Source organism: Mirounga leonina, unplaced genomic scaffold (assembly GCF_011800145.1).
Source record: "Mirounga leonina isolate KUSES-001 unplaced genomic scaffold, KU_Mleo_1.0 Mir_127, whole genome shotgun sequence".
Lineage (NCBI taxonomy): Eukaryota > Metazoa > Chordata > Mammalia > Carnivora > Phocidae > Mirounga > Mirounga leonina.
The window spans coordinates 713,137-844,984 of NW_023270316.1; the positions used below are offsets into that span (position 1 = coordinate 713,137).

General features: G+C 51.9%; 5 protein-coding genes and 1 non-coding gene across 10 annotated transcripts in view; 2 read left to right on the plus strand and 4 right to left on the minus strand.

Moving 5' to 3' along the window:
- The window catches only part of GRTP1 (growth hormone regulated TBC protein 1), a 20,349-nt gene extending 10,113 nt beyond the window's left edge, over nt 1–10,236 (plus strand). The window contains exons 5-8 of the mRNA XM_035003020.1: nt 1,832–1,928; nt 7,419–7,591; nt 7,670–7,855; nt 9,923–10,236. Coding sequence (XP_034858911.1) covers nt 1,832–1,928; nt 7,419–7,591; nt 7,670–7,855; nt 9,923–10,012 — 546 coding nt within the window. The 3' untranslated portion in view covers nt 10,013–10,236. The remainder of the gene's footprint in view (nt 1–1,831; nt 1,929–7,418; nt 7,592–7,669; nt 7,856–9,922) is intronic.
- Nucleotides 10,237–11,758: 1,522 nt separating this feature from the next.
- Nucleotides 11,759–29,737, minus strand: LAMP1 (lysosomal associated membrane protein 1). 2 transcript variants are annotated; one of them, XM_035003018.1, is made up of 9 exons: nt 29,487–29,737; nt 23,479–23,600; nt 21,600–21,816; nt 21,327–21,485; nt 14,955–15,142; nt 14,241–14,366; nt 13,364–13,430; nt 13,125–13,295; nt 11,759–12,758 (listed from the first exon to the last, which is right to left on the minus strand). In XM_035003018.1, exons 1-9 carry the CDS (start codon nt 29,536–29,538, stop codon nt 12,619–12,621), a joined length of 1,242 nt encoding a protein of 413 aa, XP_034858909.1. In that variant the 5' UTR covers nt 29,539–29,737; the 3' UTR covers nt 11,759–12,618. The 2 variants fall into 2 exon arrangements, with proteins under 2 accessions (XP_034858909.1, XP_034858910.1); XM_035003019.1 differs by having other exon boundaries at nt 23,479–23,597; nt 29,487–29,714.
- A 10,420-nt stretch (nt 29,738–40,157) lies between these two features.
- Nucleotides 40,158–84,811, minus strand: CUL4A (cullin 4A). 3 transcript variants are annotated; one of them, XM_035003021.1, is made up of 20 exons: nt 84,599–84,811; nt 83,628–83,743; nt 74,980–75,083; nt 70,223–70,292; nt 69,017–69,090; nt 66,277–66,439; nt 65,869–65,958; nt 64,611–64,693; nt 61,264–61,331; nt 59,939–60,057; nt 57,607–57,799; nt 55,745–55,849; nt 55,094–55,204; nt 54,923–55,008; nt 54,422–54,529; nt 49,658–49,771; nt 48,332–48,437; nt 47,956–48,128; nt 43,339–43,491; nt 40,158–41,752 (listed from the first exon to the last, which is right to left on the minus strand). In XM_035003021.1, exons 1-20 carry the CDS (start codon nt 84,765–84,767, stop codon nt 41,657–41,659), a joined length of 2,301 nt encoding a protein of 766 aa, XP_034858912.1. In that variant the 5' UTR covers nt 84,768–84,811; the 3' UTR covers nt 40,158–41,656. The 3 variants fall into 3 exon arrangements, with proteins under 3 accessions (XP_034858912.1, XP_034858913.1, XP_034858914.1); XM_035003022.1 differs by lacking the exons at nt 83,628–83,743; nt 84,599–84,811 and having other exon boundaries at nt 70,223–70,290; nt 74,980–74,998; XM_035003023.1 differs by lacking the exons at nt 74,980–75,083; nt 83,628–83,743; nt 84,599–84,811 and adding an exon at nt 74,897–74,915 and having other exon boundaries at nt 70,223–70,290.
- Nucleotides 49,325–49,429, minus strand: LOC118009700. Its single transcript, XR_004678989.1, has one exon. It is a non-coding gene; the product is annotated as a U6 spliceosomal RNA (small nuclear RNA).
- Nucleotides 84,812–84,907: 96 nt separating the features above from the next.
- Nucleotides 84,908–108,203, plus strand: PCID2 (PCI domain containing 2). Its single transcript, XM_035003024.1, has 14 exons — nt 84,908–85,327; nt 92,914–93,003; nt 94,759–94,832; nt 96,369–96,434; nt 97,330–97,371; nt 98,363–98,417; nt 101,151–101,254; nt 103,413–103,488; nt 104,280–104,421; nt 105,448–105,548; nt 106,399–106,472; nt 106,605–106,730; nt 107,326–107,449; nt 107,717–108,203. The coding sequence occupies exons 1-14, from the start codon at nt 85,292–85,294 to the stop codon at nt 107,804–107,806; spliced, it is 1,200 nt and encodes a 399-aa protein (XP_034858915.1). The 5' UTR covers nt 84,908–85,291; the 3' UTR covers nt 107,807–108,203.
- A 10,121-nt stretch (nt 108,204–118,324) lies between these two features.
- On the minus strand, nt 118,325–130,601 carry F10 (coagulation factor X). 2 transcript variants are annotated; one of them, XM_035002923.1, is made up of 8 exons: nt 130,153–130,601; nt 128,849–129,009; nt 125,557–125,581; nt 124,519–124,632; nt 122,878–123,009; nt 121,897–122,150; nt 119,730–119,847; nt 118,325–118,933 (listed from the first exon to the last, which is right to left on the minus strand). In XM_035002923.1, exons 1-8 carry the CDS (start codon nt 130,220–130,222, stop codon nt 118,344–118,346), a joined length of 1,464 nt encoding a protein of 487 aa, XP_034858814.1. In that variant the 5' UTR covers nt 130,223–130,601; the 3' UTR covers nt 118,325–118,343. The 2 variants fall into 2 exon arrangements, with proteins under 2 accessions (XP_034858814.1, XP_034858816.1); XM_035002925.1 differs by having other exon boundaries at nt 118,813–118,933; nt 119,740–119,847; nt 130,153–130,222.
- Nucleotides 130,602–131,848: the final 1,247 nt, after the last annotated feature.

Genomic DNA, 131,848 nt, shown 5'->3' on the forward strand with positions numbered 1-131,848 from the left:
GTGTGCATGTATGTGTGCACGCATGTGTGCGTGCATGTGCATGCCTGTGCGTGTGTGTGTGCGTGCACACGCGATGTGGCGGGGAGTTCCTTCCACATCATTTCTGGAAGTCAGAGCTTCCTGCGATTGCAGATAACAGCAAGCCTCATTACCTGTCGATTTTTGTCACCTTGTGTGGGTTTGCTGCAGGAAGCAGCACGTCACGTGTGGACGAATCATTCCTCGTTCCTCCCAGACGTCACTCTGCCTGGGGCGTGGGGGAGGGAAAGTGACAAGGGCCCAAGCGCTCTCTGCGTGCCTGCGTGGGACACATGGGCCTTCCCGTGTGGGCCTGTGCTGTCAGGGCGTGTGAGTGGCCCATGCACGCACTCTCCGTGTGTGTCGGCACCGCACCTTCTGCCTGTGGCCCACGGTGGGAGCGGCTTCCCGCTTCCCGAGCTCCGGCTTCTACAGTTTCCTGCGGATGGCGGGATTCACGGATGGGAAGTTTGCATCTGACCGTTGTGGGCGAGGCTTCAGGAACTCGGTGGGGGTGGGGGTGGGGGTGGGGGCGAGGGCAGCGGCTGCAGAGATGGGAGGGGCAGGTCCTTCTGCAGAGGCCGGCGGCAGCGGTGCCTACCGGAGAGCGCTGTTCGCTGACCACTGCGCCGGGCTGTTCGAGGTTGCTCTGGTACCCGCGGGCCGTGCCACAGCAGAGGAGGCGGGGCTGGGCTTCTGTTGCCGCCATAACTTAGGGCCCTGGACGAGGACTGGCCTGGAGGAGCTGAGGAGGCCGCGTGGTCCAGAAACCGCCTTTACATATTCCGGTTACTGTTCTTGCAGCTTTTTTTTTTTTTTAAAGACTTTATTTATTTGACAGAGCACAAACAGGGGGGAGGAGCAGAGGGAGAAGCAGACTCCCAGCCGAGCGGGGAGCCCGATGCGGGGCTCGATCCCAGGACCCTGGGATCATGACCTGAGCCGAAGGCAGACGCTTAACGACTGAGCCACCCAGGCGCCCCTTTTGCAGCTTTTAAAAACAGCATTAAAAAAACAACCCATACAGCTTTAAGCTTGGCGCGATGCCAAAGCTCGGGTGTGTATTTGTGAGACTGCATGCGGGCCACAGGACGAGGTGTGCGGCCACGAGGGTGACACCAGGAGTCTGTTCGGTCTCGGTCGCAGGTGGGGGCCCTTAGCGGCCCACGGGAGGGTCTGCTCCAGGCCCCTGGCCTCTGGTGGCCTCTGGCGGTCCCTGGCATGTGCCTCCCTCGTCCCGTGGCCTCTCCCTGCGTGGTGTCTGCGTGTCCAGATTCATCTTGCTGGCTGTGCCCCCGTTACCAGGGGAGGACACACGCAGCTTAGGAAACAGAGACGCACTAGAGGAGGACAGGGAGGACGGAGAAGGCGCAGTCGTGCAGACGCTCCCCCGCGGTGGGTGAGCCCCGCGCCTGTAGCTCACATGCACCATGAATTTCCCCCTCCGTCTGCATCCACAATCTGTCCACACCCGCCGTGTCAGAGGCCACGTTCCTCGTGGTTTTGGTGAAGTTCGGCCACGGGTCTGGTTTCCTGATGCAGTTGTGCCGTTAGGCTGTTGTAGGAACTGGTTGTGTGTTGTGTCTCATCGTGAGGCTGAAGGCGGGAGGAGAGTCTGTAGGTCTCCAGGCTGAGCCCCGAGAGCTTCCTCACACCCTGTTGTGTTTCCCCCTCTTCGTGCTGAGTGCGTCACTGAAAGGCCACCCCTGGATGGTGCGGATTTTGGGGGAGGGCGAGGGAAATGCAGTTTGTGGGGAGCAGCCCGAGGTCTGCAGAATCTTGAGGTGGCTTAAAACTCATTTTCTCACTTCAGGGAATGAACTTCATAGCGGGATATCTGATCCTCATAACGAAGAGTGAGGAAGAGTCCTTCTGGCTGTTAGATGCTCTCGTGGGAAGAATACTGCCGGGTATGTGGACCGTTCCTGCCGCGGGCCTTCCCCGTCCCGTCTCTGCCGCCCTCAAGGCGGCTCAGCTGAGGAGGAGGGATTTCATCAGGACGGAATGGGAGTTAAAGGGAAGAGAAGGATTTAGGGTGATGGGCTCCAGCTGAGCAGCCTGGCAGTTCTGGCCCTGGTGGCGTTTTCTTCGTGCTGTGTCTTAGAGCTTGGACTGTCTGTGTCGGGGGCTCGGCCCCAGTCCCCAGCCTGAACCGTCGTGGGGAGACTCATGGGACCTCCGTGCGGGGCCCGCTGGTCCCAGAATCTGAGGGAGGGCTACTTGGCTCCGTGCACACACTTGCTCTCGAGTTTGGGAATCGTCCCAAGAGTAATCGTCCACTGGTACTGTTATTGAGGTAAAATTATTCTTTTCACACGTTTTTACTTTTCTTTTTATTAACAAATACTGTTTTAAAATTAATTACAAGTTAATCGTCAGTTTATTGGCTAATAACCACTGGTTTTGGTGACGTGCAGCGTAGATGGAGATCGCTTGGCGAAGACCTGGGCCCTCCAGAGGGGGCGGAGTGACGACCACTCACAGCCTCACGCCCGGCCTGGGGCGCGGATGGGCATGCCCCCGGAGTCGGGCTGGGGCCGCCCCGCGTCACCCAGGAGAGCTGGCTGCGGCCCCAGCAGCCCCGTGCCGGCTCCGTGGGGGCGTGCACCGTGGTTTCTGCCCCGCGGCACACAGCATGGGTCGGCTCCAGAACAGCTGAGACGCACGGCCCAGCTGCTGAACCCACCTTACAGATGAGGACACCTGAGGCCTCGACCCCACGGCTGTCAGACCTTGGCACGTGTCTCACGGAAGCGTGCACTGGAGTGGCACCGTGACAGGAGGGAAGCATCTGGATGGGGCCACCTCAGGCTCCGGGCCGCCATCCGTGAGGGCGCAGCACCCACCCCAGTGGCCCGCCTGCACGGGCCGCCTTCGAGGAAGATGTGAGCACTCGGCGTCCCAGCTCCGCTGCGGGGGGCCTGAGCGGTGGGCGGGGGAATGGCGAGGAAGCCGGGGCAGGACGAAGGGGGGACGGAGCCGCGTCCAGGGACTGAATTACGAGGAGAGTTTCTATCCCGGATCAATTCAGTTCTTGTCTGCAAAGACCTGCCGCCAACCTGCCGGGTCCCAGTGTTGCTCTGGGGGCTTGGGAACATCTGTGAGGGGAGCGTGAGAGGCCCTGGCGCCACGCACAGCACGTCACCGACGGGGAGGACAGGTGTCGGGGCGGTAAGCGCGACTTGGAGAACCAGAGGGGCTCCAGACTGACCCTTTTTAGCCCATAAAATGTCATTTCCTATCATCACGAGGTGCTGTTGAACCCAGCTGCAGTACAAACAGGCCTCAATTCAAAACCAGTAAACAAAATCGCCAGGACGGAAGGGGACGGGAGGCGCTGCTCGTCGGCCCACAGGCCGGGTGGTCCCAGCGCCAGTGTCCTGCTTTGACTTCTTTCTTTCTGTGTTACACAGAGAGATGCGCTGCCAGGTCCTCCCGCGAGAAGCTGAGGGGCGCGGAGCGTAGAGTAGAACCTCAGCCAGTGCCGCCCGGTCCCCTTCTCCCTGGAGGCGGCCGCGCGGGTTCGCGGGGTTCGTGCTCACACACGCAGAGACACACAGACGACACGGTGAGGCCCAGCAACACGGAGCATAAGCAGTCAGAAAGATGAGCAGAGACGAAAGCAGGTTCTTTGGAAAAACTGACAGAACAGGCAGGACTGACAGAAAAAGCAGGTAAAGTATTCAGAAATGGAAAGGGTGCTGTAATTTGGAAATCTGTAGACTTTTAAGAACTTCAAGAGAATATGAATAAAATGAAGTGGCCAGATGGAAAACTGAGGAAAATACCGCCTAACAAAGCTGATCTGAGGGACCCAGAATGTCTGAGATGACCCGTGGGCAGACACGCAGGGTCGCGTCAAACCTCAGAGGAACGGGTCATTTCTTTATCAGTGTTGGAGAAGACAGAGGAAGAAACACCCATCAGTTCGATACGGGCCGGCACCTCCTCGCGGCCGTGCATGCACACACAGCCACGCTCGCCCAGCCAGCAGCAGCTGGGATCTTGACGAGCTAGGGGTTCTCCCGGATGCAGGGAGGGCTTAACTGTGAGATACTCGAGGGCAGAGTGAAGCCACGCAGGCTGGAAAGAATCCTGGGGATGCGTCCTGATGCTGTGATTGTGGGAACAGTGTGGTGTCGGTCAGGGATGGACAGCACAGCGTGGAGCCCAGAAATCAGTCTGCTCCTCCGTAAGTCTGTGGGAACTGGTACGGGAGATGGGTCAGTTAATGGGGAAGAGACAGGCCGTCGACAGCCTCATTCTGGGACAGCTCTGCGTGGAAGGAAACAAAGTTAGACCCTTAGTTCTATTCCAGATGAATTCAAGACGTAGGTGAAAAAGCAAAACTTGGGGCACCTGGGTGGCTCAGTCATTAAGCGTCTGCCTTCGGCTCAGGTTGTGATCCCGGGGTCCTGGGATCGAGCGCCACATCGGGCTCCCTGCTCAGCGGGACGCCTGCTTTTCCCTCTCCCACTCCCCCTGCTTGTGCTCCTGCTCTCGCTGTCTCTCTGTCGAATAAATAAAATTTAAAAAAAAAAAAAAAAAGCAAAACTTGGACCCGAGAAAATAAGATGTACAGTGGTTTCACGATTGCTGAGTATGGAGGAAGATCTTGAACGAAATTCTATGAAAGATGTGATTGATAATTTTAATTACGTTAAAATGAAAAACTGATTTTGACATGGGATCGTAAGCCAAGTAAAAAGAGAAGCTGCAGTTTTGGGGAAGGTGTCTGTGATCATGTAACTAACACGTCAAGGATTCCTAAAACTCAGCAGAAGCAGCTCCATAGAAAATCCATCCTTTTGCAGCGGAGGCGGCCTGCGTGGCTGGCCAGGGTCTCCGGCGAGCAAGGAGCGGGCTGGGGCCTATGAGGCAGACGGCAGAGCCTCAGCACGGCCAGCACTGGCCACCGCCCTGGGCCGGTGACACCCCAGGTTCAGAGTCGTGTTCTGGAACATCAGCATGCAATGCCCGTACGCACTCAACTTGGCCCTGCACGTGCAGACCTGGCAGCTCACACCAGCCGTGGGGACGCCAGGTGGCCCCTTCCGGGTCGTCCCCACTCAAACCCAGGCATTCGGCAGGAGGAGGAAGGGACAGGAAGAGGCCTCCTGGGCCTGCAGCTCCCTGGTGCTGACGGCGCCGTCCGACCTCAGGAACACGGGGAGCACCGTCGTGGGATAGCGCACCAAGTCACGAGCCAGCGCCAGTGAATGCATATGCTGGCGTCCTGAGAAGCTGGTGTGACCAGTTTCCCCTCCAAACACAGGGAAACAGGTTGTTCGTAGCCCAGCTCAAGCCAGGTGGTCCAGGTGAGGGACCCAGGCAGTGCTTCGGGGAGGCTCAGGGGTCCTGGGGAGCAGAGGGGCCGGCCTGAGTCCTGTGGATGAACGTGCCCTGGAGGGTCAACCCACCTGTGGGCTGCACCTCATGGCCTGTACCCCTGCCTGCAGGCTGGCCGAAGAGCATCAGTTTTGGAATTCGATTACGTAGGCCTGAATCTCAGCTTGGCCGCTTACTACTCAGCAGTAGTCACACGGCCCTTTCTCCATCTATGCGCCCCACCGCCACCCTGCCCCCCAGCCCGGCTCAGCCCTCCAATGTGCTGACATGGCCATGAGGCTGTTTGCAAAAGCATGCCGTCCCCAGGAGAGCCTGACACGAGGCCCCGTTCAGAGCTACGTAGGAGGTTCCTCCGTTCCGCGCTCAGCTGAACGCTGGCTCCTCTGCTCAGATGGGCCAGAGGCACGGGATCCGTCTGCCTTCACGTCAGGGCAGGATGCGGGGAGGAGGGTGGGTGGGTCTTGGCCCTCCTGCCCTGGTGACTGGCCTGGGCCCGTGGCAGTCTGGGTACGAGTTCAACGGGTCTATTTTCAGAAGTCGCTGTAAGCCTCTCTGGGGCCGGGAATGAGGCCACTGTGCTCGGAGCTCAGCAAACCCTCTTACCCATCCAGGGCTTAACCCCGGCTCCCTTGGCAACGTCACTCAGAGAACTGGGTCGAGTGCAGGACACTCTGAAGGGACAACAGAGACTCTCTGCCGTCATCTGCCCGGGTGGGCCAGGATGTTGCTCAGCTTAAGAGGAGGAGACAGATGCAAAATGAGGATATGAGCAGGAAAAACTGAGAATCCCTGGATTTTATAACCGAATTGGCTTTTATTAAATCATTTCCAGGGTCCTTTAGTATTAAATGTGGCCTACTGCATGCTGACTCTTTGAAAATCAGCAACGTGACCACGGTATCATATCAGTGTTCGTGGGGATCCTGTTTCCACTGGGCTGGTTAATTAACATTTCGTCCCTTCGCTATGGTGAATGGCCAGAGTGTGGAGGGGCAGCAGGACCAGAAACTATCCTATTTATTTCTATTATATAGACCACTTTCTGAATTTTAATAGCAAAAACTAAGCATTAAAATTTATTATAATGTGTTGCGTTAACGAGCTAAGAAGTTCTTTGGCAAGACAAACGTGCCTTCCAAGAAGACTCGCTGTGGGAGGTGTGGTTCTTTTTGAGCTGCCCAGGCCCTTGGACGGCAGAAGTCAACTTAGTGGGTTGTGCTTTCTGTGCTCCTATGGCCTGGGGCCCCCAAGCCACTAACCCCGCTAAGGAATTTCTCCAAATTAAGCCATCGGTTCTCCTTGGGAATGAATAGGACAGACTGTAGACCTCACACTACCTGTCCTTCTGTAGTTAGAGGGGTGGGGACGTTTGGCTCCTTCTAGAATTCTGGGAAATGTAATGTCCTGGACCCTCAAGTGTGCAGACAGCATGTAGGACTGACTCTGTGAGCCGACAAGCCCTTAGGGCTCCACGTGTAGACATTTGTGCCCAGAGCCCCCGTCCTCTGTGAGGCTGCCTGGACCCACAGCTTCTCTGGCCTCCAGGAAGGGGCTCACTGTTGCACTGTCCCCAAGGCTCAGGTGGCCCCGGGCCTGCCCCTCTACCCCACGGCCTCCCTTAGTTGGGTGGGCGGGGGGCGGGCCCCGGCTGCATGTGTCGGCTCCAGGGACCGCGTGTGACCGGTCCTTCTGTGTCCAGCTTATTTTGTTCACTGAGGACAACGTCCTCGAGGTTCGCCCACGTAGCAGGTGTCAGGATCTCCTTCCTGAGGCTGAGTGGTGTCCATTCCCCCGGAGGCAGACATGGGCTTGCATCCGCCTTTTGGCGGGTGTGAGTGCCGCTGCTACGGACCCAGCGTGCAGGCTCCTGCTTTCCACCAGCAGACTCTCGCTGCTGCCCGCTGGGGCCTCGCTGGGGCCTCGCTGGGGAGCCGCTCCCAGGGCTCCTGGCGTCTTGCTGCGGAGGCTCCCTGGAACCTTCTGCTTTCCCCCCCAGCGGAGAGGGGGCCAGGGACGCAGTGCCTGGGTTTCTGCTCTCGTCCGTGTGGCAGATTACTACAGTCCCGCCATGCTGGGCCTGCAGACAGACCAGGAGGTCCTGGGGGAGCTGGTGAGGACCAAGCTGCCGGCGGTGGCGGCCCTGATGGATGGACACGGCGTCCTGTGGACCCTGGTTGTGTCGCGCTGGTTCATCTGCCTGTTTGTGGACATCCTGCCCATGGAGGTGAGCGCGGCGTGAGCCTTGCTGGGACCAGGGCTGCGTGGGCCGCCCTCGCATGATGCACCGTTTGTTTCTCTGCAGACAGTGCTCCGAATCTGGGACTGTTTGTTCAACGAAGGTTCCAAGATTATCTTCCGGGTGGCCCTGACCCTAATTAAGCAGCACCAGGCCTTCATCTTGGAAGCGACGAGTGTGGCGGACATCTGTGAGAGGTTCAAGGAGATCACCAGGGGGAGCTTTGTGACCGAGTGCCACACCTTCATGCAGGTGAGTGTCTGGGGCAGGCTCTGCTCCGCGGCCCAGTTAGCCCCGGGGGAGAACCAGTCTGCATGTCCCTGTCCCCTCTGGGCCTCGGCCTCGGCGGCCCCCTCAGCCCTCCCAGACCCATGTCCTCCTGGAGCTCCACAACAGCTGCCCCTCCTGCTGGGCTGCAAGCCCCATGACGGGCTTCAGGGCGGCCGGGACCCCCGTGGGACCAGTCCAGGTTCACTGGGTCGGAGCACAAACCCGTCCATCTGCCATCCCGTTGGAGCCCTTCCCCTGCTGCTGGCATCTCTGGTTCCGGATGGTTCTCCTTGGCCCCAGTAGGGTCGCACGGGTCTGTTGTCCTACCCTGAAGGGCAACTCCCTCAACCGGGTCCTGGACCCGGTACCGGCGTGTAGACCACTCAGATCTGCTGAGTGAATGAAGCAGGAGCTGAAAAGCCTGACAGGCCTTCTGAGGCGGCCACGGAGGCTGGGAGAGGCAAATTTTAGGTTTCCCCTTTTCCACCTGAAAGTGGGGAAGGAGGAAGTGTGGGGGAGGTGGCGGAGGGTGCCAGGAAGGCCAGTGGCCAGGGAGTTCTGCCTGCCTCCCAGGAAGTAGCAAGCCCCCAGCTCTGCTTGGGGCACGGGCAGCTGTCAGGCGACGACGGACGGGCGGCCTTCTGCAGGCGGGACTGCCCTAGAATCGAGGATGTTGCAGGTGCGCGACTGGTGTCCTCTGGCCGCATGAAGTGAGGCAGCCCTAGGGAGCAGCCTGGACACAGCCAGAGAGAAGCTGGCGCCTGTGCCCCAGGGCTCAGGGGAGGGTGGCCTGCTCTCTGGCTGCAGTGCTGGGGACCCCAGTTGCCAGGGGCTACAAGCGTCTGCTGAATGGTAGGGCCCAGATGGGGAACGCGGGACCTAAGCCTGCGGCCGACTCATTGGGAGGAGCCCATCACGTGGGACCGACTGCCTCGCCCAGAAGGGCTTCTCTGTCCCCGTGAGCCCTTTGGTGCCAATGTTAGGGGCAGAGTCCAGCAGCAGAGGGCAGGGGCGTGAGTCTGGGAATGAGTCTGCGATGGTGTGTCCAGGAATGGACAGGACCCTAGCCCACCCTGTCTGTACCCCCACAGCAAGCCCCTCGTGCATCAGAGGGCTGCACTGGGGGTGGCTCAGGGTTTCCTGTTGAATGAGCTAGGGTCCCCCTTTAACACATACGACAGCTCGGGGGTCTCTGGTACACTCCCAGGTTGTGGGGCCGTCACCCACGCCCTGACCCCACCCAGCAGTCCCCAGTCTGTGGGTTCGCCTCCACGTGTGACGCTAGCCGAGGACCTGCGCATGCACACACGCCAAGTGCTCCGGAAGCGCTAGCGTGTAGAAAGCACCGGAGGGAAGCGCGGATAAGCACGAGGCTGCCCGGCCAGCTCCGCCAGTCTGCCCACAGGGACACGACACCGCTGTGCGTGGTCCCGCAGCATGGATGCACCCCTTGGAGGGACGTTGTTGGGGAAGTGGCCCTGGGACAGTGTTTCTGCATCAGAGCACGCCGGCAGAGGAACCGCAGCTCGTGCATCCGGGCTCTCCGCGGTCCCGCGCAAGAACATCTAGAACGTTCTGGAGAATATAAAAGCAGTGACCTCGCACGAGCTCAGCGCAACCATCGCGGGAAGAACGCAGCTCCATGCCCACCTCCCGGCACCCAGCAGAGGACGTGCCTGCTCCCCTTTTCAGGAACGTGGCCCGTTAGAACATAAAGTCCACCCTGACCTCAGCGCCGGCTGAACACGCACGCACCTGTGGAGGAATTTCAAAAAACCCTTCTAATGCTAGCCTTACGTTTGGCCTCGTTTGTAACCATGAATTTCTCAGCCGTAACTGCCGAAATTATCAAATCGTTAGGCATAGATGATGTGACGGCATGGCCCTCCGCTCCCCCAGGGCTCAGTCAGGCTGGTTTCAGAGCCACCGCAGGCCCTCGGGGTTCAAGGGTCGGCACAAGCGCCCCTCCCCCGCCGCTGGCAAGCCCTTACCTGGCGCGGGTGGGGGTGCCGCTGAGCTGGTTTCTTACCTGGATTGTTTCTCTTCCAGAAAATATTCACCGAGCCCGGGAGCTTGTCCATGGCCACCATCATCAGGCTGCGCGAGAGCTGCAGGGCCAGGCTGCAGGCGCAGGGCTGACTGGGGCCGCTGCCCGCCGGGGCCGCAAGGCTTCATTTCCAGGGCTGACCAGTTTTTACTGCTTTCCCTTCTTAGTGCTGTGAACACTCGATGTCTCTACGCTTGTGAAATTTTTTAAAAGAACGATATAGAATTCTGTCATTCTGTAACTCGGTATGGGTTATGAAGTCATAAATTTCTAAAAATGTGTCTTTACTTGAGATATTCACCCATAAAATGTGAGATGTACGTATTTATAATAAAGTATGTCAACACTATGAGTTTGTGATCATCTATCAGCTTGTCTGCCGACTGAAAATGAAAACCAAAACAATAAACTGTCATTAGCCTTGTTAATGCCAAATCTTCTTCCGCTCCTTTCCAGGGCACAGCATTACCTTACGTGAGGTTTGTGCACACAGCACGTGACTGCTCTTTAGACGGGTGATTTTTTAAAAATGACTTTTGAAGTCACCGTATCTCGTGAATAAAGCAGAGGGAAGTGGGTGAGCCTTGGGGAATGGCAAGCATCTGCCTGGGGTCCGCAAGTGCAGCCGCAGTCACCCCGGATCCCTGGAGGAAGACCCAGCAAGACACCGGTCTCCCGGCCCGGCGGTGGCGCTGCGGACAAAGGCCCACATGGGGGAGGTGTTACCCGTCAGCACCCCCGTGGCTGCGGTTTCACCCCAGATGGAGGTGCATTCCAAGGCACTGGGCGATGGCAGCCGTGCCGGCGGCAAGGGCCCGGCTGTCCTCACTCCCAGCCCAGCCACAGCAGAGGCACTGCCCTTCCCCCTGCGTCACAGAAAACGCTGCCCTGGGACCACACTGCATGTGTAGACGCTCTCGTGGGGAGGGAGTGGTGGCGCGGGCAGGCCGCCAAAGCCTGGGGCGTCCCAGAGGCCGGCCACCCCTCACAGGGCAGTGCAGCGTGGGCTCACCAGCGTGGGGTCGGCACAGTTGGCGGGTGAGGCCTGACAAACACCAGCCGTGTGGCCCCGAGTCCCTCCCTTCCCGGAAGCAGCTCTGGGGCAGGCCCTGGCTGCAGGTACGCAGGCGCTGCTTGGGGACACTCCAGTCCCAGGGCTGCCTGGCAGGCAGGTTGGCTTCAGCCTCAGCCAGCAAGGTCCATAAATCCTCGGAAGGCACAGGTCTTTGCTTAAAAAGGGAAGATTAAAATAAATCTTAGGCGGCGCCTGGGTGGCTCAGTTGATTAAGCGACTGTCTTTGGTTCAGGTCATGATCCTGGATTCCTGGATCGAGTCCCGCATCCGGCTCCCTGCTCGGCAGGGAGTCTGCTTCTCCCTCTGACCCTCCTCCCTCTCATGCTCTCTGTCTCTCATTCTGTCTCAAATAAAATCTTTAAAAAAAATAAAATAAAATAAATCTTAGGCTTCAGCTCCTGCTCTGAAAGCTCTTGAGCACAGCCAGTGGGGCCTCCTGCTGCCGCCATCCTGGAGGAGGTGGAGGCGGCCCATCTTCAAAGGGGTGCAGCCACAGGGCTCCAACCAGGAGCAGCCCCGCAGGAGCCTGCGCCACCCTCCTCGCACCCATCCTCATCTTCACCGTGTGGGTGGGACACAATGCCGTCGCTGCTCACTCACAACTCCTGCTTCTCCTTCAAGTTACCCAGCAAGACCAGCAGCAACACAAGCTCTCCCAAAAGCTAGGGGCACTGGCAGACACCTGCCATCCCTGCTCACACCTGCCCTCCACCCGTGCACCTTCGACGAGACCTCACATGAGAGCAGACAGAAGGATGAGGTCCAGACAGAGAAAGAAAGAGATGTTTTATTAGCATTGTTACAGCAATGCGAGACATGAAGGGTCCTCAGTGCACAGCCACCCGAGCGGCAAGCGGGTAGATCAGAGTGTGATACCCAGTATTTACACAAGTGCAGAACAGGATCACCCTGAACCTCAAACAGAAGACTGAAAATCACTTTACAAAAAGGTAAATAAAAATAACACCCATTTATCTATTTTAAAAAAAGTGCCAGCTCTTGAGTGGCAGAGCATGGAGAGACCAAAGGCCCTGACGCATAGGAGCGACCGTGCCCAACTACTGAGCTGTGCCGCCTGGGTGGGCGGGGTGGCCGGGCCTGTCCTGGCTTCTAAAGCTTAATTTAAGCGTTCCAGATTTTCATCTTCTGGAGTACTTCTGTTTTAAGATCTTCTTTCTCTACTAATTTCTTAAGCATACCAGCCTAACACCTAGCCAGCCCTCCTCAGAGGTCCTAAGGTCAAGACCAGGGAACCTCCCTTGGCGAGGCTGAAATCTCAGTCAAGAATGAAGGGGCCAAACACCAGAATCTTAAAAAGCCAAATGATAGTGGAGCCAGTGCCCCTCTTAGAAAAGCACTCTTACCCTCCCACCTTAAAGTTCTACTTTGGTAAATATTAACGTCGAACCATTAGCAAAATATTTAACCCAGTTAGCAAAATTAACACCGTCATTTCAAAGTTACTCTTGTGCATAGTAAATGTTGCAAGATGAACTTCACATTGGATAAAGCAGATTTGAAATCAGTTTGCAAGAAAGTGTGCCTCTCTCAACACCAATCTAAGCTCAGGGAAAGGAGCAGAGACCCCGCAGCGGCTGCTAGTCTGTGCCTCTCGAGGCCGTGCTAAATCGTCTGGTAGCCGGCATGGCTCCTCTTCCTGCCGATGAGGTAGGCGATGAGGACGATGAGGACCAGCCCTGCCAGGGCACCCCCCACGGCGATGGGGATCAGCATGCTGTTCTCATCCAGCTGGCATTCCTCCACTGCGGAGACAGGGAACGCACCGTGCTCACACCGGCTGTCACCGGGCGACCTCACGGGCCTCCCCCTCCTCCCCACCCATTCCCACAGCCTGGCTGGGAGGCTTGAGTTCTCGTCGACTACCGCGGGGACACAACACACCACACGGCCGCATCCCTATATCCTGCTCTCACAGGGGAAGACACATGCCAGCTCTGAAAAGGACCTTTGCGCAACAGTGCCGCGTGTTCACATCTGTAGATGCTGGGCCTTTCAAAGGCAGGGGGACTCAGGAAGGGGAATTTGCTCTAAATGATTAAATTTCCAAACAGAACCACAGCCTGCAGACCCCGTGCAGGGTCTGAAACGCTGCCGTCGGTGCTACTCACCAGACCCAAACTTGTCTCCTTGCACCTGGAAAGCCTGGACCCACACTTTGAAGATATTGATGGAGAAGGCCTCTGTGACCTGCACGCGCTCCTCAGCGTTACACTTGTACGAATTCCCGATGGTGGCCTGAAGGGCCCTCAGAGAGCTGTTGGCGGCCTTGAAGGTGGGGTCTGCAAAGGCAGGTGAGAGTGAGTGCTCTGGGGCACCTGGACGGGCAGGGGAGTTGTGGGGGTCTTACCTCTGGCGTCAGGAAGAGTCATATTCAACTGGATTCCTTGCAGGAAATATCGGCTAGTACTTGCGTTCTTAAAGAGAAGAAGATAATCCTTAACCACTTGCCAGACACATGCTTACTGTCAAACCTGAAGGGTCATCTGATAATAAATTTGACTCCCGTATTTCTACCTTCAGCATGAAGCTGTGGGGTATGCGGTCTGTGTAAGGCATCGCATAAATCTCGAGAACACAAATGCTATGGTTAGTTCCTTCTAGACCTTTTTGCACAATCAGACTCTGCTAAAATAGGGATTGAAGAAGCCACATTCTAAAAAAGCAAGCTTTTCTCAAAGTTTGCTGAACTTTAGGGACATAAACTTTATTAGGAGAAACTGGACTGTTAATCAGCTCAACTGCAGTATGTACTATAAACACTCGCAGACGGTACTTCTATTCTTCCCATATGATTTTGCTAACCTCACAGAGGACTCATCCCTGACGGGTATAAGGAAGAGAAGAGCCAAGACCCAGAGACGCTGCCCCTCAAGGAAGGGGTGACGACAGTGTGTGAGGTGGGAGGCTGAGCTGAGCACAGCTGGGCGCGGAAGGTGGCTGTGAGCAGGCCGCAGGTGCTCCCTCACATCTGCTGCATAAAGAACCAACCGAGGCATTCCTTATAAAAACAGGATGGGGGGGGGGGGGGGCGAGGATCCAAAACACCAGCAAAAAAAGAAGGCGGAGAAAGCAGACTCCCCTTCTTCACTAAGGCAGAGCTGTGGGTTTTGGCACCTTAATCCGATCTTCACTCTGGCCAGTGCACAGAGCACTCAGCCCAGTGACCGCCGTGCAGCGGTTCTGGCATCAAAGCCCCCAGAGGACACAGGAACGTGGAGCCTCACCATTCCAAACTGGAAGGCCAGGAGGGGGATGCTCTCGCTGCGGAGCTCCAGGGTCACCAGCTGGGGGCTGCAGCTCCCTCCGGCAGTGGTCTTGTTCGGGTTGATGCTGAACACTCTCGTCATGGTCTTAAGTGAAAAAAGCAAACAAGTTACCATTCTGTTTCATGCCCTGGGTCCTCCATACTCTGGGAAAAACAAAAGTAATCTTAAAGTAAGAACTTCAAGGCCACCATCATTTTAACCAAAACCAGAAAGAAAACATCCCAAGTTTACTCTAGCGCAGACTTCTGGGTTCCAAAACCGTTTTTCCTGCTCCTCCTGGTTGCTATTTTCACAAGGACACACACTTGCCCCTCCACCCCATCTCCCGACAGCCACATACTTCACACCCATCACGAACACGTTCCCTGCGTAGCCCCAAAGACTTGGTCACCAGTAAGGAGAAATATTTCAAAGGAAAAGCACAAAAAAACGTTGCAGTGGTAGCGTTTTAAAGCAAAATCTAACGTTCTCTTTGGGGTCAATAAACTCGTCCCGTAGGGTGCCGAACACCACACGTCTGGCATGTGGACAGACGGGTACGGTGCGGCCGAGTGCCGAGAGGCTGACCGCAGCACAGACACGACCACCATTCTCAGACCCACACGCAGAGTCCTGCTGCTCACGCACCAACACTCCCACCACAGAAGGAAGGGCTCTGGGGGCTCAGCCTACCGTGTTGTCCTTCTTCTTGTAGGTGACGTTCAGCTGCAGCCCCATGCTGGCCAGCAGGCAGGTCCCATTGGTGCCACTCACATTGTACTTGTACACGGGGGGGTTCTCGGGCGTTGGCGATGGCGAAGGGTGGGGAGGCGGCGGTGGCGCCGTTGTCGGGAAAGGCCCGTCTTGCTCACAGCGCGTCTCTGGACCGACAAGTGGGAAGAGAGACAAAGTCCCAGTTCCTCAGAGCCAGCGGGAGCTAGGCACCCCCTCAGACTCTCAGCTGGCCCCACCCGCAGAATGTGATTTCTCAGTCTGCTCCAGGATGGCACGTGCTGACCCCACTCTGGAAGTACAGGACTGGCGGGCGCCGATGTCCCACAGGGCCATCCCCACTCCTGCCACCGCGCCACAGTTCTGACTGGATGCTCTTCCAGCTCAGCCTCTGGGCAACGCTGCCCTCACAGACCTACCCCTCTGCACGACAAACCTTCCTTCGTACTGTGAAATAAAGAAAACCTTCATTGTCACCTGCCGCCGGGACAGGCGGCCACACACCACTGCAAAGAGCAACAGTTCAAAACCACGTTCTCCATGCGGCTGCATGCTAGGCACGGTGCCGGAGAGCTCGTAGGCTCTGGAGGGACAGACAGCCCTGGACACATACAGCAGGACAAAGCTGTGCTGTCAGCATGGAGCCCGTGGGAGAGAAACCCAGGAGGCCCTGAGAAGGACGAGCGTCAGGTGGGTCCTTGCGGGACAAGACCAGAGCTGAGACCAGGTACACGAGTCAGCCAGCTACTGTGGGTGATTCGGAGCAAGACGGGGTGAAGGCACCCACAGGCAGGCACCCTCATGCAGGGAGAAGGCCCAGTAAATGTGAGTGAAGACTCCCAGGAAGGAGACCACAATCCAGCAGTGAGGGAAGCTGGAGCAGGACAGGCCTTGGCAGAGGGCACATGGTGCCCCCAGAGATCTCAAGAGTTTAAATGTGATTCAGGCTCTCAGGATTTGATCCACTGTGATTTACAACAAAAATTTATATTCAAAATCAAGGCCGACTGAACCAAAAGCAAAGATAAACGAACGTTCTCTGCAGGTGCCTCCAGGACAGACAGCTGCCTCCTGTGGAGATGACCCGGCATCCCTCAGCACTCCAGGAGACCGTCAGCCCCAAACTAAGCTCTCTGTTTAACCACGCTGTTTCTGTGGGTAATCAAGGATTTGATTTCTATGATCTCCATCCAAGTCCCACGTCCACGTCATCCCCATTTCTGCCCTGCGGAGCCGCTGGAGCGGGCCCACCACATCCAGGGCTGTAGCACCCACTGGGAAGACGCTGAAACTTCTGAACACCTGACCACTTCTTGCTCCAGGCTCAAAGGAAGCTTTGCCCTTCCTCCTCCACATCCCATCTACCTGGGTGGGGGGGTTGAGATGGGGAGAGACGGGAAAGTTCACCCTGCGGGACTGACGAAGAAGGGATTCCACGCACTCTCTGGAAAGCTCACGCATGCAGCGTGCCTTCACTCAACACAATCTTGTATGGTCCAGTGCCTTTCTAGACAGAAAACAAAGATGGAAAGAGCATGATGGAGTGGGTGTAACCTGGGCTCGCGGTGGCAGGACAGGTGCTGCCAGAGACATACCCCTCAGGGTGTACCGGCCACAGCACCCGCGTCTCCCCCGGCGCTGCTCTGTTAAGAATAGCCTCATCAGTACTCTACAGACTGTCACACGACGTGACATAAGTAAATGCGAACAACAAGAACAACAACAGGCGGCCTCCAAATCCTGGCCTAGATGGGCACACAGCACGCACGGGGGAGACTAACCTACACGGATTTGACCAGCATTTTTACACACGACCCACTGTTTTCATAAAGCAGGCTGCAAAACATCAGCCTGGGAACACGCACAATGTACCGTCAAGACTGCGGAAATCTGCACGGACAAAGCGCCCTCCTCCTAACTGCAAATGCAGAGTCCGCACTCTGAGCAGCCCGTCCTGAAGCAGAAACGACAGTCCTCCTTTGCAGAATGCTCAGTCCAAATGAGGAAATCACAAGTAAAATGCATGGAGTGTGCTAAGTGCTACCCACGCATGAGGAGGCCTCTGGGAAGACCAGGGGCCCCAGGAAATGCAGGCTGCACATCCTTCCACGATTCCTCTTCACATGATTTTCAAACGCTTCTGTGCCCTGGAGGCCCCAAATGATCTGGCAGCAGCCGACTTTCAGGGAAGCTTGCGTGCTAAAATCAGAAAGAGTCTCACACGGAGAGAGATATTTTAGCATCAGTTCCTTCACTTTGAGCCACCCTGGGAGTCACTCCTAAGGGAGAAATGATGCCAAACTGTGTGGGATTGGGTGGGACGTGAACTTGGGGTGAACCATAGTGAAGAGTTCCTATTTTGAACTAACGGTCACAGAAGCATCCACAAGTGCCACACGTCAAATCTTAAAGATGCAAAGATGAATAATAGGAACCCTCTGCTGCGCCTGGGGCAGGAAATGCCATTCCCACAAACACAGAGTGGGACACACTCCCCTGCTCAGACTACTCCAGAATGAGAACCACCTGCCTTCCTTTACAGACCTCTGGGAAAGACAACATCTGCTGCTTTCCTCAGCACTCACCTTCATCAACAGAACTGACAGGACAATTCGGCAGCCTTGGCCTGTGCTCGATTCCTTTTAAACTGCAATCTGTAAGTACCAGAGGCTTCTCCGATAGGACAGTGCACGTGGAGAGGCAGAGTGAACTAATAAGGCTCTCTGGTCCAGGCCCCCACAACACTACAGACGAGTGAGGCCACAGAACCTGCCCCAACACTTGCAGTCCATCAAATAAAAACTTTACATGGGTTTTTATGACCAAAAATTTACTAATTCTTGGATAGATCTTCATATAACAATTCTTTATTAAGAATCCATAAGTACAGCAGACTAGGAGAATATAAAATATACTTAACATATTTGAGATGGACTCTCTTCCCTGAAGAAGCTTACAATTTGGTGACAAAAAACCAAACCAAACCAAACCAAAAAGGACTGTGCCTAAGAACCAAAGAAATGAAACTGGCACAAGAGGAGATAAACAAATGGCTCAATTTTAACAGAAACCAAGTATTTCTAAAAGCGATTTATGCTGTCTTGCTATACGTGGTCAGTTACATCAAATCTCCTGCTTGTAGGGAAAATACACAGGTCCCTCTAAGTGCAAACCACGGTCAGAAACAGCAACACAGACAGAAAGTGGTGCGGCAGGTGCTGGCCAGCCAGAGGGCTCTCCAAAGATCAGACCCCAGGCTCACAGGGAGCTGAGGAACAGTGGAATACGCTACCAGCTGAGCTTCAACATGGCTCAGGTCGTGTCATCAAATACAGCTGACCCCCGAATGACAACGGGGTGAGGGGCTCTAACCCGCGAAAAGTCGAAAATCCACGTTAACCTCTGACTCCCCCCAAAACTTAATCATAAAAGCCTACTGCTGACCAGAAGCCTTATCAATAACACAGTCAATTAACACACGTTTTGTATGTTATAGACATCGCATACTGTATTCTTCCAACGACGGCAGAGGAAAAAAAATGGTAAGAATATATTTACGGTACCATACTGCATTTACTGAAACACAACCACGTGTAAGTGGACCCACACAGCTCAAGGTCTGCTGCAGTCAGTTCTGGGAACGGTGCAGCCCCCGCCTGTAGCGCAGACACCCGCTCCGGAGCTCCTCCCTGCCGACACGGCCACTCCAAGAACTCCCCTAGGGACTAGGCCTGGACCCAGGCCACCAGAGGACCACATCCCAGAAAACAAGGAAGACATCACGGGGTGGGAGTGGGGAGGGGTGTGGTGGGGGGGGGCGGTGCCTGGAGCTTGTCTGCTCATTTCATTTCTTAGCACTCCAGGTAAAGACTGATCAGGGGTGACCTGATGGTGACAGGAGCCCAAAAGCCCTATGGGGACTCCTTCCTGTCCAGTGAAGAGTATGTAGGCGTGCCATGACCTCACCAAGCCCTCCGGCCTGTCACAGGGGCATGCCAACTTGTACAGGACATTCTGTGCATCTCTGGGATGCCTCTTACACTCCTCTTCCCAACAGATTCACTAAGAGAGCGCTCTAGAGTCTTTAAAAGGCAGCAAGTTTCCTTTCCAAAACAGAGACATATCAGCGAAGGCAGATTGAACATAAAATGAAAGCTTTGATGAACCATAGGACACAAAGGGAGGTGGGGAGTGAGGCTGAGCTTAGTGACCAAGTTTCTGATCAACAACTCACAGAATCCTCTGTAGGATGGGAGCAGACCTAAGAACAGGGGGCCAGCGGCTGGGACACAGGTGTAGGGAGGGACGGCCTCCCTGAAGCAGCTTTTCCACTTGGAATCACACGCATACATCCTCCACTGGGAGTAACGTGAAGGATGCTGACAGTGAGGGATGGTGTGCATGGGGGGACAGGGCTATGTGGGAACCCTGCACTCTCTGTTTAACTGTGAACCTAAAACTGCTCTGAAAGATAAAATCTATTTAAAAAACAAAATAATTAACCTTACAAGAAATTAGCCTCTCCACACTGTCAGGTGATTTTAGACCAGAAGCTGGAGCCCTGTCCAGGGCTCTAGTGCCCTCAGGAAGCCCAGCAGCTGGGCACCCCAGACAGGGGAGGCCAGGTCATCGCTGTCTGTGGTCAGAAGCTTTCCACGCAGAAGAAAACAAGTTGTATAGGTGAGAAGCTCTACTCCACGACTGCCTGAGGCCCAGGTGGTAGTGAAGTCACTGCACCGAGCCAGCAAACCAGAATGCTCTCATTGCCCAAGGCCTCTGGCAGTTTTTACTTTTCCCTTCTGCTCAAGACTGGAGGGAGAAGACCGTTGGGGACGAAACCCAGCCACCCAAGACCTGAAACCGTGAGCATCAGCCCCTGAGGCATTTCGTGGGACTCTAACCCCCGTGTCGTCACTCCTCTGCTTGAGCAGGTGGGGTCAGTGGGCACACTTGGGCCTGCTGACGGCCATACACACATGCAGCTCCCCAGACAAGGGGGTGCAGAGAGGGCCCGTCTAGCCGGTCTCCTCAAGAGCTGCTCCAGCTCACACAGACCTCCTTTCCACCCTGTACACTTGCTGCTGGACGTGTTTTTCCCAGTCACAGACAGCAAACGTTTTAGACTCTGTGGCTGTCCGGTGGCTGTGCCCGTCCCAACTCTGCCATGAGAGGGTGAAAGCAGCCATAGAGAACAGGTGTGTGAACGAACACGGCTGTGAGCCAAGGAAACTCTAATTACAGGCACTGGAACTTGACTTTCGTCATTTTCATGTGCTGTGAAATGTTCTTTTGATTTTTCTTAACCTTCAAATCGATAAGCACAACATCCATTTTTAGCTTCCTGGCCGTACAGAAACCGGAGATGGGCTGGATGGCACCTGCAGGCCAGGTCCTGGCCCTGCTAAGAGCATGCATGCCTCTCAGGAGGGCTGCACCCAACTGCACAAAGTGCTAACCGGTCCATCATGCCCTTCAGCACCAGTGACTTGGTGCAAATCAGTCACACGCCAGCAGGCACCTCTATGGATCCAGCCACACCACTGGGGACACTGCAAACCGAAGGCTCACAAGAACATGGCTAACCACCGAGAAGGAAGGACGACTTCCTTGACGCGGTCACCCTTCCTCACCCTTCAGGAAGAGGACAGTGATCTGGGAGCTGACTGGTAGGACTGAGGAAGAGAGCTTTCTTCAGTCATAGTTGAATGACAACATGCTTTACTACTAACTGAGCCAGGCCCTGACATATGCACTTTGCATAAATTTCCTTTTTAACCTTAAGGACCTGCTAACACAGGCTATTATTCTTACTTCACAAGGGAAGGAAACAAGAGGCTGACCACCTTACCCAAGACCACAGAGCTAGGAGGGGCCCGGAGCCTTGTCTTGTTGGAACCCAGAGCCCACCAGTGGAGCTGGGCTGGCAGGTGCCTCCCTGGTACATCATCCGCCCAACACCTGGCCCAAAAGGCACTCAAGGTCCTTCACCATCTGCCCCTTGGCCCCCCAAGCTGGACAGAGCTTAAGCCTAGGTCTTGATGAAAGGACACCTGGCTTAAACTGGAAGAGATCCTGCGTCCTGACCTCATCAGCTCCCCAACAAGGGATGTAACTGCTTTGCCCTTTTAAATCAGTATTAGTCCAACCTCACCTAAAGAGATCACCTTCTTTAGAGAAAAAAATGTTCGCTGCGCAATTCTAAGTGCGAGCTGCCAGCTCAGTCCCTGGCTGCACCAATCTTCACATACACATCGTCCTCAGGCATGGGCTCAAAGCCATGTCTGCATGCACTGGAGTTGGGCCTGGGCATCCGGGTCAAAGGCAGTGTCCTACCTTCCTTGCTGAAGCTATTGTTGGCAAGGTATGCCTGGATGGTGGCATCATGGAGTGTGACAGTGACATTGTGCATGTGAATCTGGTTGTTGCTCACACATCTGTATTTTTTATTTATGTCAGCCCTGATGTCAGTTGCAGATTCCACAGTCTTGATAACTGTAAAGAAAAAAAAAAAATCAATTTTTAACTACTTGAACTACTTGGTTAAAATTTTAGACACTCTCCAACCCAATTTCCTTAACTTTATAACTGGTCAGTTTTGGTTCTTACCCTTGGAGCTTGCATTGGGGAAAATCTGTGTGTCAGACAAGTTATAAATAAAACTCATCAGCTGAACACTGTAACGTGTTGCATTTCTTGTGAAATTGAGGGTCAGTCCATGTCCTCTTCCAAAAGCAATCATGAGACTGAGGTCAGAAGCGTTCTCTCTACCACAGGAGCTGCTATTTAATACTGCTGCATCAGATGGCAGGTCGAAGGTTACATTCTAGAACAAAGGACGACAGACCCAGTCAGAATGCAGGTCACGAAAGGGATTCAGACGCGCCAAAGGAAGACCTTCAGGAAGTCGGACCTCAGCTCCCTCTCAGATGCCGTTAGCATATTCATTTTTAACATAAATAAAAACACGAGGAAAATCAGTATTACGTGTCGGTACAGACTGAAAAACAAAGTGTAAGATAAAGCTGACAATTATTTAATTGAACGTTCTTTGTTAACATAATTTTAATTTACAGCAGAATTAAAACTAAAATTACCTTGGTAAACTGAAATAATTCTTATCAGGCTTCAAGTGAGCTCTGTATTTAATTTGAAAAAGGCACTACTACTTGTTTGCTATAAAAATGTTTAAGGAACATGTCTCTTTATGGGACAGATGATAGCTACATGTGTAGTGAGCACAGCATAATGGATAAACTTGTCAAATCACTAGGTTGTAACCTGAAACTGATGCAACATCACGTGTCAACTGTACTTAAAAAAGTCTCTTTAAACAAAGAGAAAAGGGTGTTTGCTGCAGAACTATTTGAATTGACCACTACAGACAAAACAAACCACTACAAAACCACCTAGAGACCCCCAAAAGGAACTGGACCAGCTAACCCAACTGTGGTGATGCTGTCCACTAATGCTGCTCCCAAAAAGTGACAGAACTCCACGAGGTGACAGAGATACGGTGATAAAGAGTAAGGCACACAGCAGCATGCGGGTGATCCCATTTGGGGAACACAGTATTCTTCAAAATGACATTAAAAAAACCCAAACACAAAAAAAGTAAAGTAGCAACGACCACAAAAGGCGTTTGGACCAGTCTCTGTAACCTGAACGCTTCTGCGGGACAGAACCTGCCCAGGCCTCTTCTGTCTTGGGTGCAAGCACGTTTACGTGGAGACCCGCACACACGAGCTGATGAGGCCTGAGCACCTGGCACAAAGTCCCGAGTTTTCCAAAGGAGCTCTGTCCTTCCCACCAACACCGGGCCCCACCACTGCCCCTGAGTGGTAGTAAGATGATCCGATGCTGTCAACATGGGGGCCGGGCAGGAAAAATGTGGTATCAACAAAGAACTGAAAACATTTGGTTTACAGATACATTTAAGAGTCAATGTTAAATAGAAGAAGTGAAATTGAAAAAAAAAGTGTCCACCAACAGGTAATTAACAAAGAAAGAAATACAATTGCACCCTATTTGTTAGAAATCTACAAATGCAAAAAGCCTTTTTTATCCTGCAGAAGTACAAGTTGTTTTAAGAGGACAGCTGAGGGGCATCTTAGAGTAGGACGGTGCTTACAGACGGCTTGGCAAACAGCAGACACAGCGGTGCCCTGAGCCTGAAAGAGTATGAGACGACTGGGGTCCCAGGAGAGGCTCTGACCCATCAGGCTGGTCAGCACTGTGACCACAGAGGGGAGTCGCACACAAGTCTGGGACAACGCTCCCACGGGGCAGTGAGAGCAGAAAGCAGGATAGTTTACGAGTCACGACTGTGGCTTCAGGGTACACGGAGCACAGGCCACGGCCCAGCAGGGCACATGCACATGCTACGGTGTTACAGTGACGTCCTTCTCCAAACACTTACTTAAAACAATAATTTAAAAGACCTTCACACACACCCCACACACTGCATGGAAGACCTGGTGTTTCCTACCTTAGGCCCGCTCCTGGTGTCATAGCTGGCCATGAAGGCAGCGGAGAAGTTGGCCATGATGCAAGCTGTCCCGTTGGCGTCCTTTACCACAAACACCGCTGCTGCGCCGTGTACGAGACCTGCTAACTCCAGGAAAGACAGAAATATCCAAACACAGTTTTGAAAATACAACTGGATGCTTCTGTTGCCTCTAGCCATGGCAACAATGGGCTTTATTAGGAAACACCACTGTACTTCTTAAAAAATGAGATACGTGGGACGCCTGGGTGGCTCAGTTGGTTAAGCGTCTGCCTTTGGCTCAGGTCATGATCCCAGGGTCCTGGGATCGAGTCCCGCATCGGGCTCCCTGCTCAGCAGGGAGCCTGCTTCTCCCTCTGCCTCTGTCTCTCTCTCTCTCTCTCTCTGTGTCTCTCATGAATAAATAAATAAAATCTTAAAAAAAAAAAAAAAAAAAGAGATACGTGGATCACCCAGCCTGGGTTCAGCTGGGTCTCTGTCCTGTCCCTCCTAGATACAAGTCTGGAAACGTTAACTCTAAACCTATTGATCAGTTTGCCAACCTGTTCGACAGCTCTTTAATGCTTGATGTCAGGACACTGAGGGGAGGTCACCTGCCAATTTCCGGGTCACCCCTGGGCACATGTTGCTCCACGCTCAGTCCTCAGAGGACCTCTGGAAGATGTGGGAGGGTCCTGGAGGCACAATTCAACCTAAATACTGACCTTCTGCAGAAGCCCATGGGACAACTGGGGCTATCTTTCGGCATGGTCCTAAACTACTATTTAAAGTTGGACCTCTTGTTACCTCTCATGGGCTGCTGGCATGGCCGGAAAAGCCATGGAGTCACAGATCTGAGCTCTTTGCCCAATTTCAGAAAGCGTCTCAAAAAATAACGATTCGATTGAACCTGGACTTGGCTATGTGATGTTAGGACATCAGTCAACATGTCTAGGTAGGGCTGCCATATCCCAGAAAGAAGGGAAAGAATGAAACTCTCACAGGTCCCTCCAGCTTGGCAGCAATGGTGGCTATTTCCTCCTTAAATTCTCAGGGTCAGTGCCATGTCTGGCTTCATGACGTGCTAGAGCAGTAGGTAATTCCTCCAAGCCACATGTGTTAGTACACTCTTCTTCTACAGATGGGCAAAAATAGGTGTTTTCACTAGTTCTAAAGCCAAACACTGTCAACCAGCATCGCGTACCATATGATTCAGAAGTGATGTGCCTCCCTCCTTGCTGCAGCCAGTCCCTGCACGCCCTCTAGCCATCCTCCAGCCACTCCGAGTGTCAGCGTGACACAGGCACATTTCGAAGGCTCAGTAGACACTCAGTCAGCGTTTCATTCTCAAATCCCTGTCCCTAGCAAAGTAAATGTCTCCAGCAAACACAGTTCATTTTACCCTTGGAGCTTTCACAAGACAAAATCTTTAAAGCCAACTGCTATTGAAGCACAAAGCAAAAAGTAGCCAGAAACCCCACATCCCTTCCCATGAGCTTCTGGTACGAGAAATACCAACACCTACGCTCACAAGAAGCTGCCGCATGAGAATGCAGCTAACTAGGGCAAAGAAGAGACCTGCGCAGTTTCTGTCTGGTGTGCAAAACTGTAACCTACATCCTACAATATCCAGGCAAGACTACACTAAAGGCAACTCTGATAAATGAATTTCCATTGTAAAACCTAAAGAACATTCCACAGCTCGTTTCTGACTCAGTGAAGGCTTTAAAAAAAGACAAATCACCCTCACGCCTTCAGAGAGGGGCAGGTTTAGTATACCAGCGGTCCAGAGAGACGCTAGCAGGGCAGAAGCAAGCGTGTTAAAGCACGGACACTGACTCAGATCATGTGTACATGGGCCACTGTCTGCTCCAGTCAAAGGCTCTCTCGGGCCTGAGGCGCCCTCACATGGCTGTGGCCCTGGCCCGGCTGCTGCAGTCATACGTGACTGCACATGCCATGGACACAGCAGGGCGCTGCCTCGCATGGGATCGTGCACGTACCACTTTTTACCAAGCTGCACTTCCATAAACGAGTTCCCTAAATCATTAAAACACTTTCTACGGACTCAAAGCACTTGATTAGGAAATATTTCACATTAAATAACTTCAAACACAGAATTTTTTCACTTAGTAAATATGCTGAGGGTATGAGCCTTCAAAGTAAAACAAAGATGTATTACAAAAACAAAGTTAAAGTAAGTTTTACCACTACTAGATACCCACAATTATTCTGGAGAGGTCCAGAAATTTTCAATTGTTCAAACAAGAAACTTCGCCCTAGAAGCCAAATTTTGGTCAAGAAAAAGAGCTCTACAAGAACATTAGAACATAAAATTATAAGAGAAACGTGTTTATGCTAATGGTCAGAAGTTTTTTTTTTAAAGATTTTTTTTTTTAATTTATTCATTTGAAAGAGAGTGAGAGAGAGCGAGAGCGAGCACAAGCACGAGCAGGGGGAGGGGCAGAGGGAGAGGGAGAAGCAGGCTCCCCGCTGAGCAGGGAGCCTGACACAGGGCTCAATCTCAGGGTCCTGGGATCACAACCTGAGCTGAAGGCAGACGCTTAACCAACTGAGCCACCCAGGCGCCCCTAATGGTCCAAAGTTGTTTTTTTTTTTTTTAATTCTGTAACAGTGATAGCTGGTTAAGAAGAAAAAAACTCTTCTTAAATTAATTAAAATGTCACAGTGATTTGAGGAGTGTGTGTCCCTCTTCAAAGCTAGCTCCCTGGCCTGCTGGCAATGGCTAACCTCAAGCAGTCCTTCCCACAGGCATGAACTTAATCATTTCTCCAGGGATCATACAAAGGAGTAACTTTGGCTTCAAAGTACTCCCACTGGTAGAAATTCCATTCTCTAAAACAAGTACAGCTGTGAGAAGCATGACTATGACAGACTCCTCCATCACTTACTAGTTGTGTGACCTTGGGCCAGTAGCAATCGCTGCCTTCAGTTTATGCGCCTATGAACTGGAACAAGTGCGCTGACCCCTCGGGGTTATCAGAGTATCAAATGAGCTAGTGTACACAGAGCACTCAGTACAGGGCATGAGCGCTGGCTTTAATGCTCCCTGACGTTATTTAAATAAAGCTATTCAGACCTCATCTACCGAGTTCATCACTGAATCCTCAGTACCTGACACAAAATGTCAAATAAGTAAATTTTATTAAACCAACACTTGCCATGTGCCAGGCCCTGCACCAAACACTTTGCAGTTAACTATCATGACAACTTAACAGGTAAATGCTATTATGACTCCCTTGTACAGCTGAGGAGACTGAGACAGAGACATTAACTTGCTCAAGGTCACACAGCTAGTGAGTGGTGCTGAGCAATCTGGAACTGGGTGCCACATCTGAACCGTGCTTCCTCTCCAACACTAGCCAAGTGAGCAAACAGGTTTCAAATTATGAAACACTCATTTCTGAAATGAAGACACTGCCATCCGAAGGAACAAGTCAATGAATTTCTACATTAGAATTTTTATAAGAGGGGTTAAGCATCTGACTCTGGCTCAGGTCATGATTCTGGGGTCCTGGATCGGCCTCCCTGCTGGGCAGGGAGTCTGCTTCTCCCTCTCCCTCCGCCCCTCCCCCCTGCTCATGCACACTCTCAAATAATTAAAATCTTAATTTTCTTTTTTTAGATTTTTATTTATTTGAGAGAGACAGAGACAGCGAGATAGAGAGCACAAGTGGGGAGGAGAGGGAGAAGCAGGCTCCCCGCTGAGCCGGGAGCCCGATGTGGGACTCGATCCCAGGACCCTGGGATCATGACCTGAGCTGAAGGCAGACGCTTAACCGACTGAGCCACCCAGGCGCCCTCTTAATTTTCTTTTTAAGAAATACTTCCTAGTTTGTCTTGGCTTGATGCTTTTAAATCCAGTATTTTTCTTCTTAATCAGTAATACATAATCATCTATGAAGATTTAAAGGAAAAAGGAAAAAAAGACCAAGGTTCCATCCCTCACAGGGAATCACAACCCACAGAGGCAGAGCCCGAGTAGACACTTCTGAAGAGCTGACTTATGCACATCTGATTAGGGACTGCTGCTGTAAAACCGGGTGCTATGTGTACACACGAAACACTTCCTATGTGTGAGGCACAAGATGGGCTGTAAGATGAGGAAGGGAGACCTGTGTGTAAGTAATCACAGCACAACTAAAATGATGTTCTAGGAAAAACTCATGCTACACATGCATGTAGCCAAGATCCGTGGATGCAGAGAGAAGGGAGCGTCTAACAACAGAAATTTGAAACCATGGACCCCGAACACTTTGACTTCAAAAATAGTTAAGAATTTGGTCACCAACCCAAGTAACTGACAAAAGTCCCACAATCAAGAATAACGTTAATTAGAATAAAACTTTTCAAACTTCCCAAGTGACAGTTCTTCATTTGGAAAGGGGAAGGAAATCATCTAGTTGACACCAGTGGTTTAAAGAGTCACATTACGAAATGTCACCTAATCCCAAGCGTTGGACACTTTCAGTTCACCCCCACCTTTGCTTTCTACCAAGTATTCAAACACAAATGAATGCAGGAAGAATTCGTAGTTTTGAAGTTCGAATTATTTTTCAGAAAAGATGCTTTTTGGTAAAATTATGCATCAAAATAAACATTTTAAAAAGACCTAAATCCAAATGAATATACCTTTTCTAAAAGTTGGATTTCAACTGAATATAAATCCTAAAAAGACAATGGAATAAGCGTCAGAAAGCTTATGACACGTGCAGCTCCCCCAGCTATCACAATGCAGGGAATTAAGGCTGTTTCTCTTCATTTTCAAGGTGACTTTTAAAATATACAATACGAAAATTCCAATGCTTGTGAGCTCTTCTAGTAAAGAACAGTGCTGCCGTCCTGACCTGACAGGACTTGTTCCAGCAACTCCTCCCGTGGTAATTACACCTGCCAGGGAAGGGCAAGCTCCGGGTGTCCTCCGGAATAAGGCCGTCCCTTGCGGCTATTCACGCAGCTCCGAGAACTCATTTTACACAACAGGCAAGACAAAAACGTGAAACGAAAGCCCATCCAGTCACAGTAACAGAATTTTAGAGTTTAGACAGAGACTTCGTGGGCACGCAGGTGCCGTAATGCGTATGCGCGTCACCTCACTCATGCGAGCTCCCACGAGCAGTCTTCTGTGTCCTACTTCGGGCCCTGCCCTTTGGATGATCTCCCCGTGTTATCTGGGAGGGGGCGCAAAGCGTGCCACAGAGAGAAGTTCCTCAAGCATGAAAGCAGCCTTAAAATCAAGCCACGCAGTGATTCCCCTTTAGGAGACAGCACAGACTCCTCTTTCTTACTGACACAAGGAAGAAGAACGAAGTCCCTCACCCAGTAACACACTGAGCACCCGGCTGCTTCTGAGGTCCGTGCTGACGGAGTCCCGCGTTCGGACTCCGGAACCAGCGCCCACGGACCAGGCGCAGCGCTCTTTACGAGCCCTCACTCGAAACGGACACTGCCATTGTGAGGCCGAGGCCCGGTCTCGTCGCCTCTCTACCACCGTGGGCTCCGCCAAGCACGGAAGGGTAACTTCTAAGTTCAGCCACACAGACACACGTTGGGTAAGCGCTCCGAGCCCGGCCGCGAGGGGGAGAAGCTTAAAGCACAAGAGGCGAGTTCCAAAGGGCCGGGATCACCGCGCCGTCCCACTCTCCCCCGGCGAGATCCGTGCCGCCGGGAGCCCGGAGGACCACGCAGGTCCTGCCGCCTCGGCTGCACAGCTTCACGTAGCCCCCGAGGATAAACCACAGCTGTCCCGAAACCAACGAGCCACTTACTTTCCGACTGAACACCCCGAAAACGAGTTTAGGGACCTCCCGCCCCAAGTCCTCAAGCGGCGGCCAGAAGGCTCCGCGCCAGACCCCAGGCGCCGACCTCCGCCGCGGCGAAGACGACTCGCCGGCCCGCCGCCCCCCTCCCCGGGCCCCCCATGTCGTCGGCCACCCCCGGCCCAGCCGGCACCCCCGGGAACTCCCTCCCCGCCGCCCCCGGCCCCTCACCGAGCAGCAGCAGGAGCAGAGGCCGCCGCCGAGCGCCGCCGAGGGCCGCCATGGGCGCGAGGGCTGCCGCGGCCGGAGCGGGAGCCGAGCGGGTCAGGGGCGGTTGGGCCGCGGGCTGGCCCCAGAGGCGGGCGGGCCGGGGGCGGCGTGAAGGCGACGGTCCCGCGGTCCAGAGGCCCGGCCGCTGCGGCGCCCGCGGGAGGCAAGAGACCCTTCGGCCGGCGGCGCCCGTCACGTGAGCCCGCGCCGCGCCCGCGCCGTCACGTGACCCCGAGGGTCTCGCGAGATCACGAGCACAGGACGACGACGCCCCAGCCAGGGCCCGCCTCGCACGTGACCCGCAGGCACGTGACCGTGGCTCCACGTGACCGATGGCCCGGCTCCCGAGCCGGGAAGGGGTCTGGCGGCGTGAAGCGGGAAGTGGGCGCAGCCGGCGCGTGGGGGGGGGGGGGGGGGGGTTCCTCAGCGGCCCTCAGCGGCTCTCCCCGCGTCGGCCACAGTCGGAGACGGGTGTGCCCCGGAGAAGGGCGGCTGTCTGCCGAGGCCCGCGACCGACACGCTGCCCCGGGGGCGCAGTGAGGCCCGCGCTCACCGGTCGCGCCCGAGAGCAGTGAGGGTTCCTCGAGGGCCTCGGCACTGACCATGCCCTGTCCTGTGGGCCTGGGCACGCTCACGGGGGCTCCTCTGGGCCGCTGATTCGCGAGGGGGCTGGACGTGGGGCGAGGAGGGAGGGGACGACTTGAGCGCGCGTATTGAATGTTCGAGGCCAAACATCGACGCCGCAAAGGACGAACTCAAGGCGAGACAAAGCCCTGGTCGCAGGGGGTTCAGCGGTTACAGGACCTGCAGCGGTGACACCCTCCTAAGGACGGATGGGGACGGGGCGAGGGGCCTCAGTTGTCGAGAAAGTTCGGGGACACGGGTGCAGCGCGTACCCTACGTGCTCCCTGCTCCAGAGCCGTCCCGGAGTACCTCTCCCGCTCACCGCCCGTTACCCGAGCCCTCGATTTGCCTAGAGGCTCCCTGGGTCTTCTCTTGTCCGACCGCGGTCTGGAGCCCTGGCCACACGGCCCTTCCCTCAGCGTCTCCGCCCTTGGCTCTGCAGTTCTGCAGGCACTTTCCCGGCTCCTCCTCCCTTGCCTTCTGTCGGGCCGCCGCGCTGAGGCCCTCACTCTCACCTCCCCTGGAAGTGTTCCTTGAGCCTCTTCAGCGCAGTCTGGACTGCAGTCACTCTACCGAGCAGTCCTTGGTTCTTGGGGCTTTCCCCCTTCGTTTTACATTCGCTTGCTTTTAGTAAGTGTTGTCTTCTTCCTTGTTGTCGTGTTTGTCCAGCTTCCCTTCCCTCCCCTCCAGCTTCTGACATAGAACCAGACTTGCTGTTGGGTCTGCATTTGGGGACAGCGGCAGGGCATGCACGTCCCCTTGCCAGCCCCAGGCTCCATTCTAAACCAGGTTTCCCTGGGGCGGGAGTTAGCAGTTCTTAAACTACTTTGTATGTTTACTGGTGTTGAACGAACAGGTAGGTATTTTGCAGATGACCGTAATTTGCAGGTTTCTCCCTGTGAAGAAAGAAGCTACAAATAAGGAGAAGGGTGGGTGGGTGAGAATGGACCCTGTGATGCTGGAACTGCCATGTATTTAAAGACTCAGAAGATGGACAGTCACGGAAGTAAACAGAATAAATGTACTAGGTAAAAAGCAGTAACGTTTAGTACATTTTGGCAGTTTATACGCCCACCAGTGACCGTTAAAGGGCGTGACATTTTCTTTTGCCTGGTCGTTCATCACACAGGCTGGATCATTTGTTCATATTTTTGTTTTGCGCAAGGTATCCGTCATTTTTCCTTTGCCCAAGAACCAGCTGGCACACAGCCGCTGAAAGGTGAGGTTTGCCAGCACCAGGCCTGCGAGGAGGCAGGGCGCTCCGCGGTGCCGCTCACGGTCACGGCTGGGTCTGTGCCCCGCGCCTCTCATTTACTACCAGGAGACAAGATTTTTCACTTCTCTTTCCCAGTTCTCTTGCCCATTTACCTCAAGAATATCTATTTTGGTTTATTAATGGTCCAAAAGGCAAGTAAATCGTGGCTGGAAAAGTGTAGAAGTTTAAGTCATAGGGTAAGTTAGTGAGGAACATGTCAGAGAAGTAGGAAACTGTCAACTTTCAAGTGAAACGTGTGCTCTGGGGTGGGGAGAGAAGCGTGAGTCACGTGAGTCACACAGCACTTCTGAAGACCAGCCCTCTCCTTTAGGACACTCAGACTGCTGGTACTCTTGCTGTTTAAAGTCCACTGAGGGTTACGCGTCTGCCTCGTGCGCATCTCTGACAACTTCCTTTCCATAGATTCCTTGAAATACTCCAACCACGGTAGTCTTCCTTTTAGATGGTTATGAAAAAGGAACTCTCTCATAAAAAAAGAACCAAAACACTTACTTTCTTGGAAAGCAGTGTAACTCACCCAGTCCCAAGTCATTTGCAGCAGGAGTGACCGCCTAACTTCAATTGAGCTCATGTTCCCAGTGACACGCTCACCTGGTCGCGGTCTGTGGGCCCTGGGGTCGGGGGTGGTGTTACCTAGGGCCTATGCTTGTTTGAGAAACGAAATGTGGTTAACCAGAGCCCTTTCCTAATAGTGGGAGACACTGGGAATTGAAATCAACACAGAGATATTTCAACCTTTGTAACCCACGATGGTGCTCAGAGGGGATGGGGTGGATCCCACTGCAAGACCAGGAGTTCACCTGCGCACCTGCAGAAGGACATCTGGGTTGTTACCAATTAAGCTGCGGTGAACAATCAAAACCACATCATTGGGTGGACCAGGCTCTCATTTCTCCTGGGTAAATGTGTTGGAGTGGAAAAGCTGGGTCATCAGGGAGTGCATGTTTAAGAAGAAACTGTCGGATGCTTTTCCATCCATACCAACGTCCTTGTCAACACCTGGTATCAACGGTCTTTCCGATAGCCATTAATTCTCTCGTGACTAGTTTGTGTTTTCCTGAGGACTAGTGAGATGCAAAGATCTTTCATGCGCATCACCATTCACGTATCTTCCTTGGTTAAGTGTCTGTTCAAACTTTGTCCTAGTTTTTAAAAATGGTTTATTGCTTTTTTTGAATTCTGAGTGTTTTTTAAAAATATATTCTGAGTGTGCTACTTCCCAGTACTGTATTATCTCCCATGACGTGGCTTGCTATTTTATTTAGTAGTATCTTTCAAAAAGTAAAATTTAAATTTAATTAAAGTCCAGTTTATCAAATGTTTGTTTCATGACTCATGCTTTTTGTCCTGAGAAATCTCTGCATTTCCCAACATTATAACAGTTTTCTCCTGTTTTCTTCTAGAAGTTTTATGGTTTAGCTTCTACAATTGGGCCTATGATCAAATTAAATTTTGTGGATGGTGTGAGATAAAAGTCAGTAGCAGTTTCTGTACATTTCTTCATTTGTTCACCCCCCCCAATAGATAGATAGCTCTTTGATACAGAGACTTAGCCCCAAGTCCCCTTGGCACCTTTACTGAAACTGACACAGCTGCACCCGGGTGCACGGGTGGGCATGCTGTGACGCTCCCTGCTCTGTTGGCACATCTGTGTCTCTGTCTCTGGCTTCAGAGCAGGTCTCTAAATTAGGGAGAGTTAGCTCTCCAGCTGTTCTTCTACAAGGTGCTTTAACTCCTTCAATTTCCATGTACATTCTAAGATGAGCTTATCATTGTTCTATAAAGGAAAACCCTGCTGGAATTTTGGTAGGTACTGGATTGAACGCACATACCAACTTGGAGAAAACAGACACCTTGACATGATGCAGCTCTTCATTTGCTTTATTCTTTAAATAATTTTCAGCAATACTTTGTAGTTTCTAGTGTGTATGTTTTTGTGCAGTTTGTAACTTAAGTATTCCACACATTTCTGGGTACAGTTGTGAATGGGGCTGCACCTTTAAATGTCATTCTCCAGTTGTTGCTAGAATGTGGAAATACAGTTGACCTTTGTTTAGCGACCTCTCGTGACTTTGCTAAGTTGGCGTATCAGCTCTAGTAGCAGTTCTGTAGATTTCTTCATCTGTTCTACCCACATGCTCATGTCATGTGTGAAACACTATTTTATAAACTCTCTCCCACCTGTATGTGTTTTCTTTCTTTTTGTTGTCTTAGCGCAGTGGCTACCAGCTCCTTCTGTGCTCCGTCCCAGCCGCAGGGGGAAAGCGTTCTGCCTGTTACATTAAGCATAATGTCAACTCAAATCTTTTGTGAATGTCCTTTCTCAGCTTAGGGAAGTTCTTTTCTATTCCTACTTTGCTGGGAGTTGTTTTTTAAATCAACAGTGTTGAATTTCATCAAATGCTGCTTCTATTCAGATGATTATATGTTTTTATTTCTTTTTTAGATTTTCAAATGTTAACCTTGCACTTCTGCACCAGATTTCATTTGGTTTTGGTGTATTACTGATTTTATATATTGCTGGATTCAAACTGCTAATATTTGGTGAAGGGCTGGTCTGTCGTTTTCTTTTCTTGTAATATTTTTGTCTGGTTTCTGTGTCAGGGTAATGCTGGACTCATTCCCTCCTGTGTTTCTGAAAGACTGTAAGATTGGTGTTGCTTCTTCCCTAAAAGTTTAATAGAACTCACCAGTACACCCTCCAGTTCTGGAGGGGTTTTTTTTGTTTTGTTTTGTTTGTGGAAAGATTTAAAATGACAAATTCAACTATTTTCTGTTTCTTCTTGTGTCCATCTGGACAGCTTGTGAATCTCACGGAATTTGGCCATGCCAGCTAAGCTGTAGAATTTACTGGCATAAACCGACTCACAGCCTTCTTTGTAGGACCTGTAACCGTGTCCTTTCAGTCCTGGTATCGATCATTTTTGTTTCCTCTCCTTCAACTAGTCTGGCTAGAGGCTTGTCAGTTTTGTGGGTCTTCTCTATCTGCTCATTTTCTAGATCTTTAATTTCTACTTTTATTATTTCCTTCCATTTACTTTGGTTTAAGTTGCTCTTCTGTTTCTAGTTTTTGAAGGTGGAGGCTTACATCACTGTAAACCTTTCATCTTTTTTTTTTTTTTTTTTTTAAGATTTTATTTACTTATTTGACAGACACAGCAAGAGAGGGAACATAAGCAGGGGGAGTGGGAGAGGGAGAAGCAGGCCTCCCGCTGAGCAGGGAGCCCGACTGGGGGGCTTGATCCCAGAACCCCGGGATCATGACCCGAGCTGAAGGCAGACGCTTAATGACTTAGCTACCCAGGTACCCCTAAACCTTTCATCTTTTTTAATATAAACATTTGAAGCTATAAATTTCCCTGTAAGCATTTCTTTAGCTGTTTTTTTAAATAAACTTTTACATGTTGTGTTTTCCTATTCACTCAAAATATTTGCTAATTTTCCTTGTTTTATTTGACTCATGGGTTACTTAAAAGTGTGTCCTTTAATTACATTATCTATTTATGTTAGAATTATTGGATTGTTTATTTAGAGGTGTATTGCTGGGGATGCCTGGCTGGCTCAGTGGAGTGTGAGACCCTTGATCCCGGGTTTATGAGTTCGAGCCCCACGTTGGGGGTACAGATTCATTAAAAATAAAATCTCAAAAAAAAGAAGTGTATTGCTTAATTTCCAAACATTTAGTAATTTACAGTTATCATTGTTAGATTTCCAATTTAACTTGTGGTCAGAAAACATATTCTGTATAATTTTATCCTTTTAAACATGAGACTAGTTTGATGTCTCACCGTAGGCCTCCCTTGATGCATGTCCCCTGGGCGCTGGAAAAGAATGTTCTGCTGTTGGTGCAGTACTCCGTAATTGGCCGGTCACGTTTCGGGTTTTTCCTGATTTTCTGTTTATCGAGTACTGAAAGAAGAGGGCTGATGCTCCTGACCACAAGCATGGATTTGTATGTCTCCCATTGATCTTCTCCGCTCTGTCAGGTTTTGCTCCGTGCATTCTGAAGCTCTGTTACTAGAGGCCTGCACAGTCAGGGTTCAAGGTGACAAATGTGTCCTTTCTCTCTCTGAAGTGGGCTCTTCGTCCCTGGGAGTACTCCTTGTCCTCAGGGCTGCTTGGTATGAATGAGGCCACTCCAGCTTTCCTGATCAGTTTTCGTGGTACATCATTTCTCATTGTTTATTTTACCCCATGTGTGTTTTTCTATTTATCATTGCCTGTCTCGTGGATGATGGAGACGCTGGTCTTAATTCTTGGTCTGGGAATCTTTGTCTCTTAGGGTGTTTGGGTCACTTTATTTCTGCTTTTTATTCCCTTCCCGCACTTCCTTGCCCTCCTGTGGGCAGATTTCATCTGTGATGCGCACTGACCCCACTCACCCTTTTGTGGCGGGCGGTACGGAGTAGGAGTACCTTTGTACACGGTAACTCAGAACAGCTCCACGAGACAACTAGCATTATCCCCTTCAAGAAGACAAGAAAACCAGGTTTAGAGCATTTAAGTAATTTTTGTACGGGCACCCGGACGGTGACAGAGCCAGGCTCGGACCCCTGGGCCATCTGACTTGAAAGCTGCAGCCTGAAACCATCTGTCTCTCCACTGACTCTGGCGCCTCCACAATGTTCCATCACGAGAAGCTGACCCAGAACACCGCGTCCACGGTAAAACGCAAGGTCTCGGCCTATAAAGCGGTGGACCTTGATTTGTACATCACTGGTAACAGGAATCCTTGCAAATCTGCTCAGGTCCTCAGCCTGTTGCTTTGCATTCCTCCGTATCTGTGCCTACGTTTACATAATGACCTGTCTCGGCAAGAACATGCACACACGCACACACACGTGTGCACACACACGTACAGACGTACCCAAATATACATGCACACATACAAACACGTGTATGCACACACACACTTGCACACGCACACAAATACACATACGCAGACACGCTCACACACACACACTCTGGAGCCCCCTCCTCCCAGTCTGCACACCTGCTCGTGTCCTCGCCCAGAAGCAGCGCTGCCTTGCCCCTGCCATGGAGCAGTGGCCCCTGGTTACCACAAAACCTGGACGATTCCCAGCTCCCGGTGCAGTGACCATTTCTTCCCGCAAACTCCCTCCTCAGTTCCTGGCACCCACACTTGTGTTCCTTCTTCGGCTCTAATCCTCATTCGCGTCTCGTAGCGGCGCCTCGGCGTGCACAGCAGCGTTTACTGAATGTGTACCGTGCACCAGACGCTGCGCACGCAGGGCTAAAATGTGCCCGAGAAAGTCTCCTCGAGGAGACGAGCGCAGCCCCCGGCGACACACGGTACCGCCAGCGCTGGGGCCGGAGGGGAGCGGGCGGAGAGGGGGTCCCGAGGCCGGCCCCGCGACCCTCACGTACGCTGGAAGTCGGGATAGAGGGGGGGACACGGCAGTGACCGCGCTCGGCCCACCGAGCCTGGGCTCCCTACGTCCGGCCCTTCACCAGCCCTGAGAACCTGACAACTTCGAAACCGGGCCTCTGACGTGCAAGAAGATACCGTGGCCACGAAAGGGTCTGCTGCTCCGATCGAGGCCTCAGGAAACAGCAACGACAGCCCACTGCAGAAGCACGCGTGGAGAGCGGCGCCGTGGGCGGGGTGGGGAGGCCGCCGCTTCGTGACATCCGGTGGTCTGTCCGCTTAGCGAGCTTCTCCGAAAGAAGGTGGGACGGGAAGACGCGGGGTAGGCAGAACACCTCCCGGAACCGAGCCGCGAGTCCTGGCGGGGCAGCAGCCAAAACTCAGGAATAGAAGACTTCGATTGTGTGGAAGAAACTCCAAAAAACAGGTGAGTTACAAAATGGCAGTAGACGCTAGAGCTGGAAACTCTTGGCGCAAAGCCTTCCCAGTTCTGAGGAAGATGAGCTGGACCCTAGGGTTTTCTATGCAGTCAAGCGAGCAGCAGACAGGCAGGGACCCGGACGAGCGTCGCCCGTGCGTTCTCTCGCAGTCTCCGAAGGGCAGGCACGGCCGGGAGGGGACCCGCAGGGGAAAGGGCAGGCGCTTGGGACACGCCGACCCTGGTGACAGGACGAGGCAGGCGCTTCTCCGTCAGCAGAGCGAGTAGAGACGGCAGGAGAACACAAAGCCACGGCCCGCTCAGCGCGGCGACCCGGGACGCGGAGGGAAGGAGCCCGTCTGTCTGGGGTGCTGAGTGCGCGCGCCGGGCGCTGGTGCAGGGCCACCCTTGGTGGACTCGGGGCCAGGGTGATCGTGACAGCACGGCCGGAGACGAGCATTCGGCTTTAGACGAAACGGGCAAAGTCTGAGCGTTAATACAAATACGTAAACATCAAAGTCACCTGACCAGAGTGGTCAGAAATCGGGAGAAAGGGGCGCCTGGGTGGCTCAGTTGGTTGGGCGGCTGCCTTCGGCTCGGGTCACGATCCTGGAGTCCCGGGATCGAGTCCCGCATCGGGCTCCCTGCTCGGCGGGGGGTCTGCTTCTCCCTCTGACCCTCCCCCCTCTCATGTACTCGCTCTCTCTCATTCTCTCTCTCTCAAATAAATAAAATCTTTAAAAAAAAAAAAAGAAATCGGGAGAAAGACGTGGGGAGAAGCACGGGGGGGAATACGGGCCTAAGGTCCTCTTGTTCACAGCAGATTCTCTTGAGAAACAGCAAATTCGGGGAGCAAGGAAACGGAGGTTCGCGCGATGACAGGAAGTAAATGACGCGTGGCCGGCGAGCTGGGGCCCGTGCCAGGGGCCGGGGGGCGCCGCTCTCTCTTTCTTAACTTGTCATTCATTTTCCTTACGTTGCTTTGACAGAAATTCAGACGGCACGAAGGGTACACAGTGCGAAGTCCACTCCGCCCCATCCTCACCCTCCAGGACGCCACGCGCCCTCGCGGCCTGGCACACTCCTTGCCTCGCACGCTCTGCCACGTGCCGGCGGACGCCCGAGAATTCGGTGACGAGACGGCGTCACCGCGAGTGAGCGACACGCCGCCGAGTAAGCGCCTGGAAACGGACCCTGTCGGGTCAGAGGTACGGGCGTCTCCGGAGCTGAGATATGCTTGCACGTTCGCTGAGAGGCCGTCACCCCACATCACCGCCCGGTCGGCCGCACGGGGCCTCCCGCCAGGCCTCTTCAGTTCCCATGGCAGGAGCGGGAGGCCGGGGAGGCGGGCTGCGCACCGAGCGGGGATGTTGGCCACGGGCCTGTGGGCAGTGGCCTCCCCATCCCCGTGGCTCCCCCACCACCTCCACTGCCCCCCAGGCCCTGCTTTCCTGCAGCCCGGCACCTCCGGGCCGTCCTTCCACGGGGCCCCTCACCCTGGGCCTGGAGGTGGGCAAGGGGGCTTCCCTTCCGCTCACTGCCACCGGCAGGCCAGTCTCCCCACTCCGTGAACCCCGGCTTCTCTGAAGCACACACCTCCCGTCTCTCCGCCCCGTCCCCTCCAGACACGCGCAATTCCTCCCCCGGCGGCCAGCCTTCGTGGAGCCGGCTGCCCCCGCCCCTGCCCACCTGGGCGGCACCCCCTCCTGGCTCGGGAAGCCTCTCCACACGACGGTGCCCAAACATCTGCAGAGCTCCGAACCGACGTGTCTCCGAGTGACCTTTTGGAGTCCACCCGGGCGCCAGCCGTGGCTTTTCTCCTTTCCGGAAATCATAGTGGGTGGGCGCGCCCATATCCACCTCCTCGGCCCGTCCCGATCCTTGAGGCTCACCCAGAGCACGCACAGCCTCCAGACCCACACGGGTCGCCGGCCCACACTCGCCCACTGGCAGCTGTACGCACACTCACGTAATTAGTGCCGAGTCCTATCCAGCACCCCCCAGGGACACTGTTCCCCACGTAAACTTTCAGAAGGCCACTTGGCACTTGAGAAATACGTGTATCTTATTGCACGGTTAGACTTTTTTCCAATGAGAATTTAAAAAAATCCTGGATCTCATGTTTTCTTCTTATATTTATGGCTTCATCTAACACTTAAATCTTTGACCACTGGAACTTATTTTGGTGTCGAGGAGGATAATCCACCTGTGGTTTTCTCGAGGTGGTAATTCAGATCCTGCCCGACGACGCACCCCTCACGTTGCACCACGCTCCTGTGTGTGGGTTATTTGTGGACTATTTGGTTCCGGGAGGCCGCTGCGTGCCAGGAGCATGTCGTTTCACTGATACCACGCTAGGACAGGTTTTAAAGCCACTTGTGGCTATTTCTGCCCATCTGCTTTTCTCCTGTGACTTCGGGATCACCTGGCCTGTGTTCTAAGGTTAAGGGCCGTGTGGTGTCCTCAGATGCTGCAGATAAATTAAGATCAGCCACTCTGCTCCTTCCTCAGGCTTTCTCTCTGCTCCCATGTCATTCAAACACACCTTTCATGTGGCTATTTCCTTGTTTGCTACTAGGAATTTTGTCATTGTTTTGTGGCTATTGAAAACACGACTTTCCATTATGTTTTGGCTTTTCTGCTCATTTTGTGTTCTGTTAAAAACTTAGGTCTTTTTTTGGTCACAGCTTCTTCTCTGCTTCTCTTAGATTTTTTGCGCTCACCGCCTCTCCAGTTTCGCAGCCCCTGCCCCCCCTCACTTCCCCTACACCATCTGTTTGGCCGCGTCGGCCTTTCACTGCAACAACAGCCTCCCCGACCCCTGATTTGTGAGAGGACGGGACAGCTCGACTCCTGAGAGGGTGGCCCCGTCTGCCCCGCTGTCCTGGACGTGGATTTTAAGTCGCTGAAGAGTTATGAAGAATGTAGTTTGCATACCACAGGTTTTATTAATATAATTTTAAGGCCAATTAAACTAATTTTATTCAGAGTTAAGTCTACATTAAATTACAAGATTAACAATCTCTAGAGACAATAAACGTAAAATTTAAGAAGTAGAAATCTATTTGGTCTTTTACAGACCACATATTATAGAACTGACAAATGAAAATTTACAAATATAGAAATAATGATACTTCAAGGGTGAGGATTTTCACATGGAAACCCATAAGATGTCATATTTTAAACACGCATGTTTCAAAAAGGGAGAAATTTTTAATAATTTAGCACAAAATTAAATTATATAAACTTGGTATATCCCAGAAAATATTGCTTTAAACACTCATACCATGATCAAAATTCCTTTGGTAGCTTTTAATCAAAATGAAACATGCTATTATGTAAAATATAAAGTACTTTTAAATGTTACCAGAAAAGTATCTTTGTTACAGTTACGTACTAACATCATCGTCCCCCTGCTCAACCTCACCTACACACACACACATGAAACCAGGTGCCAACAAAGTCCTTTTAATCTTTTGACAAAATAACCTCTGCTTCACAATATCAAAACTTGGAGTCTCCTAGAGAACTTTTTACAGTGGTCACAGCACAGAGAGCAACAGCCGTCCCTGCACAGGACTGTAAAAACAAACCAAACTTTATTCGAGCAATTAAACAAATCAAACAGCAGTTACCCCGATGCACAAACAGGGGCTGCTAGACGCAATCCTGGAAGAGTAAACACAAACACACCGTCCCCCAAACCCCTAAACAGAAAATTCACAAACAACTCAGTGGAAGTAGAACAAAGATGCGCATGGGTTCCTGCGGCAGGTACGCCCGACCCGGTGTTGTCCCGGCACACGGGAGTGGTCTCACCGAGAAAGCTCGCTCTAAAAAGTCAGCCATCGGAGCTTCAAACGTATGGAAAGTAAAGCAAACAAAGAGATGCCAGGATTAGGTTGCATAATCCATCAGCCAGTGTCTGACACCGACTGCCTCTTCCTAATGCTTGCCCACAGAGGGCTCTCGTTCCTAATAAGCGTCCGTCAACTAAGAGAGCCTGCCTTCAGGACCTCTGCCGCCCGCGAATGCAGCACGGAGGGTCTTTTCAGCCGTGCCTTCATGACCACACACGCACCAAACCAAACCTTCAGCTTTCTGCCACAAGAGCACCATGTGACAAAGGACACTCTTTTAACCAACATCTTCTTGTCCAATCTCAAAGTCATTCTGCAACAGAGCAACAGAAACGATTTAAACACCAAAGAGAGTTAAGAGGAAGAACTGGAGGGAAAGACACATATGCCATTCGCAAACCCTCAAACTTTGTGAAGGGTGATCCAAGAATCATCTCTTTTCCCTCGAATCCCAAAGTCTCCGTGCTGGCTCAATGTCAGAAGTCCTGGAAACAGCACGGAAGTGCTTCACTGCTCTGAAGATACATTCTAGTGTCTCGCTGAGAGAAAAGGGCGGCCGACACATCAGGCCACGTAGTGGTACTGATTCGGATTGTCCTTGTCTCTCTCCATATAGTCTCTGTCTATAAGAGATTCAATTCTCTTTTTCAAATCTCCAGGCTGAAAAAGAAAAACAAAACCCCTCCATTACAGCAGCATTAAATTTACAAACATAGGGGAGCAGAACGTATGCAAGAAGTTTGTGATTATGATTATGTACATATATTACATACATGATTACAGAAAACGTATGTATCTATATGTAAGCTATTTATAATTACTAGCTAATTACAAAATGAACCCGATGGAAGTCCCTACACTTCGAAGACAGTGCTAACCTTACTTCTTGATGGTAGCGCTCGCACGTGAACGGACGGTCAGAGCGGGCCGCGCGTGCTCAAGGGTGAACGCGTTCTTTACCAGCACGCACTCACGCACTCACTCCCACAAGCACGGCCGACCCTACCCCAGGGTAGGACATCCCATCTGTGTGACGGGGAACCTGATGTTGCGTCAGGGCATGTCTCCCACACTGTGTTGTGTTACTGCGTCCTGACTGTGCTCTGGGGAGGGGGTGGGAGCCCAGGCTGCGAGCGCTCCCACGTGAGGAGGCTGCCCGGGAAGGGCGCCCCCGCTCTGCTGCGGGAGGAAGCACACTCATGTCGCTTATGAACAAGCTTCTCCCTGTCCAAGGGCACACGCTCTCTATCAAAAGGCCTAGCCTTCTGTTCAGTTCATACGTTCACAAGATACGGGATCAGGGCTGAATCGCCGCTGCGGCCGCTGCACACCTCCCCCGCCCTTCAGTCCTTTAACTGCTGGGTTTCTCATCTGCGAAGGGAAAGCGAACACTCGCCCTGCTAGAGGTAGGAAAGAATGGTGCCCACGGCAGGGTTTCGTGACCGCCCAGGCACTGTGGAGAATGCGCCGTCTCTGGAGGGCACAGCTGCCCCGTGCTTGCTCGGGTAAGACAGCTCCGGCTGCGTCGGCATCTGCTCACTGACCCACCTCAACTTGACTCCCTCAGTGAGGATGGAGGGTGAGCTGCTCTTCTACCAAACTGGACAACACAGAATCGGGGAACTTCCACCCCAAAGGAACACAGGGCCAGGCTCAGGCACTGAAAAGCCAGGTCTCATGAGAGCCCCATACTTTCCAGGTGGAGGCTCATGTTTCAAAGAGCTTTTCCTAATGCTTCCCTAACCGGTCCGTACTCCACATATGTCCATACGTCCAGGGCAGTAGCTCTCAGTCTGTTCAGGGTCGACTTTCTCATGCACAGAAACAAGGAGAGATTATCAAAACAGAAAATGGTCTGGAGCTCGTCAATGCTGAGTAAATGAGCTGTTAGTGGGATTTCCTCAGAATCCCAGGGCATGACCTGCACAGCTACACTACTGAGAAACATGGTCTCAAGCTCTGCCACGCGCCTCCCCCTCCTAAAAAGGTATCAAGTACAACATCCCTGCAAGCGGGAGTTTAGGGACCTCTCGTTCCCAGATGGTGACAAACAGCATTTGGGACAGAGACTCTGCTGTCATCACTTGCTGGCTGTTCGACAGTCGGTGGGCACACAAAGGTAGACTCGTGCAAGCAAACGATCACCTGTGATGCAGGACAAATGAGTCTACAGTGTTAAGAGCTGAACGCGCTTTTTCAATGTTCAGCACAATACTACAAGTTTAATTAAGCTAATATACATTTACCTTTACTGGAAATTTCAGCTGATTATACAATTCAGAAACTAGAAGATTATGACCAAGAGTCTTTCTCATCTTCATTATTCTGACAATAGCGGCATCAATCTGATACTGTCTGTCCTGAAACACACGCTCGGTGGTGCTGACTTGTTCTTCCACCTGCATTTGCACACAAAAGAGCGAAGCTTAAAGATGTATTTTGGCGTTATTTCATATTGTTGAGTTTGATGAGAAACTTCTGATGCAAAGAAAGGCCAAACTTTGGGTAAAACTGAAAATCTGTTCTTGATCTAAAACAAACTTTAACATATAAGGAGAAATTAAAAAACAAAAAACCAAACCTGAACATTCAGGATAAAAAGCTGTTATCAGAGGCAAACAGTGGGTGGGAGGATGGGTTAGCCTGGTAATGGGTATTGAGGAGGGCACATTCTGCATGGAGCACTGGGTGTTATGCACAAACAATGAATCATGGAAAACTACATCTAAAACTAATGATGTAATGTATGGGGATTAACATAAGAATAAAAAAAAGGATAAAAAAAAAGAAAAAAAAAAAGAAAAAAAAGAAGCAAACAGCAAATACTGGTAACAATTTCATGTTAGTTACACAGCAACCTAATGGAGGTCCGCAGATCACGGGTGGGCAGGGGAGAGGGAGGGCTGTGCATGTATGTGACGTGTGTATGTTTCAGAAAGACAGAAGCCATGCTTTCCAAAGGGATCCATGACCCTAGAAAGGTTAATGTTCCCTGTACTTAAGAAAAAATGAGGAAGTGAAGAAAAAGCCAGGTAACACTATTATTTCCTAAAAATGTTGTTTTGGGGGTGGGGGCGGGGTGCCTGGGTGGCTCAGTGGGTTAAGCGTCTGACTCTTGATCTTGATCCACACTGGGTGTGGAACCTACTTAAAAAAAAAAAAAAAGTTATTTCAGAGATTCTAGCTATGCACTAAGAGAACTAAAGAGGTATGCTGAGGGCGCCTGGGTGGCTCAGTTGGTTAAGCGACTGCCTTTAGCTCAGGTCATGATCCCAGGGTCCTGGGATCGAGTCCCGCATCGGGCTCCCTGCTTTGCAGGGAGCCTGCTTCTCCCTCTCCCACTCCCCCTGCTTGTGTTCCCTCTCTCGCTGTGTCTCTCTCTGTCAAATAAATAAATAAAAATCTTAAAAAAAAAAAAATAAAGAGGTATGCTGAAAAGGAGCAGACACACGATAATTCTTTGTAGATGAGCTACAAATCCAAAAATCCAAGAAAATCAACTGAGAAACCATCAAAGACCATGAGAATTTTATAAAGTGGCTGGATACAAGATAAACACACAAAGATAAACGGTGTTAATATATACATACTGGTAATAATTAAACATGCCAACCGGGAAGATCCCCTCTATCAGGTGCCAGCACGTTATTGGCCTTCTTGCCTAAAGTCTTCAGTGCCTTGCCCAAATCCCTCACAGGTGTGACCTGCCTCTTCAGGCCTCACCTAGCTCAGCTTTGCCTTTGGTGGGAAAGCCTTCCCTTACCCACGGTATTAGACTGGCTTTCCCATACTTCTCCATTGTAACTGTGACCTCAAGTCTAACGAGCGCAGCAGTGTGTAATCATCTGGTACCTGTCTGCTCAAAGTTCCCTCAAACAGAGACTTGTAAGAGTATGTTACTGTTAATGGATGAATTCTCAGCGCTTCAGAGAGGACCTGGCCCAGAGAAGGTGCTTAATAAGTATGTGCTAAACTATCTACTAAATAGGCAAGGCTTTTAGTAGAAAACTCCCATGAAGAGATTTGTATTCATATATATACAAACACAGATATGAATCAGATTTAGTATGGTAAAAATGAAAACTGGAAATTAATGTAATGCACTCTGAATAAAAAATGTCCGTGTTCTTATTTGGAGGGCAAAGACAAGATAAAATTATTCTCAAGCTCACTGGGAGAGTAAGTTTTATAGGAACAGGTACATTAATTAAAAGACTTTGGGTGCTGGCTATGAAACAGCAATAGAATTTGCAGAACAGAATTGAAAACTGACCCATAATATCTGAATTTAACAAATAAGGGTGACAATTAAAATAAGTTGTCAGACAGTGGTATTTTCAATTCAGTTTTAGAATAGGAAGAGTAATTAGATTGCTTTTTGATATTAAAATAATTTCTACGTTGCTCAAAGAAAAAAATGTAAATACTAGAAAAATACAATTATTATTATTTTTTTAAAGATTTTATTTATTTATTTATTTGAGAGACAGAATGAGAGAGAGAGACAGCATGAGAGGGGGCAGGGTCAGAGGGAGAAGCAGACTCCCTGCTGAGCAGGGAGCCCGATGCGGGACTCCAAGATCAGGACCTGAGCCAAAGGCAGTTGCCCAACCAACTGAGCCACCCAGGCATCCACAAGTAATTATTTTTTAAATGTTGGGGTAAAGGAAGGTTTTTCCTAGGTGTGACCCCCAAGTCAGAAACCATAAAGGAAAAGACTATGCTTAAGAATTTAAAAACTTCCACGTGGGGAAAAACAAAAAAAATCTCAAAACACAAAATTATCTGTCAGAAATGATGAAGGGTCAATCACTTTAATATATAAAGGATGCTTACTAATGAGAGAATGAATATGCCAACAAATGTGCCAGTGACCTGAACAAGCAATTAATTAGAAAAATCTATAAACATGAGCCACACCAACATTTCTAAGGTGCTGACAGGTGCTCGGCCAAGAGGTTTCGTAAACACTGTTCATGTAATTCACACAACCTGTGGTGGTATTATGTCTATTTCAAAAGCCAAAGACGTGAGGATCAGAAAGACTACATAATTTGTGTAAGCTACTAACTGGCATGAAGATGCTTAAAGAAATTCAAGCTAAAATGGCAATGAACTACTTCTGTGCCTGTAAGAACAGGGTGGGCAAAGGGCCCTCTTGTGAAACTGGACACTGAAATCTGGTAAAAATCTGTCAGACTTCCATTTGGCAAAGGGTGGTCAAACTAACAAAAGTACACATTCTTTGACCTTATATCTCCAGGGCAACAATTTTATTTATTTTTTTAGGTTTTAAAAAAATTCATTTGAGAGAGAGAGAGCAGGGAGAGCAAGAGAGTGCACAAGCAGGGGGAGCGGCAGGCAGAGGGAGAGGGAGAAGCAGGCCTCCCGCTGAGCAGGGAACCCGATGCGGGACTTGATCCCGGGACTCCGGGACCTGAGCCGAAGGCAGACACTTAACCCACTGAGCCACTCAGGCGCCCCAGGGCAACGATTTTATACTAAAGAAACATTCTAACAGGCACACAGGAATCTCTGTGCCAGGATGTTTAATGTAACGTTATTTCCAGTAGAGATGGAAAGAACTTAAATGCCTTTCAACATGGGCACTGCCAAGCTCCCACAGATTCACACAACCAACAACTCTGCACCCATGAAAAACCCAAGTCCTGACGTGGAAAGAGGCCCATAATAAAGAATAAGAACAGCTTACACAATGGTACATACAAATGGCATATATAGAGTAATCCCATTAAAGAAAAAAAAGATTTTATATTTACATCCTAGGAGAAAGCGGCATGAGTGCAAATAAAAGTGGCAGTAGAGATTATCTCTAGGGGACAGAGAGAACAGTCCCACTTTGAGATTATAACTCCAACATTGTACACCTTTTAATCACTGTCAGAAATTCCTAATATTAAAAAAAGATGGATCAAAGGATATATGCATTTAAATCCTTAACAAGTATGTCAAACTGCCCACTAAAAGCATCTTTTAAAAGGTAAAAACATAAAGAGAATGCCTGTTTTCTCACATACTTGCCAACTCTGGATATTATCAAACTTTTAAACATTTCCTAAAATTGATAGATGAAAAGTGGAATATTATTTTAATTCGAATTAAAAAAATTACGCGTGAGAACGAACATCTTTTATGTAGTTTACTGGTCTTCGGCCTTTCTTTTTGTGTAACCTAAACTTCTTCCCAACTGGGCTACACCTGAACACCTGTAGGTAAGTGAAGCAACCGCAGATCAACTGAAGCTGTGCCTGTGCTTCTGGAGGGACCTGGAGCCTTCACAAGGCCTCTCCACTCACGTACATGCCCGGGGGCCGGCTGGACGCCCTGTTCTGTACGCGGTACCAGGGGTGCCACCGCCCTCCGGGCCTGCATGCCGACAACACCCCCGGGGCGCGAGGGCTTCCGCATTAGGAAGGGCCTGAGGGCAGCGGTACAGAACGTGCTCTGGACACGAGACAGCCGAGCGCCTCATCAAAGCTCCAGACGCTCCACCTGCACAGACCACAGCCACGATGTCCGTGGGTCTGTGACGCCCACGACCCCCAGCACTGTCACCCCAGACCCTGGCTGAGGCCAAGGCTGCAATGCGCTGTGCAAAAATAAGAAGGCAAGTGACTGGGTTTTGGACAAGCTCTCGACGCCAACGGAATCCGGCACAGGAAGATCTCTCACTGCACTCTTGTGAAGAGGATGGTAAGTTACACGCATTTCCGTCTCACGTTCACTCCTACCGTGAATACGAAGTTGACCAATGCTATGCTAGGGTGCTCAGAAAGGACTCTCAAGCACCAAGGGCCCCTCAGCGAGTGCCCTGCGGGTGAAACAAGGAAGTCGGTACGTACGGTTTCCTTCATCTGGATCTGGTTGATCTTTATCCGAAACAACTTGTGCTTGAACTCCCCATTGAACGTGAACGTGTCCCCGTCTTCCACCTCCTTCCCTTTGGGACTTTTAAGCAGAACTCGTGCTTTCCCACAGGCCAGGGACTGGAGCGTCCTTCGCAGTTCGCTGTCCTCTGCAAGGGAGAAAACCAGGCAGCGGCCACCACCACAGTGAGTGAGACTCAGCAAGAGCCAAAGGAGCTGCGTGCTCAGTGTGGCTAGCAGAGGCTGAGTCTGCACCTTCGCTTAAACAAATACGTGTTGTAACAACACCGACACCACACATTCCACACAACAACACAAAACCACACATTCATCCCGACAGGAGGACTCTTACCTATCCCCGTGGCCATTTTTATTTCTTCAAAGCTGAACCCGTCCCCTTCATTGAACATGAGGAGCACCAGCGTCTGGAAGAGGGACACTTGGAACTCCTTCTTTCCCTGGAAGAAAACGGGCGTAGCACGTGGGGAGTGGTGTGCACAATCTCTGGAAAAGCTGAAGAGGTTTCTTTTTGCTCTCAAACCGTGTGGGGTGTGGGGCTAGGAAATTACTAATCAGCCAGCAAACAAGAAGAAGTTAAGCAATCAATTATACAAGAATAAAATGAAACTGGGCCTTGGACCTCACACCATCTCCCGCTCCTATTCACTGAGTGCCCATGGCAGAGGCCCGCACACGCACGCGGGGAGCACGCACGCGGTGAGCTCCGTGCGGAGGAAAGCGGCAGGAGCTGGGGGAGGGCCGGCTGTGCGGAGGCAGGTGCGGTGTGTAATTCCCATACGCTGTGTACGGGCTGCCTCGTTTACAGGGTACAATACATCAGTGCCTTGTAACGGTAGCAAAGTAGAAATTTTGTAAATTTTCTGCTTAGTGTATACAACCAAATTTTATTTACAATACGGAAGTTAAACAGGAGCATGAAGGCTCTCTTGTGACCTGCTTCTTTCCGGTATCAGTACACAGAACGCACTTTCCTCTTGTATCATGTCCCTAGCACTGCAACACATGGGCTTATTCATTACGCTGTGAAAACGTCTCATTAAGATGAATTTCTAGAACTGGCATTACCGTGACAAAGCCTGTGACTAGAGGCTGGAGATGCGCTGCCAACCGCCCTCCCTAAAGCTCACACGCTCCCCCTCCCACTAGCGAGAGGTGCTGTTCTTTTAAGTTTTAGCCTTGATCAGTTCTGTAGTTAAAATGTGGTACTTCACTGCATTTTAATCTGCAACGCTGTGACTAGCAGAGAGGTAGAACATATTTTCATTGAATTCGACTTTTTTAAGCCTTGCTTTCATGAGCTACCGCTACACATCCTTTGCTCTTTTTAAAGTACGAATGCTTCACGAACTTGCGCGTCATTTTCTTGCAGGGGCCATGCTAATCTTCTCTATCGTTCCAATTCTAGTCTATGTGCCGCCCAAGCCAGCACTCCTTTGCTCTTTTTTCAGTTAGGTAAATGCTTTCCTATTTTTATTGATTTCTTATTGACTTTTAGAATATTAATCCTTCAACTATTTAATTCTATTGACGCAGAAAAGCCAGTGCCAAGTTACACTGAATAATCTTTTTTTTTTGTTTGCTACCAAAGTTCAACCACAATTTAAAAAATGCTAGTAACATATTTATAAAAAATAAATGAAACAGACAAAGAACTTACTTCCTTAAACTCTGCTTTTAAAACAGCATGCCCCAATGTAGTTTGCCACTGAAGTTTTCGACCACTGTGCTTTCCGAGATAAAATGTCTTAAATACTTCCTGAAGTTTAACCATCTGCCAAGCACAGGAAAACAACAAATGTAATGATGCTAAACACCATTCGTTGAAATACCACATACTGTTCAATTTACAGAATTTTTACAATTCTTCAAAGCTGAATCTGGAAGGATAAAAGATCAGTTCTGTATTTTGACTGCTGTTTTTCTGGATTATTCTATGGCCTGTGAAGATGTGCGCCATCCGGGGTTTCCTCCCGCCTGCAACGCTGCAGGGAGTACTTGATGCACCCGATGTTCACACAGGCTGTGCTCTGCAGCGTCCACACCGCACACTGGGCACCCCCAGCCTGCGGCACAGACCGTCCGCAGCACCGAGGCCAGCCCCGGTCAGAGCGCCAGGTCTCGGAGCTGCCGGGTGGGTGCTGTCAAAGCCCGCAAGCGGGCCTGCACAGAAGGCGTGACGTGCCACTGTTTCCATCGTTACTTTCTGGGAGGATTTCCCGTACCTTCCAGACCTTCTCCCACTTCTTTATTGCTGTGATCTCACTTCTAAGTTCCCGAGCCCCTCCTCCCTCCTCCTTGTCCAGGTGCCCACCCCCTCTGCACCCCGGCGGCATGCCACTCTCCCTGATGGACAAGCTCTCTGATCTCCAGGACAGCATTTCCGTGTGCACTCTCAGGGGCACCACACGCCCCCCTACCCTCTCCGCTTGGCTCCCTGGATGTCGCCACCACTCTGCACCAGGACAGCCGACGGTCTGTGCTGCTTCAGGCTTCAACGAGCGAGATGACCCTGCGTGACAGCTTCGAGCGCACAGCCTCCCCTGCCCTCCGTGTCTCCGTGTCTCGTCCATTCCTTCTGAGCCTTCCTTGGTTGCTCTCCCACCAACCCTGGACACAGTGGCACCCTCAGCTCCCAGTCCTGTGCGCTGGCCACTTGGCTCATTCCCGTCAGTATCCTTGGCTGCTCCCAAGTTCTTAGGATAGAGGTGGAAACTCTCCCGAGGCTTGCCAAGGGCCTTTCCTTCCAAACCACTGACCGCACTGGCCTGTCCCGTGCCTCCTCCACTTGACCAAGCGCGCCATGCTGTCCTCGCTCAGGCTGCCACGGGAATCCGCCGCCATGCCCGCTCATCTTTAAGAGCTCCTTCCTCACAGAGGTCTTCTCCAGCTGCTTGGCTCTGACAGCATTTACAGCAACTTGTGAATGTCCCTCCGGACAGAGAGCTCAGGGGGCAGGGCCGAGGGAGGGGACACCGCTCTTCCAGCCCGCGGCACCCTTCCTTCGTGCTCCATCCAAGTCAGAATGCCCGTCGGCCTCGCATCCGCACGGCAAACCTGTCCTCACGCTTCAAAACTATCCCGCACACCCACTACCCATCGCCAACATCAAATCCCAGACACGATGGTCATTTCTTTTCTAAGTCTTTTAGTATATAATGAAAGGCAGTTACTCTTTCAGAACATGTACCTAATACCGTATGACCCCCCAAGCAATAAAAGCCAATACTGTGATAGACTTCTTAGAAACTTTCTCCCTGAGATTAATTCCTGGGAGTGGTACTAACAGTGAGAGGACAGAAGCTAACACTGAGGGATTACTATGTGCTAGTTACAACCCCAGGCTCAAAATGGATCAGAAACCTAAATGTAAGAGCTAAGACTATAAAACTCTCAGCAGAAGACAGGAGTAAATTTTCATGACCTTGGATTTGGCCATAGTTCTTAGACATGAGACCAAAAAGTAACAACAGAAAAAAACAGATCAGACTTCATCAAAATTCTAAAATTCTGTGCAAAGAACACCATCAAAATAGTGAAAAGACATCTCACAGAATGGGAGAAGATATCTGCAAATCACATACCTGGTAAGGATCTAGTGCCCAGAATATATAAAGAACTCTTGCAACTCAGCAACAGAAAGACAGGTAATACAATTACAGAATAGGCACAGGACTCGCACAGACAGTTCTTCAAAGAGAGAACAGTGGCCAATGAGCACACGAAATGACGCTCAACGGTATCGTTATTCATTACGGAAAAGCAGATCAAACCAAAATGAGACACTGATTCACACCCATTAAGATGGCTAAATCACAAATGTGGATGGGGATGTGGAGAAACGGGAAGGCCTGTGTGCCTCCAGTGGGGGTGGGAAAGGGAGCAGCTGCCGTGGAAAACCAGTAGTTTCTCGAACAGTTGAACAGGATTATCACACGACCCAGCACTTCTACTCCCAGGCGTGGACCCCAAAGGAACTGAAAGCAGGGACTCCGGTATTTACAGGGTCCTGTCACAGCAGCGACACCCACAGTGGCCAAAGGTGAAAGCAACTTAAGCGTCCATGGAAGGACGATGGATGGTCAGACAAAATGTGGTCTGTGTGTACCCTGGAGTATCACTCAGCCCTAAAAAGGAAGGAGGCACGACGCGGGGTGAGGCAGATGGGCCTTGCAAACAGAATGTCGTCGAGAGGAAGAAGTCTGACACAAAAAGCCACACACGGTGTGTGGTTCCCACTATGTTAATAACGGGAACAGAGAATCCAGAGACAGCAGGTTGGTGGGTGCCTAGGTCTGGGCGAACGGAATGGGAGGGAGGGCGTGCTCAACGGGCGCAGGGCTCTGTCTGGGATGAACTAGATGGAGATGTCACCCAACTGCACAGGTTAAAGTGGTAAATTGTAGGTACGCTCCACCTATAATTGCGTTATTTGTATTTATATTGTAGGTATATTTTTAAAAGGCACAGTATGGTAAGCCTCAAACATCTTCTGCTAGAAAACAAAAAAGTACTAAAAAACCCACAAGGGCCTGTAGAAGGACAAAGGGCCTGTAAGGCGCTCCAGCAGCCAGATGCGGGACAGTGTGAACATGGAGACAAGTAACCAAGAGTCCGTGAGTTCGTACAGATAAAGATAGAAAGAGCCACTGTTCGTCAACAGGACTCAGGAGTCACCCCGCAGGAGAGTCTGATGGGGAAGAAGAGGAGTATCTCCCCACAGGTTACTTCAAAATCACAAAAGGAAAAATACTAACCACAGTCGAGAAACCAGCTAACACCTTAACCCAATGACGACATGGGCCACCACCAACAGACGGGGGCCAACGGACAGCACGGGCCTCCTGACGCAGCGCTGAGCAAACCCGTGCGTGATTCTGGCTGGACAAGCATGGCCTGAATCGAGTCACACACGCCCAACGGAGATAATTCATGAAAACACGTGAGCCTCAAGAAAGGAGGAGGGTGGTGTAGCTGTGACGGAGAAAGGAGACCACGGCTAAGTGCAGTGTGGGGCCTGGGCTGGGCCTGGACAAAACTGGAGAGGGCTCCGCACGGGATAGTCACTGCAGCAGCGTCAGGGGTCTGACTCAACGACGTGCTCGGGGAAGCACCCACTGAGGTAGTAAGGGGTAGGGGGTCTCTCTCACGTGGCAGGGACACCCCACCCATCCACGCAGAGGGAAGGATCACCACCAGCAGCAGGGCTGGAGACACAGGCAACAGCTTCTGGGGACACTCTGAGCGGTTCTCACGAAGTCCCTGTGAGTCTCAACTACCTCTGAGTAAGAAGTGAACAAACCGGCAGCACCCCAGCAGGCACAGGTGTGGCTGAGCGCGGTGAGGAGGTGAGGAAGGGTTTCTGCAGGAGACTCCATCTCGGACAGTGACACCCCGCGGCCGTGGAGAACGTGGGAACGGGGGCGGGGGGTGCGTGGAGCCCACAGGCAGCTTGGGATGGAGTCTCTGCATCTAGCAGCTGCACTCCCCACGGGGTGGGGACTCAGGCAGGGGGGTGGGGGACGACAGCAATCTGGGGTGCTGAGCCTGGGACGTCCGTGTGCACTCAGGCCCAGGGACTCACAGGCTGGAGTCTCAGTGCCTGTGTGGGCTGAGGAGGGAGCTGAAGGGCTCTGGGAATGTCAGTGTCCAAAGCAGAGGCAGAGGCAAAACGGAGACAGTGTGTAGAAGGGTACATCAACGGTACTTCAACAATAAATTAAAAACAAACAAGCAGTAAGAATAAAACCACAAAGGCAACCAGTGGGGCCAGAAACAAGAAAATCCTGAAAGACCTGGTCTTGGAAATGGAACAAGCAGCCTCCAGAGGCACTGTTTCCAACCTGGGCTCCCTGTTCCTGCAACTCCATGCCTTCCTGGGCCCTTTCTAGAAGGTCCTCGTCCCTGCTGCTTCTACTTCCCCGAGCCACACCAGAAGCAAGCTCTCTTCCACGTCACCTGGTGTTATGATTGACGGTGCTGGGGCTGGTTTTAAGTTCCCGAGCCCAGGACCCTCCCTCCTCTCTGCAAATCCCCAGCAGGCCCGAAGCTGTGGCCGACCTACGAAGCCCTGAGCAGCGGCGCCCGTGAGACCCGGAGTGTCCACACTGGGACTGAATGACAACCAGCAAGCAGCGCCTCCCAGCACCTGGGCCGCTGCCTTCTCGACGGTCAGCCAGGGGCCTGGCGGGGGGAGGGGGGGTGTCAGAAGGAGCCGGACAGGGTCACAGGCAGTCACTGAGCAACGCTGCTTTCCAGAGACTACAAGGACACTGGGTCCGTGATAGTGGGATTTAAAACCCTCTCATTAAATATCTCGTGACAGATAACGCATCTGTGCACGGAAGGCGTGTAAGAAGCCTACGGCACTTTGGCAGCGCTGACACAAGAAACGCGAAGGACAAATGCTCTTTCAAACACTCACTTCTGGAGTTAGATGCACTTCCATAGGCGTGTATGTGGGCCAGTAGCCCATCGTAAGTATGTTCACTGTTAGATCTATAGAGCCCGGGTCGCTCTGATTCTGCATATACTAAAAACAAACACAACAAGATAAAATAAGTACTGTAGAATACCATCCAAAACAACTAGCTCATAAAAAGGTAAGTGGTGTTAATTTTCAAAATACGGTTCAACATGTGTTTGTATTTAGTCCCGAGAACACATTCCACTGAAGACACATGACACGGTCCAAAGCCACTTGGGGTATTTCTCCTTCTTCTTTGGTTGTTACCAACACAGGATACTATTACACTTATTAAATTGGATTTCTGTTATGCATTTTTAGGGATTATTTTTTTTTTCATTTTGAATTTAAGTTACTCAAATGTGTGAGGAGTGTCACTTTTAAGGCCGAGGGCTTGACATAACGTAAAGTGGGATCGCTTACATACAGCTGTTCTACTTGAACAAAAACACAGCTTGCCTGCTTGAACTGGACCATGATGTCCTTGGAGAGCTCCATGTCCTTGAACATGCCTTCCAGCTTGCTGGTGAAAGCGGCGCCACACTCTGAGACACAAGCAGAGGGCGTGAACACCACTGGGGACAAGGCCCAGCACAGAGGAGGGACACACCCCGGGGCCCACACACTTACCATGCTTTAGTTTTGACAACATCGATTTCTCAGCATCTACTGAGGCGCTTTTCCCAACCAGGAGTCTTTTGGCCAAATCTTTTTTATAAAATGCTTCAAAGACATCTTTCCCTATTTATAACCAAATGAGAACGACACGAGACATCTGACAGTTAATACGGAAATCTTCCCTCCGACTGTGGACAGTCTAAGTGTCCGTTCTGCGGCATGCTGCCCTAGCACGCAAGCCTCCTGGGACGCCACCACAAAAGAACACTTGCAATGCAATAGGCGGCGGCCATCCCTCTACCTCCTGTGCTACCACGAAGGGGAAAGGTCTCAGTCAAGCTTCCTCAAGAAAAGACAGGGCCCAGGGCGCCTGGGTGGCTCAGTCGATTGGGCGACTGCCTTCGGCTCAGGTCATGATCCTGGAGTCCCGGGATCGAGTCCCGCATCGGGCTCCCTGCTCGGCAGAGAGTCTGCTTCTCCCTCTGACCCTCCCCCTTCTCGTGCTCTATCTCATTCTCTCTCTCAAATACATAAAATCAAAAAAAAAAAAAAAAAAAAAAAAAAAAAAGAAAAGACAAGACAGGGCCCAAATCCAGATTTCTGGACCGGGTAACCTTTTCTCCATGCTCAGTGTTAATAGGAACAGCGTAGAGGGTATCTCACCGTGAATGAACCTGAATATTATCATGACCTTGTCAAGAATCCTCTCCAGCTCTTCGTCTGTTGCTTCTTTATTACCCGCTCTCAACTTTGAATCAACGTGCTTTGCTGTGAGATTAAGAGTTTAAATTATTTGAAGAATAAGTATTTGTTATATGATACATTTTCTAAACAGAAAAAAGAACATCTCTAATTCCTACAAGCAAAAAGCAGATGGCAACCCCCTGGAACCTTTCCAAAATGACATTATATGACAAAAGGCAGATAATTTGATTTTCTAAGATATTTTCAAGTTATGTGAGAATAAATACTTGAATCACACGCCTGGGTTTCACAACGCATTACTGCTCCACTGGAACAGCCCGTCTTTGACACGTGGCATCCCTGAACCCAGGGGAGAGCAGGCCACTCGGCCTTCTTGTTGCTGAGACCACACGGATCAACCGTGCGGTTTGGCCAAGAGTTAAATATCCATCTTTGGAGAAACCATAGTCCATAAAGTGGTACGAAGGCCAAACGAAACTGCCTTGTATATTTCTTTTATTGCTGCCTTTTAAGATTTTATTTTTTTAGAGCACTCTACGTTCAATGTGGGGCTCGAACCCACAACCCTGAGATGCAGAGTTGCATGCTCCATCGCCTGAGCCAGCCAGGGGCCCCTCTTGTTGCTGCTTTTATTAATTTCTTCCTTCACGATTTTTTATTATGAAATACTCTGAACATACACAAAAGTAGAGAACTGCATGATGAACCCCACATTCCCATCACATATCCTCCACAATAATCAATAAGCCCAATGTTGAATCACTGTATTTACTATTTCTTTCTTTGCCCTTTGCCTAAAAACCTTCACTGATTAGTGAGAGGCTATGAATCCTGAAATATGTTTTGGTATTACTACAACATAATTGGATAAAGTGATCATTTAAAAACGGTTTCATCTTAAACCATGTTCTTTTTTTTTTTGTTATTTTAGTTTTTTTTATTATGTTAATCACCATCCATTACATCATTAGTTTTTGACGTAGTGTTCCACGACTCACTGTTTGCGTATAACACCCAGTGCTCCATGCAGAACGTGCCCTCTTTAATACCCATCACCGGGCTAACCCATCCTCCCCCCTCCCCTCTAGAACCCTCAGTTTGTTTCTCAGAATCCATAGTCTCTCATGGTTCGTCTCCCCCTCCAATTCCCTCCCCTTCATTTTTCCCTTCCTACTATTTTTTTTTTTTTAACATATATTATTTGTTTCAGAGGTACAGGTCTGTGATTCAACAGTCTTACACAATTCACAGCGCTAACCATGTTATCTTTTAAGACCTCATCCAAAAAAAAGAAAAAAGAAAAAAAGACCTCATCCAATTTTATCTTATTTTAGTACTGATGAGAGGATGCAAAGGTAGGGACTGAGTAATATCTTCCTGCTAAATGTACTCTAGAGATCAATCAAGTCATCCTCATAACCCAGAGACATTCGTGTGGAACAAATCCTCTTCATCCAGTTTCTGAGCACAAATTACTTGCAATCAAGACAGAACCAGGGCTCATTTCTATCAAATACAGCTCTGGAGCTGCCAGTGTAGGAAATGCACACGAGAATAAATTTTTGTCTCTTCCTTCTGTGACGTCAAGCTTCATCTTCACAAAATTACTACTATGTTCAGCATTGCAGAAATGCCATGTGCTTATATATGTACATAACATACACACACATTTCTGAAAAAAAGTGCGTCCTAATAAGGTGTAATACAAATCCTTCCTCACCCTCCCCAAGAGGAGCTTAAACATTTTGGGAAAAAACGTTTGCTTGAGCTCTGCCTTATTTTCCTATATTAAAAAACTGTATGGAAGTCTGTTTTCCTACCTATCAGCTCCGCGGGCTTATTTGGCCTCTTGTTGATAAACGTTTCGAAGGACTCCTTCATCAAGTTGATGAACTTCTCATTTCTCTGGAAGCACACGTCTATCACATGGTCCACCCGATCCTTAAAATCCAGCAGATCCTGTACCATGTCTTTGTCTTTTTCGGGATTGATCACAATTGTTGTCCCAAAAGTCTACAAGAACACACACACACACCCCAACTCATCCACAGGCAATGGTACCACACATTTTTCTCCTGCTCTCAACCAATCATAATACTTTTATATAAATTAATTACTGTTGGTGTTAAATACTAAATAATTTCAAGTTTCAGATTCGGCCCACATTCAAAAAATTAAGTGAATATACAATTAATGCTTCAGTGTTACAATTCTGCTTCTGGAAGAATTTATAAATCAGTGTCCACGGTTTTAAAAAAACCTTTTACATATGAATTCCTAAACAGAAGTTCCCATTAACCCAATACACCCACTTGGGCTTCTTGACTATAGGGTTCTTTCTCCCCCACTGCTAACCAGCAACAGCTCAGTTTTTAGCCTGTATTTTTAAATCAAACACGCCCTATTCAACATCACGAAAAGTCTGTACATGGCAGTAACGGCTTCTGAGGAAATGCGCTCCCAGGTGGTGTAACTCATGCTGAGTACAGCTCCTCTCTGACGTGTTTACAAAGAGAGAGACGGCAGGCCCCGAGTGCAGTCCCCGTGCTCAGCCCCACGCCAGCAGACCGGGACCTGCGGCCTGCCCCTCCAAGGAATGGAGTCCTGGAGCGATCAGCAGGCTTGCCAGCACGAGGGAGGACCTCTGCCAGACAGATCCCTGCCGTCCCCCGAGGAAGGTGACCTTGCCACACCAACTGCTCTTTACTACAAGAACTTCCTGTCCTGCCCGCTCCCGCCTGTGAAAGTCTCCCTTATCTCCTGGGGCTCCTTTCTATCTGCTGGATGGTGCGCTGCCCGGTTCATGAGTCACCAAGTACAGCCAGTAAGATCTTCAAAATGTACTCAGTCGAATTTGGTCTTTTGATAGAAATAATATATAGGTTTTTGGAAAACCGACCTCAGTAGCATATACATGCAGACTCAGGTGTCACGCACGTAAGTGGAGGGACACTGTATGACCAGCAGGGCTGGGACCTTCTGCTCTGTGTTTCTGCACTGACGGCAAGTAACACACACAGCGCCAAGGGTCATCTTCCCTGTGACAGCCACACACCTGTGTTGTGTCTCGGTGTGACTGCGTATCCCTGATGGACACTCACTTTTACTACACTTTTACTACCCGGACTGAAACTCCCGAGGGAACCTCCCATGTTCGCTGCATGTCCCTGCTCCCTGGAGGGCTACTCGTCAGCAACACCGCACTCCCCATCAGACTTTCCGTAACATGAAGCTCTGTCGCTGACCCAGAGCGAGCCCGCTATGACTTTTACCTCCGATGCTGCTGTATACGTCTCGGGGGTGTGGTGACGTGTGCATGAGCGTTCCACGTGTACACGGATATGCACTCTTAGGACTGACTGTTCCGTAAGGCAGCATGCAAGCTTCCCATTACCCCTTCTATTTAATGGAATTTTTTCTGGTGATAATTACAGATTCACATGCAGTAGAGAGTGAAGAGATCCTTACACACTTTGCCTAGCTCCCCCCGATGCTAACATTTGGCAAAACGATAGAGCAGCATCACTGTTGGGGTACGAGCACTGATACCCTACACCCACCTTCTCCAGACTGCCCCAGTTTCACCTGTTTCTCCCTCCCGCCCCCCGGTGTGCACTGTTCTCTGGACTTATCGCTGGGGGCAGCCTTGTGCACCCATCACCGTGGTCGGGCATGCGCACTCCAGCCCAAGAGCCCTCCTGCTGCCTTCCCATAACCACAGGCCACCGTGCCAAGAAACATCGAAGTATCGTGAAAGTAAGAGTCCTGGGTGGCTAGAAAAGGAAGCAGCATACGTAGTACACGGATGTTCCAAAATGTGTAATAATTCTCATGAGCAAAGGCACGGATGTTTAAAAAGCAGATTCACAAAATGGCAACTCTGAAAATCGTGGTTGGAACTGGAACTGGAGCCCAGGCAGCTGATGAATGGCAGACTTTCATCACACCTGGTTGTAGGCGGTGCTCGCACTGTTGGTGTTATCTTTAAAAAAAAAGGTTTGCACCAGCGATCTGGAAGGAAATGCAAGACAGCTGTCCACCCAAGCACCTGCCACAAGAAAACCAGGGTGTCTCCAGACTGCCCAGCTCCTCTGCCAGGCACCGCACGCCCCACAAGGCATGGTCATCGCCCGCCGAGACGGCCCCACGCACCTTGATGTAGTCACTCCAGTGCTGCAGCAGGATCTGCTGCCCGCCCTTCACGCGGCTGAACAGCTGGTACATCTGAGTGAGGTCGGGCACTCTGTTCTCATCAAGCAGGTGGTCCAGCCCTGAGACCGCACAGCAAACGTAAGCACATCATGTTAGCGAGTCGGCGTGGTGTGCACCATGCAACCGCGCTAGTATGTAAGTCACAAGTGCAGGGACTGCTGCTTATTTCTATGTAGGCAAGTTGGTCTCCCGAATCTGAGAAGACCCTGTCAGGCAGGGTCATTTTCTGAGCAGGCGGGCAGGTGTGTTCCTTAATCCCTCGGGTCATGGAAGCCTTGGTCTCACTAACAGCGGCCTGGCCAGTGCTCCCCGATCGCCCCCGGGGCCTCACGGCCCCATGTTACCTCTGATCAAGTTTGTCGCTCAGCAGATCTGTCACAGGGGGAGTTACCAGGTCTCATCTTTCAGCTGATTATTTTTCTTTTAATTTCTAATTTATGTTTATAATTCTGGGTCTTCCCATGATTAAGCTTTAAGGTCTCTACTATCTTGAAATAGATCCTGTAGCTCCAACCTGACTTTTAAGTGGTAACATTAAATACCTGAGAGCTATAAAAAGTAATGCCAAGTACAAACGTGTTATAAGAGGTGAGACTGGGCTGACTCTAATGTCCAGGGAAGGAAGCACACCTTGAAGGGCAGGAATTAATGAGGAGAGCAGACTGAACAAATCAAACAGCAGGAGCATGGTGGCTGCTGGAGTCGCTCCTCCCCAGGGCTTGAAGAGCGACACGAGGGATGTAGCGCGGAAGAGAACACTGCTCAGTCAGCAATGTCACGTGCTCGCTCTTCCAGGAGACTCAGGATGGGAAAGTGCACTCTGGCTTACATCCCCAGCCACCTGGTGGTTCAGCTGGCATTCAGCTGAGCGGAGGGCATGGGGAGGAAGCCCCGAGACAATCTAAGGGCCTGTCCAAGCAGCCTACACCCGTGGCGCTCTGCGTGGGCCAGCACCGGTGAGCACCGATCCAGCGAAGGAGGACAAGCGCCACACGAGGACCCAGCCGCAAGTTGTGGATGGGAGGGTCTCTCAGCAGCTTTGGTCACGAGCGCATTCCACGGGATTTCTACCAGAGGCTGTTCACTATTTCTCTGAACTCATTTTCCCCAAGGGCTAACATGTTTGTTATTCCTAATGATTTTTAATGATTGTCGTATTACAATAAAAAATGTCCTTTACGTTGTTATGTGCGATGTCTCACTTGCTTTCTTAATATATTAAAGACCGTCATTCGGTCCAACTGACACAAGTTAGGAAAACCTACCTTTGTGCAGAATTGCTGTTAAATGTTCTCCTAAGAGCTGCTTCTCCACACAAGCAATCAGCGGTTTCCTACATGAGACAAAGATGAAAAGTCAGAGATGAAGTAAAAGGAGAGACTCTGGTCAGCTGTGAAGAAGCGGAGTTGACAGTCACAGACATCACGTGGAGTCAATCAGAGACCAACGGACACCACAAGAGCCATTCCCTCTGACCACGAACAATCTCCCTGCCGTCCGAGCAGACGCCAAAGTCTTTAACTATCTACTGAATAACATAAAGGGACCGGGGGTCCAGGGAGAGGGGGACACCAGCACCCACCGCACCCCCAGCTTGGCCGGTGGTTTTCGAAAGAAGACTTTGCCCTTTGAGTGCAAGGCACCCTAGCCTCCCCATCTTCCATTGCTTGGCCTGCTCCGCTCCAGCCCCATCACCTTCCACTTGGACAGGCCTGTCCCCTCCCATGACCACTTGTCAAAAATCCTACTTATCAAGGCTCCGATGTGAGGCTCACACCACAGGAGTGTCACGCAGAACAGAACGTCTGAGAATCTGGAACGTCCGTAAATGTGGCTGCCACACTCACAGGGACATGTGGAACTACTCTTCCCGGGTGTACCATCCACAGTTCCTTTACTTTCAGTTGTTATTCAAAGGTCACAGCATGTACTTTAGTCTCAGGATTATTAATTTTGGGCATCTTCCTGAGCCTTTGCTTCATAAAGAACTTTTCAACAGAGTAGCTTAAACCTCACGGTGACTCTAGAGAGAGGCGCAGTAGATGTTGTCTCCAACCCCCAGCCCCTACTCCGCAAGAGGTCAGAGGTCAGAGACTGGGCGGACTGAGGAGCAGGGTGAGGGGCGAGGGGCAGGCCAGCACCTTCCCAGTCTGCCTCCAAGAGGGAGAGCAGGGCCATGGGATTTGGGGTGGAGGTCAAAGGTCAGAGGTGGACAGCAGGGCCAGCGGTGCACCTGCTCTTGCCCTGAACAGTGTCACCCCCGCGCATCAGCGGCCAACGGGTGGTCTCTACCCGTAGACTACGACGAATACAGCTGCTATGAAAATCTGCATACAAGTTCAGTGTGAACGTACGTTTTTATGTACATATTTAGTAGGAGAACTAGTGCATCGGGAAACCCTGTAACTCCGGACAGCACTCTGAGGAGCTACCGAGCTGTCTCCCCAGCAGCTGCCCGGTTTACGTTCCTGTCGGCGGGGCACGAGGGTTCCACTCATCTGGTGGGTGTGAAGTGGGACTGGGCGTCTGGTTTTGAGCTGCACTTCCCTGATGACTAACGATGCTGAGCAACTCTTCCTGTGTTCACAGAATCCCTGCTTCTAGGCAGCCTATGGCCTAGACCGCGGTTCTAGAAGCCCGACCATGGTCTTCATCCCAACAGTCCGTGTGACGCCTACCGTACCGCAGGTGCCGGGACAGGCCCCGGGCTAAGGGCAGACACCACAGACCCCTTGTGACCAGAGGGACAGTCCTGCGGAACTCCCTGCCTGAGCACCCAGGTGCCCAAAGACTGACCTCCTAGTCCACGGTGACAACTCACTGATTCTGCAGTATGAGAATTCCTGCCAACCAACGGGAGAGCGGGTCCTTCCCGCACTGAGGGGCACACAGCAGCCGTCCCTGGGGCGAGGCCTGCTAAGCGACCGACCTAGCCACGCTGTCCAGCGTGAGGTGGGTCACATGCTGCAGCCGGAGACAACGCCCTGGGGCTCTCAAGCATGCTCTTCATCTGCATGGGCTCCGTCCTTGGTGCTCGGACAGAGGGCAGGTGGGGCTGGAAGGGGCACCCTGAGCCCAGCCCTAAGGCTGTTGTGGCTGCTTATTTGTCCTCAGTCTCCCTCTTCCTGACAACAACTTTTTATTTTGTGGTGGCAGAAGCCACCTCAGTCAGTGTTCCTTCGACCCACCTGTGCCTAAGCCTGGGGGTGAACCACCTAGTACTCCTTTACTTAAATCATTTACAAATACTCTTCTAAGCGATGCAGTTTTTAAAACTGGGAGGGAGGGGTTTAAAGTAGAGCCTACATACAAGAGTGCATTAGCATATACAAAAGGGAAGGGGAGCACCGTGCCCAGTGCCTCTGGGTCATAACGGAGAAGTTCCCAGCAGCGCCGGTACCCCACCCTTCCTCCCACCCGAGCCCGTGAGGGCAGCTCCCTTGCTCTGCTACAGGATCTACCATATACAGAGCTCCCTAATCAGTACACCGGCTAGCTCGGCCTGTTCTTGAACTTCGTGCTACACGGAAAATATCACTAAAAAAAAAAAAAAAAAAATGTAGCAGATACTCAACCAATGCTTTTATCCATCCTTGACTTGACCCACTGGCGTGATCTGATACCATTTGTCATTTCCTCTCCTACTCCTTGTACCTCCCTGCTGCCGGCCTCCAGCCCCTGTGGCCCCTCACACTCCCCAGCTGGAGCTCTGCGTCCCCACAGCACCCCGAACAAGGCCATCCTGGCTTCGGCATGACTGTCACTCTCCGCAGATCCTGGGCTCCCCCACGGGCCCCTCAAATATCTAAAGGCATCTTTCCTCTCCTGACCCTCTATTCTCAAAGTGCCTTAACTCTGCCCCTTTCTTTCATCCTGCCGGCTCCTGGTGAGTCACAAGTTTTGCACGTTTTATCCTTCAGTCTCTTTTCTATCCCCTTTCTGTTCTTACCTCTTCTCACTTGAATAAAGGTTATGTGCACAGCGAGAGGCAGACATTCACACAACTTTTCCCCTTTTTATTCCCTAGCTACTTTTCAACCTCAGGTAGAGAAAAAAAAATTGGATGAAAAGAGAAAATAATATGACTTAGTACCATAAGAATTATAGCTATCTTACATGTCTAACAAAAAGTTTATAATCCGGGGCGCCTGGGTGGCTCAGTCGTTAAGCATCTGCCTTCGGCTCAGGTCGTGATCCCAGGGTCCTGGGATCGAGCCCTGCATCGGGCTCCCTGCTCGGCCGGGAGCCTGCTTCTCCCTCTCCCACTCCCCCTGCTTGTGTTCCCTCTCTAGCTGTCTCTCTCTCTCTGTCAAATAAATAAAATAAAATCTTTAAAAAAAAAAAAAAGTTTATAATCCAAATTTTCCAATATTCAAGGACACCCCATGGATTTAATAGAATCCCTGTCTCTAAACTCAAAGATGCCAAGCCCCTTGGCCTGAGGTGCTCTGTTTGGGCGCTATCTCATGACACAGCCCTTGTCACTCACAAGTACTGAATGATCACAAATAATACAAGCAACAAAAATACTCTCAGGTAGTACTGAATGCCAGCCAGGAAAAGGGTTCACTGTGCTCAAATTGCAAGAACCAAGTAAATGAATAGTACTTACTGTGTGCTGTGGTCTAAATACGTGATGACTCGGTCTCCTTCTTCCTCTAAACGCTTACTTACATGGTTAAGATATTCTGGAACCTTCCAAACACAACATTTAAACATGTCAGTAACAAAGATTCTTTTTTCTTTTTTTTTAGGTAACAAAGATTCTTGGTGTTACACAAGAAACTGAAACACTGTTGTCCTTACAAAAATTTAAAAACGGAAAGCAGAATATATATTCAAGCCAAATATTAACACAGATGAGTGGGGGGAGTGAAAGTGGCCAAGTGGGAAGCGTAATGGGGGATAGGCGGGATATGTAGAAGAAACTTCCCTTAAACTCGATTCTGGAGAGTAAACTGGAAGTCTAGGAGGGACGGCACAGCACGTCACTGCTGTGCCCTGCTCATCATGAAGCTCAGGGACAACACCACGGGTCCCTCCTATCACTGAGGCCCTGTGGGCAGGTGAGCAGCAGCTGGGTCAGAGGGTGCAGGCCTAACGCACCCCCTGGCCCACAGACAGCAGGGTCAGCAAAAGCTAATCAGAAGACTGCGTGTTCATTCGAGGACGCCAAACAGCCCGGTTGCAGAAGATCTAAAAGTGCACTTCATGTTTCCAGGGGTAAAGGGCATTCCTGCTGTCACCTGACGGCACAGGAAAGGCCCCATGACATGGGTCTTTGGCGTTCTGACCTCGTGGTGGGGCAGGGCTGGGTATGGGGCCTGAAACTCCCTCTCCAAAACCAGGATGAAGAACCAACAGTCGGGCCATCCTGTGCAATGATGAGTGACATTTGGGGGAGGGTCCAGGGGAGCTTCCTTTCCCTGCTCTCATACTTTTGAAACTGGTTACCAAGATTTTGGGTTCACATTACTATTTCATGTTTTTTCCTGTGGTTTTCTGGAATAACTTTTTTCAATGTCTCACACAAAGGGAAGATTTGGGGTGTGTTTGACTTATCTTTCTTCTTTCAGATTTACTTTTTATCCTCTTGCTTCAACTTGAGTTACTTTATTACACATTTCAGAAGCTACCTTACTGGCTTTTTTACTTAGGGTGGGGGCAGGGAAACAGAAATAAAAAAGTTTCTAAGTTAAAAGAAATTAAATCTTTACTGTAATAAGAATGCAGCTCATTACTGAGAATTTCAGCTAGACTGTGTCTTTCAGAAGACTTCTAATAAAATGTTTAAGTGGAAACACAACTTTCTAGAAATTACACTTAAGATGCACATCTACAAAAAGAAAAAAGTTAATTCTTTGTCTCACCTCTCTTTCTTGCATTAATCTCTGGCCTTCTGCAGCATATAAACAATTAGTTTCTTCCAAAAATTTCAGTTCAAATGAATCTTTATACACCTAAGAAATGAACAAAGTTACCGACCACTTACAGTAAAGAAACCTACCTTAGCAAGTGCTGATATACCCAAGACTTCCACGGAGCCCAGGCTGCCCAACGCGCTCTCTGCTCTGAGTGCCGCAGGTCCCCGTCCTTTCCCGGGAGGGCCGAGCACGTGTCGTAAGGGCTCTCTCCTTTGTGGTCTGCGCTGTACGGCTAGCCTGAGAGTCACTCCCCTCGCACATATTCCACACCACGTTTATGATTTCGTGTTTTGCACTGAAACCCTGCTTACATCCACTTGTTTCAGCGTAAGCAGCTGGGCAGGGAGGCCTTACCTGGAGGTCAGACAGCATACTCAGCAGGCTTCTCAATAAACTGCGATCCACTGCTTCGCCATTTCTCTCTCGTTCAATTAACAGCAGAATTCCATCAATACTTTTACTCTGAACCATTTTATCGCTGATGATATGGTTTCTAAAAAGTTCCAATCCCATATCCCTGTATAAACAGTAAAAACAAAACTATATTTCAGTTTCCCTTTTTAGAATTCTAGGTAAAGCTACAAGCGACACCGTGACTCTCATCCCAAAACTGTTCATCTGCTAACTCTCTAAATCCACGTGTCAAGTATGCCTTTGTTGTGTTTTCTGGTTTTGGCCAGTCTAGTGTGCTTTGTACTTGCTTCCTCAAGGCTGTTTCCTGGGGTGGGTTGGGCTTGTCACTGAAAAGTACATGGATCTTGCCAACACTGCGGCTCACATCCTTCTTCCTGGGGCGGGATTTAGGAATCTCCACCCACCCAGCCCCTCTGTCCCTCCCTTTTCCAGCTCCGGCCCCTCACCAGAGCATGTCATCCAACTCTTCCTCCCCTGGCACTGGGGCCTCTCCTCTATCCGGTCCTCTCCATTGGTGAATGGAGCGTACAATGTGACTCTATAAGTCTATCATCCTCCCTCGGCGTGTCGCCTGGGGAACTCCAGCTCGGTCACTGTGCACAGAAACCCTGGGGTACCAGGCTCTGTGCAAACACCTCCACGGGTCCCTTACGTGCCAAGCACTGAGTAGCCAGACAAAACCGAGCTCCCGGACCTGGCCAGGTCTCCTCAGCGGGCGGCTGAGGCGGTGGTGGTGAGCCATGCCTGGGGCGGCCAACAGTGTGCAGGGGGCGCGGGTTCTGGAGAGCCCCATCTGGGGTGAACCCTCTCCCACAGCACACACCACAGGAGGCCTTTCCTGTTCCCTGGAGGAGCTGCAGGCCTGCGTGTTCTGCGCTCGTCCAAGACACAGCAGTCGGGCGCAGGGGTCAGCGGTGCAGCTCAAGCCGGCCACCTGGGTCGGAGTACTGGCCCCACCCCTGGCTCGCAGTGCCTCTGGGTCCCTGCCTGTCCTTCCTTAACCGTAAATGGGATCACACATTCGGTCTCTTCCGCCTGTAAAGCCCTTCCACACTGGGCCGGGCAGGCGGCCCGTGTGGGGCTTATGAAGTGCTCACTGTCTGCTCTCATCCACCTGCTCCTCTACCGCGAGCCGCTGCTTTCTAAAATCTCAATCCCGTCGCTCCCCACCATCAGCAATCAGGATGTCCTGTAGGCCGCATGTCCCTGCCTCCCCAACAAACAGCTCACCCTGGGCAGCTCCCGTTTCCACAGAGGCTTCCTTTTCTCTATTACCACCTCTTTCTGCCTCACCTACCTCAGCACTCCTGCTCATTCTGCAAAGCTCAGGCCTAGGATGAGGCTCGCCCTCCCGCCGTGTCCTGCCTGGGGCATTTCTCGTGCACCTGCAGTGAGTCTGGCTCTACCAGACGTAGCTTTCCCACCTGCTGCCGTGGCCGGAGGCCAGTCTCATCGATGCTGTGATGTTTATAGGTTCTGACATGGTTACGCTATGAACCATGTTTATGAACTAACAGTTCAGACTAGGCAGCCCAACAACCTGGGAACAGCAAATTATGGGAACCCTCTGCCTCAGTTTCTCCGTCTATAAAACGGAGAAAACGGTAACCCCTCTAGAGCCATACTGCAGACTCGGTAGGCTGGCAGGTGCCGGACCTCTTAGAACAGAGCCTGGCACAGACTAGCAGCCATGCCATTCACGTCGTCCTCAGTACAGCACCCTTATCATTTCTCTGGACAAAGGCCACCCTCTCTGTGCGGGGCCAGCAGACTGCAGACGCATGTGGGTGTCTAGCACAATGGGAACGGGAGCAGCGGCTGGAGAGGGAAGAGGAGCAAAGGGGGACCGAGGAAGGGGAGACTTTCAAGGAGTGTCCAGAGCTGCACAGATGTCAGGTAATAGAAAATAAAAAGTATCCACAGGATCTGGGAACCAGGGGTCACCAACACCTCAGGAAGAGCAGTTCTAGCCTCAGGTCAGAAGGAACCGATGCTAAGGTAACTGCAAAAGCAAGCCGCTTTTTAAAGAACCTGGGTTTAAAGGGAATGGGAGAAGAGCCCAGGAAGAGCCCGCGGACGACACAAGGGACAAGTCTGATCAGGACAGGCAGGGCTTTGTGGAGGCAGCAATGGGTGCTTAGGGGACGGACAGCGTGGTGAAGGGCGTTGTACAGGGTGTGGAAGTGGGTGACAGAGGGGGGAGCTCCTAATTCACCCCGTCCCCGAAAGATGCCACATGGTAAACGGGCAGATTGAAAGGTCTCTGTGCATGTGGTTGGTCAGCGGGATGGGGAGGCGCTGGGGGGCTTCAGGAGCCCGGGTCATGACCTCACCAGCCCCAGTCCTCCTCAGACCTTCACCAGACCACTGGCTGGACCAGCTGCTGGACGGTCCCGGAGGGCCTCAGCCTCTCCCTCCCCCCCGTTGGCTCCGGACGGTCCTGACGCGCAGAGCCCAGTAACAGAAACGGGCCTCCCCACAGAGCTGCCTCGCTGGCCTGCCACCCCCATGGTGACACTCAAGCTGGGCAGTGTGCCAGAAGGGGCTCCCCCGGGTGCAGCCCGCCCCGGCTCTGACCCCAGGACTAAGGTCCAGCTGGGTCTGGATGTGTGCACTCGAGATCCTGGCTGACATAAAGGACCAAATGGCAGCAGCAGACACAGCTCACTGACTCACTCACCAGAGAGAAGGAAGCATGGAATTCTGAAGGACGTAAGTGCGATCCAAAAACAGGAAAATACTTCTGATCATGATCTGGCAATTAGAAAAGCATTTATTTACATAACTTGCTAACTAAATATCCAAGATTAGGCTTTCTGAACCACAACTATGGTAAATGTCTCATCTAACAATAATTGTTTCTTGATGTTCCCCAAGACCCTCATGATTTTCACCTCTTTTATCCAGAAAATCTGACTATAAGGATTTTAAAGCATTTAACCTACAGGATACCTTTGATATCTGGTCATCTCTTGACTAATGTGGTAAATCTCATGGGCCTAAAGAGACACTTTAAGCTTTTTAAATAGTTAGTCCTTATTATGTTGGCACAAGGCTGTTGGCCACGTGGTTGACTCTCCTTTGCAAGCAGAGCATGGAGGGCACAGAATCATCAGCCACCCTGTGATCCTCTTATTACGGAAGCTACCGGACTCGTGAGCAAAGCCTTCCTGGCAGACGTTCATCTATTCTGACCATCTACCAGGTGCCTGGGCCGGAAAAGAGGCGCATTCATTGTCCCCTGTTTACCTCATTTAGGAAACAAAAGAATTCAACCTACTTAGCAAAGCTACTGATACCATGATTTCACTTACAACCAGGCCACATGAAAAACTCACATACATAAAAGATTAATTAGAATCAACACACGTACAAAGTCTAAGACTCTGTCCAGTTACAGTAAAAACCTAGAAGTTAGACTCGATTGTGAGGCACAAACTGGGATCAAGGAAAACTTGAGAGACCCATTCAGGGATCACGAGATGTCGGGTTGGTGTGAAGATCAAGTCAGCAGCCACTCCAGTCCAGAACAGCAGCATGCACACCCTGCTTTGCTCTGCTGTTCAGCTACGTTGAGCTGGATGGAAGCATTTGACCCTAAACAAAACTTCCCTATCTCAGCCCACGGTCTGGCCCACACCATCTTTAGGTGGGTAAGGGAAGGTGGATGAGGCCATGCTCTGATTAAAAAGAAAAAAAGACAGCTGTATTAAAAGGGGCACATCCTCCCCGCTATGCCATCTCCCGTCTGTCTGGCTCCACCAGAGGTGAACAGGACCAAGAGGGAGTGTGCAGGGGAGACCAGACAGCAGAGCAGTGGTGATGAAGGTGCCGGGACAGCACATGTACTTAAAAACAAGGGTTAACAGAAAGTCAGTACGCTTACCATTTGTCTGCAATGATCTTGCCAGCATGTGTTAATCTTCTTTAAAAATAAAACACTATCTAGTGAGTCTGTGCAGATCTGCTAAGGAAAACATGACGAATGCCGGCCAGTTTAGTCACTGCAGTTCTAACTTCTTCACTGCCACCCTTGACACACAACACTGCCCACCACTCGGTTGTCACAGGACCAGAGACGTGGATTTTCTCCATCACTGCATCTCACCCTGCATTCATGATAAACGCAGCTGCACGCCCCTGCCCTTCCCAAGTCCCTTGAGGAGCCCTGCTGGCTGAACTAAGGCCCAGGTCACAGGCTTCTGGGCGGCTGGACCTGGGGTCCTCTCCCAGAGGACAGAGGGGCCGATCGTGAGCCAGGCTGTCCCAGTGGTGGGGAAGCAGGCCGACTGTTCATAGCACCAGGGGACGGGCAGCTACAGGGAGGTGGCTGAAGTCTAACTTTAACTTACAGCCTCAGTGAGAACTGACGTGAAATCCCATTCATGCACCAAATTAGGAACGCTCTCAGCTTGATAATTAGAATATGTTTTTTAAGAAAGGCTCAAAATATTGCTTATAGGAAAAAGAAACCCCATTATGGGCTCTCAGAGCAAACCACGGCCAAATGCCTAGAGCATGGCCATCACAGGTTTGTGCAAAGTCATGGTCCTAAATGTTTGCCTGCTGCCTCGTGGCTTACGAAGCACCTTTCACACGTGTGCTCAATCAGTCTCCCCAGCTGCGTGCGGACGGCGCTCCATCTGTGCAGATCAATAAAGCAGCTGCTCAGGTGGAAGGACCTGCGTCTCCTAGGCTTCTGTCCCTTTGGTCCTAGCTCTAGGACGCTGGGCCAGTGACAAGCTTCCCTTGGCCGCTTACCCAGAACGGGTGTGAGGTTAGATGTAAAATCCACAGCACATAGAGGAGAAAAAGCCCACGGCCAGCATGTGATGTGTCAAAGCAGACAGGCGGCGGAGTCTTCTGTTGGCGGGGAGGTGTGCGGAGGGTGGGACACAGCCAGCACTTACAGAAGGTCAAGAGAGCCACGAGGGACCGACGGGCACATCTGCATCTTGTCACACCAGTGAGGCGAGCTGACCACAAGCACAATGGTCCTGGCCAAACATCTTACTTCTTTTCTCTTGAGGCTTTGCTAAGAAATTAAAAATTGTAAATCCCAGCAAAGACCTACCAGTTCAATGGTTAACACGTTATTCTCCAAGAAGTATTTTACAATTGCTCCAATTTATGGTGGCCTATGGGATTACCACCTTATACAAATCGTCTGAAAAAAAAAGGACTGAGTCACAATCACATCTGGACAGGTGCCACTGCAGTGGGGACCCAGCAGCCCGGGCACCTGGTGCTGGGCACAAGCCACTCACTGTGTGGCCGATACCCTGGCCAGCCTCCACGGGCTGTCTGCACCAGCTGGGGGCCAAGGTGTCGGTGAGGGCGCCCAGGGCGAGACGCACACCAGCCGATCCGACCGCTGCGGACAGGCCAGGTGCTGAAACTGAGCAAGCGGCACCCTGCCTCGTGCAGGGTCTCCTTGGGAGGGACGGGCCCCACGTGCAGAGCTCACTAATGAGAGATGCTGCTCCTCAAACAGCTGGGTGGAGTAACTTCTGGCCACTCCCATAGAAAACAGCACAGAATGCTCAGCTGGGCCACACAAGGGGGCACGTGTGGAGCTCCAGCCCTCCATGAATCAAAACCTAGAGCCTCACATGAGCACCGCTGGGGGGGCACGCCACGCAGCCATGCTGCGAGCTGGTCCAAGGGCTTGCACTTCACAGGTTCCCCACACCGTCCACTCCCGTCTGGAGAAGGTTTAAGCAGCCTACTGAGAGGAGTCAGACAAGTCTTCAGATAGCAAACAAATACCCAGTGGCAACATGCTAATACAGCATGGAAAAAACTACATCTACCTGCGACTGCAAAGATTAAACAAAGAGAAGAAAGAAACCAGAAAGGGAGTGCTTACGCCGGAGGAGAAAAGTGACAGGTTCTATCTGTGCCACGTTTCCTAAAGCAGGCTGTCCTGCTCTGAGTGCACAGAGCACGGTGCAGCTGAGCTGGTCCCATGGCAGCACACAGAGCAGGAAGTCGGCCGTGGCTCCCCAGAGGCGCTTGTGAACTGAGCCTGGGCGCACGGCACGTCCCTCCTGCTGCATCATCTGACGCCTGGTTCAGGGCACGCGGCAGTGGCTGAGGTGCGTGGGGACGGCCCTGGCTTGGGGAAGAGGCCTATCACCGACAGCGGGTAACCTATTTTGAAAGGAGCAGGTGAGTGCAGAATTCATCACACACGTGAACCTCCTGGTCTCCCCAAGCACTCCTCCTGTTGGCCTCAACAGAGCATGAGGAGGGGGGCAGTCCTTCAAGCTTAGAAAGCAGCCCCACACGGAAGACAGGAACACCCCAGACACGAGAGAAATCCGAGTACGCTTACCCTGGACTATTCCCGCCCTGAGTGTCCAGGCACCTGCAGCAGCTCTGATGCTGGCCCCTCATCACCCACCCCTCCTGCAAGCACAACATCTCCCCTGCACGGATTGGCTGCCCTGTTCTCACCACGTAGTTTCAGAAATGCAGACTCTATGCTCCTGCCAGCCCCCCCACCTCGGGGTTGAAGCTCTGTCCTCCTGTTCGTTGCCAGGGCCTGGAACGCAGTGGACACTGGCCTCCCTTGCCACCGGTCTCATCCTGCTGGACTCTTGCACCCCCCCCCCCCGCAACCTGCGAGGGCTCAGAGACGCACACAGACTGAAGTCCAAAGCCTGCGGACTACATACACAGATTCAAATCCAAGCTGCAACCCAGAATTACAGCCTCAAACTCCAGCAGTTCTCCTGGGTTCCAGTCACGCCAAACTGCTCCAGGTCTTCACGAGCACCCCCTTCTGATGGCTCCCTCCCTCTGTGGCCAGCTACCCTCTACCCATCCTGTCTGATGTGACTCCGGCATCACCTCCACTGGGAAGCTCTGCTCCCGATTCTAACATTTGAGCATCTTAGAATTCCAGGTGCCTCCTGCTCATAAAGACGTATAACGTGGCCGAATGTTTTTGTCTTTTGTCTTCATTGAAATACACGGTAATTTTTATGGCCGTGGTCTGTCACGGTACCGAGGACACGCGGCCACCATCTTGTACCGTTTGGTGGTGGTCTGGACAGGGAGTGAGGACTTGCTGAATGAGTGACTTCATGGACGCATCCGTGTAGCCACAAGATAGGGTTAGCAGGCAGGAGGGTGAGTTTATCAAGGAATCAGGACGTGGTCTTGGTTAGTTTAGGGCTAGATGAGCAATAGCTGCGGCGGCTCTCCCTCACGCGTGCCCGTCTGGGAACGGGAACTTGGGGATCGGCTGGAGGCCTGCAGGAAGCCTGGGCCCTGGTAGTCTTCAGACGCCAGCACCCTGACCGTGGCTTCCCAGGCCCGTCGCCCAGCCCCCCGGACTGCCGAGCGGCGGCACTGAGGCGGGAGCATACATCTGGGACGTGGCACGCTGGCCGTCTTCCAAAGGCCCGGCAGTGTGGTCACCGGTGTCCCGAGGGGCAGAGCTGTGCTTACAGACGCCGAGACGAGACAACCAGAGGGGACCCTGCTCACCCACTTCTGCGGGGACCCCCTACCCTAAGCCACAGGGGCTTCACGGCCCCTGCGAATCCAGAGCTGAGACAGCGGGCGGCAGAGCCGTGGTGGCTGCCTTGAAGGCTTCGACAAGCTCTGAACGCTTCCGTTTCTCAAGGTGAGGCCATGGGACGGAAAAGCTCCTTCAGCTAGAAAAGAAGTCAGAAGTGAACAGGCTGCAACTACCTAACCCCACCAGAGAAGAGCAGTCACAAGCAGGTGCCTGCAACAGGAAGCCCACGCAGGAGACGCGTGGAAGGCTGTGATCATGGGAAGGCTGCAGACGTGGGCGGAGGCCAGACTGTAAAGGACTGTCGACAGGATCCAAGGAGCTCTGTTTCCCTGACAGACGCCGGCCCTCGAGGGGGTGCTGGCTAAACCGCCCCCACGTCCTAGCCTGTAACTCCCTCTCTCAACCTTGGGAGGGCTGGGAACACGAGGGTCACACCATACAGTTCTGTCTCAGCAGACCAGAGTGGGGCATTTTCCTCTGGTTCGGATGAAGCATATAACCATGCTGCCTAAGAAGAGGCCTTGCGGCGAGAAGCCAGGGGCGGCCTCAGGGGCCGAGAGCACCATCCTGCAACGGAGGGAGAAGACCTCTGCACCATGGTGGTGAGCCTGGAAGGCGGCTGCAGGCGAGACCCCAACTGGCTGGCCCCATGCTTTCAGCCAACCAGACGCTGAGCAGAGAACCCACTGAGCCCAGCCGTGGCTCCCTACACACGCGGTTGAGCCTACAAATGGGTGCTGGCTTATATCACCAAGTCAGTGGGTATTCGACACATCAGAGAAAACAGAGAGGGTTTTTTTTAACAAGATAAAAGGATGGCAGCATAAAATTAAGACATTTTCCAGAATTTTTCCTAAATATTTTAACCAGACCCAGTAAGTGGACACTCTATTGCTTTAATGAGTAATTTAAATGTAAAAATTCCACTGGAAAAAAAAATCTTGTATTAGATCACATGAAACAAAAGTTAGGTTTTGTTGTATAAATAAATGCGAATTTTGAAAGCTGTTGTTTTAATATTAAGGATACTCATTAGTTCTTTATCCTATTAATGTTCAGTCTCAAAGGACTTAGGTAATGAATAGAAACTCATGAGCCAAAAAAAAGGATATTCTCTAAACTGAAGGATCTGTGCTTGGACATGATCTTCACAGACTTGGCGTAGCTGTTTGTAGAGTGTTGGGGAAACTCTGTGAGAACAGAGATTTTCAACAGCCTAAAAACAAAAGGAACAAGTGAATTATTCACCATGAATAACAAATTAGGTCTTTAAAAAGCCCTGTGTGTACATACAGCTAAAATCACCACCATCACAGAGAGGCACCCCCACCCCCGCTTCATACCTACATAACCTACAAATACACAGTCAGGGTCCAGTGTAAGGTGATTACTGTCTGAACCCCGGGGTCCAGTCAGGGCTTGGTAGGAATGGTAACAACAGTGGATGTGGAACACGGATTTCACAGCATGCCCACGACAGCCACATGGCGTGGCTGCACGTCTGAGCATCCACAACGCAGCAACCTCTCAACCTGGCCACACACCACCATCACCTGGGGACTTCAAAACAAAGCTGGACGCTCCCACTCTCTCCTCTGAGGTGGAGGACGCAGGAAAGGTGTGTGATTCTAATGTGCAAGCAGGGCATGAAATCACTGCCCCCGACCCTCGGTGACCACCTCCAAACAGGTGGGGGAGCAGCAGGGCAGTTTCCGCCCATGAGGAGCCAAGGAAAAATCGTGATTGCCCAGGAGACACAGGCTATGTTGTGTTGTTTCCTATTTACCTTTCTCAGGGTACATGTATAAATTTACTTAAGTTTGTCTTATGTTAACGAAGAAACAAGTTTTTTGGGCAGAAACATTTTCTTAAAATATTTTTACCCACATCAAAAAAAATATTTGTAGATTCTCACCAGTTCTAATAAAATTTTCCAAATTTCATGTACAATACCAGCATTTCATTCAATCCAAATGAGATACTAAAAACAATGTCGTTTTTTCTACTGACTAGCTCTGAACCATTTTAAAAAATATTGGGGACACACTGCATAGAAACAGTGTGAATCTAAATCTAACTCAAATACTATATTCCTGAGGAAATAAAGATAACTCGTTTTTATAAAGCTGTTCATTGTAGTAATACTTAAAACATTAATAGTCCCCACACTTAATGTTACAAGAATTGCTACATATTAACCTGAGTTAAATAAATACAATAATCGCTGCTATGAAATGCACCCATGTTTACAAAGGCTAAAGGAGAACAGGCAAGGATGACATTAAAAAGGACAACTTGTTTTTTAGCAGGTTTATTATCAGTGTACCACCACCACCATAGGAAAGGCCCTATTTTGTCTTGCTCTAGAAATAAAGGCTCGTCTACATTCTGTGCTGAAATCTCTGATTTCTTTCTCAAACTTTGCAATTCCTTCACTTTGTAGCCCTTTGTAATTCAGAGATCTATCCCTTTCCTTCTTAAGAAACCCAAGATAACCTGATGACAAATGTTTTTGCTCCAGTAAGTTAGTCATTAGGGGATCCCAAAAACATAATTATCATGAAATGTTTTTAATGTAATACACAAAGAAAACTATTTTCTTTGGTAAAAATCAAGATAAGCTTAGCATGTCCTTCATAGAACAACATCTCACTGAAGGAACCACTTTGCTCTAATTCCTGAAGTGGGAGTCAATGTCCTCACAACAGTCTTTCCCCAGTTGTGACATGCTGTCACTGTTGATTTTAGAACCCTGTTTCTCATCCTATTTGGACATACTGTTTACCTGAAGCACACAGATTTATTTTGTATTTAAGACTGAGAGTTTGGGGGCCTCTTACCACCACCAGGCAAACCCAGAGGAGCCAGGTTTGCTGTGGGCGCTGTCCCTTCTCCGAGTCTTTGCTGAGTCACTGCTGGTGTCTTCATATTACAGGCACCACAGAGGGGCCGCCCCGCTCTCTCAGGGCCCTGGCCAACTTCTCCGTTACAGGAGCTCCACCGCATAGAAGCCCCCCGCCCCAGAGTAACTTTGCGAGATTTAACTAGTACTTTGGGATTTAGAAATGCCTTCTCTGGACTATAAAGTACTGAATCTGACCTGTACGGGGAGGATGACTTTCACATTCGCCACTCACCACTCCTATTTTCAAGAGTCCTAACAGAGGAAAGGAATTTAACTAATCCAATGATTAGAGGTGGGCAAGCAGCACCTGTGTCAGGATAAAGGCGTTTTCCTTGCTCCCACTTGGCCGTGGTGGAAACCGCTTGTCTGAACCGCCCACAGCTCGGCTCTCTAATCAAGTGGGCCAGGCCTCCACACCCAAGCCCTCCAGGCTGTTGTCTGTGTTAGGACAGCCCAGCATGGCAGGATCAAATGCCTGTTTATCTGCAGGGCCAAGCCCTCAGCCCCGAGCGCACTTGCCCCTGGGGGCGGAACACCCAACATGGTGTTAAAGTGAGCTGCGGGGTGGGGAGAAAGCACAGCATCGCTGAAATGAGGGTACGTGGTTCTGGAAGGTGATGTTTCACGTAAGGGCCTTGAGGGCCAAAGCTAAGATTAGAGAGACAGAAGAGTAAAAGGAGCCATAGCGTGAGAAATCAGAAAGGAGAAAAGCAGGCTGGCACCAACAACTATTTATGTAGGTGAAGGGAAAATGAGAACGAACCCCCAGCTCGGGGAAAATCACACGCCGGGCCACGCCCTATAAAGAAAGGCGCACTGGCCGGGGCCCGCCGCAGGGCCCACTTCACAGCGAGACCGGCACATCGCCCTCTGACACACACACACTCGCGCACACGGGCGCGGCTCAGGGTGGAAGGCGGCAGCGTTAGCCCCCCGTTAAGCAATCACCAGTCCTGAAGATGGACCCTACTCAATGGCAGGCCCACTGAAAGGTGATGAGCTCACCACCTGGGAAGAAGGCACCGATGGGGCTCTATGCCACCAGATTCCTACCTATAAGAAATGAGTAAAGAACGTAAAAATCCAATCAGAACTCAGATCTGAGTGGATAAATTAAGAGAGGGAAGTCCCATAGAACAAGGGCTTCCAGGAAAACCAGGACCCGTGTGGCCGTATTTACCAGCTCTGACTGCACAGCCAACTCCCCGTCCTAGGTGTTAGACGTAAGCCACCTCCAGAAACGACTGACCCTGCTGAGTGCTGACACCACTGATTTATGAAATCCTTTCTTCCTTTTTTTTTAAAATTTATTTGATACAGAGAGAGCACGGGCACAAGCAGGGGGAGCAGCAGAGGGAGAGGGAGAAGCAGAAGCAGACTCCCCACTGAGCAGGGAGCCTGATGCGGGGCTCGATCCCAGGACCCTGGGATCATGACGTGAGCTGAAGGCAGACGCTAACGACTGAGCCACCCAGGCGCCCCTATGAAATCCTTTTTATTAAGCCAAACAGATTTGAGTTTGCAGATTCTCCTGTTTTTTGAAGAACTTATGTATTGAGTTCACGGTTAATTTGTTACCTTCTCAAATTGGTCCATCAAATAATGTGTTTATATGTGTCTACTATCCAGTCCTTTTCACTCTGTCTCATCCATTTGAGCCATTCTATTAATGCATTCAATACCTAAGTCCACATTTTCCTTCAGTAAATTATCACCAGGCAGGAGGATTTCAGAGACCTTAGTCCGACTCGAGACAGCACAGCCTTCCTCAGAACAGCAAGTCCCCCATGACGGCTCTGTTTCTGGGCACCAAAACTGCCTGAAATCAACATTAGCCCTTTTCTGAAACCCTTCTCGAAAATGCAGTCTTTAGTTTTCTGTTGTTTCATCAGGCTGACAACAGGACTAAAACGTATAGACTGGAGACACACAAGATAAACTTTCTTCCACAGGTAGTGATTACAGGTCTAAACTCAGGTCTTTAAAAACAGACTGAAAAGATCTACGCATTCAAAATATTCTCCTCCCAGCGCTGTAGGAGAGAAGTGACTGTGGACAGTGCATGTGTGTGTTTGTGAGGACTTTCCCATCACCACACTTTGAGCCTCCCTCTTCACTGAACAGAGGGACAGGGAAACAACAGGCAGACTACAGCAGACACACGGGGTGCTAGGTAGGCCTCCTACAGGGTCTGTCTGGGTAAGGGATGCCCTGGCGGGGAGATAACCCCACTCTGGGAAAACTAATAAACATCAAAACATCCTGAAAATTTCCTCAAAAAAAAAAAAAAAAAAAGAACCCCAAATAACTTTCATACTTTGGGGGACACCTGGGTGGCTCAGATGGTTAAGCATCTGCCTTCAGCTCGGGTCATGATCCCGGGGTCCTGGGATTGAGCCCCACATCGGGCTCTGTGCTCAGCGGGGAGCCTGCTTCTCCCTCTCCCTCTGCCTGCCTGTCTGCCTACTTGTGATCTCTGTCAAATAAATAAATAAAATCTTTAAAAAAAAAAAAAACAACTTTCATACTTTGGTAAGAATGGTTACTTTCACGTAAGATTCTTCAGCCAAGTATATACCACACCACCTCAGCAAAAACAGACTATTTCGAAACAACAGGTCAAATGCACTGCCTACTTCATCACAGATCAGGATAATACAAGCGGGCAATAACTACACAATGACGTCACTTACTATTTCTGTCCCATTTGCTTCCAAAAGATCTGAGCAGCTCATTCCATAGCCCTGTACTTGAACTCCCCGGGGAACATGTCTGTGAGTGGCCAGGAGCCTGCCTGTGCCCATGCCCCTTTGTAAGTCAATCAACTGATGCCCAGCGGGCTTTCCTGCGGTGCCTCCTAGAATGTGTAATCCCATTTTGAGGGTAAGCACCTCTGGCCCTCAGGGTCTCAAGACATGCACATGGACACCCAGGGCGTTTACAATAATATCTATGGCGACCATCACGACACATCCTGCTGGGTAAAAGGTACGGCAAGGTCATTCCACCAAGAAAAATAATGGGTCATCGATACCAGATAGTCAAATCTCCAGGAAAAGAGTCCCTACCTGCAAGGTATAATATTTTATTAAACTAAAAACCTATGAATTTAGACACTTGACAGGACTCCTACTTCTGGTCAAGATGAAATAAAGAGACTAGGCTAGCCCTTCTGCCTGAATTTACCAAAAACCACACAAAATATATGAGGGTCACCTGTGTGGCTCAGTCAGTTAAGGGTTCAACTCTTGATTTCAGCTCAGGTCATGACCTCAGGGTTGTGAGACTGAGCCCAGTGTTGGGCTCTGTGCTGGGCGTGGAGTCTGCTTTGCTTAAGATTCTCTTCTCCCTCCCTCTCTTTTTGCCCCATTCTGCCACCGCCCTGCCCTCTCTCTCAAAAAACAAAACAAAACAAAACTGAAACACCAGTTTTCAAAGCACTGCACATTGGCCTATGACAGACAGTGATCTCTGGGAGGTGGGAAACAAGCCCCAACACTCTGACTTCCTACATCCCTGTTTCCAGGCTGCGGAGCAGGTGCCGTGAGCTGAGGCTTCAGTCTCCAAGACGAAGGCCCAGAGGGAAGAGATCCGGCCAGAGAGGATCTTGGAGATGAGCGGAGACCTCAAGTGTCTCCCTGAGGATTCAGCAGAGCACTGACCAGGACCTCTGTGTGAGGAAACTCAGGTTTAGAGACAACAGGGTCTGGTACCCAGAAGGGACCTGGAATAACACCTCCCCCCACATGCCAGAGTGGAAAATCACAAGATACTAGGCACTGAGTACTCATCCAGGAAGGTTTTGCCCAGCCGTGGGGCAATTAGCCTTGGACAAAATACTGCTCTAGTCCTGCCTAGCAAATCTTAATAGTAAGACTCTAAAAGATCAAACTGCTTCCAAATAATTTAATAGGTCTGCAGTGAAGCTCAGAATATTTACAGAGATACAAAAATATCACACTAATGAAATTCACAATGTCTGACAATCAAAGATTATCTGACATGCAAAAAAGAAGAAAAACACAACCCTTAGTGGGGAGGAAAAGCAGTCAAAAGCGGCCTGGAACTGACACTGAAGCAGCTTTTCTAAGTCTATTCTCCGTGTTCAGAAGTTACCTAGCGACAGGGAAGGTACAGAAAACATTCAAAGTGAGCACCTGGAGAGAAAAACCAGTGCACGAGACAAAAATTTCACCAGATGGCAGTCCTGGCAGATTAGACGTTGCAGAAGATTAGTGACCCTGAAGACACGAGTGACCTGAATAGTTCTATAGCCACTAAAGAAATGTGTAGTTTACGAGCTCCCCACTAAGACAGCAGACATTAACGATTCACTAGGAATTCTCTCAAACACTTAAGGAAAAAATACCAATTCTATACAAAGTCTTACAGAAAACGAAAAGGAGGGAATATTTGCAACTCTGAAACCAAATGCAGACAAATATAGTACAAAAAAACAACACAGCACTATCTTCTGTGATCACAGATGCAAAAACTAATGAAATATTAGCAAAACAAATCCAACAATATATATAAAAAATAATACACCACTACCAAGTCAGATTTATCTGATGTCTGCAGGATGGTCTTACCATCTGAAAAGTCAATCAATGCAATAAACTGAAAAAACAAGAGTTGTATGATCATCTCAACAGTCATAGAAGAATTCATCAAAATCCAACAGGTACTTCTGGTAATTTCTCAGCAAACTAGGAAAGAAAGGAGCTCCCTCAACCTGACAATGGGTATTTTTGAGAAAACCACACCTAACACCATACTCAATGACAAAAGACTGAAGGCTCTTCCCACAAGGAATAGCCGCCCAACAAGGGCGTCTGCTTTTACCACTTCTACTCACCATCATTCTGAAGGTTCTGAACAGGGCATGGAGGTAAGAGAAAGAAATAAAAGGCATGCCGATTAGAAAGGAAGAAGTGAAACCATCTCTGTTCATAGGCGACATGACTGTCTATGTAGAAAATCTGATGGAATCTACAAAAAGCTACTAGAAGTGAAGTTAGCAAGAGAGCATACTAGAGCGATACATAAATAATCCTACTTCTAAATACTAGCATAAACCAGAAAGTAAGTTATACTACTACTTATAACACCACCAAAAATATCAAACGCTTATGGGTACATTTCACATTAGATGTACAAGACTTATACACTGGAACTAGAAATAAGTAAAAATCAAGGAAGACTAAACAGAGCTGTGCCTTGTGATCAGCTGGTAGGCGTGGAACCATCAAGACATCAACTTCCTCACACTGATTGAGAATTTGACACAACCCTAATAAAAATCCTAGTAGACATTTTTGTGGAAACTGGCAATCTAAAATTCACATGGAAATACAGAGGACCACTACACAAGCACTCAAGTGGCTAAAACTAAAAAAAAAAAATCTGATAATACCAAGCGTTAGCAAGAACGTAGAAAAACTGGAGCGCTCACACACTGCTGGTACAGACAGAAAATGGTAGAGCCATTTTGAAAACAGAAAATGTCCTAAAAAGTTAAATACACCCTTCCCTTATGACTCTGAGACTCTACTTCTAGATATTTACCTAAGAGGGATGGAACACGTTTCCACACGAGACTTAGGCGTTAACATTCATAACAGCTTGATTCATAACACCCCCTAACTGGAAACCCAAATGTCCCTTACCCTGGAGAAAGGTGGCACCCATTCTCCCCAGCAACAAACAAACAAATTACTGTCACGCAGTAGGCCTGAGCGAGAGACACCAGGTACAAACAACTGCAGGATATGGTTCCACTGACGAGACTCTAGAACCGGCAGAATGTACCAACAGAAAGGTCATCAGTGATCTGCAAGGATGGGGTCAGGGGAGAGGAACAGACTCCCTGAAGTGATGTAAATCTTCTATATTTTATTGTGGTGATGGTTATTTATACCTCAATATAAAACTTATTGAAGTACATGTTATATGCATACCTTAAAAAGTTGATCAAAAAACATACTAAACTCACACAAACTTAATACAAAGAGGGGTTGTATGTCCATCGAACTGTCAATAGTGGTGTTCCTTGGGTGGTGGGAGTATAGGTGGTTTTAATTTTCCCCTTTGTACTTTTTTGTAATCTCCACAATTTTTATAACAAACACTTCTAGGCAAACAAAAAACTTTTACTTGACGTCTCTTCATAGAAATTGTGGTATCATGTTGTTACCTAAAACACAGGTGATAGACTAGTTAATGAATGCTATTCTTGAGAAATAAGATCAGGAAAAGCCAGTCTGCTGATAAACAGAAAATGCAAAGTAATATTTACTTATGACGACTTATGTTGGAAATGGAACATCTTTAAATTAAACGTAACAAAATCTGTTTGCATATCTTAGTTACAGTAATCGCAAAACAAAGTGGAGAGAAAACCTATGTTAACAAGTAAAACCGTAGCAAGTGTCGTACATACACAACGTAATCCGTTGCGTTATTTGGACAGTGATGAGAGCCAGGTGGCTACCAGAAATGTATCTTTCTCCCGAAACGAGGTAACTTCGAATCTCCTTCCCGGCAGCATGAGCGCGACAACTAAAAATGCCACAGCCACCGGCTCGGGGGACCGGCGTCCTAGGACTCCGCTGCCCTCGCAGGAGCAAGTCTCGCCCTGCTAGGACACGCTCCCGTATCGGCTCTGAAGCAGCCCCGGGGACCACCCCATCCGCGCCCGTGCCACCCTCCGCCGGAGCCGGCCACTCACTCGCGCGCTACCTCCCGGCACGCGAGCGCGGGGGCGGCCCCGAGGCCAGCCCCCCAGGCCTGCAGCTCCGCGAACGGACACTCGAGCGCCCGCGACGTCTCCCTTCCGCGCGGGCGGAGCCTCACCTGGTAGAGCTCTTCCAGGTTGTATCTGATGGAGGTACTACTTTGTATGGCTTTCACCGCCTCGTGAAGCTTCCGCCAGGTGTCCTGCGTGTAGTTGTCGGGCAGTTTGGGTCTGTCTGCGAATCCAGATAGCACCAGTGAGGAAGAGCGCCACACGCATCGCGCCGCCCTTAAGGAACACTCCGCGGAAAGCACTTAGGAGGCACACAGGTAAGGGACACGGAAACGAGGTGTGCCCCGGCCGTGGGTCGCCGGCCTGGTTACACTCCGCAGCCGAACCACCTCTGCTGCGCGGAAGGCGCTTAGCACCGAGACGAGGGAAACACAGCGGCACACATCTGCGTCTCACTCGGCAAGTCGCCCTCGTGACCGTCTGGGTGGCACCGGTCACGGCGGGGCCGGGACAGCGGGTGGAAAGTGCAGGAAGGCCCGTTACACACGACGAGCTCGGGAGCGGCTCCGGCCCCGGCTCAAGGACGCGGCCGCGCTGCCCGCCGCCCGCCGGCTCCGGAGGCAGGCGAGCCGCCGCGCGGGCCCGAGGACCCCCGCCGCTCCCCCGGGACGGGCACTTCCGGCGGCCGGGGACCCCCCGCTGCCCGGGACCCCTGCTCCCCGCCGCTCCCCGGGACCGGCACTTCCGGCGGCCGGGGACCCCCCGCTGCCCGGGACGGGCACTTCCGGCGGCCCGGGACCCCCGCTCCCCGCCGCTCCCCGGGACCGGCACTTCCGGCGGCCGGGACCCCCCGCTCCCCGGGACGGGCACTTCCGGCGGCCCGGGATCCCCGCTCCCGGGACCCCAGCTGCCCCGGACGGGCACTTCCGGCGGCCGGGGACCCCCCCCTCCCCGAGACCCCCGCTCCCCGCCGCTCCCCGCCGCTCCCAGGCACCCAGGCTCCCCGCCGCCCCCAGGACGCGCACTTCCGGCGGCTGGGGGGCGCCGACCCCGCCCCGGCCGCCCGCCCCGCACCCACCTCGGAAATTCTTGATCACTAGTTTCTTGGAGCCGCCGCCGCCGCCGCCGCCGCCGCCGCCGGGCTTGGAGGAGACGGCGGCCGCGGCGAGGGACGCGGGCTTGGTGAGGCCGTTGGTGTGCCCGACGAGCGCCGACAGGGCGCCTTTCCTGGGGGTCTCGTCGGCCATGGCTGCGGCCGGGAAGCAGCGGGCGCCCCGCCCCGTCCCGCCTCCCCGGCCGCGCGGGCGGGCGGGCCTCGCGTCAGCGCCGCCCCGGCCGCCCAACCGCCGCCCCGCCGGCCCGGCGCGACCCCGACCCCGGCCTGACCCCGCCCCGCCCCCGCCCCGGGCCGCCGGGCGGCCGCCGCGCTGCGTGGGGAACTTGCAACGGTCTGGGGGGCGGCGGGGCGCAAGCCCGGTCAGCCCCGGGGGCCCAGCGTGCCCCGGGCGAGCCCGAGCGCCCAAGTGGCGCGCACGAGGCGTCCTCGCCGAGGGACGGCGGCGAATCGTAGCGCACACACCAGCCTTTCTCGGCCTGGGCGCGCCGGCGTGCCGGCCCGGGGCGCACGCTCCGGCGGACTCTCTCCCTCCGGAACCAGGGTGCGGGGAAGGCGGGGCGGGGGGCGCGCGGGCCGGGACGGACTGTGGGCCGGAAGTGAAGCGCCGGCGGCCGGGCGCGCGGGCCCCGCCCACTTCCGTCGGAGGGAGCGGCCATGGCGCACATCACCATCAACCAGTACCTGCAGCAGGTAGCGCGCGCGGTCAGTAGGGTCTGGAGCGGGAGCCCGGCGGCGCTGGCGACAACGTGTGGGCCGGGGCGAACCGGTTCGCCCACTGTGCCCGGGTCCTTGGCCGCCAGAGGGAAAGCGAGGACGGCCGAGCAGGCGCCCCGGCAGTGCTGCCCGGGGACCCGGGGGTGCGCCGATGGGCGTTGGCCTCAAGAGGGGACGTGCGGAGGGGTCCGAGCGGGCCCGGGAGGCCCGTCAGCCGCGCCTCGGGACAGACGCTGGGAGGAGGTGGAGGCGGCAGGCGGTGCGGCTGCGAGCGCTAGTCCAGCCATCACCTGGGACACGCCTCGGGTCCCCTTCTGGCAGTTAATAGCCTTCGGGAGGTGCGTCTCCACGGAATTCCGCCCGGACAGCCTGTAAACGCCAGAGCCATACTTAAAACATGGGTGTTTCTGAACTCAAAACTGGCATTCTTTCCACTAAACTACGCTAATTCCCAGAACTAGAACCGTGCTGATAGGGAAAAGGGGAAGTGGATTTTTAAATGTCTGAAGGAAGCATTCCATTGGTGATTTAGAATGTATGGTTGAGGGTCTGGGAGGACAGTGAGCCCCAGGTTTCTAGCCAGGGCAACAGATGAGCAGAGCAAATTTGGAGGGAAAGTTTACAGACAGCGTTTTGGACATGTTGAGTTGGGGGTGTCTGTTGACAACCAGGTAAAGATCTTTAGGAGGCAACTTGGAGATAGTCTGGCACGACTGGTGATGAGGGAACAGAAGGCCAGCTGAGGACAGGCAGAAGCTGACACCCCCCCCCCCCCATGGGATATACCTGACATTCCTCAGGCACTCCTGGCTGCCCTAAAGGAGAAACAAATAGTTAATTTATAGAGATTATAATCCTGCAAGACATGAGTCTCCCTCAGTTTACAAGTGTCTTAGCAATCTATAAGAACAAAGGTTTCCTATCATCAATAACCTAGCTTCCAGAAGGGAATGTAGATACAATTAAATGCCCTTAAAACCTGCAGCCCATTGACAGATTCTTGAAGCGGGGGAGGGTAATGTTCCTCCAGGAAGCTCCCGACTATCTTCATGGTAATGCCTTGCTAGGGGGAAAAACAACCTTAAATTGGCAATGGCAAGGCCTCCGGTATCCTGTGAGTCTTTAACATACAAAAATCCTTTTGAAACCTCCCTTTTCCTTACCTCCCCCAACTCCCAGGTGTATAATCAGCCACCCTGCACAACTCTGGGCAGCATCTTTTTCTGCCCATGGGTCCTGTACCCGTGTTTTATTAAAACCACCATTTTGCACCAGAGACGTCTCAAGAATTCTTTCTTGGTCGTCGGCTCCGGACCCCACCCCACCAAACCTCACCTATATTCCAAAACCGCATCGTTTGGTGCCCAAACGTGGGGCTTCCGAGTGTTTTCATCTGGACTCTGAGCCACGGTGCAAACTTGGTGAGTACTTTCTCTTCTCTTCCTTTACTCTCATTCCAGGGGCTCTTCAAGGAGTGTGGTGTTATTGGAACACTTTCATGTTGATTGCTCAAGCTGCATTCTTTTAGCCTGTGGCTACTCTACGGGGAGGAGAAAGTCTGCTTTTTGGCTGGAAATTAGTACCCTGGCTGGGGTGGTAATAAGACCCAGAAACTTGATGCCCTCTCTTTACTTCTGTCCTTATACGAAGTTGTCTGTCTTGGGCATGGGACGGCCACCTAAGTCACCAGGATGGCTGCCAATCTTAAGACTCCTGTGTGAGGTTTCCTCCCCCAACTTTTTTTTTTTAGAGATTTTATTTATTTACTTGACGGAGAGAGAGACAACGAGAGAGGGAACACAAGCAGGGGGAGTGTGAGAGGGAGAAGCAGGCTCCCCGATGAACAGGAAGCCCGATGCAGGGCTTGATCCCAGGACCCTGAGATCATGACCTGAGCCGAAGGCAGACGCTTAAAACTGAGCCACCCAGGCGCCTCAGATTTCCTCCTCATTGATCTAAGGTGATCCCTTCCACATCCCTGGTCTAGCTGCTTCTGGCCATGGGACCTCCACTCAGAGCCGGCCGAAACCAGTACCCAATGAAATTAAAACCTAACTTCCTAGGGAAGTTGGCTGTAAAGACCACATGTGTTGGAATGTCACTTAGACCATGATGGATTTCAGTTTTTACAGTTTCTAATCAATGTCCTCTACTAACCACTTAAATTATAAAATTGGGTAATTTCCCCTTGTAAAACTTTTCTAGTATTTTTCATGGGTTAAAAGTGGCAGGGTGATAACACAGCTTTCAGGGCTTAGGACTGCATGGCATGGGTATTTTAGTCCATTCGATAGCACCCATCTGTAGCCTAGGATGTGATGGGCAAGGGGATATCGGCATCCCGCCGGCATCCGCCCTACGGGGCCTTTTATGGCAGGAATGCCTTCAGGGGAAGGCAGAATGGTGATCAACAGTGGTTTCTCATTTGAGGGACTCCTCTGGTCGCTTTTGACAGCTGGAACCTCTGACCTGTCCTGCGTGGGATGCCTCCCGGGAGTCGGGGGGATTTGGTAATGGACCTTCTTTACTTTTCTGGGAACATGGCCTCAGTAGGCTTCTTCCCTTCCCAAGGACTCTCCCTTAGGATGCCTTTTTAACCCATTGGAAACAATTTGGATTGCAAAATTTAGGAAAGGACTGATCTGTAACACTGCATGGCCTCAGGAGATCTGTCAGCTAGATCTCTTCTGCAGGAAACAGGATTGTAATCTCTGTAAGTTAACTATTTGTTTTTCCTTTAGGGCAGCCAGGAGTGCCTGAGGAATGTCAGGTATATCCCATGGGGGTGGGGGGGTTGTGGGGTGTCAGCTTCTGCTTTGTCCTCAGTTTGCCTTCTCCCTCATCACCTACGTTCTCAGAGGAGTCTTATTTGATGAAGTAGTTGGGGTGATGGGAGGAATAACCACTAGTGCTTGTTGAACTCGTACTAAGAACCAATGACTCTCATGTACAGTGGCTCGTTATTACCACTTGTCCTGGGAGGCGGGTTTGTTGCAAGCCCCATTTTACAGAGAAGGTTCAGTGGTTTTCCAAGGCCGCTGGGCTAGTTAGTAGCACATTCGGACCAGGAGTTCTGGCCTTAGAGTCCGTGCCCTTAACATGAAGCTCACTGCCTCTGTTAGCCTAGGTTTCAGGCACCATTTCCTGTCCTAGTCAGAACCTACCTATTTCTCAGGTTCCAAAGTGTACTGTTTTTTGAATCTCAGTGACCCTCTCAGTTAGGACACATTCCGTATTTCATACTCCACAGCATCCTCAGCCAGTAGCTATCTGTGGACAAGTCATAGGTCTTTCGTTTCCCTTCTTTGTGATCGCTTCCTAGTAGCTATCAGGTTGGCAGTTTGGTTTTATTCTGCTCATAAGTTTCTGAGTTCTCTTGTTGGTTTCTTGGATGCAGGCAGAACACATGCATTCGTGGGTCAGAGACCAAGGGTCTTGTAGCTCAGCTCAGCGCAGCTGGCAATGTGGGGTCAGCCTGCCGGTTCCCTTGGACCAGTGGGCCCAGAGGGGTGCCTGTACCTGCATCCAAGAGAGAAACCTGGAATTTGGGGCATCCATCCGTTTTGTAGCAGGCGGTGAGCAAGCCTGCTTTTTGCTTGGGGTTAGGGAAGGGGGGAAGACATTGCTTCGTTTCTCAAAGTAATAAACAGCCCTGAACAGTGGCCTGAGTGAAGGAGCTAGCGGTCGGGGCCTTGTGGGCCAGCACATCAGTTTGAGAGGCCCAAAGAGGGCTGTCCTTCCTAATGGTTGGCGGTAGCTGGGATGTCAGCGTTCGGCACCTCAACACGCCTCCAGTTTCGTTTCTGTTTGGAGAGGACAGGTTGAGTTAAAGTTTTCCAAGTATTCTACTTTTAAAAATTGTATTTAGAACAAGATCAGTTTGCGTGTACAGTTGACCCTTGAACAACGTGGGGGTTAGGGGTGCTGACCCCCCCGTGCAGTTGAAAATACATATATAACTTTTGGCTCACCAAAAACAACCGATAGCGTGCTGTTGACCAATAACATAAACAGTGAATCAACTTGTTTTTTGCGTTGTGTTCTATATTATGTTCTCACTACCGAGTTAGCTAGAGAAAAGGAAACGTTATTAAGAAAATTGTAAGGAGGAGAAAATGCATTTGTAGCACTCTGTTGTAAAAAGTCTAGGTCAGACCTGCTAGTCGGGGCAGCTGTGCTTCTCCCCACAGCTGGAGCTGCTCTGTATTCCTGGAGTTTCTTTGAGGGCTGGTATTCTTTGTTTGGTGTCCTTTACTTCATTCTTCTGTCCATTCTACAAATTCTTATTTCAAATGGCAAGTTACTTTTTAAAAACTATTTACATTTAAAATTGTAATTTTCTTCCAAATTTTTATCGTGAAAATTTTCAAACCTACAGAAAAGTTGAAAGGAGAACATTGAAGATGTGGACACCCTCACCTGATGCACCACGTTTCTGTGTCCTTCCCTCCGGGCACGCGTGCTTCTCTTCCCTGAACCATCTGAAAGGAGGTCGCTGCCCCCGATGCTCTTCCCATGGGCCTGAGGCTGTGCTGCCATCTGGCTGCAGGGCCTTTAGCCCAGCCGAGAAATGGAGCGTCAGTGTTTTCTGAGAGCGCATTCAGACTCCACATCCACCCACGGTGCTGTTCAGAGCCTCCTTGTTACCTGCAGGGTCCAGTCAGGTCACACTCCAAACATGGTGGTCTTGCTCTTTAGTCTTTCATCTAGAAGAGTCCTCCTGCCAGTTTCCAGGAGTGGATTTGTTTTATGACAATTAACTTTTTAAAAATGTCCAGGGCAGTGGACTCATGGCTGTGTCACTATCTGCCTTTACTTGACTCTAGTGAATAGGTTTGGGCGAACCTGGCTAGTGTAGACGTCCTGTAGCCTCTGGAGGCTTGCATTCGTGCTCCCAACTGCCCACTCCGGTGTCCAGAGACCTTTTCCCATCGTATTGATTCATAATCTGTTGGACGGACTGTGAGAGCCTGTGAACATTCTGCCCCACACCCTTTCCAAAGTGCTTTCAGCTTTTATTCGTGGTCTTTTCCCAAGTGGGTTATTGCATGAGTGTTTGCCAAGTGGTGATTCTCTCACTCTGTTTGTTAGCTACTACTTCATCTGTTAAAAATGCTTTTCCCTGTGCTCCTTTTTAAAAAGTATCATAGATTGTTGTTAATGCCAAGTTATAATCCAGAACCAATAATAAGATTATTCTTACTCTTTCTGAAGCTCAACTTGTCCCAAATTTGGCCACTAAGAACTCCTTCAGACTGGTTTCTGGGGCTTTTTGACAGGTCTTCCTTGAGCCCTGCTTTGCCTCCTGGCACAGTAACGTCCATGCCAAGCTCATGGATTTCTTCCCCTGTCCCAGCACTGGACCAGTCCTTTCTCCAGGGAGCTCTGGTTCCTCTTAGTGGTCGTGGAGTTTGGGAAATGAATCTGAGTGCTGGTGTGTTCATTGCCACTGCAGGGCGTAGGGGGGGTCAGTACTTCAAGGCCTTGTTAGCAGATGGAGCTAGTAAATGTATTTTTTAAAACATTTTTGAAAAAAAATTTTATTTATTTGACAGAGCGGGAGCACAAGCTGGGGGAGGGGGGCAGAGGGAGAAGCAGACTCCCCCGCTGAGCAGGGAGCCCGATGCGGGGCTCGATCCCAGGACCCTGAGACCATGACCTGAGCCGAAGGCAGACGCTCCACCGACTGAGCCACCCAGGTGCCCCTGTAAATTTAAGAAATTATGTGTTCTGGGGGCACCTGGCCGGCTCAATTGGTGGAGTGTGCAACTCTTGATCTCGAGGTTGTGAGTTCAAGCCCCATGTTGGGTGTAGACATGACTTTAAAAAAAAAATTACAAGTTATAAGAGTAGATGAGTTCCCCCCTCCCTGCAACCTCCATCTACCGCCTTAGAGCCAGGAGGTCACGAGGTGACCAGCAGTAGCTAGGAAAGAGAACTTTTTTCTGGGTGTGCCGAGAGCCAGCTGCACCTGATGAGGTCTGCAGTCTGTGGACCAGGCCCCAGGGACACCACGGGAATGTTGCCACCGGGCTCCCCTGGAGTGCCCCTGCACGGTCCACTGGGGGCTGCTTACGTGGCAAGGCCATGGCGTACTAACAGCCACTAAAACAGGTGACTGGGTGGCTGTGGCCCCAGTGTCCCCTGAGCTGTGTATTAGTTCTTTGAGATTTGTCCGCGGTCTGTTGTCGTCTCTTCTCCTCAGCACCTGCTGTGACAGTTTTGGCTGCCTTCATCAGCTTCCTTGAGGTAAGGGCAGCGATGGGACCAGTACTTTGTGATTATTCATAATACCTCCCACAACCCTACACAAATATCTTTTGTTTCTTGTTGTAAGGTAGACCGTAGACGTGGGATTGCTGCCTTCTGTGGTTTTGCTGGGCAGTTGAGTGCCATATTCTTGATCACATTAGTTGTCTTAGGTGTAAACTTTCCCAGCCAATGCCCTAAGTGGTGTTGAGAGTCCAGGAGCTGGATCCGTTTTGCCTGGCGGTAGGGTTGCTGCGTTGGGGGGAGAGCAGGTGCGTGCCCTCCCTCGCAGGCCGATCCAGCCACTTCTCGCCTGCAACGTGGGGGAGCTCCAGTCACTTTCTGTGGTTGGTCGTGGCTAGTCCGGCCTCCCCGGCCACGCTTACCGCTTCTGGCGGTGCGTCTCGCGACGGGAAGTGATGTGAGCGCCTGCCGCGAGTGTGCAGTCCAACTGCACGTCGTCCCTGACTGCGTCTCGTGTGGGCATCGAATGGACAGAGCTAACCCCACTGTAGATGAACCATGCTGTGTGTGCAGCTTTCTCTATGCTTGTCTTCCTCTGCCCGTTCGGATTTCTAAGTGCTTGTTGGGTAAATAAAATCTTCAGACCTCGTTTGGTTTTCTGGTTACAGAGGTCTGCCTCAGCACAGGCCCCCAGGACGGAAATCTGTAAAAGCCTCCTGAAGGCCCAGCCTGCACCCCAAGGGCCCAGGGGCAGGCACTTCTTCCTGTGCTCCCATGTCATACGCAGTTTTTCTTTTCCTTCCAGATTCAGTTAGGCACTTTCCTGTGACTTTGCGTTTGTCTTTTTGTTTTGTTTTGGGTTTTGTGTGTGTGTGTTTGTTTTTGCTTAACAGTAAGTACATTGTGGACGCTGGCGCATCATCACCGCTGGATCCATCTACCCCTGTGTCACCGTCTGCTTAGCTTTGCCATTCCCTGTTTCAGTTGATGTGTAGGTTGAGTGGAATGTGGCTTTTAAGCCCTTTTTCTCCCCATAAGCTTTCTAAGTGAATTCTCAAGTGTCTGAACGACTGAATAAAACTAAAATAACGTGCCTTCCTTAATCACCACTGGCTTACCCTGCTTGTTTGCTGTTTCTGACAGTAAATCACGTGTTTCTTTGCCGCCGAAAGATCTCATTTTGAAACGTTGCTCTCGTTTGCTGCTGCCAAGAGCCCGGTATGTTCTGTCGTTGCTGTGGCTCCTCCCGAATCAGGAGGATGGATTTTCGAGGCGTACAACATGTTTAGGTTCTGTGAGGACAAAACGGTTTGTTTTCTACTCCGCTTATCTCTTTTCAAATGTTTCAGGTCTATGAAGCCATCGACAGCAGAGATGGGGCATCCTGTGCGGAGCTGGTGTCTTTCAAGCATCCTCATGTCGCCAACCCACGGCTCCAGGTGGGCGAGGGAGCCGCACCCGCAGGTGCTCCCTAAGAGAAGCTGAGAGTTTGAGTCAGATGGAAACTAACATTGCCGCTCTTTTGAAAAATTTTGAAAATTTTAACGTTCATTTACTGTATGTCTATAATTGCAGTTCATTTATCGAGCACTGTGTGTTTGATACCAGGCTGAGGTGTGCATCTTATGCTCTGTAATAACTCCCAAGGGACCCTCTGAGCCCCAGAGACATGCAGTGTGGAGCAAGGTCGTCCAAGGTCATCCAGCAGACAGGCAGTGGGCTAGGCTGTGCCCAGGCCGGTCTGTCCCCAAAGCCCACAAACGTGTCCTGTTATAAGTAAAGCTTAGTGGGGCTGAGCCATGTCTCCTCATTCCTGTGCTGTCCATGCCACGGACGCGTAGCTGGCTGGGTCAACAGAGATCTATAGCCTGCAAAGGCGGGGGTGTTTACCATCTGGCCTTTTATGGAAAGCATTTGCCAAACCCTGCTCTAAACCATAAGTGTCCTTGATTTAGCAGATAAATGATATGCAAGCCCTGTCTTCTGTAGGAAATATTCTTGGCATTTGGGGAAGTCCCATTTGCTCATTGGTTCCCTTTGTGAAACTGGAATGTGGTCCTGTTGGGGCAGTTTTTCTTTTGAAAGAAATAGGAGCTCTGTATATTGGAGATCATATTGGGCAGAGTATAGGCTGCACCTTAGACCAAATAAACCGGTTTGTGGAGTAGAAGCAGGCTCTTTTTAAAAGGTAGGGTTCCCTGGGTGGCTGTCCTGTGTGACAGTGTTGAAAACCATTGCTCTAAGGGGCTCGCTGGCCAGACACTCCTCAGCCTTGTACCACCGTGGGTGGGTCTGCCATCCCTCTGTGATCCAAGGCCAATCCCCGTTGACCTACTGAGGTAGCATTCCATTCGCTGGTGGCCGTTGTCTGCCTTAGTTATTTCTTTTTTTTTTTTAAAGATTTTATTTATTTATTTGAGAGAGAGAGACAAACAGCATGAGAGGGGAGAGGGTCAGAGGGAGAAGCAGGCTCCCCGCTGAGCCGGGAGCCCGACACGGGACTCGATCCCAGGACTCTGGGATCATGACCCGAGCTGAAGGCAGTCGCTTAACCAACTGAGCCACCCAGGCGCCCTGCCTTAGTTATTTCACCAGGGACGGAGGATGGGGATTTTCCTGCTGCTGTCCTTTTCCTTCCCACACTTATGCACATGGATATGCATACGTATTAGTGCATCAGGGACTCACAGACTTCTTTAATTCTCTGTTCTGTGTGACCCCGTGACGCTCATATGGTCTAAAATCTGGCCATGGAGAGGGAGGAGGGCGTTGGAAGTAAATGTCAGCTAGCCTAGCCCAGGACGTAGAGCAGGTGGCTCTGTCACCAGGAGGTGAGGAGGGGGGATTCCTAACGTGGCATCACCTCTCACTCACGCCGCCTTCCTTATGGAGCACACAGTAGCTGCTTCATAAACGCTTCTTCACTGACTGGCTGCTGAATACTAAGGTCCACACGAAAGTGCCCGGAGTATTCCTTGGACTGTGGTAGGCACGGCAGGTGTGTTTGGTGCCCCGTCACCCTGTCACTGGCCACGACACGTATGTGTGAGATCACAAGTGCCAGGTGCCCGCCCTTCCCCTAACTGTAAAGTGTGCATTCTTTTGAAACAGGTTCATCTCAGTGTCTTTCTGCACATTGCATTCTTTTGCTGCCTTTTAATTTTATTTTTGTCCTTTTTCCTCTTATCATTTAGATGGCCTCCCCAGAAGAGAAGTGTCAGCAGGTTTTGGAACCCCCTTATGACGAAATGTTTGCTGCTCATTTAAGGTAACCCCTGGGGAGGAAGAAAAATAAAGCAAATCTGGAAATTGCTGAATCGACTAGGGATTTTATTTAACATCATCTTAGGCTTGAGAGGCACCCGGGTGGCGCAGTCGGTTGAGCCTCTGACTCTTGGTTTTGGCTCAGATCATGAGATCAAAGCCCCAAGGCAGGCTCTGCCCTCAGTGGAGAGTCTGCTCCCTCCCCCCACTCACACGCATACACTCTTTCTCTAAAATAAATAAATAAATAAAATCTTAAAAAACACATCATCTTAGACTTGAAACGATGGATAATTTGCTTTGAAAAGAAAGTGTATTTGTTTTTTGGAGGGTTTTTTGGTACTTTTTAAATTTAAATTCAATTTAATTAACATATACTGTATTATTAGTCTTCAGAGGTAGAGCTCAGTGATTCATCAGTTGCGCATCACACCCAGTGCTCCTTATATCAATGGGCCCTCCTTCATGCCCATCCCCCAGTTACCCCAACCCCCCACCTCCCCTCCAGCAACCCTCAGTCTGTTTCCTGTGATTAAAAGTCTCTTATGGTTTACCTCCCTCTCTGATTTCATCTTGTTTTAAGAAATGTGCATTTGTAATTTCACTTTGTTAAAGCCTATGAAAATTTTCTGAAGCTTAAAATCCTTTAAATTTTTTTTAAAGATCTTATTTATTTATTTGATAGAGAAAGAGAGCACACAAGCAGGGGAGGGGCAGAGGGAGAAGCAGGCTTCCCTCGGAGCAGGGAGCCCGATGCGGGGCTCGATCCCAGGACCCCGGGATCATGACCCGGGCCGAAGGCAGACGCTCAACTGAGCCACCCAGGCGCCCCGATACTTTAAATTTTTAATGAACGTTTCTTCATTTGAAAGCGCACGTATGCTCTTAAATGTGGTAGAGGCACCGCTCGCGTGGGCCGCGTGGCAGTTATGTGTTGAGGGGCGCACGGCTCACCACGGCCGTCTGTTTCCGTGGAAATAGGCCTGTGCTTCACGTCTTCGCCTTGCCGGCAATGGGGCTAGAGCTGCAGAAAGTGCACGGAAGACTTGCTCTTTGGGGACATCTCATGTCTGCTGTTTGCCCTTTGGAGGGTGGGGCCGGGCAAAGCCAGATGTCCTGAAGCACGAGGCATTGGCTCGCCCTCCTGCCTGTGCCCCTCCAGGGCTTCCTTCTCTGGAGAAGTCGGGGCGCCACTGGGCTCCTGGTAGTGTGAGGCTCCCTGCCATCTCCTGTCTGTAGGTGCAGCGGGAGGGCCGTGCTCGGCTGTGACCAGTGCCTGGCACTGAGAACGTGCTGCAAGTAGGATCTCCTCCTGGGGCCAGAGAGCAGCGTCCCAGAACAGCATGTGGGTTTCCTCTCCCCCAGCCTGTTTCAGTTCAAAGTCACCGGTGTGTTTCTTGTCCTCCTTCTAGTTCCTGTAGCCTGTAGCAGGATAAGCGGCACGCTCAAGCGTTCTGGATGGAAGTGAGGGGTGGGGCACGTGGGGCTCGATTGCAGGTCCTGCTGCCTGTGTCCTCAGCCTGTGAGGTTTTCTTCACAGATGCACTTACGCGGTGGGGAACCACGACTTCATCGAGGCGTACAAATGCCAGACTGTCATCGTCCAATATCTTTTGTCGTTTGCGTTATGGTTTAAGATCTGGAGACATCAGGCCACTTTCATTCATACCTTTAACTAGAAAGGAATTGAAACTAACTTTGGGAAGAGAAACTCGTTTAGCTATTTCATTCAGGTGCTTAGATGTATTCTGGGCCTTAAGACTGTCGTCCAGTTACCCGTACAATGAGGGGGAACACGGGTGATGGTTAAGGGTTTTACTTAATTCTGTTGTGAACAGTGGTATTTCCTTTAAAGCATTAAGTAGAGCTACAGGGACTAGTTAGTCCCTTTGGCAAAATAGGAGAACGCCAGATTCCAGGCATAGATGGACAAGAGTGGACTCCACATGTCGTCACTGAAGTGTGGCCACTGAGACCTTCAGCCAGCCAGTGTCTGATTTAAGTCATTTAAGTGCTATCTCCTAGCTAAGGCTTCTGTCAGTGAGTGTTCTAGTATTTATGTGTAACTCTGGATTTTTAGTTTGCTTATTTTTTAACTTTCTTGTTTAAGTATACAAAAGAGAAAGTTGGCCACTAACTAGCTTAGTCTCCTTTGAATTTAAGAATTCTGTAATCAAGGAAATAAACTTTATACTACAGATTCTAAAGCCTATTATATATGTGATTATCTGGGTTCAGAAAAACCAAATAAAATGTTTGAGGTTCCCAATTAAGAAAATCTTACAATAGTCTCTTTGGGGAATGTATGTGTAAAGCAAATATATTTACTGTACTAATACCTAATGATATTCAGATATTTGTAATTTGTACATTTTTCCTTCAAGAACTTGCCCCTATGATATATAATCTTCTAAACCTAAAATTGAGAATCCTTCATATTTCTTACTCTTATCACTTCTAGCCTTGCCTTAGATTTTGTACGTTGTTCCTTAATGTAGTACATCGTTCCTGCGTGCATTTCAAGCCCACAAAGAAGAAAACTGGTAAGTATGAACAGAAATAACTGGAAACTGGCAAATGGCAGGGTTTAGTTTTTGGGTTTTTTTCTTTTTTTTTTTTTAGCAGAAGCTTTTTAAAACTTTAAGTAAATATGTGTTGTGTTTTCTGTATGGATATTTAATGTTACATGTTGACCTAGGATAATATCAACACGGATAGTGGAGTTTTAATGGTCAGTGTAAACTTTAAGTGGCGGACCAGCCAGATTGTTTGCAGTGTGTTCACATAAACATAAAGCCTTGTTTTTATTTCAGACCTTCCATACCCCAGAATGTTTGTTATTTGTCAATTCTGAACTGAATTTTGATTTTAATTTGGATAAAAGGCCAGGTCAGCTGCAGTTCATGTGGAGTGACTAGAGTGAATAAGTGGTAATTGGGTTATTTTAAGTTCCTTGACAAACTGATTCTTAATTTTATGATTTATTAACTGTAGGTAAATACTGAAATTTTGTGTTTACTAAAATAACTGAAGGCTTGCAAATACCTTTTACTGAAAAAACAAAATCAAATACCCTCTTTAAGTGAAGACTTGTCTTAACACATAAAAGTATTTCCACCAGCTAAATTTAAAAAAAAATCCTTTTACGACATTTTGTCCATTACGTTTTCTGGGTCCTGTTAGAAGGTCTTACTAAACCACATCTTGCTTTAACGGAGCTGCTTAGAGAGTGGTTGAAGGGAAGGAGAAGGTCCTGAATAGCGTGAGGAGGTGCTGTCTGGGGCTGAGGACCCTGGACGCAGCGGGATCTAGGCTTCTGGGGGGTCCGGGGCAGCGGGTGAGGGGCACTCCAGTGCCTGTGCTGTCAGGAAGCCCTGGCGCCGTAGCCTGCCCTGACGGGGGATGAGAAGGCGGCAGGAGCCTCGGGTTCCTGGAGGGGTGGTGGCCCCCGTGGACGGAGGTAGCTCTGGGTGTCGGGAACGGAATCTCGGACCTCGTGGCCTCTTCCAACGTGCTTGCTTTCCTGCCCCGCAGGGCTCTGCCCGTCATGTATGCCGTAGCACTCGACCTTCGAGTCTTCGCCAATAACGTAAGTTTAGTTCTCGTCACTGTTCTTTTAAAACTCAATCTCAGTTTCTATCTTTTGCTTAATTTCATGTCATTCTTCCAGAAGTTTTGAGGGTTAGGATGTGGGTTAGCACGTACCTGGTGTAGCGAGCGGAAGGGCGGGAGGTAGCTGGACTGTCTGGGTTGGTGGGTTTTCCTGCCGTGGGTGTAGACGGAGGTTCTGTGTGTGTGTTAACCCGTTATGGCAGATGGCAGATTTTTTTAAAGGGGCGAGGCAGTAACACGAGCAGGTCTGCGTTCTCCTCTGCTGTGAAGATGTGGCTGTCCCCCGTCTTGAGGAATCCCACCCTGATGTAGATGGGGGCAGCAGCTAGGGGTCTCTCTGGTGTAGGGGGTTGGTTTGCCCTTGGGGGTCAGCGTAAGGCAGTTCTGGAGCAGCAGTTCTGAACTAACACACCTTTATGGCTCTAAAAACTATAACTTCCCATTCTGAACAAGATGGGGTAGGTACAGTTTTCCTTTCCATCCTGCTGAGAATTCGGAAGCCAGCACGACTTGCAGACCAGCAAGTGGTGGGTCTCCTGCATTTGCTTCTTGCTTCCTATCCTGGACTGGGTCCCAGAGGAGCCTCAGATCCAGGAAGACCGACAGGCAGAGATGAAGAGGCCCCAAGGAAAGCAGGAGGGGGGTTCTGGACAGACTTCTTCAGCAGTCCCTGCCGCAGCCCCCCAAACTGTGCCAGTCCCCAGCGCTTCAGCAAAGCCCTCGGGGAGCCGGACCCAGCCAAGCCAGCGGCAGCTCCCCACTAGCATGGCGTCCGCTGCTGATGCGAGATAAACAGGGTCCACGTGACCTCATACCCCAAATATCACTTACGGAGAATCTCAGCCTGTGAAGAGAGACGATCCACAAACACCGGATGTTGGAATTCCTTGACTTGCTCGTACCCCGGCCATCCTAAATAAGTCTCAGGAAAAGTCACGAACACGCTTGAAACAAATGAAAACATAGATGGTCTCAGCAAAGAAATAGAAGATGTAAAGAAGAACTGTGATAGAAATTTCTAGAACCAAAAAATATAACTTAAACGCAAATTAGGCTCCAAAGAGCTTTGTTTATATATCTATTTGTATTTACCATATTAAAAATTTTTAACTAGGATTTAAAAAAATATTCCTCTAAAATGACAAGCCTTTTATGTGGTAACATAAGTGACGTTTTAAGTGAAAAATACCTATATTTTCCAAATGAACAAAATGTGCTGAGAAGAGTGCTGGATTTTTATTTTAATCTTACAGAAGCCGCCTGACCCTGTGTCCTTCTGCAGGCATGGTGTTGCGGCTTGAATATATGAAGACGGTCTGGCCTCACCCAGGTGTAGATGGAAAGGAGAGGAGTATTTTAATAGCCTTTCAGATGATTGTGGATACTCTTTTCCTCTATTACCAAAGCTCCAAGGGGTTGTTACGGTGTGTCCTCCGAAGCTTAGCGTTGAGCTTTTTTTGCTGTTGTATTGGAATCTGCTGGGTGTCCTGGTCTCTGGGTGGACTGTGTGCTCTCGTGTGATCTTGTAGCATCAGACGTTGATCATTTGGAAAGTTCTGGTTCACCGAGTCACAGAGATGTTCCAAATGTGGATGTGTTTCATTGTGTAAAAGAAAACCCCAAACCAAAAAAACTCCCATTTGTTAATGTCCCCAGTGACCTTATCTGTAAAGTTTTGGAGTAATGAAATGCTGCCACGTTCGTGGTGGTTGATGACAAGTTACCCAAAATTCAGATTTTTTTTTTTTTGAAAGCACAGATGTCATTGGCCACAAATACTGTCAGGTGTTTGCTTGGAATTGACTGGTTGTGTTTCACTTAAGCAAACGGTCCTTCGGCTACCCTCGCCTGGACCGCCTTGCTCGTCTGTCAGTTGCTGGTTCCGCACGCTAGCTGGCAACTCCAGCAGCTTCCCAAGCGCTTTTCCTGGAGAAAACCATACTGTCATTTCATCACAAAGAATGTTAAATATTTGTATATTCAAGAGCCAAGACTTAGGATTTACTGTGTCGTCAGGGACAGTTTGAAGTGACCTTGGTGTTAGTGTTTGACTGCAGGACTGTGCGGGGTGATGTTAGGGACATCGTGTTGCTGCTGCAGTTTGGTGTCGCTGGAGAGGCCCCCACGTTTTCACCTACCACAGTGCTCGCATTGTCAGTGCAAGTGACGGTACAATAAGGGGACAAATACTGGCCGTTGGTGTTGTCATGGAGATAGTTCTGACCGCATGGATCATGTGCAAGTGTTTTGAAGGCTCCCAGGGTTTCATAGACCGTACTTTGGGCACCTGTGTTAGGCGGTGTGAGCGGGAGCCAGCAGGTCCCAGGAACAAGGGGAGAGTCAAACCTGGAGATGACTTCGGTGTCTGTCGGAAGTGTGTGTTTTGGGGTTTTGACTGGCTGTAGGCGGGGGCAGAGCATGAGCCCATAAGGAAAGGCTCCTGGAGGGGCGCAGGGCCCCGTGCCCCAGACTTAGAGAACAGGCCAACTCACTAGCTGGAATTGGTTGAAGAGTTGATTTGTGTAAGAGTCAGGATACGCTACCGATTTCTCAATTTTTAACAATGCTAACATCAACTAGAAGATTTCACCAGAGCTGCTCGGGACTCTGACCCTCGGTTGCAGCCATTTTTGCTTCTAGCAGCAGCGGAGGTTTCTTTCCCACTCAGGAATTGAGAGGAAATTAAACGTGACTGTTTGTGTTCTATCAGGCAGACCAGCAGTTGGTAAAGAAAGGGAAGAGCAAAGTCGGGGACATGCTGGAAAAGGCAGCCGAGCTGCTGATGAGCTGCTTCCGCGTCTGCGCCAGTGACACGTGAGTACGGCGTGGAGGTGGCCGCGCTGGCGGGTGACGCTTGTGTTCCTCCCGCGTGTGCGCGGACCCCATGGTCGTCATTCCGATTTGCTTAGCTAGTCCGCTGCTGTGTCCAGGATGTGAGAGAGAGAGAAGGTGGTGTGTGAGGTTTGCCTGGCATGGTGTCTGTCGAGCGCTTTCCTCCTGCCCCTGCGTCCCTTTTGCACCTGGTCCAAGCCCTGTCCGCTGGGAACGCGCCCAGCGGCTTGTGCTGAGTGCAGGTCTCCGGACGCTCAATTCTCCAACCGTCTTTACTTTGTCTTCCTTTCTGTGTGCTAGGTGGAGAATTCTAGATAGACCGCTTTTTCTGCTGGCGCTCTGGCCGCGCCGCCTCCTCACTGTGTATCCCGCCGTGTGACTCCGTACTCCCCTTTGTTAGGGTCCATCCAGCGTCTCGGATCTCTGCGCTGATGTGTTTTGTTAGAGCCTTCCAAGGGTGATTGCCACATCCTTTCTCCCACTCCCTTTTGTCCGCATTCTGTCTCCTTTGAGACGCCAGGCTCACGTATGTTAGACGCGTGTCCTGCCACGGACACGGGTGCCCTGTGTTCCCCTCTTGAGCTGTACGTGTTTATCGTGGGATAACTGGCTTTCTTGATGTGATACCCAAAACACAATAACCTAAGAAAAAATAGATAAAGCAGACTTCATCAAAATTAAAAACTTTGTGTTTCAAAGGATGCCATCCAACAAGTGAAAAACAACCATAGAATGGGGAAGATATTCGCAAATAACGTAGCTGACAGTAACCTGTGTCCAGAATGTATGAAGATAAGTAATCCGATTTATGTGGGCAAAGCCCCTGGATAGACATTTCTGCAAAGAAGATAGACAAATGGCCAGTAAACCCACAAACAGGTGCTCAACATCCTTAGTCAGAAAGGAAGCGCAAATGAAAACCACGGCAGGCCGCACATCACACCCAGCAGCGTGCTGAGCGTGCGGGGGGACTGCAGCGGGCTGGGCCTCAGAGAGACCCCTCGGGGGTTGCTTCCTGAGTGTCACCAGTATTAGAGTGTTTGGTTTGTTTTCTACCCTCCGAGGCAGGCAGTGTTCATCATCCCCGTGTTGATTTGCGGTCACGGCGCCAGTGAGCGACAAGAGTCCTAGAGGGGCTGGCCGCTATCACAGAACAGACTTTGTTTTTAAACGCTGACCGCGGTGCTACACTGAATATTCCTATATGGGAGGGATCTTAGGGATGGTCTTGGGAGGGTTTCTTTGTCCCTGGCTTGTGAACAGCCTGTGGTTCCATACCGGCGTGTTTATTTCATATGCTTTGACCCCATGCCCTGGGATTTCGAGTGTGCAGGCGGCCTGCTGCAGGCCCCCCTCTCCGGTGCCCCGTTGGTGGGCGTGCAAGCTGCACCAGAGAAGAACCAGCGCAGGGCGCAGATACGCGGCAGGCTCCACTGTGCGTTGTGTTTCAGCACTGTCGTGAAGATCCCCGAGCGTCTGACCGCGTGGACAGAATTGCACAGGGGACACTGTAGACTCCCCACGTGCCCCGTTGGCGTTTACTGTACATGCCGTATGCTGTCTGGTCACGCGTCTTTCCTTCTGTGCGTCTAGCAGTTTTCTTTCTTCTAAAGGTTATGCGTCCGTCAGAGACTTCCCTAAGTGCCACACTCTCCTTTATAATTTGAGGTAAAACTTACTGGCAGTGATTCACACGGATCTTGACTGTATTTTGAAAAGTGTGTGTGCGTGTGTGACCCAACCCCTCCCGAGGCCGAGGACATTGTCATCACGCCGTCCCCTTCCCAGGCGGACCCACACCACGGTTCCAGTCTCCCGTTGGTGGCCGCGTGCACTGCGTCTTGTTCCACGTTGTCGTGTGTTTCCGAGTCCGTCTTGCCCTCCGGATGAGCGAGCACACGTCCATTGAAAATAATAGACGTGTTGCCGATGAGGCAGTCAGAGGCGGCCCACACGCGTACTGGGATCGTCTGTTGTGGCTGGTGGTTCGACCTCTGCTCGGGCTGCTTATTTCATGGGCACGGCTTGAGCTGTGGGGTTTTATCTCAAGGTATTAATTTTGTTTAGGCAGATTTGTGTGTGTGTGTGATTTATAAACACTGATTTCCTGGGTAACTTAAAAAGAACTGTTTTCCCGTAGCCGGGCCGGCATCGAGGACTCTAAGAAGTGGGGGATGCTGTTCCTGGTGAACCAGCTATTCAAGATCTACTTTAAGGTGTGATTCCACGTGGGCGCCTTAAATACTCTGTGGGCCTTTTCCTTCTCCCTGTCTCCCTGGATGCCATCTCTGTGCCGGCCTCCCTGCCATCGCCGGGAGGTGATCCTCACCTGGCCGTATCCAGTCGAGTCTGTGGAGCTCCTGCTAGGTGCAGGGACTGTCCTGTTTCAGCCTCCACCCGAGGAGGGGAGCCCTGCATCTCCTGGGGAAAGCAAGGCGCCAGTGCCCTGAGCGGGTGGGCTTTCACGTGAGGGGTATGACCCCAGGCCTTCACCCGCCGCTGTTAACAATTAGCTACGGAGCAGGTGGCGGGTGGGTGGGTCAGGAGGTCCTTCCTGCTGCACGAGGTTGTCCAGCGAGGGGCGGCCCCATGGGGCACCAGCAGCTGGTGCCTGGCCCTCTGGGTGTCATCTGCACCACGCAGCGTGTGTTTTAGTGTTTCTTACGGACACTTATTAATCAGTTTTGGTGATGTAATTGGCTTTGTAATTCCCGCTTTAAGGAGGGCAAATAGGGGCGCCTGGGTGGCTCAGTCGGTTGAGCGACTGCCTTCGGCTCAGGTCATGATCCCAGGATCCTGGGATCAAGTCCCGCATCGGGCTCCCGGCTCGGCGGGGAGCCTGCTTCTCCCTCTGACCCTCCTCCCTCTCATGCTGTTTCTCTCTTGCTCGTTCTCTAATAAATAAATTAATTAATTAATTTAAAAAAAAGGCAAATACTTGGTAAAGCGGAAGCTTTTGTTCGTCCTGCTCGTTTTGTTGCGTAATACTTGGAAGGGCTTGTTCCAGATCAACAAGCTACACCTGTGCAAGCCCCTCATCAGAGCCATCGACAGCTCGAACCTGAAAGAGGACTACAGCACTGCCCAGAGGGTGACGTTCAGGTACTACGTCGGGCGCAAGGCCATGTTCGACAGCGACTTCAAGCAAGGTTGGTCCTTAGTCTTTCTTGCCCGTGTTTTAGAGACCCTGGATCCTGAGCAACGTCCAAGAACGCTCACTGCCTCTTAGCAGCATGTAGGTGGCAAGCGGGTGGGGCCCCTGTCCTGCGTGTGCACGTTTGTTGCCGATGCTGAGGTCGGTTGAGCGCGGGAAGGCCCGGGCCGTGTCTCTCGAACTCCTGCCGGAGTCGCAGTTACCGCGGGCGACTTTCTCGTGGGGGCGATTCGGCACCACTGTTCTTCTCTGGCATGTGCCTTCGGGGCGGCCCAGGATCCGGGACAGGGAGCCCAGGCAGCCCACCGCGTCTGTGTTAGACACGCCAGGGGCCGCCAGCACGGAGGGTTGCTGCGCGGCGAGGTGCTCGGGCCCTGCTCGTGCGGGCAGCGCTCTCGGAAACCTTGGCGCGGGGAGCGTCTGTGCGGGCTTCTCAAGAACACGAAGCCAGGCTTTTTCTTTTCAGCTTTGTGATTAGCTGACAGCAGTTGTTCTTTACGGTCTCCTCGGCCGTACTCGGACCAGACTCTCTAAACCCGCTCCTCAACAGCTGTGTGCACGTGAGGACCGGGCCTGGAACGGCTTCGCTTTCCGTGTGTTTGGGCCGGGGATTCTCGGCCGGCCGAAGTGACCGGCTGCGGGGGGCGTGCCCTGGTTTCTCTCCGGCGGGCTTGTGCCCACCAAACTCGTTCTCCTTCACAGAAGTTTGAATAGACCCACGGCTCTTGAACAAGGGCTGTGCTCCATGGTTCTCCCGTCTTTTTTTTTTCCTTAGAATAGAAAGCCCAAGAATAGAAACTTTTAAGTTATATTCTTTTGAAGTTTCTCAAGTTTGGTGTTGATGTTTTTCCTCCAGACTCATTTGAATACCCAATACAGCAATACAGCGAGAAATGATTGATCACTGTTAGCGGTAGGAATTGATGGTTCCCAAGACAGCAGCGTTTCAGGGGGTGCAGGGGTGGGACGCGGTGCGGGCGGGGGCCGTGGTGAGCGTGGGCGGTGTGACTTGTGTCTACAGCGGAGGAGTACCTGTCCTTTGCCTTCGAGCACTGCCACCGCTCGAGTCAGAAGAACAAGAGGATGATTCTGATATATTTGCTGCCAGTAAAAATGCTGCTGGTAAGTGATTCCACTCCGCTCTTTGAGGTCTCAGTGCTCAGTGAAGAGGTTGATAGAGTTTTAAAAATGTAGCAGGTGTCGCGTAGCTACGTAGTCTGACCTGCGTGTGAACACACCCCAGAAATGGAGAGTGGAGGGTAAGCTGCTTGGTGTGTGGCTGGAACCATTTATCTCCATGGCTGACGCTTTCTCTTAAAAGTATCTGCCTCAGAAGTGCGACGTATGTAAGAAAATAAATGTATGTTATTTTTATTGCTCCTAAGAACGTAAATTAATAGCGATGGATTAAGCAAGGAAGAGAAATGTGCCAGCCTCTCTTTAGGTATCTTATTTAGTCACCCAAAGTTAATTTGATACTTGAAAAGAAATGACAAGTAACTAGCAAGTTAATTGACTAAAACTTACTCAAAGTGATAGAGCTTCCTTTCCTCCTACTTAAAAATTTTTAAAAAATTATCCGAACAGTACACATGGCTCAAACTTGAATAGCTCAGGGTAGCTTGTAAGGGAAAAGCAACAAGTCGTACCTTTCTCCCCACGTATGAGCCTGCTTCCCAGAAACAACCAGTTGTAAATGGCTCAGCCGATTCTTCTGGAAGGCATTTTCGAGTTCCCAGCCCTTACACCGGCCTGTCTTCCGCCACGTCTTCCCCCTTGGATATGAGCTGCGAGGGTGTGAGGGGCTGGGCCAGGTGTCCCTGGGGCTCTGGCTGCCAGACCCACGTTGGTTTGTCAGCTGCTTCTGAAGAAACAGGTTGCAGGTTTTTAAGATGTGACTTCTTGATAGGGATTTTATAATTCTGTTAAAAATGAAAGACTCTTACTCTGGGAAATGGGCAATCTGTCTCAGGGTCACATGCCGACCATCGAGCTGTTGAGGAAGTATCATCTCATGCAGTTTGCCGAAGTGACCAAAGCCGTCAGGTACCGTGTCCTTTTCCATTTGGGGCTTTCAGACGCGGAGTTAATCATCAAAAGTCTCACACGTGTTGTGCGAGGGCTGGTCCTGGGCCTTGGTTTTCCTGACTGTGCATGCACATTTCTCCCCACACCCAGCGAAGGCAACCTTCTGCTCTTGAACGAGGCCTTGACGAAGCACGAGACCTTCTTTATTCGCTGTGGCATTTTCCTTATCCTTGAAAAGCTGAAGATCATCACCTACAGGAATCTTTTCAAGAAAGTGTGAGCTAAGTGTTTCCTTTATTAGTAAGTTTAAGTTCTCAGTGTGACTCAGCCCCCACACTGTGAAGGGCGATGACCTCCCGAGACGGGAGTGTGTGCCAGTGTGGACGAGGCCCCAGCACTGCCTTGAGCTTGTGCGGATGCACTCAGACCTCCAGGCCGCCCACGGCCGCCAGCTCCACGCACCCCAGCACCTCGCGGGCACGTGGGCACACCTCCGTCAGGTGTCCTGCGTTCTGTCCCGCGAGTGGGACAGGTGCTCTGTCCTTCATTCATAACCAACTAAGCCAGCCCCGCCACTCCTGTTTGTCAGAAAGTTGAATTCTGCATCCGTCCCTTTCCCCAGCTGTGGGTAGTATGTCCAGAATCGTGAGGGCCACGCGTCCTCGAATCCATAGGGCACGGTTCGTGGTAAGGGGTGTCCTGATCACAGAGACGTCAGAATGTGGGATCACGTGCTTCTTGGACTCTGAGATGAATATGGGGAGATGGAGACACAGGGTCCTGTTTTCCCTCCTGACTCGGGATGCCTTCTCGCCTTCGGAGTGCTTGAGTCCCGTCAGTAACCCATGTGGCCCTGTGCTTGCCCCCCCAGGTATCTGCTGCTCAGAACACACCAGTTGTCTCTAGATGCCTTCCTGGTCGCCTTGAAGTTCATGCAGGTGGAAGACGTGGACATCGATGAGGTCCAGTGCATCCTGGCCAACCTGATCTACATGGTGAGACGCCCTCCCCAGCCGGCCGGGTCTGGAGCCGGAGAATCTCATGTAGTGGCTGGAAAGCCGTTGGTGTTTGTTAGAACTCCTGTTATCCCGGGAAGTGACCGGGCTTTGAGGGGCCGCGGGTGGGTGGACATTGTCTGTACGTCCCTGTTGTGCAGCGTCTCTGCATTTCTCCGTCGTCTTTGGAGGAGACCGCTGACACCTGGGGCTGAGGAGGGGTGAGCCAACAGGCTTGTTGTGACCCCGGCCGTCTCTCTCCCCCAGGGTCACATCAAAGGCTACATATCACATCAGCATCAGAAGTTAGTTGTTAGCAAGCAGAACCCGTTCCCCCCACTGTCAACAGTGTGTTGACCGTGCATAGACTCCGAGGACAGGACAGCTGTGTCTCCTCTAGCTTTTGTCTGCGTGGATGGACTCGGTGTTGTCTGCAGCCGGACTCTGGGGCTCGTTTGCTGGCGCACATGACTCCTGGAAACCTCCATGGTCACTCACAAGTAACGTCCGCCGTGCAGACAGCTGGAGCTCCCTCTTGAGAAAACGGGCCTGTCCGTTCCCATTGGAGCTGGGGAAGTGTCCATGGAGGGCTCCGGCTCACTCTTCTTAAAAGTGTCTTCCTCAATTTTTATGTAACTTTTTCTGTAAAACGTCATCCTGAATTTATACAGATGGTGTATTCTTTATTTTATCTTAATATTTTCATTTGTTAAATTAGAACATTGTACATGATTAAAATGCTTGGTTAACTGAAGGCTTCTTTTTTTTTTATTCTTATGTTAATCCCCATACATTACATCATTAGTTCTAGATGAAGTGTTCCATGATTCATTGTTTGTGCACAACACCCAGTGCTCCATGCAGAACGTGCCCCCCTCAATACCCATCACCAGGCTAACCCATCCTCCCACCCCCCTCCCCTCTAGAACCCTCAGTTTGTTTTTCAGAGTCCATCGTCTCATGGTTCGTCTACCCCTCCGATTTCCCCCCTTCATTCTTCCCCTTCTGCTACCTTCTTCTTCTTCTTCTTCTTTTTTCTTAACATATATTGCATTATTTGTCTCAGAGGCACAGATCTGAGATTCAACAGTCTTGCACAATTCACAGCGCTTACCAGAGCACATACCCTCCCCAGTGTCTATCACCCAGTCACCCCATCCCTCCCACCGTACCCCCCACTCCAGCAACCCTCAGTTTGTTTCCTGAGATTAAGAATTCCTCATATCAGTGAGATATGATACATGTCTTTCTCTGTTTGACTTATTTCGCTCAACATAATATCCTCCAGTTCCATCCACGTCGTTGCAAATGGCAAGATCTCATTCCTTTTGATGGCTGCGTAATATTCCTTGTATATATATACCACATCATCTTTATCCATTCATTTGTCGATGGACATCTTGGCTCTTTCCACAGTTTGGCTGTTGTGGACATTGCTGCTATAAACATCGGGGTGCACATACCCCTTCGGATCCCTACTTTTGTATCTTTGGGGTAAATACCCAGTAGTGCAATTGCTGGATCATATGGTAGCTCTATTTTCAACTTTTTGAGGAACTTCCTTACAGTTTTCCAGAGTGGCTGCACCAGCTTGCATTCCCACCAACAGTGTAGGAGGGTTCCCCTTTCTCCGCATCCCCGCCAACATCTGTCATTTCCTGACTTGTTATTTTTAGCCATTCTGACTGGTGTGAGGTGGTATCTCATTGAGGTTTTGATTTGGATTTCCCTGATGCTGAGCGATATTGAGCACTTTTTCATGTGTCTGTTGGCCATTTGGATGTCTTCTTTGGAAAAATGTCTGTTCATGTCTTCTGCCCATTTCTTGATTGGATTCTTTGTTCTTTGGGTGTTGAGTTTGATGAGTTCTTTATAGATTTTGGATACTAGCCCTTTATATGATATGTCATTTGCAAATATCTTCTCCCATTATGTCGGTTGTCTTTTGGTTTTGTGTTGACTGTTTCCTTTGCTGTGCAAAAGCTTTTTATCTTGATGAAGTCCCAATAGTTCATTTTTGCCCTTGCTTCCCTTGCCTTTGGCGATGTTTTTAGGAAGAAGTTGCTTCGGCTGAGGTCAAAGAGGTTGCTGCCTGTGTTCTCCTTTAGAATTTTGATGGATTCCTGTCTCACATTGAGGTCTTTCAACCATTTGGAGTATATTTTTGTGTGTGGTGTAAGGAAATGGTCCAGTTTCATTCTTCTGCATGTGGCTATCCAATTTTCCCAACACCATTTGTTGAAGAGACTGTCTTTGTTCCATTGGACCTTTTTTCCTGCTTTGTCGAAGATTAGTTGACCATAGAGTTGAGGGTCCATTTCTGGGCTCTCTATTCTGTTCCATTGATCTATGTGTCTGTTTTTGTGCCAGTACCATGCTGTCTTGATGATGACAGCTTTGTAATGGAGCTAGAAGTCCGGAATTGTGATGCCGCCGGCTTTGCTTTTCTTTTTCAACATTCCTCTGGCTATGCGGGGTCTTTTCTGGTTCCATACAAATTTTAGGATTATTTGTTCCATTTCTTTGAAAAAAGTGGATGGTATTTTGATGGGGATTGCATTGAATGTGTAGATTGCTCTAGGTAGCATTGACATCTTCACAATATTCGTTCTTCCAATCCATGAGCATGGAACGTTTTTCCATTTCTTTGTGTCTTCCTCAATTTCTTTCATGAGTATTTTATAGTTTTCTGAGTACAGATCCTTTGTCTCTTTGGTTAGATTTATTCCTAGGTATCTTATGGTTTTGGGTGCAATTGTAAATGGGATCGACTCCTTAATTTCTCTTTCTTCTGTCTTGTTGTTGGTGTATAGGAATGCCACTGACTTCTGTGCATTGATTTTATATCCTGCCACTTTACTGAATTCCTGTATGAGTTCTAGCAGTTTTGGGGTGGAGTCTTTTGGGTTTTCCACATAAAGTATCATATCATCTGCAAAGAGTGACACTTTGACTTCTTCTTTGCCAATTTGGATGCCTTTGATTTCTTTTTGTTGTCTGATTGCTGTGGCTAGGATTTCCAATACTATGTTGAATAGCAGTGGTGATAGTGGACATTCCTGCCGCGTTCCTGACCTTAGGGGGAAAGCTCTCAGTTTTTCCCCATTGAGAATAATATTCGCTGTAGGTTTTTCATAGATGGCTTTTATGATATTGAGGTATGTACCCTCTATCCCTATACTCTGAAGAGTTTTGATCAAGAAAGGATGCTGTACTTTGTCAAAAGCTTTTTCTGCATCTATTGAGAGGATCATATGATTCTTGTTCTTTCTTTTGTTAATGTATTGTATCACATTGATTGATTTGCGGATGTTGAACCAACCTTGCAGCCCAGGGATAAATCCCACTTGGTCATGGTGAATAATCCTTTTAATGTACTGTTGGGTCCTATTGGCTAGTATTTTGGTGAGAATTTTTGCATCCATGTTCATCAGGGATATTGGTCTGTAATTCTCCTTTTTAATGGGGTCTTTGTCTGGTTTTGGGATCAAGGTAATGCTGGCCTCATAAAATGAGTTTGGAAGTTTTCCTTCCGTTTCTATTTTTTGGAACAGTTTCAGAAGAATAGGTATTAATTCTTCTTGAAATGTTTGGTAGAATTCCCCTGGGAAGCCATCTGGCCCTGGGCTTTTGTTTTTTGGGAGATTTTTGATGACTGCTTCAATTTCCTTAGTGGTTATAGGTCTGTTCAGGTTTTCTATTTCTTCCTGGTTCAGTTTTGGTAGTTGATACATCTCTAGGAATGCATCCATCTCTTCCAGGTTATCTAATTTGCTGGCATAGAGTTGCTCATAATATGTTCTTATAATTGTTTGTATTTCTTTGGTGTTGGTGGTGATCTCTCCTCTTTCTTTCATGATTTTGTTGATTTGGGTCATTTCTCTTCTGGTTTTGATAAGTCTGGCCAGGGGTTTATCAATCTTGTTAATTCTTTCAAAGAACCAGCTCCTAGTTTCGTTGATCTGTTCTACTGTTCTTTTAGTTTCTATTTCATTGATTTCTGCTCTGATCTTTATTATTTCTCTTCTCCTGCTGGGTTTAGGCTTTATTTGCTGTTCTTTCTCCAGCTCCTTTAGGTGTAGGGTTAGGTTGTATACTTGAGACCTTTCTTGTTTCTTGAGAAAGGCTTGTATTGCTATATACTTTCCTCTCAGGACTGCCTTTGCTGCATCCCAAAGATTTTGAACAGTTGTGTTTTCATTTTCATTGGTTTCCATGTATTTTTTTAATTCTTCTTTAATTTCCTGGTTGACCCATTCATTCTTCAGTAGGATGCTCTTTAGCCTCCACGTATTTGAGTTTTTTCCGACTTTCCTCTTGTGATTGAGTTCTAGTTTCAAAGCATTGTGGTCTGAAAATAGGCAGGGAATGATCCCAATCTTTTGGTACCAGTTGAGACCTGATTTTATGACCTAGGATGTGATCTATTCTGGAGAATGTTCCATGGGCACTAGAGAAGAATGTGTATTCCGTTGCTTTGGGGTGGAATGTTCTGAATATGTCTGTGAAGTCCATTTGGTCCAGTGTGTCATTTAAAGTCTTTATTTCCTTGTTGATCTTTTGCTTAGACGATCTGCCCATTTCAGTGAGGGGGATGTTAAAGTCCCCCACTATTATTGTATTGTTGTCGATGTGTTTCTTTGCTTTTGTTATTAATTGCCTTATATAATTGGCTGCTCCCATGTTAGGGGCATAGATATTTACAATTGTTAGATCTTCTTGTTGGATAGATCCTTTATGATATAGTGTCTAAAGGCTTCTTTTTATAAAATGAATTTACCTTGATAATTTTCCACAGTTTACAGCCTGCCATTTTCAGAGTCTGCACATTTCCTCTGTTTGTGCAACACTCACTAAAGAAGAAAGTGTCCTGGGCTGTTGCAGCTTTATCTTTGCAGCCTCCTCAAGGCTGGGAGCCACTTACCCCGCTGCGCAGAGAAGCTGCCCTCCAGGCCGCGGGTTCCTGCTCCACGTGGGCGGAGCTCGGCTCCCGCTGCCCGAGGGGCCGCCCCGGGCGTGCTGGCAGGAGGGCAGCATCCGCAGGAGCTCAGGGCTCGGGGGAGGTGAGGCTGGCTGGCCCGCAGGGTGACCGCTGCAGGTGCGTTGGCACTGGCCTCGGGCTCCCAGTTCCAGTGCAGGCGGGCCTCAGCAGCGGTTGCTCCCGCCTCTTCACGGCCTGGAGCGGGTTCTAAGAGCAAGTGTCCCAAAGGGCCCAGCCAGCCTCCGCGTCACTCTGTCACCTGCTGGAGGCACATCCAGATTCCAGCTGAGGGACGTGCGCGCCCTGGAGTGCGTGTGCAGAGCGTGTGCTGCGGTGTTATGATCGCCAGGTTCTTGACCTCAGGACAGTGTGGCGTCCCGGCGGGCAGGGCTCACCGTGCGCCGAGCCTCGCTCGGGGGCTGGGACCCTGCCGCCCCCTTCTCCGGGGCACCGTTCTCTCACGACGGGCGTGAGGAAGAGCGAGCTTGCGCTGCTTCCCAGGGTCGCCCTGCGGCCTAGTGTAGACCGGGGTGCTCCTTCGAGCCGTGGGTATTGACCCCGAGAGTCTGGGCTTGGCTGGTACTGCCGCGGAGGAAACAGACCTCGGGTTCGGTGCCTGTTTGGACTCAGCCTGCGTGCACGGTGGCGCCCGTGAGGTTCGCGGGCGCGGCGCCTGCGGTTGGTCCCCGTGGGGCCCGGGCGGGACGCGGTCTGGCCCCTGGAGAGGCCCCTCTTCTCGAGGTGTGCCCGCCTGGCCCGGCGCCCTTGCAGTCAGTTGTGCGGCAGACGGGGCAGGGCTTCGGTCGCAGCTGCGGCCCTGCCGGCTGCACGGAGGCCCCCACTCGGCAAAGCCGGGCTTGCGGTGGGACAGCGCCGCGCTCGCCGGCTTCTCCCGCACAGCTGCCGAAGCCTCCTGACCCTCCAGCAGTTTGAAACCGTGCAGCCCCGCTGCCCAGACTTATCTCACTGCCCGGCCGCCCGCCTCGATGAGCCGCGTCTTTCCCGGGGAATGGGCCGGCACGTAGGTGTCAGAAACGGACAACGTTCGTGGTGTGTTCAAGAATTGTAACAGTCGGGGCGCCCGCTGGCTCAGTCGGTGGAGCGAGCGACTCCTGATCTCGGGGTTGTGAGTTCGAGCCCCACAGAGTGCAGAGATTGCTTATGTAAATAAGTTTAAAGAAAAAAAAAATCGCTAACACTTAAAGATCTGAACTATGTTTAAACTCTGTGTTCCACTCAAAAGAATATTTCAAGCAACACTTAATCCCTTAAACGAGTACTCCCTCCCGCAGGCCGTGGTGCGCCTGCGCGTAGCGCCCGTCCCGGCGCCCCGGGGAACAGGTGTGCCACTTCCGTAAGGAAGAGGTGGCAGGCGCTCAGGTGTACGCGGCCCTTGCGGCCGCCTGCTCTCGCTGGGGCCCATGTGGTGAGCTCCGAGGGCAGGACGGTCTGGGGCCGACCGCGCTTCCGTGTCTGCTCGTGTGAGCCACGCGTCCACGAAGGCGGTGGGCAGTGACCGGGTCTGCGCTCTCCAGCTTGGTCTCGGCCCTCCTTGGAGAAGCTGCTCTTCCGTTTCGAGACGGAGGCGCCGCGACGCCGACGGCCCGCCGAGGGCCCGCGGGCGGCTTCCGGAGCAGATCGGACCGCCACTGCCGTGAACCGGGGCTCCCGGGCCCGGCGGGAGTCGCCCGGGGCGCAGCCTGTGGGAGGCCCCCTGCCTCCCGACCTCGTGCTCCTGAGCCTTCCCCTACAGCGCCTCCAGCCAGTGTTTCCCTCGGTCTGGTGGCCTGCAGGCCCCCGCCCCCATGCCCTGGGTGGCTGTGGCGTGGCCACGGGGGCTCGGAGAAGCAGCCCCGCTCAACAGGAGCTTCCCCGCTGTCCTTGGCTCTGCGGGCGGAGGATGGTTTGCGCCCTGACCCAGAGCTATCGGGGAAGCAGCCCATTTGGCTAAGACCTTGGGTGCGCTGGGAGGTGTGCTGGGACGGGAAGCTAGAGGCTGGCAGGTACTTGCTGAGCCCCCTCCGTGTGCCAGGGTCTGGCCGGGTGCTGGGGGTTGAGCAGGAAGCCGGACCGGGGCGGCGGCCGTGTGGGGCCAGGACCTCACCAGTCATCCCGCACAACGAACCAGCCTTCCAGGCAGAGTGCAAGTCAGAGAGCCGCGGAGAAGCCATCGGTCAGACACCAGGAGAACCAGGTGCCACGACGGCCGGGCTGGCGCGGGCGTGAAGCCGCTTTCCCACTGAGCTGTGAAGGCTGGGTCTGCGTCAGCTCAGGAGCCAGAAGGGTGGGACGTGGGAGCATTGCAGATGGAGGTAAAGGATGGCAGGGGGCAGCCTCGCATTCCTGGACCTGCACCGGGGGGACGCAGGGGGTGGGAGTGGGGCTCCAGGACAGGAGCTGGGCATCAGGATGCAGACAGAAGGGCCAGGCCACAGCTCCTGGGAAGCTTCTTAAAAGATGACTGTGTGGCCCTTTCTTTGTTCCTCCCTCCATCCTGCTGCCTCGAACACAGGTGTGATGGCTGGAGCTCTAAGTGCCATTCTGGAATACGAGGATAAGGGCCACTTGATGGAAGACTGAGCAGTGATGACTGGGGTCATGCTCACCTTTCTTTCGTTTTATTCTTTTGCTCCTCCTGATTTCTTGTCATCGTGCCAGCCGCGTGACGCATTTACCAAAAGTGATATACAATATTTGTCCACGTTCCACTTTACTGAGGGCATTTCTAGCTGCCCCTGTGATCCACAGCCCTTCCAGAACTGCAGTCCCACGGACCCCCTTTGGTGGAAGTTCCTGTGACTGTTCCGTGTTGCAGAAGATTGTGTACCGTGCCGCAAACGGTCTGATGTCAGGCATGGGTCTCTTACAAACCACGCCGTCACGGGCACGACGTGGTGAAGGTTCTGACCGCTGGAGGGACAGGCCCACTTGGTGTTCCCCAGTCCTGCTACTTGCTGTGTGGAGGGTGCGCTTGACGGGGCCGTGCAGGAGAGACAGGCATGTGCCCCAGGGGTCAGAAGAGCGTCCCAGCACCACATTTAAAACATCAACAGAAAGGGGGGCACCTGGGTGGCTCAGTTGGTTAATTGGCTGCAACTGCCTTCGGCTCAGGTCCCGATCCCGGAGTCCCCGGGATCGAGTCCCGCATCGGGCTCCCTGTTGGGGGCGGGGAGCCTGCTTCTCCCTCTAACCCTCCCCCCCCATGTGCTCTCTCTCTCTCTCATTCTCTCTCTCTCAAATAAATAAAATCTTTAAAAAACAAAAACAAAACATCAGAGAGAGGTTAAAATAATGTTAATAACGTACTCATCTAACACAATAGATCCAAAATAGTATCATTTCAACACGCAGTTTGTTTGAAGATTATAAATTCGGGTTTATGTTCTTATTTCTGTGTGTGCAGGAGGGTGGGGGCGCTGAGGGAGAGCAGGGCTGAGGGGCAGGTGTGCGGAGCAAGCTGGGTGGTGGCGGTTGTCGGGACCGGCTGTCAGCCCGCCGCTGGCTAGGCCCTGCGCGCCCATGGCCGTCTGGGCGTCGCTCCAGGAGGACCTGCGTGCATCACTAATAAGAGAGACGGGAGGGCCCTTGCAGGCGAGCTCGGATCTCGCGGGTCACGCTGGAGAAAGCCCCGCCTGCCCCCGTGGCCACAGGAAAGGCCGAGTCCGCGGAGCAGAGCCTCCCCCAGGGCTAGGATGGTCAGGACAAGGAGGCCCAGGAGCAGCCCCACACGGCCCGCCAGGCTGCCGGCCCGCCACCGCCGAGGACGCGTCTGCAAACACGGGCCTGAGGACGTGGGGCTGCTGAGAACGGCCACCGGCCCTACAACGGCACAGATGGGGACTTCATTGGATCGATTCCGTGTCTTCACACCTCTTCGCCTCCGTGTCTTCCTGCCTGAGGTCCCTGAGGCAGCTCAGCAAGCGTTTCTGTAAAGGGACCTAGTGGACCACAGGCCAGGGCCTTGCGCCACGTGACCAGTGGACCCAGGTGGCGTTTTGTAAGAACCAAGTGTGTCCTCCAACCCGAGAATCGCTCTCAACACCGCGGGGGGAGCTCACAGCCCATTCCGGCCCAACCGCACAATCCCCACCGACTCCCAGGGTGCTCTGCTCCAGAGAAACCACCTGTCCTGTCTGTGATGAAAAAGTCATTCCTCGGCGATGCTCTGAGACTCTGAATATCGTGCTTCTCGAGGATGTTCCCACCGGGGTTTGGTGTCCTCGGTGACCTGCCTCAACCAGCAATTCCTGTGGTGGCCCTGGCTGTGGGGCTGCCCCTACACAGAGCCCAAACCCACCGCCCTCCCGATGAGGTGGCTCCATCCCGCCACCGAACTCGGGCTCAGCCTGCGGAAGCCCCTCTGTGTTTGGGGGTGACTGTGACCCTTCACAGAACGGGTGGGCTCATTGGGATCGTCCTGCGACCTCTGCCTCTGTCTCAGGAGCAACGCTCACGCCCCGCCTTCTCCCCCTGTGGCTCCCGGGCCCCAGCCCGCCGCCGCTGCCTGTGTCCCCGAGGGACCAGCCTGGCGCAGTGCCGTGTGCTTGAGCGGCTCCTTCAGCTCCGTCCCCAGGCAGACAGCGCCCCTCGCGGGAGGTGAGCGGTGCGGGGCACGGGGGCGAGCAGATGAGCCCCATCGTGCCCCACCACCTCCTCCAGAACGTCAATGAACTGAGTCTCTTTCTGGATGAGGAGATAAGTCGACCCGGGGAGGCAGCGGGGCTCCCCTCGCTCTGTCCTGCCTCGGTCTCCCCCTCTGACGCACTCGGCAGCCCGGGCGCCGATCGGCGGCCAACGGAGATGGGAGCCGCGGCAGTGAAGGCCGCTCTCGCCGGTGGGTCTTCCGCCAGTTCTCTGGGCCCCAAACCACCGGGGACCTCCTGACCCGCGCAGGGCGCGCGGCTGCACAGAGCGCGGAGGAGCCGGCCTGCGCCGCTGGGGCCCCTCTCCGGGAGGGCCTCTGACCCGCGCGGCCCTTGGCTTTCTCTGCTTTCCTCAGACCGGCTCTGGGAAACTGCATCGCCGTTCACAAAGATTTTCGTAACCTTGCAATATCTACTGTTTACAAAACACTCTGCCCAGCTTGTGACATTTGGGGGCGTCTTCGTACTGGAACTTTGAAACTTTGTTTAGCGAAGTTACGCAAAACACACACTGTGCAGGGCCATTTGGAAAACGCTCCGGCGGGTCTGGTCTGAGGTGACCCGTCGTGTTTTCTAAAGCACTTCGCTTCTCATGGCCACTTAGTTGGGGGCCTGGAGCGCCGCGGACGGTGACGGGAAGGGCTTGCCGCGTCCCTCCCACAGTCCCGCCCGCGCACCATGCCCTCGTGGGGTCACTGAGGGGCCGCGTCCACACTGATTTAACGCTGGGGGCTGGGGCAGCCAGCCCTGGGGGCGCAGTTGCTGCTCAGGGGGCGGCGGTGGCCCCGGCTGATTCCAGTGTGAGGCCAGAAGGGAGAAGCAGCTAAGTCCATGCAAAAGCATCCTTGCCCGTGAGAGGCTTTCGGAGAGCCTGCCCGCGAGGACGCGCTCCCGCCCCGTCTCAGTGCTGGGACCCCTGCCCCACCCGATCCCTGCTCCCAGAACCTAGTTACTCCAAGGGTCCTGAGCCACGCGGCAGCCTCGGGCACTCAAAACCGGAAGCCCCCGCTGCATACAGGAACGGCCCATCGCGGGTTTGGTCATCCCGGGGGCCCCGATCCTACAAAGGATAGCGTTTCCCGAAGAAGCCCCCCAGCCCGGGGAGGGAACAGGAGGCTCTAGTGTTCCAAAGGAAAATTCTCCAGGGCAGAGGCAGAGAAAACCAGGACAAGGGATCCACGCAGACCTCGTCACCGCAGACGGGAGACCTGCTCCAGGCGCCGCCCGTGTGAGCACAAACGAGACACCAGGGGGTCTTGAGGGAATGATTTTAATGGGGGTGGGGCATAGCGTCCCCCGTGCGCACTGGGGCCGCGGACCTGGCTTTCATGGATCTGTCGATCCACTTGAGGAAGTTGGTGACCTTGGTGTAGACCCCATACTTCCCTTTCCGTGCACATCCTTCTCCCCAGCTGACGATGCCGGTGACGAAGTAGGTGTCCTTGAACCGGGTGACGTGGGGGCCCCCGCTGTCCCCCTGGCAGGCGTCCTGGGTCTTCGAGTCGTAGCCGGCGCAGAACATGTTCTGGGTGATGCTGAAGCTGCTGGACAGCTTGCACGTGTTCCTGTCCACGTACGGCACCTCCATCATCTTGAGGGTGCTGGACGGGCGGCCCTTCTCGTGGGTCTTCCCGAAGCCGCTGACGATGCCCGTCTTCTGTGTCATGAGCGTGGCCTCGGCCCAGTCCTTCTGGGGCAGGCAGGCGGGGGCCACGTTCCTGCGGAAGGTGATGGGCGTCTTCAGCTTGATGACGGCGATGTCGAAGTCGTAGGTCTCCCTGACGAACCGGTTGTGCTTGATGATCATCTCCACCTCGTGCGCCACCTCGTCGCCCTCCTCCTTCTCCGTGTCCCGTTCACCTGCAAAGCGGCGAGGACATGGGGGGGCTCGGCTCAGGATGGGCCGTGCGCTCACCTGCACGTTGCTGTTCAGAGCACCTGTTACTGTGTTTGTATGAAAAAGTGGAATATGGTCACTAGAAAACCTGAAAAACGAAGGGAAGCATAAAGCAAATAAAAGCGACCTCCAGTGTCGCTCCCCAGGGGCGACCATCGGTCACACTTTATAACCATGGCCAGCGCCTCAGGCAGGCAATTAATTCCTGAGACTCGTGAGGCAGGGGTGCCGGCTCCCAACCCCGCGGTCGTCGGAGGCGGCGCGGCCGGTCGGAACGGGATGTGCTGTGTCAATTCTCAGGGAATGAAAACAAATTCAAAATGTCTCATTAATACTTTTAAAACTGGTTACACACTGAAATAATAATATTTTGGATATACTGGATGATGAGATATCACTAAAATTAATTTCATCTGGGAACTTTACCACCGTATCAGAGAGAACTAGTGATCACACGGGTGGCTCATTTGCGGCTGGTAGAGAAGGACAGATATTACAAAATGTGACGGGCCACGCTCCGGGCTCAGACTGTTGAGGAGGAGCTCTGGAAGCCTTCCTGGAGGAAGGGGCACTGAGGGAGGCTCACGGCACCGGGTCTGGACTGGAGCACGTCAGGGAGGACCCCCCCCCCCCGCTCCGTGACACCCCCACCTGTGCCCTCAGGGTTCCGTTGTGTCAACCCACGTTTCCAGCTAGCAGCTCTGAAGATAAGTGCCAGGGGGCCCTGCAGGGCAGCGGAGGGGTCGTGCCGCCACTTACCTACCCTCACCGTGAATTTCTTGGCTTGTTGGAGACAGTGAGCCGCTGTGAGGACGTAGTACTTGTTCAGGATGGTGCCCCCGCAAAACCCCTCATTTTCCTCATTGATGAGCAGAGCCTGCAAGGAGCACAACTGAGTCTGCCAGGTTGGAGAAGGGGAGTGGGAGAACTTTCCTCTCGGCCTCCCGGCCTGCGTCAGGGCCTCCCCCTGCCGGCGTCCAGCCTGGAACCTGCAGACTCCTGCGAGTCCCAGGGGCGTTCAGCTGCCGGCCTCCCTCACTGTGGGGCTCGCGGTGGGGCGGTGGCCCCGGCCCCTGCCCAGCTGCCCCCCAGCCCGTGCCTGGACCCCGCGCGGGTTTGGGCAGCTCCTGTGCACGGAGCAGCGCCCTGGCGGACTCAGCGGACGTTCGCCGAGGCCCCACTGAGTGCTGGCGAGGGCACCGGGGAGCTTTCGGCCGCGCTTCCCCTGGCTTTCTGCGCCTGAGCCGCGGGCTCCCAGGACGCGAGCAGTCGCACACCCTCCAGAGCTCCCGTAGAAACACGGTTTTCGACGTGAAAAACCTTTGCTATGTGGCTCTGAATTAGAGCCCAGACCAGGCAGGGGCCAGGCTTTGGGGACAACAGTTTCTGGTGTCGGGGCAGGTGTGCCCCCGTTCAAGGGCAGTGTCCTTGGAATCCATGTGGCTCCCCCTGGAGGTGACCTTCTCCCCGCCAGGACTGGAGAGGGAGGGAGGGAGGGAGCACCAGCAGCGCGGCAAGCACCACCCCTTCCCCCAGAGAGCGGGGCTTGCAAATCGGGAGAGGAGCCCTTTTTGCTTCTCCTGGGGAGTTCCACACCCTGCGAGCCAGTGGGCGGGAGTTCCTGGCTGGGGGCGTATGCCGGTCAGTGGAACAGGGAACAACCTGAGGCTCTGAAAGAGCCCTTGAAGACCGCCGTGACTAGTGGGGAAACGGCTGCCGCCTTTCCCTGCGTGACTGATCGGCTCCTAAGCCAGCTCTGGTGACCAGTGATGGAGAGTCAGGCTCCCCGTACCTGCACCCCACCTCTTCCTCCCAACAGGGAGGGAGCCCAGGAGTCAGGAATCCCCTGGACAGGACCCTGTTCCCCGGACGCATCCCCCCCATCCTCTCTGCCTGCGACCAAAGCCACCAACATGCCGCCCGGGTTGGGGGTGGGGGCAGCTCCTCTGGCTGCCTCCCCACCGCCCCGCGGCTGCCCCACGCAGCTGCCCTCCGCGGCTGCATGTGCGAGTCACACACCAACCGCAGCTGGGGTGGCTCGGGTGGGCTCGCGGCCCTTCCTGGATCTAGACGTGCACACGTCAGGGGATAGAGCGGATCTCATGTCCTGCACTCCACGCCCAGGGCCCCGTCGGAGCCACAACAGTTCTCTGTGAATGCACGCTGCCCGCAAGGTGACCGCACCCTGAATCGCTCCTCCCGGCCTCCCGATAATTCAGGCAAACGCACGCCCATCGCGGAGCTTGGAGTGGGAGCAGGCTGAGCTCCTTTCTAAAGGTTGTTGGAGTTTTGCTTGTAGGTGAAGCCATTTTGACTTCTAAACCCTAAAGTCGAAGTTAGGATTGCCAGATAAAATAGAGGACACCCAGGTCAACCTGAATCAGATAAATAGCAAACAGTTTTTAGTGTAAATGTGTCCCCCGTAGTCTTTGGGACATACTCACATTAAAAATTGTTCATTGTTTATCTGAAGCTCAAAGCGTAAGTCCTGTGTTGTTCTTTGCTAAATCGGGCAACCTTAGTCCAAATCAACAAGGGAAGAGGGACTTTTTTTTCCGTGGCAAACACACGGATGCGCTCTTCTCCGAATTACTACCTGCCTTGGCAGGATTTACATTTTGGTAAAAAATCTTTTTACCAGATTAGAGAGGAAGCAAGGGGAGTGACTCTTTCTGCTGGTGGTCAGAAGAGCAAGCCCAGGGCATCGCCGCGCCGGGCAGCGCTCTCCCCTGCCGACCTGGACCTGCAGCCCGGCCAGTAGCCGTGGCGGGACTACCTCTTCTTTCGGTCTGTGCTTCACGGGCACGCAGATGGGGACGGACGTGGGTGGGGAGGGACAGGGCCCACTTGTCATCTCCGCACCGCCCACCCCGGGGCAGCGGGGTGTGTCCACCGCCTGCGCCACCCCGGCCCGCTCCTCGGTCACCTGCCATGGACACTCGCCGTCTTTGCAGTCCTGCCCACCCACGATCCGGACCACGCTTCTCGTATCCTCCTTAGAGCTGGCGTCTGTCCTGTTGAAGGGCAGCAGGAACATAGCGCTCTGGGTGGGAGGCAGATCCTCAGGGTCAGACTGCTCCTGCATGCCGGCTTCGGCTTCCGAGGGGCCCTCGCCGCTGTGAGCGGTCTCCGCTGACCTCTTCCGGCGCCCCATCGTGGTTTTCCCGCAGGGGAAAGGCTCTGAAAGGACGGGCCGGCTTCAGCAGAGCGAGAACCTCCCTGCCTCACAGGCACAACTCTCCCGACCTGACCTGGGGGAGGAGAGTGGGGGGAACAGTGGGGACCGCCGAGGGCCCGGGTTACAGGATGGAGGCCATTGTCACAGGCAGGGAATGTGTCCAGCTTCTGGAACGCCCGAGACTCTGCACCCCGACCAGAGCTGTGGGTCAGGCAGGGCACCAGGCTTTGAGGAGCACGTGGGGCCACCGTGGGAAGCAGATGGAGTTAAGAGAGAGAGGAGTGGCCTCTCAGAAGCTCTGGCCCAGGTGGACCCTGCAGCGGTGAGGACCCCTTGTGTAGGTCCCCTCACTAGGCCATGCCCTCTGGGAGCCTCCGGGCCAGACTCAACGGCCCGGCTCTCATCACAGAGAAGGAAACTAAAGCCCATCGCTTGGGGCCTGCCCAACCTGCTCATTCTTGGGGGCCCGTGGTACCCCTTGCAGCTCCTGCACCCCCCAAGTCCACGGCCCTGATAGTCCACCCATGCTGCCCTGCACCTGCTCACTCCCAGCCTTCCAGGGCGACAGGGTGTGCCTCGGTCACAAGCAAGTCGTGGCTCCTCAGGGCTGGCACTACCCCGCCTTCACCGGCACCCGGGGAGCTAGGCAGTCCCGCCGGTCCCTGTCCTCAGCTCCCAGAAACAGTGGGACGCTGGCGGGCCCGCCCACTCCGGCCCACGCGCTCCTACCTGTGGAGATGCAGGACTTGCCGTTGTCCCCGAGGATGTACCCGCTGGTGCAGGAGCATACCACCGAGCTCTGTTCCTCCCTGCAGAACTGCTCACAGTCCCCGTTATCCACGCTGCAGAGCTTCCGCGTGGCTGCAGGACACGACAGCCTGGGGAAACTGAGGCCGCACTTAGCCCGGAGGAGGGACGGCAGCACCAGGAGCCCATCCATGCACCCGCCAACCCCACAGGGGACCCGACAGCTGCAGCAAAGGGCCAGGACCACGTGGCCGATGCCTCTGAGCTGGGCCCAAGCAAACAGGACAGGCACCCAGAGCAGGCGAGGGGCTGGTGTCCACTCCTCTGTGTCCACGCTGCTCCCGCCCCACCACTCCCCAGACCACGTGGGGACGGCATGGGCGCCAGACTTCCAGAAGGTCCTGCAGAAAGCCCAGCACGCCCCCGGAGGGCCCTGGACGCTGGCGGGTCACAAGTTCAGCCCTCAGAAGGGCACGCGGGCCTCCCCACAGCTGCAAGCCCATGTGCGCAGGCCGCATGCACGAGGACGGGCCCTGGGGCTAGGTGCTCAGGCAGGGAGGGGCCGCATGGCCACGGGCCAGTCCACTGAGCCTGGAGGATCCCCCCGCCAGAATAAAGGAGCCGGAACCATCTCAGAGACTGGGGTCCCGGCTCCGGTGCGGCAGCGGGAGGGACGGGCGGGGGCGCGTGCTGGACTCGGGCCACCTGGCGCGTCACGGGACGCTCTCGGCGCTGTGAGGCCGTGGAGCTTCCGGCGGCTTCGAGGCTGGGCCGAGCACGCCACACCCAACCCCAACTCACGTCACTGACGCCACCACGGCAATTTACCTTACATTCCGCATTTGGGTTTGGATGATGAAATAATTACAGTGAGAAGATCAACGTTAGTGCAGCTTTAGAAATGACGCACGGTGGCTCGGGGCTGAGCCACGCGGGGAGCCGCAGAGGCGGCTCTGGGCTTTGGGCAGCGGGATTCGCAGCTGACAGTCCCCAAGGGAACCAGCCCCAAAAATGCAAGCTAAGAGCACACTCTGCAGATTACAAAGGAAGTTACCCGGGAGAAATGTGAATCTTCCTGTATTAGGGGGAAGCTGGCCTAATACAAATCTAATTTTTATTAAATTAATCACCATATCAGGAAAACTCTCACTGACTTTTTCATGTAGAATTCATTAAATGTATCACATTTTTATAAGTGGACAATCCCAGACGGTTTGGAATTGACATTCGCACTAACAGACGTGAGTGGAGGGTGGTGATTCAGAGCCGCTGCCGGGACCGCAAGGAATCCCGTAGCCGGTGAGGGGGAGCGCCACCCCGGGAGAGAAACGGCCCCATCTCGTCTCTGAGTTATGGGCCCAGCGCTCCACGAATGTGCCACAAGCCCCTGAGAGGAAGGGACATGGCTGTGTGTCTCTCACTGTACCCTAAAACCGAGCAGATTGTAGGAGACATTGGGCTCTAACTTTACTGCATCTGCTGTTCCTACATGGCACAGCACGTGGGAGCGCAGACTCGAAATCGGGAGGAACCCGAGACTGTTTCCCTGGGAGGTTTGGCTCCTTCCCTGGTTCCTGATGTCAGGTGAGCCCGAGCTGAAGGGACACCGGGAAGAGAACTCACACAATTCACAGTTTTTGCCTTCATATCCTTCCGAGCAGGTGCACGTGTACTCCCCGAGGCCATCTGCGCACTGGCCCTCGTTCTGGCAAGGACTGCTCTCACACTGGTCGCCGTCTGCGGAGACAGGGTTTGGGAACCCAGCTTGCAGGCAGCTCCCATGATGGTGGAAATGGCTTTGCGCTGTTGATCTTGGCACGCGCTGTTCAGATAGCTTGAATAAACCTGAAATCTTCCCGTCTCCCTGTAAACATTTCTCCCATCTGGACCTCATTTTACCCCCACCTTTTGCGGCTCTACGTACGTGATGCTCTTATCTAACTGGGCCATTGATAAGCTTTTCTATTTCTGCGGAGATGTTTGGCAGTGTGTTTTCAACAGAGTGAGGAGCTCTGGGCTCTGGGCTGGTGACCGTGTGGGACCAGCTGGGAGGTCAGAGGGCGGGGGATTCCCTGACACTTATTTCTAGGCTCAACACTGACAAGGCCTGTGTTTGGGGGCCTCTTCCCAGATGGTCTGGAGGTAAAATCAGAATGCAAACATTACTGTCCAGCACTAACATGGAACTTCACATTTCTTGGTGCATTTGGACAATCTAATTTAGAGACAGGTCCAGTGGCCATTTTGAGAAATTTGAAAAGTGTTACCAGAATGAGACACGAGTCATGATTTATACCATTTCACAAGCTGCAAACATTCAATCTTCTTAGAAGACCTAATCTTTCAGACTCTATTCTTTGTTTCTACCTAATACCTTAGATTAAGAAAATTATCAGAGAGTTTGGTACTCCTCAAATGAGAGTGAACTAATTAAATCTACATTTAAGTAAGTAACCAAACTAGAATTAGCATAAAGTTACAAAAAATAATTTCACAATAACTGTTATGAAAACACTCAGAGGGGAAAAGTCTTAGGTGAGTAAGAAACAAGCAGGAGTGGAAAGGAAATTCAAAAAGTAGTTTAAAAAACTCAAATACAGCCTCTCTCTATTTCAATGTCTGAATGAACCCCACTCAACATTAAAGTAGAAAACATCTCACCTCTGTATTTATTCCAGAATTCAGTCTAAAAGGGGAAAGAAGATGTTAAAATACATTAGGGAAAAGACAGACATTTCACACAACCACCACGCTCTGCCTGAATAGGGTGCTTTCCCAAACAGAGGCCTTTCCTGGCACTCTTTGCTGCGGGGCTCCTCGGCCTAAGAGGGAAGTTTTCAGATCTGATGTGTCTGTATAGATGGGACTTGGGTCATCCTAGATGCACCAGCTCTGTTGAATGTTAAAAAACTATTTTTAAGTTAATCACTGAGGAATGGATTATACCAGAAGTGGTTTGCTCTGTTTGCTACACCCAAGCGGATCAATGAATGGTTTTGAGTTAAGATATCTGGGTCAAAGATTCAGTAAGGGATCAGATGCCTGGTGAATAATCATGTTAAATTGAAAAAATGGTAATTGGTGATTAGGTTAAAAGAGGGCGCCAAAAGCCTATATTACACTAAAAAAATGTTCATGGTCTTAAAAATCATTTTTGCGGTGTTCCGTAGTTTGAACAGTGTACGACCCCCCCACCCCAACTTCAGGTGCAACCTCAGGATGTGGTCTTAATGGAAATAGGGTGTGGGCAGTTGTGATTAAGGTTGGAGAGGAGACCCCACGGGCTCAGGGCTGACACTGAGTGCTCTCAGGAGAGATGGAAAGGGCACGAGAGCCGCACGCGGAGACGGAGCAGAGCCTGAGGGATGTGCCCACGAGGCAAGGAGGGCCCAGGACCCCTGGCAGCGCCCAACACTCGGAGAGGGAGGGGTGTGGAGCTCGTTCTCCCGCAGACCTCCAAAAGGAACCTTTCCACTTCCACTGTTTGTGGGCCCTGACCCTGGGCGCCCAGGGAAGCTACACTTTCACAGGGACCAAGGTCGGAATGACTTGGCAGGACCTCAAGGCATGGGCTCTGTTGCTGCCCCCAGCACACATCGTACTTCGTTAGCAGATAACCGAAAAGACTAAACTAAAGACAAACTAAAGAGAAGAGTAGAAGCCTCCCTGGGGCTCCTGGGCGGCTCAGTCGGTCAAGCCTCAGACTCTTGATCTCAGCTCAGGTCTTGATCTCAGGGTCCTGAGTTCAAGCCCCGCGTTGAGCTCCTTGCTTGGAGCCTACTTTAAAAAAAAAAAAATATATATATATATATATATATGTGTGTATATATATATAATTAAGAGTAAACGTCTTCCTAAGTTCCCATACCTCTGAAGCCTACAACTTTGCACATACTAAAAGCATGAGATAAAGTTTGGAATTTTCTGGGATGTTCTTCATGATGATTTGTAATTCTTGAAGAAATAAGAAGCATATATAACCCTGCATTAAACATTCCTTCCCTGGAGCTCTCTCTTCTTTGGGAAGGTTGTGTATCCTGGGCAGCGGTCCTCACCTGGGCTCAAACAAGACTCTCTTCCTTTTTATTTGCAAAGCAATTCTAAAGGGTTTGTTCATTTTGTGTTGACACCTGCTAACACCTGGATTTGGACTTGCGGCCTCCAGGACTGTGAGAGTGGATTCCGCTCGTGCTAAGGCACCCGGTGTGTGGTGCTTTCCAGAAGCCTCAGGAAACTCAGACACTGTCTCCTTAAAATTTCAGTGAGAAAAGAATCACACAGCAAAAAACGACTGTTTTGGTGTACAATTCTGTGAAATCCAACACACGCGGCTTTTGTGCCACCACGACTGCAGTCAAGACGCAGAACAGCTCCAGCCCCCCGACACTCGCAGCCCACGGCAGCCGCACCCCCAGAGCCACGAATCTGCTCTTCGTCCCGGCCGCGACTTCTGAGCCCCTTGCACAACCTGGGGAGACCAGCTCCTTCACTCGGCACGGCGCCTCCGAAACTCACCCCAGCGCCATGCGCACCCGCGGCTTGTCCCATTGCCGAGTGGAATGCCGCCACCGTTGATCCAGGGGCCACCCAAACAGGGCCACCGGCATCACTGCTAGTTTGGGGCGATGGTGACTTGTTATAGACGTTCACACCCAGGCGTCCACGCTCAGGAGTGGGGTTGCGGGGTCAGAGGGCAATGGCGTTAGGAGACGCGGTCCAGCAGCATCCGGGCCCCCGCACCTGCCCGGCGCGGGACCCGTCGGTGGTTTCCAGCCTGCAGGGGGGCGTCTGTGCTCCTGTAAGGGCCCAGGAGGTCGCGAGTCTGCTGTGCGCACTTGCCAACGGGGCGTCCGCCCTTGTGACGGGTCTGTTCACGTCTTCCGATCCGTGTCGTCAGTCGGTCATTGATGCTCTTCGGCTGAGTGTGCGAGTTCCTCATATATTCTGAATACAGATCCTTTGTTGGGTGTGTGGCTGGCAAGCGTTTTCGTAGTTAATAGCTTGTATCTTTATTCTTCACGATTTTTCACAGAGCCCGTCTTAAATCTTGAGTAAAGTCTCATTTACCCATTTTCTCTTTGATGGGTTATGGTTTTGATGTTGTGTCTAAGAAATTTTGCCTAATTGCATGTCATGACAATTTTCGCCCTGAAGTTTTATGTTTTACCTTTAGATCTATGATCATTTTGAGTTAATTTTTGTTCCGTTGTGAGGTTTAGGTCAAAGTTGACCTTTTCTGTATGGAGATAGGCAGTTGTCCCAATGCCATCAGTTGAAAGACAATTCTTCCTTCACTGAGTTGTTTATGATCTTTTGTCAGGTAGCAATTGGCCATATTTTCATGGGTCAATTTGTGGACTTTCTAGTCTATGCCACTGATTTCTGTATCTGTCCCTTTCCCGAAACACACACTAATGCGTCTGCGGTTAGCGTGGCTTTGTGGGGAGCCTTCAACTCACGGAGGGTGATTCCTCTCCTTTCTCAGAATTGTTTCAGCTACTCTGATTTCTTTGCTTTTCCATACTTCCAGATTTAGAATCGGTTCGTCTCTGTCTGACGGAATGTTTACTGGCAACGCGTTAACTCTACAAGCGTGGCTCCTCGGGTGTCCACGTCAAGTGCGGCGGCGGCCGTGGATTTGGGCAAAACCCGCCGGCTCCGTGTCCTGGTGTGCGGCCCAGCCCAGGGAGGCGTGACTCAGCCGTGAGTCATTTTTAAACGAACACCTTACCTTTCAGAGTTGGTTTAACAAAACCTCTGGACGGCCTCACGGCCCTCCTACCCGACGGGACCTCACGCTGCCCTCAGTCGCCCCCACCGCCCCCCGCGGGACAGGTGGCGGAGGAGGACTGCCCTCTCCCCACCCTGCACCCACGGGGGGCCCGGGGCTGCTCTGTCCCGGCCTCCACCCTGGGGAGCCCCTGCTGCAGGGAGCCTGCGCACCAGCCCTTACCGTCTTGGCGGTGTCCTCAAAGACTTCGCGGGCCTCCTCGAAGGAGCACATCTCCTCCATACACTCTCTTTCCAGGTTCCCTTTCTTCATCTCTTCCAAAAAGGAGTTCGCCCTGCGGACCCGCCCCAGGATGCTGCTGGCGCGCTCTGGGCTGAGGAACACTAGCGACAGGCAGGGACTTGTCGCCCAGAGGGCCTCAGCAGCGGCCTGCTCTGCCCCCGCAGGATCTGCTCACCCCTGGGGCCCTTTCTCACCCTGCACCCCGTCTGCCTTCTTTCCTGCCCTCACAGAGGCTCTCCCTGGAGGGGACCTGCGTCCTGAGCTCCGTCCTCCCCTCTCTGCAGGGCCGGCGGCCTGCCCTCTGCTCAGAGCGCCCACTCCCCACGTGCAGAGCCAGACACCGGACCCGGCAGCCAGGCAGCCGAGCTTCAGACGCAGCTCCATCACCTGCTACTTAAAGCTGACAAAAGGGGTCACTCACTGCGTCTCAGAGTCGTGTGAGTTTGAGGCTGGGACACACTAGGTACTCACTAAACCTTAGCTTCACTCCCGTCTCAGATCGCTTTCCCTTCCAAGGCGACACCGAGCTCAAACTTGTCTGTGGACACCCCATCACCCCAAAGGTCTGCTGCGCTACTGAGCACGCAGGTCCCTCCCTGCTCCGATCTTCTCTCCCCTCCTCACTTCCCACCGCCTCCTTGTCCTTCCACACCGGGTCCCCTCAGGCTCCGGCCCTCCCCTCCATCCAGGGCACGAAGAGCCCCCGGGATGCCGCTCCCCTGCCCTCTCCTCTGCCTTTGCTCTGCTTGCCCCCTTTCTGGGTCTCTTCTCTCTAGACAGCCTAGGGCCTGGAAGGTGCAGAAACCCCTCTCTGTCCAGCCTTGAACCGGGCACCCCCTTTCCTGACCAAGCCAGCCTGAGGGTGGGGGCACCGGCTTCTATCTCATTCTCTTTCCGCCCCGGAAGCTCCTCTCTGCTGTGACCCCCCCCCCCCGGGCCCGCCCCAGCTCGCTCTGGCCGCGGAGGGGGCACGTCTCTCTGTCTCTCTTGGTCTCTCCCTCTTTCTCTGTCCACGAGCTCTGTGTGCGACCACTCGTCTGCCATCTGACTCCCCACCCACAAGGAGGGAGGCACGCCTGGCCCTGGGCTACCCTTGGCTGAGGCCACCAGGCCCGGCCATGTCACAGCACGGGATGAGCACCACTCTCCCCACTGTGGAGATTCGGGGCATCACCCTGACTTCCGCCGTCCCTCCTCCTCCCCGGGGGCCATCTCTGCAGTGTGCGGGGCGAGGGGGCACTTACCACTGCCCCCTGGCAGCAGGAGTCCGGCCAGGGAGGCGCCGAGCAGGACGAGGCACAGTGGGCCCGCCATGGTGTGGCCAAGGACAGCGCGTCCGTCCCGCTGTGACAGGTCTCTGGGGCAAGGTTCAGTCACCCTGGCTCCAGGCGGCTGGTCGTCTTTCTCTTATCACTGCCTCCTGATTGGAGCCTGGGCCGCGAGGGGGCCGGGGGCAGGTGACCGCGCGGGGCCATGGCCGCCCTGCCCCTGCAGCCCTGGGGAGGTCCCGGCGGGCCTCGTCCTCCTCAGCTACCGCGCCCGGAGGGGCACAGGGCGTGTTAGGAGGCAATAAAAGCGTCATTTCATAGTTTCCAGATGTTCTGTCTGCTCTTGTTTCGTCCTCACGAGCACGATGAGAGCCAAGGGTCGTTCCCCGTCTGTCCTCCAGGTGCAGAGTGTCAGCCCACGGCCGCCTGACGCACACGTGGGGCTCGAACCAGGACTGCGGGCCTTGGCGGCGCGGCTCGGGGCCTCGGGCTCCGGGTGGTATCGGGGTCTTGTCCTGTGTTCCGCCTGCGCGTCAGGCTGGTGGCCCCCCCGAGTCCAGGGACTCCAAGAGGCAGGCGTGTCCCTCTGGGCCACAGGCTGCTACACGCACCTCTGGGAGGACTTTCCCGGGCCAGCGTGGCCCTGCCGCCGGCCAGACGCGTCGGCCCGAGACCCAGAGGGGCTGCGCCCCGGCCGGCCCTCCCAGCCCCAGCGCTGAGCCACGGAGGCGCCCTGGAGGCGCACATGCCGCCGGGCCCAGCTCCGAGGACCGGGCTTCGCCTCGCACACCCTACGGCGGGCTCGCAGCGCGTCTGTTTCCCTCTCACACCAAGGCCAGTCCGGCCAGCGGCAGTGGAGGGGAGACCGGCCACCCCACGGCCCAGCCACAGCCCCTTGGGGGCAGGGAAGTGTAGAGGGCACCCGGCCGGCTCACTGACCGCAGAATGTGGGGCGCTCACCTGCTTGGCTTTCACCCCGGGGAGGTCCCACCACCAGGGCTGTGTCCCCCCAGGACACACGACAGCACCAGGAATAGCTCAGGTCTGTGCCCGTGGGAAGCAGCTCACCCCACGGTGGTCAGGCCAGGGAGGGAGGCGTGCGGGCTGCGCGTTGGGTGCAGGGCCCCTTGTGGGAGGGCAGAGACAGAGACGGGGACAGAGAGGGAGAGAGACGGGGACAGAGAGAGACAGGGTCAGAGAGGGACAGAGACAGAGACAGAGAGGAAGACAGAGACAGGGACAGAGAGAGACAGAGACAGGGACAGGGACAGAGACAGAGACAGGGACAGAGAGAGACAGAGACAGGGACAGAGACAGAGATAGAGACAGGGACAGAGAGAGACAGACACAGGGACAGAGAGGGACAGGGACAGAGAGGGACAGAGACAGAGAGAGACAGAGACAGGGACAGAGAGGGACAGATGCAGAGAGACAGAGACAGAGACAGAGAGGGAGACAGAGACAGGGACAGAGAGAGACAGAGACAGGGACGGAGAGAGAGACAGGGACAGAGACAGAGACAGGGACAGGGACAGAGACAGAGACAGGGACAGAGATAGAGACAGGGACAGAGAGAGACAGGGTCAGAGAGGGACAGAGACAGAGAGAGACAGAGACAGGGAATGAGCAGCTCACCCCACGGTGGTCAGGCCAGGGAGGGAGGCGTGCGGGC

Excerpts from the sequence above, each read along its gene's own strand:
- LAMP1 (XM_035003018.1), bottom strand. The coding sequence starts at position 29,538 with ATGGCGGCCCTCGGCGGCGCTCGGCGGCGGCCTCTGCTCCTGCTGCTG. Across the intron at positions 21,817-23,478 it reads ACACCAGGAGCGGGCCTAAG|AATGTAACCTTCGACCTGCC; the intron begins GTAGGAAACACC and ends CCTTTGTTCTAG. Across the intron at positions 21,486-21,599 it reads CCCCAATGCAAGCTCCAAGG|TTATCAAGACTGTGGAATCT; the intron begins GTAAGAACCAAA and ends TTTTCTTTACAG.
- CUL4A (XM_035003021.1), bottom strand. The coding sequence starts at position 84,767 with ATGGCCGACGAGACCCCCAGGAAAGGCGCCCTGTCGGCGCTCGTCGGG. Across the intron at positions 60,058-61,263 it reads AACAGCAATTCTGCACAAAG|GGCTGGACCACCTGCTTGAT; the intron begins GTAGGTTTTCCT and ends GTGCGGTCTCAG. Across the intron at positions 48,438-49,657 it reads TAAAAGCAGAGTTTAAGGAA|GGAAAGAAGGAGTTCCAAGT; the intron begins GTAAGTTCTTTG and ends GTTTTCTTCCAG.
- PCID2 (XM_035003024.1), top strand. The coding sequence starts at position 85,292 with ATGGCGCACATCACCATCAACCAGTACCTGCAGCAG. Across the intron at positions 105,549-106,398 it reads TGCCAGTAAAAATGCTGCTG|GGTCACATGCCGACCATCGA; the intron begins GTAAGTGATTCC and ends AATCTGTCTCAG. Across the intron at positions 107,450-107,716 it reads TGGCCAACCTGATCTACATG|GGTCACATCAAAGGCTACAT; the intron begins GTGAGACGCCCT and ends TCTCTCCCCCAG.
- F10 (XM_035002923.1), bottom strand. The coding sequence starts at position 130,222 with ATGGCGGGCCCACTGTGCCTCGTCCTGCTCGGCGCCTCCCTGGCCGGA. Across the intron at positions 129,010-130,152 it reads CCTGCTGCCAGGGGGCAGTG|TGTTCCTCAGCCCAGAGCGC; the intron begins GTAAGTGCCCCC and ends GCCTGTCGCTAG. Across the intron at positions 118,934-119,729 it reads GAAATTCACGGTGAGGGTAG|GTGAACGGGACACGGAGAAG; the intron begins GTAAGTGGCGGC and ends GCCGCTTTGCAG.